The following is a 144,179-nucleotide window of genomic DNA, read 5'->3' as shown; positions in this document are numbered from 1 at the left end:
CAGCCCTGACACTTGTGTCATCATTGTGTGAAGATTATATTATCTGAACCACATTATTTGTATTTTGATTTGACGAAAGAAAAAGAGTTAAGGTAAAAAGTCAAAAAATAAATCATGAAAATGTATTTTTATTCTTGGCTCTGTGACAAATTGCTTATGTCCATCTATTGTAAGTTGCTTTGGATAAAATCATCTACTAAATGCATAAATGTAAATGTATGACACACACAAACAAACAAGTTTACTCTTCTTTTACACTCTATTAAGTCTCACCCCTAAAAATGGGTTGGAGGTCAACACTGCAAAAGTGCTTGTCTTGTTTCCAGTCCAAATATCTAAACATTCTTAAATCAATCAAAACTTATTTTTCTTATCTAGTAAATACATCTTGATTTAAGAATTTTTGGAGATTTAGACTGGAAATAAGTCATAATTTACTCACACTCACGTTGTTCCAGACCCACAGTATATTACTTTATTTCTTCTGATGAACACAAAAGAAGATATTTTGAAGAATATTTCAACTGTTTTTGTCCATGCAATGAAAGTACCAAAACAAAATTAGACCATGTTGACCTAATATGGATGGGAAAAAAAACTTCTCATTAATATCGTTTTAATAATAATGCCTTTTGTCTTGATACATAAATATATATTAAAATTAGATTAGATTAGATTCAACTTTATTGTCATTACACAAGTACAAGTACAAGGCAACGAAATGCAGTTTAGGTCTAACCAGAAGTGCAATAGCAGCAAGTGCAGGATATACAATGGTTGCATAAGTGCAGGACATGGAAATATACTGAATATATATAAATATGTATAAATAGAGAGATGAATATTACTATAAACAGAACTGAATTTACAGGTGAATATGTACAGTGAATAAATATACAGATGGCTATTACTATAAACAGAATTTACGGGTGGATATGTACTATGAATATAATATACAGATGGCTATTACTTTAAACAGAATTTTTACAGTTAGAGGTATACAATAATATGTTAGGCAAGATGAGGAATATAGCAGTGGATTAAGGTAGTGCAATAAATTATGGACAGAGCTATCCGGAAAAAAAAGTGTAAAAGTGCAGTGGAAAGTGGTTGCATATTACAGTTAGAAGTACGGTGCAAAATGCAAATGTAAACATTGGTACTATAAATACAGTCGGCAGTGCAAATGAGCATAATCCAGTTAAGATATGGTAGTGCAGAATGCTTAAGTAAACAGTTGTTACTGTAATAAAGAGTCGGTAGTGCAAATAACAAAGTGAATGTAGATGTGAGGTAGGAGAGTTAGCAGTTTATGAGGGAAGTGGATCAACGGGGGTTTGAGTTCAGTAAAGAGACAGCTCTGGGGAAAAAACTGTTCTTTAGTCTGCTGGTTCTGGTCCGGTGGATCCTGAAACGCCTGCCGGAGGGCAGGAGAGAAAACAGTCTGTGGGCTGGGTGAGAGGAGTCCTTGAGGATGCTGCGAGCTCGATGCAGACAGCGTTTCCTCTGGATGTGCTCGATGGCAGGTAGTGGAGTTCCTGTGATGCGCTGGGCAGTTTTCACCACCCGCTGCAGTGCCTTGCGCTCCGCAACAGAGCAGCTCCCATACCACACTGCGACACAGTTGGTCAGGATGCTTTCTATTGCGCAGCGGTAGAAGTTCACCAGGATAGCCGAGGAGAGCTGATTCTTCCTCAGTGTCCTCAGGAAGAAGAGGCGCTGGTGAGCCTTCTTGACCAGGCTGGAGGTGTTGGTCGTCCACGACATGTCCGCCGAGATGTGGATCCCCAGGAACTTGAAACTGGAGACACGCTCAACAGCCATTCCATTGATGTGGATGGTGTCGTGTGTGCCTCTTGACTCCTTCCTGAAGTCCACGATGAGCTCCTTCGTTTTGGTGGTGTTGAGGAGCAGGTTATTTTCGGTGCACCATGTGGCCAGGTGCTGGATCTCCTCCCTGTAGGCAGTCTCATCGTTGTTGCTGATGAGCCCAATCACCGTAGTGTCGTCCGCAAACTTGATGATGGAATTAGATCCATACACAGGCTTGCAGTCGGAGGTAAAGAGGGAGTAGAGAAACGGACTTAGCACACAGCCCTGTGGTACGCCAGTGTTGAGTGTGATGGATGTGGAGCAGGTGGATCCTGAACGAACATTCTGGGGTCTGTCAGTTAGGAAGTCCAAAATCCAGTTACACATTGAAGTGTTGATGCCCAGGTCTCCAAGTTTGGCTATTAACTTGGTTGGGATGACAGTGTTGAATGCTGAGCTGAAGTCAACAAACAGCATGCGTGCATAAGTGTTCTTATGGTCCAGATGGGTGAGCACAGAGTGCAGTGCCATGGAAACGGCATCCTCTGTGCTCCTATTGCTGCGATAGGCAAACTGGTGTGAGTCCAATGTGGATGGTAGAGAGTCTTTTAGGTGTTCTAGGACCAGCCGCTCAAAGCACTTCATGACGATGGGTGTGAGTGCTACAGGGCGGTAGTCATTAGGGCACCTCGGGCTAGAGTGTTTCGGCACTGGCACAATGGAAGTGCGTTTGAAGCATGTTGGTACAGCTGCTTGGGCAGGTTGAAAATGTCCGTAAAAACCCCAGCGAGCTGCTCCACACATGCCCTGAGAACACGACCAGGGATGTTGTCTGGTCCAGCAGCCTTGTGTGCGCTGATCCGGCTCAGTGCCTTGCAGACATCTGTGGAGGAGAGTGTGATTGGTGGGTGGTCAGCTGAGGGTTTGAGCTTGGTGGCAGTTTCTCTGTTGTCTCTTTCAAAACGAGCATAAAAGTAATTTAGCTCGTTCAGGAAGTTGACATCAGTGGCTGCGGGGGTGGAGTGGGTGGGTTTGTAATCACTGATGGCCTGAATGCCCTGCCACATGCGTCGAGGGTCAGAGTTTGAAAAGTGTCCCTCTATCTTTAGCTTGTAGCAGTGCTTGGCCTTTTTGATGCCCCTCTTCAGGTTTGCTCTGGATGTACTGTAGGCTTGTGCATCTCCTGATCTGAAGGCAGTATTGCGTGACTTCAGCAGGAGTCGTACTTCCCTGTTCATCCAAGGCTTCTGATTTGGGTATGTGGTGATCTGTTTCTGGGTTGTAACACTGTCAATGGTGGTATTGATATGATCCAATACAGAAGAATTGTATGAGTCAATGTCCGTGTGAGCGCCACTGGTGGCTTGAGAAGCAAACATACTTCAGTCTGTGTTTAGAAACCTTTCCTGGAGTGTGGAGTCTGCCCCCGCAGGCCACACCTTGATGGTCTTTACTGATGGCTTCACACGGTTGATGAGGGGTGAATATTTGGGGCTGAGGAACAAAGAAAGGTGGTCTGACTGTCCCAGGTGGGGGAGGGGTGTTGCAACGTAAGCTCCAGCAATGTTTGTGTAAACATGATCTAAGGTTTTGTTTCCTCTGGTGTGGCAGCAAAATTGCAGAATCTGGAGAGAACCTGAGCCTCGCGATCTACTCGCGATCTACTCGCGCCGCCATCTTGGTTTACAACAAATACAATCAGACAATAGAAATGAAACTCAGAAAAAGGAGAACTTGAATAAAAAGCATTTTATTTATTATTTTCTTATAGTTTTGAGCTTGATGCTGTTTTTCATGCCGTGATTGTTTTAGTTTAGTGTTTTATAGTTTTAGTTTTTCAGTACATTTTATTTTTATGTTCGTTTTAGTAAGTCTTTGTTTGTGTAAATGTTAACAAAACATTGTAACATATTCTGTGTGTTTTCATTAAGAAGGAATTAAATGCATTTTGACAGGAAAAAAAATTAAATATAGATTTAGATTTATCTTACAATTACACTTTCATTACATATTTTAATTGACTGATAACGATAGTTTGTATGTTTAACATGGACGTTTTGATTACTCATGATAATCAGTGTATTATTATAATAATTACGTTACAAAGCACCTGCTTTATTAAGATCTGGTTTATGAATTTTAGTTACTAGATTACCACCAATTATAAATAGTAATTATTGTAATTACAGAATTTTCACTGCTCTAATCAATGGTGGGCTATTTATGTGATCATATGCCTACATTTAGAAACAATTTCAGAAGTGATTCATTTCATATTTACCACACATGTAAGCTGTCACCAACTCACCTGCTCCATTCATCATGTCTCCCCAGCACTACACTTCCCATCATCCTCTCTGGCTCACACCTGCAAGCCATTACCCTCGTCATCACACTCACTAGAGGGTATGCGCGTGACGTCACCATCGTCCAGAGTGGCTGCATGTCAATATCTTACTTCAGGGTCTAGTCTCGTGGCTACTATCAACGCTAGCCTGACTACCTACCGGTTCTACCTACCTTTGTTACTTACCTGAGATCGCCTTTATCTGTCTTCTGTCATCAGTCTTCTGCTTCATTCCTCAGTGCTCCAGGTCTCTAGATTCCTGTTCTCCATCCTCATCTGAAGGAACCCACCAAGCTCCACCCAGTCATCTGCACACTATCAGACTGCTGTGATACTCACCATTGATTCACTCCCGCTTCTCTGGTTTCTGCTCTAATAAAGAACTGTACTTTTGCTACTTACCTTGTTTGTCTCCTTCTGTTGCATGACAGAAGCATAGAAAAATGTATATAATAATTACCGTCCCTCAGATTTGATTGACTGGATGCTGTTACTGTGCTGAAGAAGAAATGCATTCTTGATGTACACCCTTACTATTAAACCATCTTGTGTTTCCTTGTTCTGTTCGAACAGATCCATCGAGGACTTCCATCAAAGATATATACATATCCATTTAAAGTTTCTTCTATACAGGTCATTCTGGTGTTGTTGCTGTGGTCAGAAGACGGCAATCTTCTGCCAAGAACATCAGGCCAATCCTCTCCTGTCCAGAAGGTGGTTTGTCTTCGTCTGGCATCTCAGCTGACACCTGTCCACTATGGGTGACCCTGCCAGTAGTTGTGAAGTACCATTGGCGTAGCTCTCAGCATCACTGATGCACACAAGCCCTCACAGCACGTCAAGCTGCAAACCGTGTGAGGGACCCTAACCTACCCTAACCCAACTGCTTAAAAACAACTGCACATCAACCAACCAACCAATCAAAACATCCTAACAACCCTATATCAATGCAAGAAAAACCACTCCGAAAATCCAGCAACCGCACCATAACGTGCTAATAACCGCTCAAAAAAACCTTGCCAAACATGTCAACACCATCCCAAACATTGTGACAACCACGTAGCAATGCATTTAAACCACTTAGAACAACCTAGCAGGAGCTGCATAACAACAAAATCACCAAAAGCATTCATATCAAAATAAAAAACTTAACTTACTCTACAAACTATAAACTTAACTTACTCTATAACTATATACAATATTTACACACGTAGGCCCCGCTGTGTGATACTCCAGCCTCATGTGACACTGCGATGACTCAGTGTCTGGGCTTCTTTCTTCGGGGTTCCTCGGGCAGGGGCTCTTCACTGATGTCCACATGGATTCGTGGAGCTAAGCTTCTGCTGGGTGTGGAGAAGCTTTCAGTGATCAGGACGCGTCCGTCAGGCTGCTCCGTCTCCACCAACGTAGGGCAGTTGAGGGTCTCCCACAGCCGCTGCTTGATCTTCAGTCCCAGCTCGAGGCTGTAGGGACGGTGCCGACCAGAGCGTGTCTTCCTCATGGGCTCCACCACAGAGCGGTAAATCTCCTGGTAGCCCTGCACGCTGCAGCCGTGGATGGAGACAGGCTCTTCCTGCTGACACACGTCCACGGAAGAGACTGCGGCTGCTGGATGGATGTCCGGAAGGACAGCGGCGTTCTTTAGGTAGCGCTCTTCCAAACCGTTGTTTGAGAGGCAGCAGCTGTAATTGTGATCTAACTTGATTACAGCTGCCAACTGTGAAAGGTCTTGAATGGAAGAGACGCCCTCCACCAAGAATTTCCCCAGGTGTGTGGGACGAGCCCTGGTTCTTCTTGAGCGTCGCAGTTCCATGCTGATGACTGAAGAGAAACTTCCCAAATTATACAAACCGAGGAAACTTTCCAAACTGAAGAGTTGTAAAGAGCTTGTAGCTGTATGATCAGACGTCAAGGCTTCAGGGAGAGTTGTGTTGATTTCAAATGTCAACTACAGTTGCTACTCACCTAGAATGCTTAGGATCATTTAAATGTAAACAATGCTTGACCTCAGCAGCAAATCTATTGGAGCAGCATAAGCTCTATGTTACATGCATTATATGCTTCTCTATTACCATTATGATCTTCATTTACAGTTATTTAGGGTGTATTTCTCTTCTGTATGCTGTGATGGCAGCATTATTTGGAACTGCTCTGTGTTTGTTGGACATGACGAACTTATCTGTGTGTTCAATGAATCTTAAATGAACGAATCCTTCCATTGACTCGTATCTCCCTTTGTTCACTGAAGTCTCTTCTTGTTTAAGTTCACACATGGTGACTTTTCCTGCTTCCAGAAATTGAGGACTATATGACTATAGCAGTCTATGAAAGAGCTTTTTTTGGGGTGGGGGTTGTGAATCTACTGAACGAATAATACTGACAGCCATGTGTTTTGACTTTTGAGTCTGATAGAGAGAACCTTGAATGATTATACATATGCACATACATTTTTTTAATGTTTATGTTGTACTTTTTCTAACTTGCTAAATGTTCGGTCCAGATGTCCAGTCGTTCATATTATATAATTAACTATATTTTTAATCATAAAAGGAAATCAGGTCAGGTGTGCGATTTTATATATAAATTGATAATTTATTTGCCTTGCTAAAAGCGGCATCCTCCAACTTCCGGATATAAGCGGCAGCTGACGTCAGCTACTTCCTGCTGCCAGCTGCCAACTCTGGTACCACCACACTCTTTCTGTGAAAAATCAGTTCAAGTCCTTGCTGAGCCAGGAGGTCTTTCTGTGTAAAATTTCCATGGTGTGGGTTGAGAAGCTGTTTTTATTTTACTCTAGGTACTCTGGTTTCCCCACAGGGGAGTGATGAAGGGATGATGTATGTTAGTAGGAAATGAGTTCGCATTTTAGCATTTGTGGCTCCATCGTCCCGAAGTCAGTGGAGTTTTTGAATGGGTTTTTGGTTAAATGCCTGAAATTAGGTCTGTGGTTAACACAAGCTCAAGAAATGTCATTTTGACATAAAATAAAATACATTGGTGATCCCTCCTTTTGTTTTTAAAGCTTTTACATTTCTTGAAAAAGGCAGTTGATAACAAAGTGGCTAAATGGGACTAAAGAGGTTGATGGGAACATTAAACGTTATCATACCGAACAGGAAATCTCATCTACACACAAGTCCGCTGATTTGTTGAGTTTATAATCACTCTCTTGCAAACTAAAAACAAGAAAAAAAATGTGGGACAGGATTTCATTTTGTCCATCTGGAACTGATTGGATAGTTGTGCTTTGTTATTGCTGTGATGTCATATGATTGACAGGTTGCCCTGCCCCACCAGTAAACACTTCATCAGAGAAAGAGAAGAGGTGTTGCTGCATATGGAAGGATATTACACAGGCACAAAAATAAAGTTTTCTAAAAGTGTAATATGGCAGACGAAGAAGATTAGAATTTCCATGACTGATAAGATGAATGCAACACAAATATTTTCAGTAGAGTTAAACTCCTGCCTATCCTAAAAAACAGATTTTTTTTTATGTGTTGCCCCCCTCTCATCCAGACACTTAGTGGGGGACCTTGGTCAGTGTATATTTTGGCCATTTGATTTTCCTTATAGAAACGGGTATTAAAAAACAAAAAACGGCTCCTTTTTCGTTTTTTTAAACAAAACGAAAAACAAAAATTCTGCTTGATTTTTCGTTTTTTGTTCAGAAGTATAAAAATAAATAAACGGCTTGAATATTCGATTTCTAGATGTGGGCGGGAATTATACGCGCCTTTCTGCTGATTGGTCGACCGAAGATCAAACTGTTCCGTCATCAGTTCTTCCTCAGTTTCACAGCAGAATAAAAGTCCTGCGCTGCTACAGCTGTACGGATTACCGCGATTATTGCAGCTACATTTAATCTTTTACTCTTCAAACAACCAGACTAACAAATGGCTCGACACAACCCATACTGGGGCAGAGCCTATACAGGGCTTTCTTCTGTGTAGATAGAAATGCACACACACTTCGCATTAGCTGGGTATGGCAGGATAGGCCTATATGACGGCTGTCATAACCTACCCTGGTTGCCCAGTAAAAATAAATAAATTAAGATATTAATTAATTAGTTGTAAATTAAATATTTGAAACACTAATAAAAATAAATAGATTAAGATATAAATTAATTAGTTGTAAATGAAATATTTTAAACACTAATACAAAAAGGAAAGAATAATGCATTGACGTTGTCAAGGTTGGTGAAGGGATGAGGCGAGGACTCAGATGCAGAGAAAAAAATGGGCTTTTAATGATAAAAATAAAACTAAAACAAGACAAAACAAAACTACCCCGAGGGGGAAAAACAGACTTGACTTGACTTGGTTTGGCATGACTTGACAGGAGCAGGGAAACAAGAGGTACATTCGACGACGATTCAGCACTGGACTGCAAACACAAGGAGATTAAATAGGGAACAAACAAAGGAGGGTAACGAGGGAAGACAGGTGGGGCAAATTAACCAATAATCAGGAAACAAGGTGGGCGGGGTTAGACAATGGACACGAGCACATGGCACAAAGAAACACTTAACAAGACATGTGCTCACACCAAACATGACATGAACATGCAGCTAATGAGAACTCATCAGCTGCATGTTCACACAAAACATGACAACATGACGTAGCACGTAGCCAGTGAAAAACACCAACCACGTGCTACACAACATAAGACAAAACATGAAAGCACACGGCCGATGTAAACATGAACCGTGTGCTACACAGAACACAACACAGACAGAAGAGCACACGCTCACATGACAAAACAAACACGCGGAGCATGAATGTCCGAATCCCAACACAAAACTGAAACCCAAACTAGACCGAAGTGCTGGGATCCGAACACCACGCCCGCACACAAAACACAAGGACAGAAGAGCACGCAACCTGAGCATGCTCAAAGCTGCGCGCTCACACAAGACAAGACAAACAATACAGGAGTGTCAGGGCTCTGTCACAAAACCATGAATAAACTAGACAGAAGTGACAGAACCCTGACAGACGTAGCCTATGGCCTATAAAGTTCAGGCAAGAACTGTCATTCTGACTAACTGACAACCAGAGAACAACAGAGATGTTAAAAACATTTTTTATTAACATTTATTATAATTGATATCTCAAAGAATGCGCTTGTGCGCGAAGCGAGCTGCTGCACACGCACACAGGACTGCAACACAAGATTTTCACTTGCCATTTGGGTTTGTTTCTCACCAGAAAACCCTATAGAAGCGATAGCCTACCTTCAGAACGCTTGGGATTTAGCCTATTACACGAGTTGCATAGGATTATTTTACAAATTTGCATCCGCTTGAAAAAAATTGATAGGCAAATGCGAGCAAATGCATATTCTTGATGCTTTTATTGCAACTTGCATTACATCGCTTTCTCATTAAAGCCCCAGACTAACGAATGGCTCGACACAACACGTCCCTGTCAGAGCCTATACAGGAGTTTATTCTGTGTAGACCAGCGGCTTTAGACCAGCAAAGTGCCAGGGGGTCCGCGAATTTGCTATATCATACCGTATTTTCCCTCATTTTTTATTCTCATGAAACATGCTGTGATTTATTCCTGTGACTAAATAATGCATTTAACATCAAATAATCGAAATGTTGACTTTTAAGACGTGTTCGCTGTAGGCTATTTTGTTTCATGTTTGTGGTGTGCGCCAGATGTTCAAGGAGACCGAGGCGCACGCAGCGCATTCTGTTTTATTTATTTTTCAAAGGCATGACTTTGTAGTCATTTTAAATGTGCCCAAATACATTTTACTGTTTCGATGATGGTTATGATGTCCTACTCATCTGTAGCCTATGATGATGTCAGTATTAGGCTAAGTTATTTCCCCTGCTGAGGAAAAAATCTAATTTGGTGCCGGCGCCTCACATTATTATCAAAATAAAACACAGACAGCTAAACATTTAAAAATATTCTGCTTTATTTAATTGGTCTTTTGTACAATGGTCAATGGTTACAATTGGTCTGTTGGGCAAGTAGAATGCGCATAGCCTGTGGTGTTGTTGTAGCTATTTTATTTACCGGTAGCCTATTACTAATTCTGAATGTAGGCTCATAATAAAGTGCAGTTTCTCTCAACATGACCAGGTGTGACACTCAGGTGCGACTTATTTTCTGGCAAATAGCGATGGTCGATTACAAAAGTTGCAGGCTATTAATACAAAAATCATAGGATGGAGGCAATTTGCACACAGACACACATACACACACAAACATATTGTGTTCATTGCCCCACCCACATTAATTTTGGGCTGAATCCATGGGCGTCGGAAGCAAAAAAAATGTGGGTGGGTCCTCAGAAATTTTTTACTGGAGTAGATGCCAATTACATTAAGTACAAATATACCGCTTTACTTGGTAAACGTATAGGTCGGAAAGACAAAATTACGTAAATCAATCGGCATTTCATTGAGAGCGACAGTAGTGTAGGGGTAAGACGCACGGCATCTAGTTTTGACACAAATCGACCTGCGGTTCGAGTCCGGCTTTCGCCGAAATCAATCTTCTCCGTTTTCCCATCACATATCAAATCGGAAAGGCATTTATTTTCAATACAAATTAAGAAAATATTAGAAAAGTGGAAATAAAGCGTCTAATATGTGTTTAATAATAAATGTTTATCGATTAGGGTTAGGTAAACAGACATGTGCTGAATGTTAGAGACGATAAAAGTGAGTGGGTCCAATATCATTGATCGTAAAAAGTGGGTGGGTCTTGTCCCACCTACATACAATGGTTCCGACGCCCATGGCTGAATCATTGTTATAATTAGGCTATGGGGTCCTTGTAAATGTAAAATCCACTTATGGCTATACGCATGTAAAAGAGACATAGGCTAGGCTATTGCAAGTGTTTATTTCTTAAATGAATGTAGGCTACCTCGCATCTCCCATACACTTCTTTGGCCTGTTTTGTTTGGATGGCCAACTCTCACAATCTGTGTGGAAGCTGCGGGACACACAGGACAGTGCGGAGAGAACGCACATGATGTGCTTTGGAAGTTTACTTGGCAGAGAAAATAACACACACCGTTTTGCTTGACATCAATTAACACTCACTATTAACAAGATAAAGTCAAAAACAAAAGGTAGCTATAACTGCTGCGTATTTCCTGAACACTTCAATAGGCCTACTGGTCTGCGCTTGACTGTTGGCGTGTTTATCTGCTTTAGTTTATTGAACTCATCGCAACTTAGGCTATTGGAACTGTGTGAACTGTTGTTCTCCGGTTGTCAGTCAGAATGACAGTTCTTGTGTGAACGTTATAGGCCCAACATACCTAAGTCATTGCATTCTTTTTTTCCTTTTTGTATTAGTGTTTAAAATATTTAATTTACAGCTAATTATATTAATTTATATCTTAATTATTATTATTTTTTAAACACTGGGCAACCGGGGTGGACAGCCGTCATAAAGACCTAGCCTGCCATGCCCAGCTGATGCGAAGTGTAGGACTATGTGAATTTCTATCTACACAGAAGAAAGCCCTGTATAGGCTCTGCCCCGGTACGTGCTGTGTCGAGCCATTTGTTAGTCTGGTTGTTTGATGAATAAAAGATTAAATGTAGCTGCAATAAACGCGTTAAGAATCCGTACAGCTGTAGCAGCGCAGGACTTTTATTCTGCTGTGAAACTGAGGAAGAACTGATGACGGAACAATTTGATATTCGGCTGACCAATCAGCAGAAAGGGGCGTATAATTCCCGCCCACGTCTAGAAATCGAATATTGATTCATTATGATCTAAGGTTAAATGGTTACATTGAATATTGCTGTTGAACCTTGTGTTCTTCAGAAAAAGACCTTTTGAACAGTAGATTGTACATGTTTTTCCACATTTTTATTTTATTTTTAAGAACTTGATAACAACTGAAAACTGGCCATATCCCTTAGGACCAGCCTGATGTTTCACAACTGGTTATATCCAAATATAATGTTGTGTTAGGGCAAACAGAAACCGGTAGTCATTTACAACTTATCATTAACATAAATATTCCACAGTCTCTAGTCTCGACTCTTCTGTTTTGAAAAGTTAATGTATGACACACAATATACTGGGGCTGATGCTATTTATAAATATAAAATATAGCACAAAGACGTGGTTCTATAAACAAATTAATTTAACTACAGTAGGTAACATTTTGTTCACTGATATTAAAGTTGATAACAAACCTACCGAGACTTATTGAAGATCATGTTTTCTTTACACTGATCATAAAGACTATACATTTACTCATTTGAGCAATGCTGACGTCAAACTGTTAGTTCGCCCCAAAATGTAAATGCTGTCATTAATTCCTCTCTCTCGTGTTGTTCTAAACCCGTCAGACCTTCGTTCATCTTCAGAACACAAATTATGATATTTTTGATGAAATCCGAGAGCTCACTGACCTCTCCATAGACAACTATTTAATTAACAGTTTAATTTCCCAGAATGGTAGTAAAAATGTCATTAAAATAGTCCATGTGACTCGAGTGGTTCAACCTTCATGTTATGAAGCGATGAGAATACTTCTCATGCGCAAACAAATCAACAAAAATAATGACTTTATTCAACAATGTCTTCTCTTTCCTGTCACTCAAAAATTGATATTTTATATTATATTTATTATTTAATAATATATTTATCATTGAGAATATCTAGATGTAGATCTATATATTTAGATGTAGAATCTTATAGTCTACATCTTAAAATCATCAATCATAATTAGGTTATTTTCAGGTATTTTTAAACTCAAATGAACTTTATATGTACTTATATATTATACAAATAATTTATTCCCCTAAACAAAACAGTTTTAACTTTTAGACAAAGTCTCTCAGTCTTTAGTTTCCTAATATTTAAGAGACTCAGCAGTGCACGGGACTTTTATTTTGGTGTGGTGGCGTGACGTCATAAGGCCGCGACGCGCTCCTGCATGTGATTCTGCTGAAGAAAGGTTTGTGTTTAAAGTGTTTAAATCAATAGAAACTATCTTCAAAGTTTTATAGGCAACGCAGATTGAATTAATTATTATTAAATGTAACATTGCATTGCTTTATCTAACATTTATTAACGTTGTGTGAGTAAAGTAACAGAATAAACTCATGAGTAACAGAAGGAGCGGCTCATTTCTCTCTTTATCATGAATCAGTTCAAACATGATTTCAGTCTCTGGAGAGTAGAGATGATGGAGAAACTGAGCTTTATCACACTCTCTAGTGTTCATTATTAGTGTGTAGTGCTAGTGTTGAGTGTGACTGAGACTGAACTAGAGCTGATAGAGACTCAGTTCATCATATAAACATGAGTTCAGTCTCTGGAGAGTAGAGATGATGAGAAACTGAGCTTTATCACACTCTCTAGTGTTCATTATTAGTGTGTAGTGCTAGTGTCGAGTGTTACTGAGACTGAACTAGAGCTGATAGAGACTCAGTTCATCATATAAACATGAGTTCAGTCTCTGGAGAGTAGAGATGATGGAGAAACTGAGCTTTATCACACTCTCTAGTGTTCATTATTAGTGTGTAGTGCTAGTGTTGAGTGTTACTGAGACTGAACTAGAGCTGATAGAGACTCAGTTCATCATATAAACATGAGTTCAGTCTCTGGAGAGTAGAGATGATGGAGAAACTGAGCTTTATCACACTCTCTAGTGTTCATTATTAGTGTGTAGTGCTAGTGTTGAGTGTCACTGAGACTGAACTAGAGCTGATAGAGACTCAGTTCATCATATAAACATGAGTTCAGTCTCTGGACAGTAGAGATGATGGAGAAACTGAGCTTTATCACACTCTCTAGTGTTCATTATTAGTGTGTAGTGCTAGTGTTGAGTGTTACTGAGACTGAACTAGAGCTGATAGAGACTCAGTTCATCATATAAACATGAGTTCAGTCTCTGGAGAGTAGAGATGATGGAGAAACTGAGCTTTATCACACTCTCTAGTGTTCATTATTAGTGTGTAGTGCTAGTGTTGAGTGTCACTGAGACTGAACTAGAGCTGATAGAGACTCAGTTCATCATATAAACATGAGTTCAGTCTCTGGAGAGTAGAGATGATGAGAGAAACTGAGCTTTATCACACTCTCTAGTGTTCATTATTAGTGTGTAGTGCTAGTGTTGAGTGTTACTGAGACTGAACTAGAGCTGATAGAGACTCAGTTCATCATATAAACATGAGTTCAGTCTCTGGAGAGTAGAGATGATGGAGAAACTGAGCTTTATCACACTCTCTAGTGTTCATTATTAGTGTGTAGTGCTAGTGTTGAGTGTTACTGAGACTGAACTAGAGCTGATAGAGACTCAGTTCATCATATAAACATGAGTTCAGTCTCTGGAGAGTAGAGATGATGGAGAAACTGAGCTTTATCACACTCTCTAGTGTTCATTATTAGTGTGTAGTGCTAGTGTTGAGTGTTACTGAGACTGAACTAGAGCTGATAGAGACTCAGTTCATCATATAAACATGAGTTCAGTCTCTGGAGAGTAGAGATGATGGAGAAACTGAGCTTTATCACACTCTCTAGTGTTCATTATTAGTGTGTAGTGCTAGTGTTGAGTGTTACTGAGACTGAACTAGAGCTGATAGAGACTCAGTTCATCATATAAACATGAGTTCAGTCTCTGGAGAGTAGAGATGATGGAGAAACTGAGCTTTATCACACTCTCTAGTGTTCATTATTAGTGTGTAGTGCTAGTGTTGAGTGTTACTGAGACTGAACTAGAGCTGATAGAGACTCAGTTCATCATATAAACATGAGTTCAGTCTCTGGAGAGTAGAGATGATGAGAGAAACTGAGCTTTATCACACTCTCTAGTGTTCATTATTAGTGTGTAGTGCTAGTGTTGAGTGTTACTGAGACTGAACTAGAGCTGATAGAGACTCAGTTCATCATATAAACATGAGTTCAGTCTCTGGAGAGTAGAGATGATGAGAAACTGAGCTTTATCACACTCACTAGTGTTCATTATTAGTGTGTAGTGCTAGTGTCGAGTGTTACTGAGACTGAACTAGAGCTGATAGAGACTCAGTTCATCATATAAACATGAGTTCAGTCTCTGGAGAGTAGAGATGATGGAGAAACTGAGCTTTATCACACTCTCTAGTGTTCATTATTAGTGTGTAGTGCTAGTGTTGAGTGTTACTGAGACTGAACTAGAGCTGATAGAGACTCAGTTCATCATATAAACATGAGTTCAGTCTCTGGAGAGTAGAGATGATGGAGAAACTGAGCTTTATCACACTCTCTAGTGTTCATTATTAGTGTGTAGTGCTAGTGTTGAGTGTCACTGAGACTGAACTAGAGCTGATAGAGACTCAGTTCATCATATAAACATGAGTTCAGTCTCTGGACAGTAGAGATGATGGAGAAACTGAGCTTTATCACACTCTCTAGTGTTCATTATTAGTGTGTAGTGCTAGTGTTGAGTGTTACTGAGACTGAACTAGAGCTGATAGAGACTCAGTTCATCATATAAACATGAGTTCAGTCTCTGGAGAGTAGAGATGATGGAGAAACTGAGCTTTATCACACTCTCTAGTGTTCATTATTAGTGTGTAGTGCTAGTGTTGAGTGTTACTGAGACTGAACTAGAGCTGATAGAGACTCAGTTCATCATATAAACATGAGTTCAGTCTCTGGAGAGTAGAGATGATGGAGAAACTGAGCTTTATCACACTCTCTAGTGTTCATTATTAGTGTGTAGTGCTAGTGTTGAGTGTCACTGAGACTGAACTAGAGCTGATAGAGACTCAGTTCATCATATAAACATGAGTTCAGTCTCTGGAGAGTAGAGATGATGGAGAAACTGAGCTTTATCACACTCTCTAGTGTTCATTATTAGTGTGTAGTGCTAGTGTTGAGTGTTACTGAGACTGAACTAGAGCTGATAGAGACTCAGTTCATCATATAAACATGAGTTCAGTCTCTGGAGAGTAGAGATGATGAGAGAAACTGAGCTTTATCACACTCTCTAGTGTTCATTATTAGTGTGTAGTGCTAGTGTTGAGTGTTACTGAGACTGAACTAGAGCTGATAGAGACTCAGTTCATCATATAAACATGAGTTCAGTCTCTGGAGAGTAGAGATGATGGAGAAACTGAGCTTTATCACACTCTCTAGTGTTCATTATTAGTGTGTAGTGCTAGTGTTGAGTGTTACTGAGACTGAACTAGAGCTGATAGAGACTCAGTTCATCATATAAACATGAGTTCAGTCTCTGGAGAGTAGAGATGATGGAGAAACTGAGCTTTATCACACTCTCTAGTGTTCATTATTAGTGTGTAGTGCTAGTGTTGAGTGTTACTGAGACTGAACTAGAGCTGATAGAGACTCAGTTCATCATATAAACATGAGTTCAGTCTCTGGAGAGTAGAGATGATGGAGAAACTGAGCTTTATCACACTCTCTAGTGTTCATTATTAGTGTGTAGTGCTAGTGTTGAGTGTTACTGAGACTGAACTAGAGCTGATAGAGACTCAGTTCATCATATAAACATGAGTTCAGTCTCTGGAGAGTAGAGATGATGGAGAAACTGAGCTTTATCACACTCTCTAGTGTTCATTATTAGTGTGTAGTGCTAGTGTTGAGTGTTACTGAGACTGAACTAGAGCTGATAGAGACTCAGTTCATCATATAAACATGAGTTCAGTCTCTGGAGAGTAGAGATGATGGAGAAACTGAGCTTTATCACACTCTCTAGTGTTCATTATTAGTGTGTAGTGCTAGTGTTGAGTGTTACTGAGACTGAACTAGAGCTGATAGAGACTCAGTTCATCATATAAACATGAGTTCAGTCTCTGGAGAGTAGAGATGATGAGAAACTGAGCTTTATCACACTCTCTAGTGTTCATTATTAGTGTGTAGTGCTAGTGTTGAGTGTGACTGAGACTGAACTAGAGCTGATAGAGACTCAGTTCATCATATAAACATGAGTTCAGTCTCTGGAGAGTAGAGATGATGAGAGAAACTGAGCTTTATCACACTCTCTAGTGTTCATTATTAGTGTGTAGTGCTAGTGTTGAGTGTTACTGAGACTGAACTAGAGCTGATAAAGACTCAGTTCATCATATAAACATGAGTTCAGTCTCTGGAGAGTAGAGATGATGGAGAAACTGGGCTTTATCACACTCTCTAGTGTTCATTATTAGTCTGTAGTGCTAGTGTTGAGTGTTACTGAGACTGAACTAGAGCTGATAGAGACTCAGTTCATCATATAAACATGAGTTCAGTCTCTGGAGAGTAGAGATGATGAGAAACTGAGCTTTATCACACTCTCTAGTGTTCATTATTAGTGTGTAGTGCTAGTGTTGAGTGTTACTGAGACTGAACTAGAGCTGATAGAGACTCAGTTCATCATATAAACATGAGTTCAGTCTCTGGAGAGTAGAGATGAGAGAAATTAAATAAATATATAGTGTTTGTGTAATTTGTTTTCTTTTATTAGTTTGTAGTGCTAGTTTTGAGTGTTACTGAGACTTTTGATACTGAACTAGAGCTGATTGAGACACTCAGAGATTTAATGTGGATTTATTTTTCGTCTTAAACAGGACAAACACACAGAAAAAGTCCTGGAGAAGCGGCTGAGATCATTAATAAAGATGATGTTTATTAAAGAGGAGAGTGAAGACCTGAGGATTGAAAATGTATTCAGTTTGAAACATGAAGAAACTGAGGAACAAACAGAGAAAGAGGAGAGAGAAGACATGAAGATTGAAGAAACATTGAGTGTCAAACATGAAGAAACTGAAGAACACTCAGGTTGGTTTCATTCTCAAAGCTGAACTCACTCATTTGATATTTTCAAGTCTACACGCTCACAGATCCTCTCATTATAACAAGCAAAGCTTATACTCAATGCAAATAATTTTTTGTGCTGTTAGATTCATTGGTTTATAGAGGGATTTTCTGTCGATCACTATAACAGCTGCACTGCTTGCTTTCTGTAGTCTATACTACATTCACAATTTGAAGAAAAGTTTTGTCATGTTTCTTAAGAGGACCAACGTCCACATATACCGCAAAGTTTCAGGAATGACGAACGCTTTTAATTGACTGAATCCGCTTTCCTGTTCCGCTAGTTGCTCCTGAAATGGCCTAGACCAGGTAAACCCAGCCCAAACTGCAGGCGATTTGATTTCGGCCTGTACCTCAGGCTGGAAACCAGTACATATTTCTATCCTGCTTCTGTTACAAATTTGCGGGGACCAATCAGAAACCGGCTTATTCACCTGGCGCGCTATTGGCGGGTTTAACACAATGACGGATAGTTCGGTGCGCGCGTGTAACCGAGTGCAATCTTTAACAGTTCAGTCGTCTTGTTTCAAGAACCGAACACACTTCAATCCGAGTTCCCACACTCGCCCCCAGGGTATTTGTAACTTGCTTTTGCAAAATCTTTGCACTCACATCTAGAGCTACACTTCTGTCAATAACCAGTCAAGAAACTAAGATGTTAAAGGGATAGAAAATTCTGTCATCATTTACTCCCCCTCAAGTTGTTCCAAACCTGTATGAGTTTCTTTGTTCTGCTGAACACAAAAGAAGATATTTTGAATAATGTTTGTAACCAAGCAGAGAGAGCAACCATTGACTACCATAGTATTTTTTGTCAATGGTTGCTCTCTCTGCTTGGTTACAAACATTATTAAAAATATCTTCTTTTGTGTTCAGCAGAACAAAGAAACTCATACAGGTTTGGAACAACTTGAAGGTGAGTAAATAATGACAGAAGTTTCATTTTTTGGTGAACTATCCCTTTAACAAGTAAAACGTGACAGACATATTCTCTTCCATTTCTACTCTGTTAAAGAAAAGTTGTAATGTTAGCTTTTAGACACATCAAAGGGGGAATTTCCTTAGGCCAGATTTTGCTCCTGATTAGATTAGATTAGATTAGATTCAACTTTATTGTCATTATACAAGTACAAGGCAACGAAATGCAGTTTAGGTCTAACCAGAAGTGCAATAGCAGCAAGTGCAGGATATACAATGGTTGCGTAAGTGCAGGGCATGGAAATGTACTGAATATATATAAATATGTATAAATAAAGAGATGGTTATTACTATAAACAGAACTGAATTTACAGGTGAATATATACAGTGAGTAAATATACAGATGGCTATTACTATAAACAGAATTTTACAGATAGAGGTATACAATAATATGTTAGGCTAATATGAGGAATATAGCAGTGGATTAAGGTAGTGCAATAAATTATGGACAGAGCTATCCGAAAGAAAGTGTAAAAGTGCAGTGGAAAGTGGTTGCATATTACAGTTAGAAGTACGGTGCAAAATGCGAACAGTGGTACTATAAATACAGTCGGCAGTGCAAATGAGCATAATCCAGTAAAGATATGGTGGTGCAAAATGTCCTTGAGGATGCTGCGAGCTCGATGCAGACAGCGTTTCTTCTGGATGTGCTTGATGGCAGGTAGTGGAGCACGACATGTCCGCCGAGATGTGGATCCCCAGGAACTTGAAACTGGAGACGCGCTCAACAGCCATTCCATTGATGTGGATGGTGTCGTGTGTGCCTCTTGACTCTTTCCTGAAGTCCACAATGAGCTCCTTCGTTTTGGTGGTGTTGAGGAGCAGGTTATTATCAGCGCACCATGTGGCCAGGTGCTGGATCTCCTCCCTGTAGGCAGTCTCATCGTTGTTGCTGATGAGACCAATCACCGTAGTGTCGACCGCAAACTTGACGATGGAATTAGATCCATACAAAGGCTTGCAGTCAGAGGTGAAGAGGGAGTAGAGAAAAGGACTTCGCACACAGCCCTGTGGTACACCAGTGTTGAGTGTAATGGATGTGGAGCAGGTGGATCCTGATCGAACATTCTGGGGTCTGTCAGTTAGGAAGTCCAAAATCCAGTTACACATTGAAGTGTTGATGCCCAGGTCTCCAAGTTTGGCTATTAACTTGGTTAGTATGACAGTGTTGAATGCTGAGCTGAAGTCAACAAACAGCATGCGTGCATACGTGTTCTTATGGTCCAGATGGGTGAGCACAGAGTGCAGTGCCATGGAAACTGCATCCTCTTTGCTCCTATTGCTGCGGTAGGCAAACTGGTGTGAGTCCAATGTGGATGGTAGAGAGTCTTTTAGGTGTTCCAGGACCAGCCGCTCAAAGCACTTCATAACGTTGGGTGTGAGTGCTACAGGGCGGTAGTCATTAGGGCACCTCGGGCTGGAGTGTTTCGGCACTGGCACAATGGAAGTGCGTTTAAAGCATGATGGTACAGCTGCTTGGGCAAGAGACAGGTTGAAAATGTCTGTAAAAACCCCAGCGAGCTGCTCCGCACATGCCCTGAGAACACGTCCAGGGATGTTGTCTAGTCCAGCAGCCTTGTGTGCGCTGATCCGGCTCAGTGCCTTGCAGACATCTGTGGAGGAGAGTGTGATTGGTGGGTGGTCAGCTGAGGGTTTGAGCTTGGTGGCAGTTTCTCTGTTGTCTCTTTCAAAACGAGCATAGAAGTAATTTAGCTCGTTCAGGAAGTTGACTGCGGGAAGTTGACATCAGTGGCTGCGGGGGTGGACCGGGTTTGTATTCGCTGATGGCCTGAATGCCCTGCCACATGCGTCGAGGGTCAGAGTTGGAAAAGTGTCCCTCTATCTTTAGCTTGTAGCAGTGCTTGGCCTTTTTGATGCCCCTCTTCAGGTTTGCTCTGGATGTACTGTAGGCTTGTGCATCACCTGATCTGAAGGCAGTGTTGCGTGACTTCAGCAGGAGTCACACTTCCCTGTTCATCCAAGGCTTCTGATAAATGTACCCTATACAATAGCCTACTCATCAAACATTCAGTGTAAGTGTAAACACATGACATAACATTATTTAATATTTGAATCACAGCATTGACAACACAAGTGCATTTTACCTCAAACTTGCGACTAGTTAACTTTCTAAAGTAGCACTGACAAAATTATATTCTGAATTAAAAATATTTTTATACCACTTTTTAATGTGTGATTGTGTAAAGGTGTTCACGAGATGCCAACCTTTCGCGAACTTGCTTTCAACGGCGAACACTCGTTCTCATGGAGACGGCGGTGTGCACGGAGTGGAGGGGCTGTGTGTGTGTGTGTTGTGTGTGTGGCGCGCAGGGGCGTAAATCGCAGAGTGGATGGGGGGGGACAGGACCCCCCCTATCTGAGGGCTGTCCCCCCCTAAAAACCATGCTGAGTATTGTAAATAATATAACAATATATATTTAAAATAAATGTGTAAGTAGTAAAACAATACAAACGCAAACGGGACACAAAAATGCGTTTTAAGTTTAGAAACATTTTGAGTCCCCCCTTGCCTCACAGTGGTTTGATCCACCTTGCACCTCAACTAACGTTACATAGAACGTAGAAAAACTACCACACAGCAGACAGCAGTTGTGAAACACCAGTAAGTCAAGGCTATTTTATTCACTTTAAACGTCAGATGAAGTGATTCTTTTCTCTTTAATACAGATTAGGCAAAACACTGTTAACATCACTTGCCCACCGCCGCACCGCCCCGCTCCACTGTATAGTAATAAAATCATTGAGTTCAGTTAGAGAACTGACAAAACAATTAAAAACTGAACGTGTCTGCTCAATACAGCACGAGCCGAACGAGCAAAATAGCTGACAGACAAGATTATCGAAGATTTGGTTTCAAAGTGTAAAAGCGCCTATTTAAGGGAGTGTGTCATTGTACTGTTTTGTTGTTGTGTTTTTCATTACGAATATTAGGCTAATGAACCCAAAATTCAAGCAACCCGCCCCCAAATTAAAAAAATTGACTAATTCTAAACCGAAAGTTCAGTCAGATCTGTGTAGGGTTTTGCTCAATATGATGATAAGGGGCAGATCTGAGGGCTTGCTGCAGTTGAATATCTGAATATCATAGTATAAAATACTATGTGGAGGACGCAAGATAATTTAATAATTATAATATGACTGCGTGGTGAACCTTAATCGTATTTAAACTACTATCGTGTTGTGTTGTTGGTCAGATAAAATGACAGAGAAAAGAAAAACGGAGATTAGATTATTAGATAATTTTTCAGTGCACCAAATAGATAATTTTTTTTTGTGGTACACACATCCTTACACGTACGATTTTGGCTGTATTATTTGTGTCCCCTTCAAAAATTGCTCTTGAGAAATTTCATGTTTATTGTCCCCCCCAACTTTTAGATTAAATTTACGCCCCTGGTGGCGCGTGTGTATGTTAGAGAGACGCGTGAGTGAGAGACGCAGGGGAAGGAAATGCAGCTGAAGGTTATTTGCTCTATGAAAGACATTGATGAAGACGAAAACTAAGGACATTTAATCTATAATTTTATTTTAGTTAGTTTTGCCAAACACACATTACAGTTTTGGTTAGTTACCATTTTTTTGTAATGCCTCGTTTTTATTTTTATTTCAGTTAACGACAACCCACCTAGTTTTCGTTTTTTCGTTCGCTTTCGTTAACGATTATAACCGTGGTAACGATGAGACGAGATGAAGTTACTTGCAGTAGTGCTCCGGTCTGCAACGCTGTATCATCTTGACAGCACAACGACTCTTTGTACCTCTGTCCAACTTCCGACTTTTCGGCTATTTTTTTGTAGCTGGATATAAATCATTTGTTGCGTCTAAATATGAATGAGGATAGGGTTATTGATAAATCGAATTGTTATTGTGGTTCTTATTATCATTTAGGGGGGCTTAGGAACATTTTGGGGTAGCTTCAGCCCCCCTAAAATAGGCCTAACGACGTCCCTGATGCTGAGGATACATTACAACTTAACCTGTTAGTGATGTCTTGATTATTTTCTAAATCCTCTGCGAATGTTGCTTGTCAGACTGTATGAACATAATCCCTGATGTAATACATGTCACACTGTAGGATCTCAGTTGTCTATGTCAGACTGGACGACAGTCAGACGCGAAAAACGGACGCAAGCAAGAGACTCGTACGGACTGAGTTTTACGTCATCAATCCGTGACACGTTCAGTAACGGTGAGCCGCATTCACAGACACAACGGTAGCGTTCAGCAAACAACAAAAACAAGCGCTGACATTTTTCATTCACCTGACTCTTTTCGACATGTTCCCTGGTGTGCAGCTGAAGCTTGACCTAACAGAATTAAAGGGGTGGTAAAACACATTCTTTCGAAGGCTTGATTGTGTTTGTGGGGTGCACTGTAACGTGTTCATGCTTCGTTTGAAAAATTAAATTTTAAATTAAATTTTACCTTTATTCTACACTGCTCTGTCCCTCTTTGTAAAAACGGTCTGATGGTTTCCGGGTTGTATGAAGCCAGTCCCTCAAAAATACACAATGGGCTCAGATTGGTTAGCTGGCCCAGTGTGTTGTGATTCGCTAACCGCCTAGTGCACGTTTGTCGGAAACGTCACGCCCCTTACCTTTACCGGTAGACTATGCTTTGGGTAGTACTAAAAACAATGGCATCAATAAAACCATACCAATTTGAGCCCGAATCTGACCCAGACAATTTTAGTGAAGATGATCGAGCAGAACCTGTTCAGTCCTCAAGAGTAAAGACTGCGGATCTATAGTGAGCGCTACTGAATGGCACCGTTACTTTTGTATTTTTCGAACGACTATAGCCAGATATCTGTCGCAAGAATGAACTCTAAACATTGGCTTTACTAGTAGCCAAATCAAACACAGAACCATGTTTAGCATGCCTGTAGATAAACAATACATAAAAGCTCTAATCAAAGAATAATTTACACTAATGCCAAGTTCGCTGTTGAGATTTTTAAAAAAGTTTGTAACGTTAGGTGTTTGTCGGATAACGTTAAGTATGAATGAGCATTTAACAAACTGGTTTGCTGAGCCAAACAGCGTTATCATCTGTTTACTTCCTTGCCACAACGTACAATTAACAATATAGACTATTACAGGAAAACACATCAACGAAAATCATAAATCATACTTACAGGTTGTGGCCCGTAAACAGCTTCTGTTTTTTAATCCATCCTTCAGGACAAGCCGCTGTGCGAATCCTGCATTGAACTCGCGAAGATTGTGGAAGCTTTCCTCCGTGAATATTGCAGCGGGAGCCCTGGCAGTGTTTGTCTCGTGCAGCTGAACCGCGGCTCGTGTATTGCAAATACAGACGAATATTGTCCATTATGTCACATTTTCCGGTCTTCTCATCCGACCCCTGTTCCCCTCTGTCTCATACACACACGCATATAACATGTTGTATATTAAACGCACTGCAACGCACCCCCGTCCCTAGGAAGGCTGAACAAAGTGGACCTGCAACTTTGTTGATGAAAATAACAGCGTTTCGTCGGCATTGCGGCAACAACACTCCAGCCTACTAACCACAACAACGCTTCCCCGCGGCAATACAAAATGGCCTCCCCCCCCCCCTTTTTTTAAATATTCTTGGAGGAGGGGTTTATGTAAATATTGGGGCTGGTGATGTCAGAGACCCTGGAGGAATGTCTAGTAGTCCCTACTGGCCGTTTGCTGTAGTCCTTAGAAATTGATTTCTTTAAAAGCAAATATCTCCCTTTGCTTTAAACTTTGAACATTGTAACTTTGCAGATGTTGTTTATGCTCAAACAGCAACATTACACATTAGCTAAAGTTAGAAAAGTCAAATCGTGGTTTACCAACCCTTTAAATAGCAAAACGAATCATAATATCTGTCAGAAAAATCGCAATTAGATATTTTCCCCAATTCGCAAAGCCCTATATTCCAAACCACTTCAATAACAATTGTGGCAGTGTCCTGAACACATAGAATCCAAACATGATGAAAAGTGAGTTTGTAAATTTTCCTAAAGAAATGTAACGTCTCGGTTACGGATGTAACCCTCGTTCCCTGAGGAGGGAACGGAGACGTAACGTTAGTGACTAACGAATGGGGGTTTCGCTTAGAAGCCTATCAACTTCGAGTTTTGAGAAAACGCCCAATGGCATGCCAATGCCATGGGGCATGCGGAATTTGCATACGTAGCTCCGCCTCACTGTATGGGTTACATCCGTAACTGAGACGTTCCCTTTCGTTCAGTCACTACGACGTAACGTTAGTGACTAACGAATGGGGGTCCCAATATAATCCCGCCACTCAGCTGTCTTCCAGTGCCCTGCGTAAGTGTGAGTACCCTGTCGTAAGACTAGTACGGACGAAGGACTCCCTCTTAACACAGGATTACCAAGGTACACTGGGAAGCATATCCCAGTGAGGGAATGCCAAAGATGCCTACCCGTGGGGAGGACTTAAGAGACACATATGACCCGGAGAGGGTTGCATATGGAAGATCTCTAGGGTACCAGCCGAAGGTGGATTTTTAACCCTAGGGGTGACGGGGACACGCCAAGGGAAGAAACCCGCTCACTGCGGAGACTTACGGTGAAATACACATGTGGGGGTCGCCGGAGGGAACCATGCACATGGGGCACCTGGCCGGACATGAGGGTCTGGGCTCGAAAGGGCAGACTGAACTGATGTCGGCGTCGACAGTGCTGGAGGAGCTCAGGGCTCTCGGGGAGCTCACCTGAGGAAATATTGCACGTATCCAGTCCGTGGAGTGGAGTGGCGAGCAAGCGAAGACACCTGAGCCTGGCCCATCACCGGCCCCTCGGGGGGGCGAGTACATAGTCGGACACTGGCTCCACTCGGAGATTGTAGAATCTGGCGAATGTGTTGGGTGTCGCCCAGCCTGCAGCTCTGCAGATGTCTGCTAGCGAGGCGCCATGCGCTAGAGCCCAAGAGGAGGCCACACTCCGGGTGGAGTGTGCCCTCACACCAAGGGGACATGGTCGGCCTTGCTGCTGGTAAGCCAAAGCAATGGTGTCCACAATCCAGTGAGACAGCCTTTGCTTCGAGAGAGCACTTCCCTTCCGCTCTCCACCATAAAAGACAAAGAGCTGGTCTGAGGTCCTGAAACACTGCGTCATGTCTACGTAGGCGCGGAGGGCGCGTACTGGACAGAGCAATGCCAAGGCTGGGTCTGCCTCCTCCAAAGGCAGCGCTTGCAGGTTCACCACCTGGTCCTTGAACGGAGTGGTGGGAACCTTGGGCACACATCCAGGCCGGGGTCTCAGGATCACGTGAGAGTTAGCCGGCCCGAACTCCAGGCACGCTTCGTCAACCGAAAATGCCTGCAGGTCCCCGACCCTCTTAACGGAGGCCAATGCGGTCAGCAGAGCTGTCTTCATGGACAGAAACTTAATATCAACCGACCGCAAGGGCTCAAAGGGAGGTCTCTGCAGAGCAGTTAACACTACTGCGAGGTCCCAAGAGGGTACGAGAGGAGAGCGAGGAGGATTCAGTCTCCTAGCTCCCCTCAGAAACCTGATGACCAGGTCGTGCTGACTTACCTTTTTGTTCTCCAAGAGATCGTGGTGGGCAGATATTGCGGCCACATATACCTTGAGGGTGGAGGGAGACAGCCTTCGCTCCAGCCCCTCTTGGAGAAACTCAAGCACGGACCCGATCGGGCATTTCCAGGGGTCTTCTTGGCGGGAAGAGCACCAGGTGACGAAGAGGTTCCACTTCAACGCATAGGCATGCCGAGTGGACTCTGCCCTAGCGGAAGTGATGGTGGCGACCACCGTAGGCGGTAGGCCACTGAAACCTGCCGCGTCCCGTCTAGGAGCCACACGTGGAGGCTCCAAAGGTCGGGACGCGGGTGCCAATGGGTGCCCCGTCTCTGAGTAAGGAGGGTCAGAGGAATAGGCCAGGGAGGGGCTGTCGCAAGGAGTATGAGTTCGGGGAACCAGGTCCGGCCGTGCCAGTACGGGGCGACCAAAAGGACCTGCTCCTTGTCCTCCTTGATCTTGCACAGAAGCTGTGCGAGTAGGCTCACTGGGGGGAACGCATATTTGCGTAGGCCCCGCGGCCAGCTGTGCGCCAGTGCATCCGTGCCGAGCGTGCCCTCGGACAGGGAATAATACAGGCTGCAGTGGGAAGAGTCGTGGGAGGCAAACAGATCTACCTGTGCGTCGCCGAACTGTTCCCAAATCAGCTGAACCGTCCGGGGATGGAGTCTCCATTCTCCCGGGAGAGGCTGAACCCGCGAGAGCTCGTCGGCTGCGAGGTTCAGGACTCCCGGAATATGGACAGCACGAAGGGACCTCAGGCGCTTCTGACTCCATAGGATGAGATGGCGGGCGAGTTGAGACATACGGCGGGAGCGTAGACCGCCCTGGTGGTTGATGTACGCTACTATGGCCGTGTTGTCTGTCCGGACAAGCACATGTTGGCCCTTCAGCAACGCTCGGAAGCGGTGCAGGGCGAACCGTACTGCCAGCAACTCGAGGCAATTGACATGCAGGAGGCGCTGGGGTTCTGTCCAGGAGCCCGCGGCTGCTTGTCCATTGCACATGGCACCCCAGCCCGTGGCAGAGGCATCCGTCGATACGACAACATGCCTGGAAACTCGTTCTAAGGGCACACCGGCCCGTAGAAAGCTGAGGTTCGACCACGGGGTGAGTGTCTGTAAGCAGGCCCGAGTCACTTGGACCCGGAGCGTGCCAGACTGCCATGCCCATCTCGGGACTCGATCGCGAAGCCAGTGCTGAAGCGGTCTCATATGAAGCAATCCGAGCGGCGTTACTGCGGCTGCAGATGCCATATGCCCCAGGAGCCTCTGAAATAGTTTCAGTGGAACCGCACTCTTGCTCTCGATTTGTCGGAGGCAAGTCAGCAGAGACTGCGCGCGCTCGCTCGAAAGCTGCGCGTACATGGCGACCGAGTCGATCTCCATACCGAGAAAAGAGATCCTCTGCACGGGGCAAAGTTTGCTCCCAGTGTACCCTAGGCCGCGGCCCCATCAAGGGCAGAGAAGGCGGAGGAGGCCACCAAACGGTCGCGGGAAGCACGGGGACTTCCGGGACCGCGTGATCTCCTCATGCACCCCGGGAGCGAAAGGCATTGGGGGCGGGGCCCAACAGCTGTCGGGTGCCGCCTCCAAAAACCAATCGCGCAACCACGAGCACCCGCGACTGGGCGGAGTTCCACACCAGCGCGAGACTCGCGGCTGCCCGAGATAACATGGCTGTCAACTTTAGGTCAGATCAGGCAGTGCTAACACACCCGGAGGCGGAGCACAACCTAATCGTCATCCCCAAAGGACTCCAGCCCACCTTGGGATGCGGCGATCGACATCTCACTGCTATCCGGAGCGTGAACTGAACGAACGGGCGTCAGAGACGGGCCGTAGACTCAATCCAACACTCACGGAAGCGATGTATAAGAGGGGGGCGTGGCCCGAGGAATGAACGTCGGGGGTCTTAATACCACAGCACCGCCCTCAGGTCACCCTGGCCACCAGCCAAAGTACCATCTCACTCGGGGACGGTAGATTGGGGTGTGGCAGAGGGGACTCTCTCTCCTCACGGAGATCATTGAGTCTCGACCGTGACATGGTCACGCCCCCGCAATGGAAACGTGACACATCCGCAAACACTGCCCGTGCGTGCTGAAGCCCAAACACGCTCGAGCAGTGAATGCGTCCACAGACAGCAGCGGAAAATCGATCGCACCCGGAAGTGCACGGGCGAGCCGTCTTGAAAAAGACGTGCCACGCGCAAGCTCTTTTTGTGAGAGGAAAACCTTGCAGTCGATGCCGAAGCGCCCAGGGAAACACACACCAGCTGTCAGGCGGACCACTGCACAGATCAGCAGGCAGGAAGTATGCGATCACTGGAACGCGCCGTCACACCAACACCGACTGGAAAGCTGCTCGTCTCGAAGAAGCTGACAGAGTCTCAGAAGGCTGTAGGAGTGAAGTGGTAGGTACTCTTGGCTCCGAAAGCAGAACATAATGCGATATTGCCTCGTACGTCCTTATATACTCACGCAGTGAGGCGGAGCTACGTATGCAAATTCCGCATGCCCCATGGCATTGGCACGCCATTGGGCGTTTTCTCAAAACTCGAAGTTGATAGGCTTCTAAGCGAAACCCCCATTCGTTAGTCACTAACGTTACGTCGTAGTGACTGAACGAAAGGGAACCCCTCTTTCTTTAGCTTACTGGGTATAGGATGTAACATACATGTTTCTGGTTTAATGTCTTTGTCTGTTTTTTTGTGCCATTGAACTGGGGTTAACTTGTTTTTTGTCTCTTTTAGATCTGATGGCACTAAAAGTGGAGAGCCAAGAACTAAATAAAATGGAAGAGAAAGATCCGTATGGGCAACATCATGATTTCATAGCTGGAGAAAAATCTTTTAGTTGCTCACAGACTGAAAAGATTTCCTCACAAAAAAAGTCTGGAAAGAGTTTAATTGAAAAACAGCACCTTAAAGTCCACAGGAAAATGAACACTGGGGAGAAGCCTCACACCTGCCAGCAGTGTGGAAAGAGTTTCAGACGTAAAGGAAACCTTGAGGAACACATTCAAATTCACACTGGAGAGAAGCCTTACACCTGCCAGCAGTGTGGAAAGAGTTTCACTCGAAAAGGGCATCTTAAAGGCCACATGAGACTTCACACTGGAGAGAAGCCTTACCCCTGCCCACAGTGTGGAAAGAGTTTCGCTGATAAAGGGCATCTTAAAGGCCACATGAGAATTCACACTGGAGAGAAGCCTTACACCTGCCAACAGTGTGGAAAGAGTTTCACTGATAAAGGAACCCTTGGGAAACACATGAGAATTCACACTGGAGAGAAGCCTTACACCTGCCAACAGTGTGGAAAGAGTTTCACTCATAAAGAGTCTCTTAAAGTCCACATGAGAATTCACACTGGAGAGAAGCCTTATACCTGCCAACAGTGTGGAAAGAGCTTTACTCGAAAAGGGCTTCTTAAAGGCCACACGAGGCTTCACACAGGAGAGAAGCCTTACACCTGCCCACAGTGTGGAAAGAGTTTCACTCGTAAAGGTCATCTTAAAGTCCACATGAAAATTCACACCGGAGAGAAGCCTTACACCTGCCCACAGTGTGGAAAGAGTTTCACTCGTAAAGGAAACCTTCAGGAACACATGAGAATTCACACTGGTGAGAAGCCTTACACCTGCCCACAGTGTGGAAAGAGCTTCACTCAAAAAGGAACCATTCAGGAACACATGAGAATTCACACTGGAGAGAAGCCTTACACCTGCCAACAGTGTGGAATGAGTTTCACTCGTAAAGGTCATCTTAAAGTCCACATGAAAATTCACACCGGAGAGAAGCCTTACACCTGCCAACAGTGTGGAAAGAGCTTTACTCGAAAAGGGCTTCTTAAAGGCCACACGAGGCTTCACACAGGAGAGAAGCCTTACACCTGCCCACAGTGTGGAAAGAGTTTCACTCGTAAAGGTCATCTTAAAGTCCACATGAAAATTCACACCGGAGAGAAGCCTTACACCTGCCAACAGTGTGGAATGAGTTTCACTCATAAAGCAAACCTTGAGAAACACATGAGAATTCACACAGGAGAGAAGGCTTACACCTGCCAAGAGGTAATGACCCCTTCCTCTCAAAACATGACTCTGCACCAGTGCACAAAGCAAGATCCATAAAGACATGGAAGTGGAGGAACTTGACTGGCCTGCACAGAATCCTGACCTCAACCCGATAGAACGCCTTTGGGATGAATTAGAGCAGAGACTGAGAGCTAGGCCTTCTCTTCCAACATCAGTGCCTGACCTCACAAATGTGCTTCTAGAAGAATGATAAAATAAAATCCCATAAACACACTCCTAAACCTTGTGGAAAGCCTTCCCAGAAGAGTTGAAGCTGTTATTTCCGCAAAGGGCTGGCCAGGGTTAGTTCACCCAAAAATGAAATGTAATTTATTCCTCACCCTCATGCCGTTCCACACCCGTAAGACCTCCGTTCATCTTAGGAACACAAATGAAGATATTTTTGTTGAAATCTGAAGGCTCTGTGAGGCCTCCATAGGGAGCACAGAAATGTACACTCTCAAGATCCATTAATGTACTAAACACAATTTAAATCAGTTCATGTGAGTACAGTGGTTCAATATTAATATCATAAAGCAACGATTATATATATATATATATATATATATATATTTATATTTTAAGAATCTTAAACATAAATAGCCACACAAATCAAGGATTCAAGGAGCTTTATTGCCAAGTACATTTTTACACATACACGGAATTTGTTTTGGTGTTGTGCGAGTCACACCGAGTCGCCATTCTGCGGCGCCTCCTTTAGTTGGACAGAAAAATACAGCATAACATGAGGAGAGGTAAGGAGGGGTGAGGAGATGAAAAAAAAAAACAACCCCCAGACTATGCTCCTTTCGGGAGCACAGTTTGGGAACAGTAAAAAAAAAACATCTCAGCAACATGAGCACACATTACGACATGAAACACGACTTGCAACAGGGGAGAGGAATTGGGGGGGTTGAGGTGTCCCAGCACAGCCAGGCGTCCCGGTCCTGCAGCCTTTCGAGGCGCTGGTCACAGTCCCGCTTGTCATACTGGGGGTACAAAGCGGCGAAGGTGAGAGATGGGTGTGTGCATAAATGTGTGTGTGTCTGTAGAGTTCATGTGCATGTTTGTGTAGGCCTGGAGAGTCATGCCTGGCACTATAATCTCGGTGCTCCAGTCCGCAAGTTGCTATGGAGACAGCCTTGATCAGATCCCAGTCCGAGTCAGCAGGTGATTGGGGGATGAATACAAGAGCGTCTTCCTGCAGTGCTCTCAGGGGGAGTTGTTGTCCCAACAGCGGCCTTGGCCAAGGCCAGTGCTGGTTGAGGGAGCCGAAAGCAGATAAGATTGGAATTGTTTGGTCTGGGAGCGAGTAGCCACAATTTATGACTGCTCTCTTAGTTCGTTCTGGTCTCTGAAACGATCCTTTTGCAAAGCCGTGAGCTTTTCCATGATGATATCCATATTGCGTTGCACCTTCATGATGTTATCCATATTGCGGTTAATAGTCCCAGTTTGAGAGATGACCGCTCTGCCCACTGCATCAATCATGACGGGCAGCCTTGTGGAGCTTTGAATAGCTGTCACCGCTTCCTGAATTCCTCGATATACCAGGGCAATGCCTGATCCAATCAGCAGAAAACCTGTTATCATGGTTCTGAATAGGTAGATGTCTTCAATGTCCTCTACGGAAAGAGCCGCTAGACACACAACATGCCACTTCTCCCACGCGTCCATCGTGTAGCCAGCAGCGAACGTTCCGGCAGGGCAGTCAGGTTCCCCCGAACCCAAGCTTCTCGTCGAGAAGATGGTGTCAATTGCGTTGAGAGACCAGTTGATCAAATCCATAATTTTTAGTTCGAGAGCAGTGCGTGGAGAGTCTCTCAAGTTTAAGACAGTAGACTAGACGAGACGAGAGAAGCAAGCAGGGGAGGAGGGAGGAGGGAGACAAGAGGGAGAGAAGAGGGAATGCGACCGCCTTCGCTGAGAGCCAGAGGGGAAAAGATCCAGGAAAAGCGTACTTTGATTATCTTCACTGCATGCATATTTAAAGATCCCGTTCTTCGTGATCCCATTGTTCAAACTTTAGTTAGTCTGTAATGTTGCTGTTAGAGCATAAATAATATCTGGAAAATTATAAAGCTCAAAGTTCAATGCCAAGCGAGATATTTTATTTAACAGAAGTTCCCTTTCAAAGCCTACAGCGAACGGCTGGCTTGGACTACATCCTGGTACTTCCTGCAGTAATTACGTCAGTAGAACAGACTAACCTCCGCCCACAAGAATACGTGAAAAAGGGGGCGTTGTCTTGTTGCTGTCCCACGTGGAGAAGAGGACGGTCACGTGGAGAAAAGGAACTGTAGCTTGAGTGTGTTTGTCGCCATGTCGTCGAGACGCTGTTATTTTCATCCCGGAGTCAAATCACCTTTGTTTGGCTTTCCCAGGGACTCTATAGAGATCATTCTCCCGTTAAGAGGCGTGACCTTTCCGTAGAACTTGTGCTAAGCTGCTGTCGAATCACAACACAGGAACCGCTGGCACAATCAGAACTCGTTGCGTATTTCTGAAGGAGGGACTTCATAGAACAAGGAACTCATCAGCCCGTTTTTAGGACAGTGAAAACAGCGGTATACAGATGAGTAAATTGTGTGAAAAATACTGTGTTTTTTTTTACACGCGAAACATGAACACATGTTATATTGCACACTGTAAACACAATCAAAGCTTCAAAAAGACACGAAGAACGGGACCTTTAAAACAAAATGAAATATAACATTCAACCTATAAATATTTGGTTCAGGCAATATGTGAATATGTACTCTGATTATCTTCACTGTAATAAAATGAAATATGACAAACCCAACTCTCTTTTTTGTTAAACGTCAGTTTTAATAATCAATAATGGCCATTATAAAAGTATAAGTAAAAGGTATAGGAAGCTCTCCAATAAGAAATAAAGCAAACCATTCAGTCAAAAGTACAGTCAGCACTTTAGTAGGCTATGGTGGTAAAGTTAAATATGCAAGGCATGTTTATTTATATATCACATTTCATACACAATGGTAAATCAAAATGCTTTATAGGACTGGGCGACATAATCAAAAAATAATATCTGTATTTTTTGGTTGAATGGCGATACACGGTATACATTCTGGTATTTTCTAAGTTTTCCTATTTGGATGCAAAAAAATCAGTATAAATTTTTTTTATATATATATACTTTTTACATCCTGCCCAGTGATGTCCTAAAAACAATGTTGATATTGAAATCTATAAACCAATACAGTGAATGTAATGTAGGATATATTATGTGCAAATTGGAGGTTTACAATTAATAATTTTGTTTTTAAATTCATTAAACTAAAAATGAAAATAAAAACAAGCATATTAGCCTATATTTATATAGCCTATTACCACATTTTAATGGTCACTTTCATAAAAATATACTTACTTTTAGGTTTAAAATTCCACATATGGCACATTTATTGTCCAACAACAAATATTTTAGAAATATGTATACTTTAGTCAGTATTTTTGCATTCCTATTCTATTGTGCTCCGTCTGTTTGGGGCGCATGCATACAGTGCGCTCGTTCACGGAATTTTAGCAGAGATTCACTTGCAGAAGGCGCGTCCTCTCCTGACATAAAATGGACATATTTGCATGACTTTCTAACATTTACTGATGGAGAATATACCTGTGAAATGTAAGTCATGCACTGAGGAAAGCACCACATTTCAAACGCATTAAACAGAACAAATAGGCTATTTATCTGTCTGTCAGCACAAGTATCTCTCAAAGCGCCTGACAGGGCAAGCTGCTTTAAACTATACGGGTCAACTATAATTATATCCAGTTATTTTGAAGCCCTTAATATAAAGCATGTGTCTTGTTAAGGGCAAATTGTATTATGCACTTTACCTGCATCAGCTCATTCTGCGTATTCCGCAATTTTTCAGATGCGTTCGTATCAATCTACTGTATATCGATATAAACGGTATTGCCTCATTCCATATTGTCTCTAAAAAATGTATCCATGTATATTGTAAAAACTCGATATACCGTCCAGCCCTAATGCTTTACATAGAAAAGTTATTAAAATATTGATAATCACGACTTAATAAAAATACCATGTTTAAGAAAGCAAATAACAATAACCAAAGATAAAAACAAGTTGAAATAAAAATAAAAAAACGTTATAAAAAGATTATACATAGATATGATGAATTGCAATCAGTCGGACACAGTGTGTTAGGGATAACAGTTTCGGACCCAATACCAGTTATGAAAATTGAAGACCTGGGGCCTCATTTATGAACGAAAGAAGGCGTGCGCCGCTCTCTACGCAATAATTGGTATTTATAAAAAGGAAACTTAAAATGTGCGGTCCTTCACGCAAGCTCTGACCCAGACGGACGCACAAAAACAGGTGAAATGAGAAATGGCGACACCGTCGGCAGATGAAGAAACACGTGAAAGTGTGTGAAACTGTAGACCGTTGTGCAAAAGAAATGGCAATACTGCCTCTTAAATATAACATAAAGACTTCACAAAGTAAGTCTTACAATGAGCAGCCTACACGAACACCCGTTTGATCGATCTGCAGTGCAAAACAAACACAATGCATATTAACACATATTTGCAAAAAGAAAAGTGATATATGTTCTGCAATAATATTGGCATATTATGCAATTCATCCTCATAAATAATATGGTAAACAGAACGAAATAGCTAATGTACAAAACTGATATTCTCATCAATGTGTCCGTCTGGCGGAGCAGATATAGATGCAATTAGAAAGACAGACAGACAGACAGACAGACAGACAGACAGACAGACAGACAGACAGACAGACAGATAGATAGATAGATAGATAGATAGATAGATAGATAGATAGATAGATAGATAGATAGATAGATAGATAGATAGATAGATAGATGTATTAATTGTCCACTGAGGAAAGTTGTTTTCATAGTAAAATTTCTTCATCAGCTACGGAATCATGGTATTCATGCATATGCCTTTTGTTCTATTTTTGATAAAATAACGTATGACGTATGTCTCAACCATTCAGAAAGCTGCAAGACATTACATTTGCACTGAACTATTTCCCATTTCCACGTAGATTATACGACATCTGTAGCTTGTCAGATGCAATTAAATGGATGGAAATAAAATGCCCTATCCCAATGCGTAATGACGCACGATGGCTGATCTTGCGCTCTTAGAAGATGTGGCAAATGGAAGGATTCAGAGTGAACGCATCTTCACACAGCAAGAAGACTTGCTGGCAAACGAGGACACACTCTGGCGATGGAGCGTTAGACGCTTATTTGCCTCGACTTTGATGTCCGACCATTTCTTTTTTATTTTGGCCACGGTCCGAGGTTGTGAGGCTACAGCATTTACGGCATCTGCAATCTTTTGCCACTCAAGTGCCTTTTTGGCATTAGTAATGCCCACACTGTGCCCTCCAAAACAACATTTTTCTCCTCTGTTCCACCTTGCCAAGGTTAAGTGAAGTTACGTTTTTTTTAATTTCCTCTCTGTGTTTGCCATGATTCCGCAATCGATGAATATTAACTTGTGGGCGTTTCACAGATTATTTATGGGCAACTATAGGCGTGACATGAAGCCGCAAAAGCTGCGCTACATTTAGAATTGATTGTGATTTATTAAGGGAAAACTGCGTAGGATGTGCGTGCGCACGGTTTTATTAATCCAAATATTTCTGTGCGTACGCACGTCCTATGTTTCATCCGTACGCCACTCCTGACGCAAATCCTACGCAAAGTTTTATAAATGAGGCCCCTGAACTCAGTAATTTGGAGGAGTGGCCCAATACTTTTTGGCAAATTTGAGAATTTGAATAGTTCTAATAATGTGATGATCGGGTGCGGATACCTTAATCAGAGAAAATCATAGGTGTGGAAGATTTTAGCAGTGGATTCGGGTGACATTAGAGCTGATCCACACATCGCTAGTGTGCATAGCAAGGGTTCATTATTAACTTTTTATTAAAAGAGGAACAAAATAAATTTGTCATGAAACCAAGGGCGTCACTCAGTGGCCATAGCTAATGAGCGGGAGCATATACTTATCGGAGTGAATTGAGGTACGGAGGTGGTGTTAAATAAAAAAAAATGTATTTAAAAAATGTAATTCTTCTGTCAGGCGCAGTTGAAGCCTAGGACAAACGCTGTCAAGATGAGATGCTGTAGCCAGGCAATGTCTGTGTCATTATTCCAACATTATGTTCATAACTTGTTATGAAATAAAAAGTTTAATACCTCAGAAAAATGTACTTTCCTCTCTTGTCAACATTAGCCTGGTGCAAGCAATGCGTTACTAACTACACAGCGACTTGTATTTCTTAGTACATTACTTGCATTCGCCCGGGAAGGCGTCCAGATATACGGTCACAGGAGAAAGTCTTGATGATGGTTCCGTCCGATGGTTTTGCAGTTGCGATCGACTCCTTCTGTGATGAGCGAAGGAATGACGGTGAACTTGCATGGTTGCTTTGACATCGAGGTTGAGGAAGTTGCACAAGCTGTGAGCTGGGCCTGCTGGCTGAGATGTGTTGTTTCAGCCAGGAAGAAGAGAAGGAGAAAAAGAGAATCTGAGATCACTCTTTTTAAGGTATGGGAGTAGTCACCCCCTCCTGAGGTAGACTTGGCCAGCGGGAAATTCTTCTGGAGATTTAATGGCTCTTTTGTTCAAGCATGAAATCAGTGGGTCTGTGCCCATTTATACTCTAGTTAATGTAACAAACACACATTGCCTCCTACGACGACGTGACCTATGTGAAGGTGTAAGTCGTGAAGCGAGAATTAATTTGATTGGAGACATGACATATATGAGGTAACATGAAATAGTAAGTTGTTCATAAGACATGCATAAACTAAATAACATACAAGACAGTTATGTGTGTACACACAATGTCCTGCGGTGTATGTTCATTTATAGACGGTTTGTTTATCACTTGAGGCAAAAGCGTGTTTTACAGGCTTTTTGTCTTTGCCATGTGGCCACATTCTTTTAGGCTGTAAAACAATGGTTATCTGATGGTAACCCAGGTAACGGAGTATCCTGGTACCCTGTGCTATTGGAGGGAGGTCTGCTAATAAGCATAGAGCTTTTATAACATATTTGTTCATGTAACACAGGGGTGTCCAAACTTTTTTAAAAGGGGGCCAGATTCGATGTTGTGGACATACCCGGGGGCCGGTCCTTTTTCTATTATATATATTTATTTTGTTTATTTGTTTTGTTTCTTGGAAACATGACAGATTTGACAAAAGCTTGAGCTGACAGTAGAGTAGCTTGAGATGTAAATTTATAGATATTTAACAATATCTGTAAAACTTTCATCAACCAAAAGTTTTAATGGGTGAAATTTAAATATTATTAGTGAGTTAGAACTCTGTTCTTATTTAAATTTAACAAGTGCTACTTTTCTTACTTGGTATGTTTGTCTTTTTTCCAGTCCAAATATCTAAAAATTCTTAAATCAAGATGCTTTTACTAAGGAAAATTACATATTTTTTCTTGATTCCTGGGGAGAAAATTTTAAATGAATTAAGTTTTTGCTTGTAACAAACTAAATTATCTGCCAATGTATTAGAAAAATTATCTTATAAGAAACCAAACAGAAAAATTATAATTCTTACCCATTGGCAGATATATTTGCTTCTTTTAACCAAAAACTCACTTCAATTTCATTTTATTTTCCAGAAAATAAGAAAAAATATCTAATGTCATTTAACTTATCTAGTAAATGCATCTTGATTTAAGAATATTTAGGTATATTTATACTAGAAACAAGAAAAAAATACTAAAATTACAGCATTTTTTTGTAGCACACAAGGCAAAAAGTTATTTATATATATTTATATATATATATATATATATATATATATATATATATATATATATATATATATATATATATATATATATATATATATATATACATATACATATATACAGGTCCTTCTCAAAAAATTTGCATATTGTGATAAAGTTCATTATTTTCCATAATGTAATGATAAAAATTAAACTTTCATATATTTTAGATTCATTGCACACCAATTGAAATATTTCAGGTCTTTTATTGTTTTAATACTGATGATTTTGGCATACAGCTCATGAAAACCCAAAATTCCTATCTAAAAAAATTAGCATATCATGAAAAGGTTCTCTAAACGAGCTATTAACCTAATCATCTGAATCAAAATTACACCTGCAAAAGATTCCTGAGGCTTTTAAAAACTCCCAGCCTGGTTCATTACTCAAAGCCGCAATCATGGGTAAGACTGCCGACCTGACTGCTGTCCAGAAGGCCATCATTGACACCCTCAAGCAAGAGGGTAAGACACAGAAAGAAATTTCTGAACAAATAGGCTGTTCCCAGAGTGCTGTATCAAGGCACCTCAGTGGGAAGTCTGTGGGAAGGAAAAAGTGTGGCAAAAAATGCTGCACAATAGGGATGAAACGGTATGGAAATTTAACATCACGATTAGAGTGACCCAAATTATCACGGTTATCAATATTATCACGGTTTTGTTCAAGTTTTATATTTGAAAATCAACAAACAAACTAAAGCAGCTCTATGCACTTTTTTAAGCAAGATTCTGTGGGATTTCCTTCCTTATAATGGCCGTCGTCAATAGCAACGCATAAATAATAATAATTTCTCGTAAATATAATCTCTAGTATTATCTCTGTAAATATATTCTCAAGTAATATTCTCATTAGTGTTCAGCAATGATGCATTTAAATCTACCATGTTTTGTGTAAGAGCCCAAACAGTATCCTAGAGAAATAATGCATATCCATATTTTCAAATGATTTGACAGTTTATTTAATTAAATATCAAAATGTGTGCATCATACCCGACACCTAGATGAACACTTTACAGTCAGTTTTATGACTGTCATTCTCTTCAAATGCTATTGAATTCAGAAACGCGTATAACGTTACCAATGCTGTGTGTAACTTTAGAGACGGTCCCTAAATTCACCAACTTTATGACAGTCATATCAGATGCGCTGTAGCTCTGCTGTGTTTTTTAAAACTATTTTCGCTGCTGAAATAGAACAGAAACGGTCAACCACTGTATGATGAATGAATCTCTTGCGTACATCGCACGTTTATCTCTGCTTCGAGTGCAGATTTCAGTGAGAGCGGCGCGCGCTCTGAACAAAATTCTGGATAATCTGAACGCCTCTGATTATGAGACATTGCATTCATAAACTCAATATAAACACGTGTGAGTGGTTATAATGCGCAACGCAATTATAACGGACGGCTTTTGAGAAGACCATAATAAGTTCAACAGCCAGAGTGGCTAGTGTGCAGCCGAAATAATGTTACACCCGCAAATGGCGGTTGTTAATGTCAAACCCTGATTATTATCCCTTAAATGTCACCCTAGTCTTGTCTGAACTTGTTTGTTCGCTTCACGTTATTATTTCCCAGACGTAGTTTTGGTATTGAGGTCAAAGTCCACTTGCCTTGCGTTCGTAGTTTTGAAGTGTTCCCTCTATTACAGCGACTTTCTTCTGGCATGTTCTGCAGACAGGGTGACCATCTTCGATTAAGTTTCCCTCAGGACTTTTGTAAAAGCCAAAATATGACAACGCCTCAGATTTGGTCCTTTTAGAAATCTGAAAAATCTCGCGGCGCTGTCACTGCCTTCTGCCATTTATTCTCATTCAGAAAACAGTGGTGCGCCGCGCCAGACTGACGCTGACTGGACAAGATTTACAGCGAGTTTTAAAATCGTGATAATCACGCGCGGTTTTAATGATAATTAAATTTTATACGATATTACTAACCGTCACTAAATTTTATCGTGGTTTATCGTGAAACCGGTAATCGTTTCATCCCTAGTATGATATGCCCAATTGCACTAAAAAAAGAGTTTAAAAAGCGATGTAAACCCCGAATTCATTCGCTACTGACACACAGACAGATGTCAGACTGGCAGCGGATTCCGTGCACTGGTTTACCGCCTGTCAGCGCTCACACGAGTGTACCGGATCTAGGCGCATTACTGTAGGTCTTAAAGTGAAAGCAACCCAATATAGGCTAGCCTATACCCCGAGCCGGTGTCATTAATATTAATCAAACAACAACAACGGGGAAAAACAAACAGTAGCCTACCTAAACTTAAAGCATTGTTTGTATCTGTATATTTAAGTTAAAACTCAAACAAGATTATAAGATAAGATCCTCATATGAGAATGATTAGTGAAGTGTCATGTGACACTAAAGAGTAATGATAAATTCAGCTTTGATCACAGGAATAAATTACACTTTACTATATATTCACATAGAGAACAGTTCACAACAGAACTGTCACAATATTACAGCTTTTTTGTATTTTTAATAACATAAATGCAGCATTGGTGAGCAGAAGAGACTTCTGTAAAAACATAACAAAATCTTACCGTTCTCAAACTTTTGACCGGTAGTGTGTTTGTATATTAATCCTGGTGGGATTGAGCTATGAGGAAGTGCAAGTTTACTAATACTTTGTTCAATTTGAAAAAATTAATTTGCTTTGCAAGTAATTTTGTGATTCTGAATTTCCTTTTGTACGTTTTTTTTTTTAAATTGCTTGATATAGGTTTTAAATTTAAGCGACATATACCGGTATTGCGTTATCATCAAAATACATATCATAAAAAAAATGAATACCGGTATTCGGTATGAACCGGTATACCGTCCAGCACTAATGTACACCCACTGGTTTGTCACAGTTGGTGCATCCAGGCAATTCACATTTTAGCACTATTTTAAACACTACACCAAGACCTAAAGCATAATGAATGTAGAATCCAATAGATTGCATAAAGTGTGCGTTGTATGTCTAAAACAGAAAATCATTTTTTTTATGCACAAAAAATATTCTCGGCGCTTCATAAAATTGTGGTTGAACCACTGTAGTCAACTGGACTATTTTAACAACTTCTTTACCATCTCAAGGCCCATATAGGGTTGAAGTTGTGTTGCCGTCTAATGGAGGGGTCAGAGAGCTCTCAGAAATATCTTTAACAACTTGTTCTCGACTTCCGTGTATGCCTCCACGACGCATGCGCGAGAATATGACGCAGATCCGGCGTTCGGACATATGACCCAGAAGCGATTTGTTTACGAGCAGAGGAAGACGCGCGTGTCTAAGCTGTTGGATTCTACATTGATCGTGCTTTAGGTCTCGGCGTAGTGCTCAAAATGGAGCTTAAGTGTGTATTTCATCGATTCCCGAACACCGGCGCTACGTCATATTCTCGCGCATGCGTCGTGGAGGCGCACACGGAAGACAAGAACAAGTTGGATAAAGGTGTTATTTTGATTTTTTTTTGCGCACAAAAACTATTGTCGTCGCATTGTATGATTATTGTAGAGCCACTGTGGTGAGATAGACTTTGTAACGACGTTTTAAGTGCCTTTCATGGATCTTGGAAGTGTCAATGTACTGAATGCCAATGGAGGCCTGTGTGAAGCCTTTCTCAGCCATCAGCTTTCAACTAAAATATCTTCATTTGTGTTCTGAATATGAACGGAGGTCTTACGGGTGTCCAACGACATGAGGGTGAGTAATTAATGACAGAATTTTCATTTTTGGGTGAACTAACCCTTTAATGACACCTTTTTCATTTCTGGTTCAACTTGCATCTTTAAAACCTGTAACAGCTGCTATTCGATAACTTTAACATTTCAGTTGAACAATTTTAAATATAGTTCAAACATGAAGGTAAATTATGGTATTTTCATGTTCATTTTCTTTAGTTTTTTGTGAGGACTTACTTGGGAATCCTTTTTCCAGCAATTTCAGATTCTGAATTTATGTCAGATGTGTAGCTGGCCTTCTTCCAGTTGTTGGCTACATTGTGAAAAGATGCTGAAAAATTAAATACTGGTAAGTTTTCAGTTTTGTTGATTAAAGCTATATGCCAGATCATGTTTTACAGTATAGATAAATTATATAAATAAAAATAATAAATAAAAAAATAAATACAGATATGCTGGGTGAGATCATGTGTAATTTACTCTTACCTGACTCATGCAGGATTCTTGTTTTATGTCGGGTCCAGCCTTTCTCTGGCTGTGGTGCCTCCATGGTTCTCACACTCTTCAACAGCCTGTCAAGGTCTTTATATGGTGGCCACCAGGAGTAGCCATCTGCGTACCAGGATTTGGCAACTGGTCCAGTTGTTCCTTCTCCCTCAAACTCCACTATTAGGTACATTGTTTTTTGTTTTTTTTGTTTTTTTTTATATATAAAGCTGTAAATCTGAAACCCATATTGTTTATTAACTCGGATTCAATGTTTAACTATGTACTTCAAATGCATATGGAACTATGTAACAAAACGTGCTGATAAAGAATTAATCTGTATGTAAAAGAGGAATTGAAACAAAATGACGCTGATGTGGGACAAGAACATTTTTGTTTTCTATTTCCTCCAACTTGCAGAAATTGACGGTTATTGAGAGGTCATCCACTAAATAAATGCTGAGTGTAGAGGATGGTAAGGGATAGTCAAAAAAGGATTCCTGGTGGTTGAAGGTACTGTAAGCTACATAAATTTCATCCCTGAATTAAATTATATTTTGCAGTTTAGCAACTTGGCCGCCGATGGAAACGTGACTGTTTGCCTGGTCCAGTTTAAGAGTGTAAGGGCTTGTCCTTAACTCTTTATATTGTGTTGCCTCATGGAAGGATGCAGGTAGAGGACCAGTCTTGTGCTGTTTTTTGAGCAGATGTGGCCTGGTTTTGCTTCTGGTTTTTTTGCAGCTTCTTTGCATCTCTGAGAATCTTTTTATTATTTGACTCAAAGGGCATGTTGGTTTCCTCAGAAGTCTTTTGAGCTTGTTCAGGTGATTCTCGTACTTGAAAGCACTGAAGTTGTCTAGGACGCCATGTTTTTTTACATCATCTGCAAGATGTACAAGGGAGTGTGCATTGTAGGATAGGAATTGTGGACCATACAGTTGACCAAAGTGAGTGACAAAGAGAACCAGTATGTCATTGGCATAATCACAGTAATCTTCAATCAAACTGTTGTTGCACAAGATGGAGATTCCCACAAAAAGCAGCAAGAAGTTTTTGTACACCTCTGTGCTGAGGAGATCTTTCATCATGACAGGTCCGGTATACAGTAAAAACTGCCTGAACTCTGTTGCCTTCCACCTGTCAAGTTCCCTCAGTGCCCTTGGTTTCCGTGCAAACTCCATGGGCACATTTCTCTGAGCATTCACTAGCCTTTCTGTCAGTGTGCTTATTTTAAATCCCGACAGCCTACAAGTGAGAGGACCCATCTTCAGCCACAAGTGGAGAAGTCTTCTCATGATTCCGAGACACACAAGGTGCATGTAATCGAGGGAGAAACCAGAGACCATATCCAGGGAAGTTTCTTCAAGGGGTGAGATGCCATGATGGTGATCAGAATCGGTCTTGTTTCTGAAGCTCTCATTGGTTCTTAGAGGCATGTCGTTTCTTGGAAAGGTCATCCTGTTTTCCAGGTACACTCCATCCTCTGTGCATTTTTCGCATCCATGATAGCCTGTGTGACCTTTAACCTTTTTCAGGAATGCACGAGCAGGTGTGTCACAGACCATCGAAGCGAGCTGTAAAGTTAACCGCACTCCTTCAAATTCAAATCCGTTAGCCAATTCATTTACTTCAGCGATGAAGTCTTCAAGGTATTCACTTAGTGAGGTAGGTTTATATGTGCCGCAAAATAAACCTACTGTCACTGGCTCCTCTTGTCTCATGTTTTGCAGTGTTCCTAGAATGGGCCAGAACTGTGTTGCTGAACTCTTGAAGAGAGGCAAACCGTCGATGTTGACCTGAAGCTCCAATGTGTGAATGTTGCTCAGAATGTCGACGCTCTGATGTAGCACCTCTGTGATTGAATTCAGCACTCCGAAATTATAATACTGGCCACCAGCCTTCTCTTGTATTTCAGGGTTCAAACGCACAGTTCCTAGCAATGTCCTTGAGTCTTTTGGCAGATTTAAACTATGTTGACGTAGTATGCTAAGTAAAGAATTCAATGCCACATGAGTGATTTTGTGTTCAGTAGCCCAGGTTGCCAAATCGTCTTCTAGGGAAGTTGTTGGATCGCTTTCAGATCCTGACTCTGTGTCTGATTCACTCTCATCAAGATCACTTGCCATATTGACAGCTTCAGTCTCATCAATATGAGAGAGACAGTCCATAAATGTGTCTTCATCATTTTGAAAACTCAAGTCACTATGCATGCAACCTGACTCATTCCCCCAAGTTGTTGCTTGTATTGTCTGCAGTTGTTGATCCACCTTCTCCTTTGCTTTTCTTCTCAGTGTCCAGTAGGATGGTTCATTGCAAGCCATAGTATTAAGACCTTAACACAAACAAACCCTTTTTTTGTTGTTGTTGTTGTTGTTGCTGCTTACTGGCCTAGCAAGATAATTAACACAATTGATGTACATACCTTCAGTTTACTGTGGATGGATGGTTGTAGATAACTTTCTGTAGTCAAATTAAAGAAATAACGGAGTTAAATGCTGAAATTTAATAACTACATTTTTAAAATGAAATTGACTTGTGTACTTTATGATTATATAAATAGATGTATATATATTTTTTAAATCAAAGATTGAATATGAAAATGTTCTGTAGTGTGACGAAATGAGAACTAAACGTATATTTAAACTGTTATTCGCATGCATTTCATTCTTGGCCACCAGATGCAAAATCCTCTAAGTGCTAACCTTCTGAAGTTTGATCTGGTAAAGAGGACACGCACATAGTGAGTGTGTGTGTGTCTTTTTGAAAGTTTATTTCAAAAACAAAAAACACATTTTAAATATTTACCTTTTTTAATTTCTTTTAGAGGTGATGATGATAATGAAGAGTTAAGCATGAAAATGCTATTTGTTCCTGGGAAGTTTTTTTATTGTCACATGATTCTTTGGAAATCAGGCTCAAGTAACTTTTCTTATTATCAAAGTTACTTGAGCCTGATTTTCAAAGAATCATGTGACAATAAAAATGTCCCAGGAATAAATAGCATTTTTAAATATATTCAAATAGAAAAGTCCTTTTAATTTGTAATAATTTCGCAGTTTTACTGCATTTTTTTTTGTTGATAAATTGAGTCTTGGTCTTAGTTTATATTGTGTATAAATATCTAAAAAAAATATCTGTTTTTGCTATATTAGTCAATCTAATCTTCATTATGAGAGAAGCGAAATCGGATGCTCTGTTTTTAGGGCATGCGATTGGCTGTTCGCTGGTGATGTCACACTCAGTGCGCGGCTGCCTAAAATCCATATTGCAATATACATTGCAGTTAGCCTGGCTCCGACCTCCTACGTACTTCTGCTCAATTTAAATTTTCCTTCAGTACTCCGTCTGGGACTGCGGTATAGTCTTAGGTTTTCTCCAAACAAATTTTTACTAGTCCAATCAGCGAAACGAGGGAGTGGGTGAGAACGATGACGTTGATGTTGTGTGCTAGTTCGAGTTGAAGTTGAAAGATGCAAAGCCATTCATTCCGATGTGGCACCGCTGCTGAATATCCAGAAGTTAAAGCTGGAGCAAGAACAATCTTTGCTCAGATTTGTTGGAGGCCATGATGTTGTGTCCCGGGAAAAGTTTGATTTTCCAGCTCGCTCCGTTAGTGGTGAAGGAGTTGCTGAAGCCCTGTAAGTTAATTGTTTCTCGTGCGGTCGGAAGTATTGTCGTCATTTACAGCAGCTAGTCAGTGATTTTATTGCCGTCCGTCTCCCACCACCCGCGTAAAAATCCTCGGCCGAATGACCTACTGTTTAAACAAACCAAGAGTCCAACACCAAGGTCGTTTGGTAATATAATTGCTGTCCGACTCCACATCTCTTCAGTTTTCAAGAATATATCCCTTCAAAATTCACTGTTTATATCCTTTCTGACCCCTGCAGAGCACCGTACGGCTGCGCTTCGCTGTCATTTGGATGCATTTCTAGACTTGTATTTCTTTAAATCCTGGCAAGTATTTACAAGAGCAATATATTTTATCACGCTCATAAAAATAAAAGGAAGAAAAGCACGTAAACATTTGAATTGGGCCGTTATTTACGGCAGCATTTATTCCTATCATACCAAACATAGGACATTTATATTTACAGCACAATGTTATGGACCACGAGAGAATCCGTTCCCGATCACAGAACTCTCCTCCACTGTGAATAAAACACAATCCGAATGCACAAGGTTTTATCACTGAGGTGGCTGCACATTTATTTTTACGGATTTCCATGTGAGAAACAGGCGAACGACGCAATCACATACGTCACGACCAAACGTTAGCGATTGGTTATGGCAGATCTAGAGTGGCTCTTGGCATATCCAATAGTTTTAAACTTCAACAGAGTACCGCCTTCAAGGAAGTAAACGCTTGTCAATGGAGAGTGGCCAGACTCTCTGTACAAATGAAATGTATGAGAGTCTGGTAGGACCAGGCTACATTGCAGCCTCTTGCGATAATGATGTATATCACGATATATAAATTATAATAGATCCATTTCAGAAATAACAAATTTCATCATGAAATCATGTAGTGAAGTGTTCCGTGTGTTTCACAAGCACCATATGCAGGGTTCCCGCGGGGTCTTAAAAAGCCTTAAAAGCATTGAATCTATTAATTTGGAAATAATACCTTTTAAAGACTTGAAAAAGTCTTGAATTTTGATGTCTGGGTCTTAAAAATTGTGCTGTATGTAACTTCTCCGTATTGTCTTTTTCCTCAAAAGTTTCATTTGTCAACCACGATTATTTTGATGAAATAACGTAGTATAAATAAAGAGTGGTGGAACCAATAATTGAGAACGCAACGCAGCCCCGGGTCACAGTACAAAATACTTTGAACACATGATGCCTTCAGTAAATGAAGATCACGCGCTATAGCACCACAACCATAGACTGCAACACAACACAGACCTCAAGCGAAAAGCAAAGGAGAAGCGTGAAATGGGTATACATTTTTTATAAATGGTCTTAAAAAGACTTTAATTTAACTTGAAGAAACCTGTAGGAACCCTGATATGACATTCAGCGCTGTGATAAAAATAAACAAAATGCATGAAAACGCATCACTGCCAAAAAATTTTGCCCAAACTTCAAAGGCCCTTTTAAATGATTAAAACTAGAGCTATATCTTCGCTTTAAGGTTACTTTTATCATGTAAACTACCTATATACAGCATGTTATATGCATATGTGTTTTGGACAGAGGGGAATGCGGTCGCATTCGCAGCAGATATATACTGCCCATCATAAATTAAAGCATGAGACTGACAGGTGTCGGAGGAGAACACCTTAAAAGGTGACAGATTGGACGATATGCGTTTGTATTTGCAGTACACGCGCCACGGTTCAGCTGTGTGAAAGCACAACAGCTGCACACTGTTCCCACTCTCCATACGCACCGCGTCTGCACTGCTTGCGCATGCAGTGTGAAACAGGCGTAAGAGAGCAGGCCATGGTGCAAACGAGTTTGACCCGTTCATAATTTAGAACATAAAGTTACACAGTTTAACTTCTGTGAATCGCTTTGCGCACGTGGATGTGGTCACATTACAGATATGGTGCAGTCACTTGAGAAACTGGGTAGGGTTGCCTCAGTCGTTCGTAAGTTCTTTCTTAAATTGGAACTTAAAGTCCACACTAGAGGCTTAGTAACTACTAGATAGTTTGTAACTAACTCTGTACTTCTCTCGGTTGCACCATTTGTTCTTAAGGCAGAACGTAACTAGTAGGTCGTAAGCTCTCCGTAAAGTAATATGTAGTCGCATATGACATTTACCCATCCAATAGCAGCCTTCAAATACGTGAGCAGAAGTTGTGTTGAAATACGGTGAATTTCAGTGTATCCTTCATTAGTATAATTTCTTTTGCCTCACGTAACCAACGGTAAAAATAAATTTCCATTAAATACGGTACTTAATCATGAATAACATAAGTGCTTGCATATAAATAACATTCAGAAGCATTCAGTATATGAAACAACATTATTAAGGATCAATAAATAAATACTGAAACAAACAAAAAACATAAGAAATTAAATGTATTGGATTATGATTGATTTTATTTGACATCATGACATTGTCACGATCTTACCGTTTTGTATTGCTTTCTGATTGTTGTTCGTCACTGTCCGTCTGTGATTTGTGAGATTAACACCTGGGCTGGATGGGCTGTGGGTATTTAATATTCACTAACCAGAGGGGTTGGGGTTGTTCATGATTTTGTTCTTTTCTTGCGTTTCACAGGAATGGGCTCGTGGCAGGTGCCGTTGGATTTGAACACCTCTACCATAATGAGATCCTCGTTTGTCCCGTCTACCTCGTAGCCATGATTGGACCAGTCTGCGTTTGAATGTCGTCTTTATTCTTTAATTTAATTACGTTTTCTCTCGAACTGTGTAATAAATATATATCTTTGCAACCTTATCTATGTTGTGATCGCCCTTTTTGTTGCAGTTGCAGTTACGAGACGAACTGTAACATGCACAACACGGACAGATGCACGCAGCGGCGCACAGTTTTGGATGGTTTCGTGTTGAAGAGCTGCAAATAAAGTAATCCATTCACATAATGTTTTCTCTTTTAAAATGTAAGCGAGTGTAAAGTCAGCATTATCATATATGTGTAAAGAATTGAAGTCTGTCATGTAAAACAAGAGCTTATAATGAAGTTCAGTCTGCTTTATTATTCCAACCATTACTCCTGATCAGAGGCTTCCGTAAATATTTAGTTTAAACGTAGAGTTACGCCTCAACTAAGTTTAATGGTGCAACGCAAAAATATTTAGTAGTGCGTAAGTTGTAACTTGCGCACAACTGGTTCAACCGGCCCCTGGACCTCTTGCTGTTTTCATACGGATTACATAAACAGAGAATATTTGTTTTTATAGAAATTACTTAATTTAAAAGTAGACATTCCAAGCTTTATAAAGAGATATTTATTGTGCCTGTGTGGCAAGTTTCTCGGAGTATATTTTCACACGCATTTCAGAGTGTACATCACCGGGAGACAGACGGGAGAATGCGCATCCTGTTTGTTTTCCTTTATTTAGCGAAACTCACAACATTTAGTTTTTATTTTGAGTGTACATAAATATAAGTAGACAATTTAAGCGTTGTAAAGACTTATCGTTCATGTCTGTGAGGCCAGAAATGACAGAGTATTTTAAGTTGTTTTACACGGTCATGAGGAAAAATCCAGCAAAACACGTGGACGCATTTCTTGGGTCCTAAGGGTTAAGTAGTCCTGCGCGGCATGGATATATTTACATACCACTATAAACAAAATAGCAAAATCTTCAAAAACACTGGCTAGTGTCAAAATTCATGTTTGCGTTCACTTAAGACTTGACCGACTATGTTTATGATGATACTTGACAAGACAGGCATTTTGACATAATTTTGTGTGAATAGTCACTAGGGATGAGCGAGTACAGCATTATCTGTATCTGTATCTGTATCTGTTAACCATATGAATTATCTGTATCTGTATCTGTACTCGGACTGGGCGGGGCCTAACCCAGAAGTGGGTGGGATTTAACCCAGAAGTGGTCAGGTTGACTTGAAATGGGTGGGGCTTTAACCGGTATGTAATTTTTAATCATGCAATTGATATGGGTTGATCAGAAATTGTTATATTTATTGCTGATTAGAAAACTATTTACATGACAGCATCAGCATTGAGCTTCAGATCAATGGTTTTGATCACGATAACAAACAAACTATATACAGAACAAGTATTGCAACAATGAATACAACACATTCGGTTGCAATTATGAAGAAAAATGTAATGAACAAGAGTTTTCATCTAAACATAACTTCCATCCCCAGATGCAATATTGGTCTCAGTGGGGGAAAGGTGGGTGCTACTGCCACTGGTTAAAGAGAGAGAGCGAGAGTATATGCGTGTGTGTAGCTAATTAATTTGTAATATTATAGTTTTATACCACTAATTCCTTTATTTTTTATGAAATACAGCAAGAAAGTGTCAGACACTCGTGAAGTCAGTGCGTGAAGTCAAAAAATTGGTTAGAGCCAGCAGACGGTAAAAAAAAAAAAAAACCTCTGATGACCGGCAGAGAGAGGGAGAGTGTGTGTGTGTGTGTGTGTGTGTAGCGAATTAATTTGTAATATAGTTTTTATACCACTACTTCCTTTATTTTTTGCGTGAAGTCAAAAAACTGGTTAGAGCCAGCAGACGGTTAAAAAAAGAAACAAAAATCTCCGACAGGCAGAGACGCAACGCGAGTCGCATTCTACCAAGCACCACGTCTGAACAAACCCCACGTTTACCAGAACTCTACTGGTTAATAAGTAAGTACTACAAACAAACCGAAATAAAACAAACAAACCTGAAGCTGAAGAAACCCTAAACGTTACCGTAAAAGACTAGCAAACCTGAGTGACTGAGGAAGAGACAGAGAGAGAAAGAGAGCCGTTCTCAGTGTTCTGTGTGTGTGTGTGTGTGAGTGAGCAGAGCGAGACACAGCAAATCTGTATGTGTAGGGGAGGGGCGCTGTGACTAGCCTATCACAGAACGCAGACACAGTCAGCTACCCAATGAGGATTTTTATTCAATCCGAGCACAGATATTGACTCGTATTACTCGTATAATACTCGTACTCGGCAAAAGTGCTTTATCCGTACCGGATACTCGTTTCAGCCGAGTATCCGGCTCAACTCTAATAGTCACGCGCTGTGAGATGTGTGGGCCTGCTTAGGTAGTTACCGAAGTCAAGCCTGTACTCTATTTGTGATTTATTACCTGTAACCAGAGGTTAAATTGGGCAGGAGCGCACCGGAGCGCAGCTCCGCCTCCTCAGGTCCACAACACACCCTGCTGGAGCTCAGCTCCGTCTCCTTCAGCACGAAATATTATTATTAGACTTTAATTATTGTTCGTCTCCTGACAAATACAGGCTATATGGAATTATCAGATGCCATAAGGCATTAATCGCTGCGTTCTCTGGTTCAGCACCGCGCCCACAGCCATCAAGGTAAAACCGTCACAATTCTAACAGTGAGTTACCATGGAAATCCGCGAACGGCTAGAGCAGCGGTCGGGAACCTATGGCTCGCCAGGTCTCTCACACTTTACCAACATATCTAACATTTACTAACATGATCGATAAAAAGATTATACACACGCATCAACAGAGATCCGTTCTCTGCAGAAAAAAGCAAACAATTCCCTTGTTGTGCAGCCTACCGAAGTTAATGACAAGTTTATCATAATATTCAAGTTGTGTGTTCAGTGCTGTTCGCGAGTGTCATGATAAAATAAATAATAAAAGCATGATAAGTCACGAAAGACAACTGAATTACTGACAGGATGCTGTGCGCGCTCCGAGCGCAACACGGACATAGCCTACGGACAAGCATTCTAGCCTTTGTCTTCGGTTGCGCGCCTAAACGGCCAAATCAACACAGAAATATAGGCTATCACAAGTATTCGAGTATTCACATAAACATAGTAGATGTAAGCACTGTGGGCGTTCACACACACGAAGAGGATTTATACTCATCATTTGGTCAACCTCACAGTGAGAGCCCTGCACAATTAATTCCATATTGCAACTTATTTATTGTTTGCTGCATAATTGTTTGTTTTTAGTTGTGGACCTAATAATTACTATTGTTGACATTTTATTGGGAAAAAAAAGCTTTTTAATAATAATTTTATATAATTTTTGATTGTGGCTCTTTTGGAAAAATGCATTTACCAAAAATGAAAAAAAAAAATGGCTCTTTGGTCAAAAAAAGTTCCCAACCCTTTTCAGGGACACTCATCTTTAGGGGAGTATTGTCAAATAATCCACTGCCCACTGACAAGCTATTTATTATTCATTTTTTGGCCTTCAAACTTATTAAAAATGCACATAATGTAGATCAGAGAAATCAAATTTTTCTCGGGGGAGCAATATTCCCCCGAACCCCCCTAACTACCTCAAATTTGGGACTTCACTGATTTAAAAAAAACCTGCTTATGGTCCTAAGTGAACTGTAAAGTATTTCTCTTTGTTTGAATAACTCAACTCTAACTTACACAGTTATAGCCTACTGGAAAAAGAGCCCCTTTGGTGTAAAAACACATTAAGTATTTTTCCGGCGCGATTTTGAATGACCATTCACCGTAAATAAGGGCTCCCCCTCCCTACAAAAGCCAATTTAACCACTGCATGTAACCATAGTGACGTTGACTAAAGTAATATCAAAGATGGCGACCTAGATAAAACTAACAAAGTCTTATCACAATTGACATAACAAGAGTCCAATTGAGGCGTGCGTTCACCTGTCAAATCTTAAACAACCAGCAGCTTTTATAACTGGAGTATAGAGTATTTAAAGGATTAGTTCACCTCAAAATGAAAATTTCCTGATAATTTACTTACCCCAATGCCTTACAAGATGTTCATGTCTTCCAAAAAAGAAAATTGGAAAAGAGAGATTTTTTTTTGTTGTTGAGGAAAACATTTTAGGATTGTTCTCCACACAATGGACTTCAATGGCAACCAAATGTTGAGTGCACCAGGCATTGCATAATCACGTTCAAAAGGTCACGCTGGACGTTGGCAGAAGTACCGCCCCATTGTTTACAAAGCAAACATTTTAAACAATAAACTGACAGACATTTCATTCAACATACAATACCATTTTAACAATCCTTCTCCATACTTGTAAACAATAGGGCAGTACTTCCGCCTGCATCCAGCGTTTGTCTATGCAAGTCATAAGAATGAACATAAATTGATATAACTTGTGAATAAAATAACTTTATTCATATAAATATTGTGAGATCATGTATCAGTCTGATGTCGTTGGCATAGCCGTGTAGTATCTGGTTCAGAGGTGTTGTTGACTATGTTGTGTGCATGTTGCTGCATTGTACATGGTGTTCATTAATTTGGGGGTTGGGGTGAAAAGTATTTCTTAAATGCTCTAACATCTTTTTCTTTTCTTCACCAAACACCAGGAGATGGTTCATCCTAAAATGCACAGATCTACCTCTGGCTCAACATCATCTCCACACCTGTGTCACTTCTGGCAATCTATAACCAGCTGTCATGCACTTTGTCCATTACAAATGTTATAGATTTTTGTTCTAATAGAGCTCATTAAAAATCTCTATTTTAGACTGGTGTTGTTTAGAGGCTTTTATGAAAAAAATGGCCACTACTATCACCCTTCGCCAGCTGGGTGGCAACCTCCGCACGCATGACGGGGGCGTTGGCCCAGACCATGGTATGGCGGACTCCCCTGAAGCGGGGAGCAGCCTGCGCGAACTGAATCGCGTAGCCGAGTCTGATAGTCTTCGCGACCCAGCGGGACAGTCCTGGAAGCTGAAGCCAGGCTCCCAGGAAAAGCACCAGCGGGGCCATTCGAAACATTTGACCTTATTTGTGACTATATCCACTGTTATGCTTTCAGTGCTTACTACATTAAAGTGTCCTTTCAAAGTATTTAAATATTTTACTATTTAAAGATTGTTTTAAAATTTATTACAGGCTCAATGTTCTTTTCCTTCACTAGAAGAAAAAGGCTTGGTTTCACAGAACAGGATTAGGCCCTTGATCAATTAGGACATTGAACTAGCTTTAATGTTTTTTTTTTTATTTGCTCTTCGAAAGAACATATACTTATCAGACTACGAGCCTCATGATCCCAATCCCCCCAAACAAAATTACTGGTTTGAATCTTGAGACCCTGATATGATGAGCTTGTGATCAACATCATAGCTGTGCTGTATTTTGAATATAGCCATTGAACAATTTGTTCTAGGTGTGTATTGAACAAAGCTGTGAATCACCCCTTATATAGACCATGGTATAAACTAAACCTTTACTGCAATCACCAAGCTTGTAATATTAAACAATTGAAATTCTAGGCAACAGTCAAGCATGGTAGGTTAAAGAAGAGTCTGAAAATATGACACAAGAAATGTGAACCACACCTATAACTATAATAAGCAGGTATAGCAGTCAGCATGAAAGGAGGGTCACATCAAATGTGGAATACATTATACACATATTTTTCCTATTACAGAGGTATCAAATAAGACCACTATGAATGATGGGTTACAGAAAAGTGTTCATATGCTTGTTGCTAATTTATATATTCTTTTTTGTAACCAAGTAAGATATGAAGTCTTTGCTAATCATTTAGCATTATTAAAAAGTCCATGTACACAATGTTTATCCCGAGTGTCTGTATTCTATTATCCTGCGCGAAGCAAAACGCAATTTAAGTTTATGATGCCCTCGCAAACGTTAATATAGTAAGACCAAATGGGCATGTGAAACCAATCGATACAAAATCTCTAAATAAGGGCACGACGGTAGTTTCTTTTTCGTTTTTACACGTATGGATGCACAATGCTTGCTAAATAGTTAAATGTCAATCTAATATGTAATGAGTATGCATTTGATATAATTAGTTATTTCACTTTCTAAACGATTTTTTTATTTGTATTACGAGCTCTGCTTGCTTGCTCTCCACCATCGACGCACGGTGAGCAGCACTGGATTTCGAATGTTTAAGGTTAGTCGTATAGACGTCATTTAGAGGTAAGGAAGACGGCGCATTTAAAAACGATAAACAGTCGAACTATAAAAATGGAATGCGATCTTAATCAGACGCTACGCTCTTTCACAGACGTCTCCGCGATGTACGTGTGCTATCTGGGTTGTTACCAGATTGAGAATAGGGCATAATAAATTAAATAGCACTCTTCATATAATGGGGAAACATCCTACTGGGTTTTGTGACCAGTGCCAAATACCTGAGAATGCAGAACATGTGCTTATTAATTGTTCAAAATATAGATTACAGAGGATGGATATGATAAAAGACATGGGGAAAATAGGACTAACAGGACTAAAGAGTATAATGGACTGGGGTAGGAGTGAATAAGGAATGAAATATTTGATTTGCTTTCTGACTAAAACAGGACTAATGACAAGAATATGAGGACTAAAGTATATGGGAAATAACTAGAACCAGACGATGCAGTAATGCAAAGTCAAGGATGCAAGCTGCCGTTAAAACCCAAAGAAGAAGTACCAAGTACACAACGGGCGATTGCCTGGTGCTGCGTTCCAGTTCATTATGCCCTTCACTTGCTAACTTCCCTCCGTCTCGTTCACTCGGATGTGCGTCATTGCTTACGTTGCATGAGTGCCACTACTGGAGGAACATTTGCAATTAACTGAACTGGAACGCCCTAAGCCCTTGATCACTTCGAATCCACTATGGAGTTGATTTATTATTAATTTCCTTGACGAAACTGTTTAATGCAGCATTCTATATGTATATAGGTGTATTTGGGTTGTTTTAAATGTTTTCAAAAATAATAAAAATATCATAGAGTTGTTTGTGATGGGGTAAATTAAACGCGATATGTGGTGACGTCACAATCGTGTTGCATTGTGGTATATGAAGCTGCCTGAAGTGTACATATGAAGTAGACTGGCTCCCTCGGTCAAAATCGAGGGAGCAAGGGTCTGTCCATATAAACTTCCCTTGTCCACTTCACAAAGTGGAACGCACTTCAAAATGGCGGCGGGGATTCCCCCGAGGGGAAGTGCTTAGGGAAGTTTGTAAGTGCGTGTCTAAAACTGGAGTGGAACGCAGCTTGGATCTCACAAAAGTCTCAGTGACCTCTCGATGCATCCTTGATAAAAGGGGCGGATCAAGAACACATCCGGGGATTTGAACTGTACTGGGCTAGATGTGAACTTTGAACTGGAACAGTTCTTGGGCAGCGACTGATGACGTCTCACAAGAACTCGAGTACAGAACATCTTGAGGAACGGCCAGAGTCTCTGGTGACAGTGAGGGATGAGACTGCATCTGCTGGGACATAATGGCATCCGCAGCTCACAGGTGCAACAGGAATCATGGGAGAGTCGTCTTCACCGCCACAGCCGATGGGAAGGAGTCAGATGAACTCAGAAATAATCTTCATGGATGAGAGAATGTAGTAAAGTTTGACAGATGACAGTTGCATGTATTGGTGAAATACATATTTAAATACATGTTGTTCAATGATGTGCTGAAAATATTAGGAAAATACTAAAGACTGAGAGACTTTATCTAAAAGGTAAAACTGTTTGGGTGAAGAAAACATTTATACCAGATATACATTCATTTGAAATGCAAATGTGATATAACAATATTTTTAAGGACTCACAGAAACCCTGTTATTTGCTTGTGAAGTTATGGAATTTCCTCATTAATTTTATTTGTAATGTTTGTTTTCTATATTGTGTATATATACAAACAGTAAAATTTAAAAGTCTGCACTGTGTCTTGATTTAGAGTAATTTAATATTTTTTTAATCTCTCAATGTGAACTGTATTATTAACTTACCATTGTGTTATTAAATGTATTTCAATAATACATTCAACTCTGAATTTTGTCATCTTTTCTTATTTTTTATTAATATATATTTTCTATGCACTTTTGTGATTTTAGACTCGCAATGAACGGGACTTTTATTTTGGTCTTATTGAATGACGTCATAAGGTCGCGCCGCGCTCCTTCATCTGTTGTGTTTCTGCTGAGAAAGGTTTGTGTTTAAAGTGTTTAATACATGGTGTATTATTAAATGTAACTCTGCATTGCTTTATCTAACATTTATCAGCGCTGTGTGGGTAAAGTAACTGAATAAACTCATGAGTAACAGAAGGAGCGGCTCATTTCTCTCTTTATCATGAATCAGTTCAAACATGAGTTCAGTCTCTGGAGAGAGAACCGGAGCTTTAGACTCTCCGAGTCAATTGAACCGATTGATTCACAACAAATGATTCAGTGTTCCATTCTTTTATTGATTTTTTCAACTCACTGTCAGCCGACCTGAAGTTGGTTCCGTTATCAGAGTACATCTCTGTGACTTGTCCTCTTCTTGCAATGAATCTTCTAAATGCATTGAGGCATGCATCAGTGTCAAGTGAAGATGCGACTTCTAGATGTACAGCTCGTATGGCAAGACATGTAAAGATGACACCATATCTCTTTATTTGCCCTCTTCCTCTTTTCACCAGAAATGGGCCAAAGTAGTCAACACCGACTCTTGTGAATGGAGGACTGTCAGGCAGGACCCTGCACCTTGGCAGATCAGCCATGAGTTGTTTGCCGGCAGTTCCATGTAGTTTCTCACAGCTGATGCATCTGGACAAGAACTTTCTAATAGCGCCATTTGCTCCGGGAACCCAGAATCTTTGACGCAGTTGTGCCAACATATGATTTCTTCCTGCATGAGCTGTAACATCGTGAATGTGTTTCAGCACAAGCATCGTGATGTGTGAATCTTTTGACAAGATTGCTTGCTGCGGCTCATCCTTCCGGCATTGCTGCGCGGCTCATCCTTCCACCAACTCTCATGACTCCGTTTTGAAGTACAGGGTTCAGCTTGTAAAGTAGACTACTTTTCTTTACCCTTTGATGTTCCTTTAGCATAGTCAAGTCTTCTTTGAAGCTTTGTTTTTGACAGTACTTCACAATTTCTGTTTCTGCTTCAGTCAAATCTTCACAGGTTAAGTGTGTTCCTTTGAAAGCTTTCTTGTACTGACTAATTCTGTTTTCTCCATGTGAGTTTGGTTCCTTTCTCTTTGCTTTTAACTCCTTAAGCAAATCTTTAAATTTCAAGAACCAGGCCACAGCGCGTTTTAGTTTTGTCCAGGATGAGTAATAGGTCATCAACTGTTCTGTAGCATCTTTGGGCTCTTGCATCTGAATAACATGCACTTGAACTACCTTTTTAACCTCCGAGTCGTCAATGTCCAACATTCCAGGATCTGGATTTTTGGGCCACTGGTCTTGTGCACAGAGCAGGAAACTTGGTCCTGAAAGCCAGCTTTCACTATTCAAGAACGCCTCAACAGTCTGTCCTCTAGAGACATGATCAGCAGGATTCAGATTGGAATTTACATATCTCCACTGTGAAGTCTGAGAGTGCTCCAGGATTGTTGTGATCCTATTGGCAACGAAAGTCTTGAATCTAGTGCCTTCGCTGTTCAGATATTTCAGCACAGCCGTGCTATCGGTCCAAAAAATTGATTCATTAAGTTCCAGTTCAAGCTCTTTCTTCAGAAGCTTGTCCATCTTGACGGCAACTGTTGCTGCAGTCAATTCCATTCTTGGTATGGTTGGAGATTTTAAGGGCGCAACCCTTGCCTTTGCCATAATCAGGGTGGATTGAGCTTCACCGCTCGCAGTGCGTAGCAGTAGGTAACTTGCTGTTCCGTATGCGTCTTCACTAGCATCAGCAAAATGATGTAACTGTGCAAAGACTGGATCACCAAACTGCTTTGACTTAACACATCTGTCAACTCCAAAGGTCTCAAGCTGTTGCAAACCAGCCATCCACCTTTTCCAACTCTTAATGACGTTATCAGGCAGGTCTTCATCCCAGCTATACTTCTGCCGACATAAGTCTTGCAAGATTCTTTTTGCAGGCAGTACCACTGGAGCAAGAAAACCCAACGGATCAAAAATGGAACAGAGGAGGGAAAGCAGACCTCTCCTTGTGTGTGGTCGAACTTTGAGGTTGATTTTGAACTGGAACTGATCCGTTTCGGCACACCACTGGATTCCCAATGCTCTCTCCATTGGCAAGTTATCTTCATCCAAGTCCAAATCCTGAAAACCCTGGGCCCTTTCCTCTTCAGGAATGGAGTTGAGCAGCCTTCGACTGTTACTCGACCACTTCGTTAGTCGAAATCCACCTCTTGCCAACATGCTCCTCAAGTTAGCGCAAAGGGTAACTGCTGTATCTTCATCTGTGACTGACTTAAGACAATCGTCTACATAAAAATTTTTCTTTACTGTTTTGGCAGCTTCTTGACCAAATTCATCCTCAAAATCTGTAGCACATTTCTGAAGTGCAAAGGTTGCAACACTTGGCGAAGACGTCGCACCGAAGATGTGGACCAACATCTTATGCTCGACAAGTGCCTGCTCGCAGTTCCCTTCGGGCCACCAAAGAAACCTGAAGAAATCTGTCTTCATTACTGACTCTGACTTGGTGAAACATAGCCTCCACGTCAGCCATGACCGCCACGGTCTCTTGTCGGAATCTTAAGAGGACCCCCACCAGCGAGCTTGTTAAGTCCGGTCCCTGTAGGAGCTGTTGGTTCAGCGATGTTCCTTGAAAGCTCGCTCCACAATCAAAAACAACACGCAGTTCAGTGTTGTGCGTGAACGAGTTCAAAAGAACGCGTTCATTGAACACGCTCATTTTTTCGTGAACGTTGAACTGAACGCAACACATTTTTTTATAAAGAACTTGAACGTGAATTAGTTCACATTATGTGTCATGAACGGCAGACATCACTGTAAATGAACGTTGGAATTTGTTTTCCATTGAAAACTGAGTGACATCTGTTTTCTCTTTTAAACGCAACGAGAGAAAGTTCCTCCCTCCTGTAGTCTCGCTGGTGCCGCTTAAATCATGTATCACCAGACAGAAATGGTTTTGACATTGTGTGCGCAATGCATTGCGGGCAACGTAGTGTCCGGCTGAGAATAGTTGAATAGCATACTGGCTTCCGCACAACGTTACCCGTGATGAATTGCAGCAGAGCGGGGTAGGCATAGCAAAAACGGACTTCAGGATGGACTAAAATGAACTCCCAAAACGTACTGCCAGATTCTGGAAGATGAATTCTTCAAACAGTGGTACTAGAGGATGTGGTGCTGGTCCTTCAAGAGTCACTCTCAACCTATCTGTCCATAAAGCCTATAAAAAACCTTCTTCATGTATTTTACAACACTTCAGCTTGTGATTCTTATCTAGTGGGGGTCATTTTTTAGGATTCTTTACCTAACTGAAGTCTCTGAGATCCTGACACCTTGCACTTCTGGAGACTCCAGGTAGTTTGCAGCTTTGGAAAATGGTGGCGCTGGAGACTAAAGGGTTCCTGATGGTTTCACCCTTAATTCTTCACCTTAATTCTTAATTCTTTTGCAGTTAACAGGTGTCTTTTCTTCACCACCTGTTTTTGTCAGATCCTGCTGACCCAACGAGCATTTCACTGTCCAATGGTCATGACTTAACTGCAATGTCTAGTATTGCATTAGTATTGCATCCTTCTCATGGGCATTTAATACTTTTTGACTTTTCAGTCTGAGTTAAATCTCTTTTTTGGCTCAATTTATCTGTAAAAGAAAACATGCCTAATAATTCTGCACACCTGAATATAAGGTGATTTTCATTTCCAGCCTTCATGAACAATTATATATCACTTATACATTATTAAATACTAAATCAATAGTAGTTATTAGGATTACTGTGGTTTGGAATTGGTCAAATGTGCCTGGAAAAAAAATATTATCAGAAAATCAACGTGCCTAATAATTCTGCACTCCCTGTATACATATGTAACAAATATATTAGTATGTATATAAACAAACATTAAACAATATATGCTGTTGCACTTGTGTACATGGCTGTGTGACAAATAAAGTGATTTGATTTGATTTGATTTGATGTATAAAAGCAGCGGTAATGCTTAGATTACAGCCTGGAAAGTAGAAGTAAAAAATTTTTACAGCATAACTTTTGGTAATTATAATGTAACTATAAAGTAAGTATGTGTAGGTATAAGAGAACAACATGTAATGTTTGGGGAATAAAGGGGGAATTAGCAGGAAAATTAAAGTATTTTTGAATTAAGGGGTAATTATTCTATTATGATAGGCAACAATCTTGCGTTTGGGTGCAATTTAGCAAGAACAAACCTTTTTGTAATAATAGTGTAAAGGCTTTTTTTAAAATTATGGGGTACATAGTGCATTTATTCAGTCATTTTTTTGATAGCAAAAGTGCATCTGTTTTAGTTTGGGCTTTCATGTTTCAAGTCAACTAAAACATCTTCTTTTTTAAATAATGGGGAAATATACTCTTGTTATTCCGTGTAGTTACAGGTTAAGTGTGAACAATCTGCAGCAAACACCACTTTAACCTACAGCCCGCAGATTCACACTTACCCTGTAACTACATGGAATAACAAGCACCACTTAGGCAAGGCAAGGCACAAAAAAAGTTGCAATAGTTTTACTTGCCTTGAAACATGGAACATTAATTTGACATACACAGTACTTTACAGGCTCTAATCTAAAGCGTTACCAAAGTAGCTTAATATATAATCTTTGAATTCTGTGGGTGGGTGTTGTCATGGAACTGGATCTTCAGAAATGTTTTCTGTGTGCACACACAGAGCAGACAGCATGCGAACACCTCTTTTTTTGCTTTTCTTCTTTTGAACTTTTTAACCTCAAATGCACAACTTCTGTGTTGTGCTTCTTAACGTCATATGATGTCATCACGTCAGAAAGGTCATGCATGTGACATACATGGAAGTACTCGCAGACAAACAAAATAATGCAATGTTATTAATATAATAATAACGTAATATTTTCCAATATAGTGCAGCCCTAGGTTGGAGCTTTACTGTGCAGGACAGTGGGTCTCCAGGAGCAGAGTTGAAGAGGTCTGAGTAGTGCATCAAACCGCACAGCATATCACTCAAATGAAATGATTCATACCTCCACATGCTTTCTCTTCCGTGGGATACGTAAGATCGGGGGAAGATATCCACTGCTCATCAGTAAACCTTCCTGTGTGAAATGTGCAAACCTTCGGCCATGCCTAAAAAACAAACAAACAAATGTGACGTGCTTTGCCAGAATACTGTGATTCATTTTCTTTTCCCAACAAATCCATACCCTTCAATCTGAAGGTTCTCAATTAGCAGTTTACACCACCACCGCCTCAAATAAGGCATGTCATCCTGAAAAGAGGTCAAATTAAAAATCCCACACAAATTAAAAGTCCCACACTTAAGAATCAGATATTAACATGCAATAGTAATGTACATAAATGTTATGTTTATTAATAAACATCTGTACAGATATACTACTGTAGGTGTGTATTTGCTAATTAAGTTTACTTACAATTGTGAAATCAAACTGTGCCTCCATTGCGACATACCAGGAATACTGCAAATACAGTAAAATAATCATTCCTTCCAGTTAAACAGATATTTAATCTGTTTTTTGACATTTTACCAAAATTCGTCTCTCACCATGATCATAAAAATCCCACAGTCGATGCCATATTCTTGTTTAGGAAGCCCCTGTTTTGTATTGTGAAATTAGATTAGATTAGATTAGATTAGATTAGATTCAACTTTATTGTCATTACACAAGTACAAGTACAAGGCAACGAAATGCAGTTTAGGTCTAACCAGAAGTGCAATAGCAGTAAGTGCAGGATATACAGTGGTTGCGTAAGTGCAGGACATGGAAATGTACTGAATATAAATAAATATGTATAAATAGAGAGATGGTTATAACTACAAACAGAACTGAATTTACAGGTGAATATGTACAGTGAATAAATATACAGATGGCTATTACTATAAACAGAATTTTACAGATAGAGGTATACAATAATATGTTAGGCAAGATGAGGAATATAGCAGTGGATTAAAGTAGTGCAATAAATTATGGACAGAGCTATCCGAAAAAAAGTGGAAAGTGCAGTGGAAAGTGGTTGTATATTGCAGTTAGAAGTACGGTGCAAAATGCAAATGTAAACATTTGGTTCTATAAATACAGTCGACAGTGCAAATGAGCATAATCCACTTAAGATATGGTAGAATGCATAAGTAAACAGTTGTTACTGTAATAAACAGTCGGTAGTGCAAATAACAAAGTGAAGGCAGATGTGAGGTAGGAGAGTTAGCAGTTTATGAGGGAAGTGGATCAACGGGGGTTTGAGTTCAGTAAAGAGACAGCTCTGGGGAAAAAACTGTTCTTAAGTCTACTGGTTCTGGTCCGGAGGATCCTGAAACGCCTGCCGGAGGGCAGGAGAGAAAACAGTCTGTGGGCTGGGTGAGAGGAGTCCTTGAGGATGCTGCGAGCTCGATGCAGACAGCGTTTCCTCTGGATGTGCTCGATGGCAGGTAGTGAAGTCCCTGTGATGCGCTGGGCAGTTTTCACCACCCGCTGCAGTGCCTTGCGCTCCGCAACAGAGCAGCTCCCATACCACACTGCCACACAGTTGGTCAGGATGCTTTCTATTGCGCAGCGGTAGAAGTTCACCAGGATAGCCGAGGAGAGCTGATTCTTCCTCAGTGTCCTCAGGAAGAAGAGGCGCTGGTGAGCCTTCTTGACCAGGCTGGAGGTGTTGGTCGTCCACGACATGTCCGCCAAGATGTGGATCCCCAGGAACTTGAAACTGGAGACACGCTCAACAGCCATTCCATTGATGTGGATGGTGTCGTGTGTGCCTCTTGACTCTTTCCTGAAGTCCACGATGAGCTCCTTCGTTTTGGTGGTGTTGAGAAGCAGGTTATTATCAGCGCACCATGTGGCCAGGTGCTGGATCTCCTCCCTGTAGGCAGTCTCATCGTTGTTGCTGATGAGACCAATCACCGTAGTGTCGTCCGCAAACTTGACGATGGAATTAGATCCATACACAGGCTTGCAGTCTGAGGTGAAGAGGGAGTAGAGAAACGGACTTAGCACACAGCCCTGTGGTACACCAGTGTTGAGTGTGATGGACGTGGAGCAGGTGGATCCTGATCGAACATTCTGGGGTCTGTCAGTTAGGAAGTCCAAAATCCAGTTACACATTGAGGTGTTGATGCCCAGGTCTCCAAGTTTGGCTATTAACTTGGAATCGGGATGACAGTGTTGAATGCTGAGCTGAAGTCAACAAACAGCAGACGTGCATAAGTGTTCTTATGGTCCAGATGGGTGAGCACAGAGTGCAGTGCCATGGAAACGGCATCCTCTGTGCTCCTATTGCAGCGATAGGCAAACTGGTGTGAGTCCAATGCGGATGGTAGAGAGTCTTTTAGGTGTTCCAGGACCAGCCGCTCAAAGCACTTCATAACGATGGGTGTGAGTGCTACAGGGCGGTAGTCATTAGGGCACCTCGGGCTAGAGTGTTTTGGCACTGGCACAATGGAAGTGCGTTTAAAGCATGATGGTACAGCTGCTTGGGCAAGAGACAGGTTGAAAATGTCTGTAAAAACCCCAGCGAGCTGCTCCGCACATGCCCTGAGAACACGTCCAGGGATGTTGTCTGGTCCAGCAGCCTTGTGTGCGCTGATCCGGCTCAGTGCCTTGCAGACATCTGTGGAGGAGAGTGTGATTGGTGGGTGGTCAGCTGAGGGTTTGAGCTTGGTGTTACATGTTTAGTGAAAATAGTTATTATTGCTTAAACATTTTCTACAAATGACTGTTTCATACCTTTAGATCCAGGCCAGAATACTCTGTCCATGATCCAGGAACCAGGTGGTGTGCCACAGCCCTGATAAAGTTGCAAATCAATAGTGTCAATAATTTACAAAAATGTGAAATACTGCATGCAACAAAGTCCTTCTGAACACATTTTAGAACTGTTCTAGAATTTAAAATATATATAACAGATGCATGGACACCTTGCTTACAGCAAGTGATCATGATGAAAAAATAGTGATTATTTATATTGAAAAGTCAGAGAAAATGACAGCCAAACAACACTGCATTTATAAAGAACAGTGCAAGTCAGGGGAACATGACCACTTAATAAGAGTTTTAAAAGTGTTGACAAGCCAGGGGAACATGGCTGCCAAGAGATATCTTCTTTGAGTAACCTTAGGATGTTTCGATAAGGCTCATGTCCAAAGCCTTGTGCCTGCATCGAATATTGGGAGTCTAGAAAGACAATTTCTCTCTTTTGTGCCCTCATAACCCACAGAGAGTGCAGCCCAAGCAATGAGCTTAAAATTCTTTATCAGCATAATTATATTACATCAACATTCAAAAGTAATACAGACAAAAACATCAAGGATCTGATTTTTATCAGCTTGCAAACTAGTTTGACACCAACAATAAATGTTTGCAAATGTTTATATCCATCACTTACACACAGAAGAAAATGCCCTGGAGTCCAAAGTGGGAAAATCAGGACATCTTTCTTCTGTGAGTCTACCGTATGTAAAAGATAAGGTGAGCTTTGAATTTTAAATATTTTGTATAAGAATGATTTATCTTATAGAATTAATACACTTACTGGAAGACTACACAAAGGGTCACAGCATAAAGGATGGAGCCATGTTGGAGGGATATGGAGATCTACTATGAACACATCTTTTTTATGGAGGACGAGAAATGACTTAAGTATAAATAAATAAATAAATAAAATGAATAAATACGTAAATGCAGAAATAAATACATATAGAAATAAATGAATAAATACGTAAATGCAGAAATAAATAAATATAGAAATACATAAATAAATGAATAATTAAATGCTGAAATAAATAAATGCAGAAATAAATGAATAAAAATAAATAATTAAATTCTGAAATAAATAAATGCAGATATGCATAAATGAATAAATACAAAAATAAATAATTTTTAATTGTGCTATTTTTGTATCATTTGTGTTATACCATACTTTTTCTACATTTATTTATGTATTTCTACATTTATTTATGCATTTCTACATTTTATTTATTTATGTGTAGGTAGGTATGCTAATAAGCTAGGCGGTCCTAACCTCTCTCAATGCAGGATTGGTCAAACAGGATCGTTATCGTCGTTATGGCTGCCGCTGTACCAGAGCCATCTGGGCTGTTACTGTGGATGCTAGTTTTGTTTAATATGGCGGGTTTTTTAAGTACCCTTGCTAATGATTTGCGTTTAATAGCAAATGATATAGATCATGCACCAAGCGACTACCTTCTGTTTCGTTTGCAACGTGTAGTCGATGATTTAGTTCAGCTCAGTGCTGATATGGATGTAGACTTGGATCCAGCTGTGTTCACCGGTCTTCAAGACGCAGCAGGCCAGCTTCACATGCGCTCAGAAACGGAGACAAACATGGGACGTCCACCATACCTTTTACCTTCGCATGTAATCGAGGCACACCTCCTTTTGGGACACACCGCTGGAGATATAGCTCATTTATTTGGAGTGTGCGAGAGAACAATTGGTCGGAGGATGGCACAGCATGGGATAAGGTCATTTATAACATTCTGTCAGCTGTACGTTTTGATGACCGATTTGACACTTGTGTTTGTTTAGAGAACTTAAACCCATGTGTTGTGAATTATTGTTTTTAACCATATTACTAACCCTAACTTTTCGAAACCTTCTCCATAGTTCCTTATTCTTAATCTATTCTAATCATAACACCAAATGCATGTTTCACCCTGCATAAACCAAAGGTTCCTCTTGTGTTGCTGTTTCTTAGAGTTAAAAATAGAGGCTGTTGTATTACTGTAGTGTACATGCCCATTAAGATAATGATTTGCAGTGTTGTGCTATCAAATTAATTTGATTTGACTTAAAAATCCTCTAGACCTCATTTGCTATTGGTCTTTAATGCCGTTATGGTAACTTATTAAAGGACAACCTTTAATATTAATGTATTGCTATTTTGTTTCAGACAACACAATTTTTTTTTTTCAATTGCAGCAAAGCTAACAAACAGGCCAGCTAATTTTTTGTTTGTAGCCTACGGTCATTGTTGTGTTAATTGACTTTGATGTTTTTAATGATCAGAGTCCACGATCTATTTACTCCAATGGATGACAATAATCTGGATGAAACTGTCACCCAAATTCTGCAGCACCATCCCAATTGTGGATATAAAATGATGGTCGGGCGCTTGAATGCACAGGGTATTCGCATACAGAGTAAGTGATTCATTTGGGGAAGGGGAACATTCAATAACGGGCTTCTGGTCAATTGATTCTATTAATAATGCTGGAAAGAAGTTGCTTTTTTATTGCTTGTGAATGTATTATGGGACTTGTGTATTTAGTGATTTTTAGTAATTCACACCTAAATCTGTGATTTATTTGGCATATTATAGGACAGCGTGTGCAGGAATCAATGCGCCGTGTGGATCCTTATGGAGTCTCCATTCGCAGCCTTCAGCTCAACCCACGAAGGCGCAGGAAGTACTTTGTACCAGCGCCAAACAGTTTATGGCATATCGACGGCAATCACAAATTGATAAAGTATCTGTAGAACCACAACAATCTTGGCAAGCTTGCCAGTTCATACTTATATTAATAATAAACTTTTTAATAGTATTCAAAATTATCATGTATGTTGAAATGAGTATATTTTATTTACTGTTTTACTTTTATGAAAACTGTTTTATAAAAGCAATAAGCCCAATGAAGCTGTGATTTACAGTGATTTTATAACAGCTAATGGGATTTTACTCCACTTGTGTTGTGCCTAACAGCACAATTCATCAAATTAATTAAATATTAGCTGTTATAAATTCATTGTAAACCAGGGCTTCTTGGGGCTTATTGCTTTAATGAAAGGCAGCAGAAACAATATTTATAGTAGATAGACTCTGTGTCTTACTGGCCTAAGCTTGCACAAAGAGATGCCTAAAAATAATAATCCATGCCCATGCATATCTATATCAGATGGCGTATTGTTGTGCATGGTGGGATTGATGGATTTAGCCGTCTCATCGTGTACCTGAGTGCAGCCACCAACAATCGTGCAGCAACTGTCCTGCAAAGCTTTCTTGAAGCTGTTCAAGTATATGGCATGCCAAATCGTGTGAGGTCAGACAAAGGTGGGGAAAATGTTGATTTTGCACACTATATGGTGGCTAACAGAGGACTCAACAGGAATTCACATATTGCTGGCAGGAGCGTTCATAATCAGAGGTAACATGAAACCATTAAATCATTAAACATGTATATACATATTTTTAATAAGACTAAAGTTTCTGTACTGTTTTTGGTCATATATTATGTTAATTAAAGGGTAATTTTAAAAACTGCCTTAATCCATATTGGTGCTCATATATACACTGAAAGAGTTTTTGGTCACTGCAGTTGTTCCTGCTTACTTTACTGATTATATAAGACATACCGGTAGTGGTGGTCAAAAGTTTACATATCCCTTGCTGAATGAGGAAAATTATAAAAAATATTTTTGAAAAATAAGAGGAATTTTTAAAATTAAGGATTGTTTGTAATTTAGTACTGCCTTGAACTAGTTATTTTACATAACATATCTTTACAAATAAACCACAGCACAGAATCATATTTACAAAAATAACAGTTCAAAAGTTTACATACACCTAAATCGCGGACAATGTTAAATGAAAAATCAATGACAGTGTTTATGTTTTATGATATTGTTTTGATAAGGAGGATGCAAAAACCAGGGAGGGTGCAATTCACAGTCTTTAGTTAAACAAAAGGAAAATGTCCTCAACAAACAAACGGCCACTAGGCTCGATAAGGAAACTCGGGGACCCACGAGGACGAAGGGAAGGTTTCAGTAACGTCTGTGGAACGGTCAAGGAAGGCCCCAGCAGCAGAGAAGGTAAGCAGCCAGGCGCCGATCAGGTACTCTGCACACAAGCACAGTCTGAGCAGATACACGGGACAAGATGATACACGGGACAAGATAAGCCACGGTAGGGAGAAATAACAAACGTCTCTCATCTGTAGCGAAAGAATAATCCGACAACAACACCTAGAAGGACAGGGAATAAGAAGCTGGGACAATCAAGAGAAAAGGGAGAACAGGTGGGGAAACAGAACTGGAAGGGGAAACAGCTGTAAGAGATAATGAGTAGGGATGAGTGAGCGTGATGAGTGAGTGAGTGCGTGAATGACCACAAGAGGGAGACAGAGAGAAAGGAAAGAGAAGCCCAGGATCATAACAGATATTTAGGTAAGAGTTTCTTGTTTGTCCTAGGCCATTAAACTGTCTGCGGATCTTCAGAAAAATCCTCCAGGTCCTGCAGAATCTTTTGCATATTTCACCATCTGTCCATTAGTGACTGTGTGATGTTGAGATTCATCTTTTCACACTGAGAACAATCAAGAGGCTCATACACAACATATTACAAAGAATTCAAACATTCAGTGATGCTAATGGAGCCTACATTATACAGTTCTAAATAAATAAATAAATACTTTTTTCCCCCAAATTCCTTTTTTCCTTACATTTTCAAAGTTTTACAGATTCTGCCAGGTGTATGAACACTTTTGACCACCACTGTACCTTTCATAATGCAATATAATTTGTAGTGATATGGGAAACATCCACAGCCCTTGTTGGGAATGAATCACTTTCTATCATTCATCAACTTAATTCTGAAGTTACTACTTATTTTTAGCAGTCTGCCCTTTTTCCGTTTCTACAGACAAGTGTTTCATTTGGCAAACATGAAAGTTAACACTGAGACAATTTTTTGCTTAGACTGTAACTTTGGCAGAACCCAAATTAGTCTAATTAATCCAGAGAGGTAAATCCCTGTTTTATGCGTTTTACACAGACAGGCTTGAATGTAAAAAATAATGCTCACATCACTGGTAAACAAAATCAGTTTTTCTTTTAGAGACCGAATATTGAGAACATATTGCTAATTTCCCAAAACTATGATTGCAGAACACAAAAGTAAAATGTATGTAACAAATAATCATGTTGAATAATGTAGATAACAAAAAACGCTGACACCAATAGACTTGTCATTGGTTTTGTGTCCATGGCAAGTCTATGGGTTCCATTTATTTATATATTTGGTTACCATTACTCTTAAGAATATCTTAAATAATATAGAAATATTTTAAAACAAACATAATTGTCTGTCCTCAGAATCGAGAGGCTCTGGAGAGATGTTTATGCCGGAGTGCTTGATCTCTTCTACACCATCTTTACCAATCTTGAGAGAGAAGGTCTTCTAAATCCTGACAATGAAGTTCATCCATCTGTATGCTTTACACTGGAGTTTTCTGCCTCACATTCAGAAGCACCTTGACTTTTTTCAAAGTGGCTGGAACTGCCATCGACTGCGAACGGAAGGAAATCAGTCCCCCGTGCAACTGTGGACTCGTCATCAGAATGAGGCACAGCAGGACCCCATTCAGGTTTGGATTTCTTTTTTCTGGTTGCCCTAAATAGATTTTCATATTTTTATAACTATAGACTGATATTCAGGCACTGAACTGTAATCAAGCCCCCTATGATGGGTGGAATTATACCCATTATTACATGTTTTGTTGTGCTAACTGACTGAAAGTAAACCTCTCAATTAAGGTTGATTTGGAGTATGGAGTTGACTGGATGGGACCATGTGGTCATCGACAGCCTTACGTTGTGGTGCCTGAAGTTCAACTCCAGCGCACGTTGACTGCTCTAGAAGTAGGGAGTCTGCCAGAACCTGATGGACCTTTGTCCAATGTGTTGGATGTCTACATACAAACTGTAAACCTATTAACAGAAATGCTCCAGTAAATGTGTATGATTCAGTCTGTGCAGGACATGTTCAGACTAAAAGCAAGTTTTTCTAACTCTCTGCTTTATAACAACTTGGATAACATATGTTGTTTCATATTTATGTTTTATAATATTATATCTACAAACATTTGTTATACATTTGGCAATTAAAAGAAATGAGAACACAATTGACAATGGCAGAACCTCCAGTGTTTTATTTTACAGTAGTAAAATACTGTTAAAATACTGCATCATACAACACACTGGTGTACAACTTAAAAGTGGTATAAACTTTAATGTACACAATTTGAATGAACATCATGAAAACAAGAAAAAGAGACAAATTTATTAAATTGATCCTTCTCATGCTTACCAGAAACTGGCAGAGAAACATGCTAAATGTCAAACAGCCTCAACACATTACAAGTTTGCAGCCTTGGGTTGCAGTGTTACACACTGACAGAACTAGGTGTTACTTTTAATAATGACTTAAATGCTTAATGCACTGTGGAACATTTGGGTTTGTACATCCTCCTTAGACCATTCCAAAACCATTATCAGCACTCCATATTGCAGCAAGAATGACCCTTTCGAAGACACTGTATTCTTTGTAATGCATTGAAAGTTTAAGAAGGTGGAAGCAAGTGGATGACTTTATGAAGCTGCTCTCTACAACTTCAACATCCAGGTATCTTGGAAGCACACTCCACACTCCAAGTTTTCCAAGCAGGTTTGAAGATGCTGCAACAAGATGGCAAAAAAAAAAAAAAAAAAAACCCCCGATTAAACAGGAAAGCAGAAGTAAAATGTTCACTAATAATTTCTTCTCATAAATGTGCTTTGGGGTGTTACTGTTGCTGAGAATCTATAGTTAGTCTTTTTATCTACACCAACTTGTTTAAGCGCCAAGCTCCTGTACTAACTGAAAGTCTATCTTTATAAAGCTCTATAGTAAGGAAATAATAAAACACAAACTTTCCATTCTCAACAAAACTGCATAAGAATCCTGTGATCCTACACTTATCTTCCAAAGATACATCACTGTCTTCATCTTCATCCTGTATAGGCCAGTTTATCTTGTCCAGAACCATCTCATAAAATAATATTACAGTAATCATATTACGATCCTTTTCCAAACAGCCAAGAGCAAATCAAGTACAAATAAAGCTGCAAACAGCAATGACAGGCTCAAGCCCAGTAGCACCGCCACCCCGGTGGCTTCAGGGCAACTGTGCATGATATGCAAAATGCATTTAAACCGGCTAAATGTAAAAAGACCCTTTTAAAATCGTTTGGATGACATTATTTTAATCGGTTGCCATGGCAACACCTTTACCCATGTCTACTGGCAAGCAACTCTAATGTGTGTGTCGAGTTTCATGCAATTTGAAGCTGGCAAAGAATCTCAAAAACACACCAGAATATTATTAAAGTTTGATGCGCTGCCATGACAACAGTATCCTAGATATCGAGAATGCTTTCACAGGCCTACATCTGCCATGTTTTGATAAGATACTGATGAAGTTTGAAGCAAAATCCAGAGTTTCATAAATGTACGATTCCGACGTTTGTGCAAAGTTTCAAGAGTTTTCAAGCATGGTAAGGGCCCCAAAAGTGCCAGAAAATTAAAAAAAAAAAAAAAAACAAAAAAAAAAGATTTGCTTAGGAAAACAATAGGGCCTTTGCCCTTTTGATTTAGTGCATTTACCTGTGGTGTATACTGTATATCAGACGCTCTTGGAAACAGAAGGGGAATTGTGTCTTTTTTCTCTGTTAGCAAAGGCCAGATCAGTGTCTCTTTTAACCCCCGTCGTATGTGCTTAACCTGTCTGGAGGTTCTTGTAAGAACCTGCAAAATATTTACAATACAATTTAATGTATGAAAGCAAACAATTAGTTATACAATATAACAAACATTTTCTGCGTATCCCTACATTCTTCCACTCAGAATAGTTGGTTTGACTTTAAGTAGCCAGTTAAGTAGAAAAGACTTGCAGCATGGAGGAGCAGTTTGTCATGGGGCCATCTCCTGTTCTCAGCTGTTACTCCAGGCAAATCCTAGGAGAGTGCAAGCTCATTGATGGCTTTCTTTTCTTCAGATGATAACTCCGCAGTACCATCCAGCTGATATTGAAAATTATTGTGAATACAAATCTTCACATTCAAAGAACATTTTAAATGGCATCTTTCAATAAAATTGTTTCAAAAGATTTTCAATAACATTAGCATTCCATACTTGTGTCAAGCAATGTGATTTGATTGTGGAATTATCTTTGTTGATTCTGCTAAATAAACATTTAAATTGCATTATTTCTAAACATGAATTGATTTCCCCCCGGTTTAACAGACGAGGCTTAAACTAGTCCGAGACTAAAATGCATGTTTGAGCTGTTTTAACAAAAAACAACTTGCACTGATATAGTATCAAAAATATGTCAGTGCCATTGTTTTGTCTCTAGATGTACACTATAATGAAGGCACGTTTATAAAAGCTACTTAAATGTCCTAATTGAACTAAGGCCTAATCCTAGTTTAGTGTAATCCCTGTCTGTGAAACCGGGCCGATGTTATTGTTATTGTTGTAGCCTTACTTATTATTTTCTAATATCTGAGGTCCTGAATCTCTATGGTCATTAAAAATCCCAGAGTAAAGAGTAGGGGTGTAACCCCGGCATCCTGGCCAAATTTGCCCATTGGCCCCTGTCCATCATGGCCCTGTCCATCATGGCCTATATACTATATTAGGGATGCCACAATTCTCAATATAATATTGAACCGTTCGGTACGGCATTCACAGTTCAATGCGTGCTTGTGAATTGCGTTTTTTTCCGTTTTGCATTGAATTAATTATTTTTCTACAAATTCTATCATTTGCCTCCTTCCCAATACTGAACAATGCGACATACATTCACATCACAGGTTAGTGGTAGAGTTATACTCACGGGACACTATAGTTACTCACAATCACCAAAGCTCATTATTTGCATGCGTTTTAAAGCCTTGCCGGCTCATTCGCCTGCGCGGTTTTAACATGCCCTTATTCGAGTGTTCACACTAAACGCCTGTCAAACACGTGATTACAGGACTAAATAGTCGTCTTACTGCGCTTATACTGTCAAATACACACATGGTTAACATAAACACAGTCGGTTATGTCTAAAGTGAAAGTAAAATCGGCGTGTCTGTGTATTAGATGCACACAGGTCTTAAAGTGACAGCAGCAGTAGTGAACACGCGGTCCTTAAAGGGACAGTTCACCTCTAAAATGATGTCATTATTTACTCACTCTAATATTGTTCATAACCTGTATTCATTTCTCGATGACAGAATTTTCATTTTTGAGTGAACTATCCATTTAATGTTAATACAACAAAAGACAAAGAGAAAATCACTCACTGCTTGTCTGAAAAACTAATACAGTAGCTAAGAATCAATGTATATTTTATAGTGAAGTCTATGTAGTGTTTTATTTTGACATTCATTCATGAATGCTGCTGTACAGCTCTGAGCTGCCAGTGTAAATCTTTATATATATATTTATTATTTTATATTATACAATACACTAGGAATACAAGGGGTTTTTTTTTAAGTAAAGTTTTAAGTTTAAGGTAGGTTTTTCAATTCTTTTAATTAAAATAAATAAAGAGTATTGCAATAAAAAATAGTATTTTTTTCTCCTTAACCTCTTGCTGTTCCTGTTGCCTAAAAATAGAATAACAAAAGATGTATGTGACAAGCCATCAGAACCGAACCGAACCAAACCGTAAACTGTGGTTAAAAACCGAGGTATGTATTGAACCGTGGACTAACTGTATTGTTGCATCCCTAATATATATATATATATATATATATATATATATATATATATATATATATATATATATATATATATATATATATATATATATATATATATATATATATATATACACACACACACACACACACATAACACACACTACCGGTCAAAAGTTTTAGAACGGCAAGATTTTTTTATGTTTTTAAAGAAGTCTCTTCTGCTCACCAAGGCTGCATTTATTTGATCCAACATACAGCAAAAACAGTATTATTGTGAAATATTTTAACAATTTAAAATAACTTTTTTCTATTCAAGAATATATTTTAAAATGCAATTTATTTCTGTGATTCAAAGCTGAACTTTCAGTGTCATTACTCCAGTCTTTAGAGTCACATGATCCTTCAGAAATCATTCTAATATGCCGAATTGCTGCTCAAGACACATTTATTATTATCAATGTTGAAAACAGTTGTGTAAAAAAAAAATTCAGGATTATTTAATTAATGGAAAGTTCAAAAGAACAGCATTTATCTGAAATATAAAGCCTTTGCAACATTATAAATGTCTATACTGGCACTTGATCAATTGAATGCATCCTTGCTGAATAAATGCATTCATTTCTTTAAGTTCTTTCCCAAAAAAATAAATCAATAATTCTTACCGACCCAAAACTTTTGAACAATGTTTTGGGTTGGTAGTACAATGTTACAAAGGCTTTTTATTGCAGATAAATGCTGTTCTTTTAAACTTTCTATTCATCAAAGAATCCTAAAAAAAATTTTTACACAACTGTTTTCATTTCAACATTGATAATAATCATAAATTTTTCTTGAACAGCAAATCATCATATTAGAAAGATTTCTGAAGGATTGTGTGACACTGAAGACTGAAGTAGTGATGCTCAAAATGCAGCTTTGCATCACAGGAATAAATTACAAATATATTCAAATAGAAAACAAATATTTTTCATTTTAATAATATTTCACAATATACAGCAGCGAACGGGACTTTTATTTTGGTATCTACGAGTGACGTCATAAGGCCGCGCCGCACTCCTGCATCTGTTGCGATTCTGCTGGAGGAAGGTTTGTGTTTTAAGCGTTTAAAGTGTTTAATGAATGATGTATTATTAAATGTAACACTGCATTGCTTTATCTAACATTTATCAGCGCTGTGTGAGTAAAGTAACAGAATAAACTCATGAGTAACAGAAGAAACGTCTGATTTCTCTCTTTATGGTGAATCAGTTCAAACATTCAAATGATTCAGTGACTCGAAGCGACTCTATTTCTATCTCTATTTCATTATGCAGATCGGTCTGAAATCTGCCATAAAGAACATAAAGTCTTTATTTGAATCAAGACGGGAGAACAAGTGAAATAAATCATTAAATAAATCGCTACAAATCATTAAGACCTTATAAAAAACTTTAAAAACTAATTTCTGGAGCTTCATAAAGAAAACAGCTAAGCAACCAACATGACATAAATCCTTATTATAATAGATAAATTAAATGTGCAGATTTTCCCCCCCAGTCATTTATATTAATGATTTCTAGTCTATCAAGCCTGATTTCTACTGGCTTTACATTTTTATTTTAATGTTGTAATTAGCAATTCAGTTAATTTGACCTTTGAAGCAGATTTGTTACGTGACAGCATTAATATACTAAAACATATATCTATATAATGAAGTTTCTTAAGGATCAAGATAAAGTTCTCTGCATCAAGCCATCCTATAATCATTATTGCCCCTGGTTCAGTAATGAACTCTTGTAATAACCGAGTTAGCGATGTATGAAGAGCAGACCCCAGGTCAGTTAGTTCCATTAACTGAACTATTGAACTAGAGCTCATTGAGACACTCAGAGATTAATTATTCTCATCTTAAACAGGACTGAGTTTTCAAACACAGAAAAACTCCTGGTGAAGCGACTGGGATCCACGTCTACATAAAGATGGAATTTATTAAAGAGGAGAGAGAAGACGTGAAGATTGAAGAAACATTGAGAGTGAAAGATGAAGAAACTGAGGAACAAACAGGTTGGTTTCATTCTCAAAGCTGAACTCAATCAGTTGATCCTTATTAAAATGTCCATCTCTAGAGAAATGAATTATATTTTTGAAGTGTCTTGATTTAAAGGGATATGAATGAAAATGAAAAATCTGTCATCATTTTCTCCCCCTCAAGTTGTTCCAAACCTGTATGAGTTTCTTTGTTCTGCTGAACACAAAAGAAGATATTTTGAAGAACGTTTGTAACCAAGCAGAGAGAGCAACCATTGACTACCATAGTAGGGGAAAAAATACTATGGTAGTCAATGGTTGCTCTCTCTGCTTTGTTACAATAACCCCAATATCTACTTTCTACTAAGTTTACATTAACAATCCTCACACCATCTAGTGGATGAGAAGCGTTGAAGAAATGGCCAAACCTTCCATGGTAGCTTGTGCACGTCTGTTGGTGACTATTTTGTATTTTTCTGTTTATTGTGAGTGAGTTATTGGATTTGAATAATTATGTCAGGTGTGATGGATCATGCTGATATAAATTGTCCCTTGCGGTTAACTTGTTGTTTGCCTGACGAAGACCTTCAGGTTGAAATGTTGCTTATTTTATCAAATGTAATTTTAGGAGTAACAGTGGCAGTGTGTCCTCTTTGTTTATTCTTTATTGAAGTGCTTTATCTGATCGTGCACCTGCCTAAACAGGGTATCCGTGGGGCATTTAACAGCATTAAAAGTCATTAAATGGATTCTGCAAAAATAAGGCCTTAAATGGCATTAAAAATGTTTTGATACGTTTTTGAAAGCTGTGATATAGATCATTTTAGGCAAACATTTAAAACAGAACAAATTTTTAATCTTTTCAGAAAACTGAAACTTTCTAAGTGTGAACTTCAAGAGTTATTACCGATAGACTGTCTGCAAAAACGCCTTTCAACTTCGAGGACCTTGATAGAAATGTAATGAAGTGAAAAGTACGATATTTGTCTTTCAAATGAAGTGAAGTTAAAGTCATAAGGTTCCAGAAAAAATAATACTTACTTAAAGTACAGATACTCAAAAGTGTACTTAAGTACAGTACTCAAGTAAATGTGCTTTGTTACTGTCCACCTCTGGTATTGTGATTTTGTCAGACAACTTCTTTTAGTCTCTTGTCAATTAGTCCAGGATAAGTGGATTTTTTTTTTTTTTGAAGGGGCGAGTGAAGGGGAATTGTACTTGCCCAGCCGGACAAGGACCTGATTAAAACGTCAATACAAAAAAAAAAAAAAAAAACAACTGCGAGAATTACTGATTTTTACACAACCAAGCAGATCCTCGCGCAAATTCGCCCGAGAGACTGGCTTATCTCCCTCGATTTGAAAGACGCATACTTTCAAATCAAGATAATACCCCGTCACAGGCCATTCTTGAGATTCGCCTTCGATGGTCAGGTATATCAGTATACCGTCCTTCCATTCGGCCTGTCGCTAGCACCCCGTACATTTACGAAGTGCATGGACGCGGCCCTCGCTCCCCTGAGAGGGCAGGGGATGCGAATTTTGAATTATTTGGACGATTGGCTCATTCTAGCACAGTCATTGTGGCAATGTCAGCCCGCCTGTCACCGCAGCGCACACGCCGAGTCCGACGCATGGCTGCGTCCTTCCGGCCGGGCAGCCCCGCACCTCTCAGAGCTTTTCAGAGGATGCTGGGATGTATGGCCTCAGCTGCAGCAGTGCTCCAGCTGGGTCTACTGCGCATGTGCCCGCTGCAATGCTGGTTGAACGCCCGAGTGCCTCACAGGGCCTGGGCTTCCGGAGGCTTTCAAATCAGAGTGACTCAGAGCTGCACTTCAGCACTGAAGCCCTGGTTAGCAGCCGACTGGTACCAGCAGGGGGTGACAATAGGAGCCATCTCACACCGCAAGGTTATCTCGACAGACGCTTCCACCTCAGGCTGGGGCGCTGTTTTCGAGGGCAGACCGGCTATTGGCCTCTGGTCAGACCGGGAGAAACGTCTCCACATAAATTGCTTGGAGATGATCGCGGTCGAGAACGCGCTCAGGCGCTTCCTCCCATTCATACAACGGCACCACGTGCTAGTCCGTTCGGACAACATGGCCGTAGTGTCGTACGTGAACTGACAGGGCGGTGTCAGGTCCAGGTGTCTGGGCAGACTGACGGAACGCCTTCTTGTGTGGGCACACAGCTCGTTGCGCTCGCTTAGGGCCGCGCACGTGCCGGGCCACCTCAATGTTGGTCCGGACAAGCTGTCCAGGGACCTCATTCCCCCAGGGGAGTGGTCCCTACACCACCAGACAGTCCAGCATTTATGGCGCCTATTCGGCAGAGCGGAGGTTGACCTCTTTGCGACGAGAGAACGCCCGCTGCCCGATGTTTCTATCAAAGAGCGAGGATGCGCTGTCCCAGCCCTGGCCCAGCCTCCCGCTGTATGCCTTCCCACAGATTTCTCTATTACCTCAGGTCATAGCGAAAATCAGGGAGATGCGCCGCCCGGTGCTCCTCATAGCGCCGCGTTGGGAGAACCAAATTTGGTACCCAGAGCTGGTGAAGCTGTCGCACTCACCCCCCTGGCCAGTTCCGCTGAGAAGAGATCTCCTCTCTCAAGCCGGAGGGTCGGTCTGGCATCCCCATCCGGAGCGCTGGTCTCTGCATGTATGGGTGACCAATGGATACCCGTTGACCTGCCTGAAGGGGTTGTAAACACGATCGCACATTCTAGAGCTCCCTCGACGAGGCGGCTGTATATTTCCAAGTGGTCTGTGTTCACTAAGTGGTGTGTTGCAAAAGGCTTGGTTCCACTGGAGTGTGGGGTCCAGCGGGTGCTCTCCTTCCTTCAAGAGCTGCTGGAACTGGGCAGGTTCCCTTCCACGCTCAAAGTGTATGTGGCTCAGACGACGCTCGGCCAACGCGTTAGGAAGGAACGAGCTCATTATTCGTTTCCTCAGAGGAGCTAGACGGATGAATCCCCCGCGACCCCCCCTCGGTTCCTATCTGGGATTTGTCCTTGGTCCTAGAGGCCCTGAAGGCTCATCCCTTTGAACCGCTCGAAGCTGTGGAACCAAAGCTCCTTTCGCTCAAAACCGCGTTTCTGATAGTTCTGGCTTCAGTAAAACGCGTGGGGGATCTGCACGTGCTCTCCGTGAGCCCGGCGTGTCTTGAGTTCGGTCCGAATGACTCCAAGGTCATCCTTAGGCCGAGGCACGGTTATATCCCCAAAGTGATCAGAACTCCCTTTAGGGCGCAATTCATTTCCCTATCGGCTCTGCCAGCATCCGAAGAGGGGGACGGTGGCAACTTCCTCTCCCCTGTCAGGGCGTTGAGAGTTTATGTCACGCGCTCCGCCGCCTTCAGGCGTTCTGAGCAGCTCTTTGTTTCGTTCGGTGGGCGCACTAAAGGTCTCGCCGCCTCGAAACAGAGCCTGTCCAGGTGGATAGTGGACGCGATTGCAGCAGCTTACGCCTCCAAACACCTGCAGTGCCCGCTGGGAGTCAGAGCTCATTCCAATAGAGGCATGGCCTCTTCGTGGGCCTGGGCCAGAGGGATTTCCATCCACGATATCTGTATGGCGGCAGGCTGGGCCTCCCCGTCTACATTCGTGAGATTTTACAACATGGAAGTTCCTGCCTTGCAGGCGAAAGTGTTATCAGTTTGAGTGGGCTGTTAGCTCTGCCCAGTGATTCTGTGCAGACAACGCTCGCGTACTGGTCATACGTTCGGTATTGTGCTTGTGTGAATTTGTAGGGGACCGGCAGTGCCGCTCCCCCTATTCGCAAGATAGGTGCTGTGTTCACTTATCAGTACAATGAAGTGCTTTTACATGTGTTGGCCTGTTTTCTCTACCGGCCACCTGTCTCCAGCTTTGTTTTTCCCCGGTCTGCCTGGGATACATATGCTGTTTGCTCGGCGCGCACGGCGTTGACAAAGAGTTCCCGTAGCATAAGCAACTTACGCAATACGAGAGAACCTCTCGTAAGAGAACGTACTCGGTTACTAGTGTAACCTCGGTTCTCTCTAGAAGAGGGAACGAGTATTGTGTAACCGGCCGTGCGCCCCACGGGCTTTTGTGCTTCAGACTATGAAAACCGAACTTACAGCCTGCGAGCCCTGTTTATATACACGTGGCCACGCCCTACCTGTAGGCAAATGAGGCGTGAAGGGCGTGAAGCGCCCTCATTGGATGCCACGTCACGCGGGCTCGCCGATAGGCTGCTGCAGTTGCCAGCCGAGCAGCCAATAGACGCTGGAATAGCCTGCGATGGTCTGCCAGGCTGCCACACTGCGTTGACAATATGGCAAAAATTAAGGATAATTTTGTGGTTTTTCAGATCTCGAAGAAAGAATACTTTCCCGTAGCGTAAGCAACTTACGCAATACTCGTTCCCTCTTCTAGAGAGAACCGAGGTTACGCTAGTAACCTAGTACGTTTTCCCTCTACCTACCTGTCCAATAACTCTACCTAACTCAACCTAGTCTTCATGCTATTTATTTATGCACTGCAGCCCATTGGGTGAAAAACGCAACTGGTCAGACCAGCGATGCTTTCAACACCACGGATGTGCTCCTGAGATGACTACTACTACCCACTTTCATCGCAACACTACACAAAAATAACAAACCCGACACATCTCAAAAGAAACATGCCACTTTACCTATCAGAGAAAACTCACGTTCAAAAAACAATATTGCACATATGTAGGCCACTTACCAACTGGTGACTTCACACGGTGAACAAATTGACTTCAGTACAAATTTATTTTTGCGTGTCCAAAATAACAAACTATCAAACTCAAAGCGCACCAAAATGTTTTTTAACTCATTAAGTTAACAAAGCAAGGACGAGCCCCCAATTTGTTACGTCCCCTGGCTCAAGGGAAGCAACAAAAACAAGGGACACACGCAAACCAAATATTAGACTCAAAAGTAAAGTTTAATTACTACTAAATTAAAATAACATTGAATGATATAATTAAATAAATTAAAGGAAATAAGTGTTTCTGTCTCTATCAGTAACATCAGTGTGTAAGGCAAAGTGCATGGTTGAAAATGTAATGTAATGTTGAAGAATAAGTGCAGCAAACTATCAAACAAAACATAAGCAAAGGCCAAATTCAAACAAAGTCCAAAACCAGAGTTCCAAAGTCCTCAAAGCCTTCCTTGGCTCAACTGGAGAAACTCTTTTTAAAGGAACGCCTGAAGCACTGGTCACAGGTGTATTCGATTGACTGATAATTTGTGGAAGCAGGTACCAAACAGCAATGCCCATTTTATTTATATATATATATATATATATATATATATATATATATATATATATATATATATATATATATATATATATTAGGGATGCACCGAATCCAGGGTTCGGGTTCGGATTCGGCCGAATATTGGGCTTTTTGACTGGGTTCGGTTTCTGCCGAACCTCAGAATTTTTTTCCACCGAACCCTAGGCTTGCACTATGCGCGCCCCGCTGGTCGAACGTAATGACGCCGCTGTTGAAAGTGAAAATGGAACTCATGAACAGAAAACGTGGCAGTAGCTACTTTAACCCCTTTGTGTTCAGAGATCGCCGACGGCCCCGCGTTTGATAGTGTTTACATTGATCGCTAGTTTACAATATCATTTTGTCAAGTAATAAGGTCAACCAGTACATTGTTTGAAAGATAAGAGACTGCAGATTCGTATCTGTATAAGCATTATACAATCAAGATAACTTTGCAACGTTTTTTTTGTCATTCCGAATGAATCTAAACAATGTGATATGACAACAAAGAGAGAGGGGGTCCCTTACCTTTTTGTGCTTTGGAAATGTAATGTTTGGCAGAATAATGGTGACTTCGACCTTTTTTCCATGGGAAGAGTCCAGTGTACGATATCCATAGTAAATATTTGTCCAAAAACAAGCAAACTGGTAAAAAAAGCTATAGAACTTCTGTTGTTTACTTCCTGAAGTTTACTAATCACGAGGACGCTGTCCTGTTTATTTGATGAACTGTACGCATGAAGCGCATTATTCAAAGAAATATAACGTATCAATGTATTTAGTAGAGTGTCGGGAACTGAATGAGAACCGCCCAGAAGATATCTGATGAAAACTAGCCACGCAATTTTAGAAAAGATTGAAAGATGACAGTCACTTTTGGTGACTCATGATTATCCACATGCAAATGTGTTTGGTAAAAAAAAAAAAAAACAGCAATGGGAAAGTCTTGTGTTGTCATCTAACATGTAGTCTATGCAATAACGAATACGCCGATGTGTTGATTAGCATAAATCTCGCGAGTATCACATTGTATTTTTGTTTGCGTAACCATTTGCATCCTGGAAAATTACTCACGCACGCCCCTCGTGACGCACAGAGGTTCCCTTGCTACACTTGCTCACTAGCGCTCGCTCTGTCAGCATTCGCCTGCAATGGATCCACGTCGAGGACAGAAGTTATTTTCTCCTGCTGCTGCATTGGAAGAACTTTTGCGAAGCAGTGATGAAGAAAATGTGGAATTTTCAGAAGAGAGTGCTGTATCCAGCGTCGATCCTGTTTTAGATCGGTAAGTGTCTACATTTAGTACGTTTTTGTTGCTTTGTTTTGTAGTTTTGTGTTTCTACACTATTACGGCTTATTAGTACATTCAAGTACCGCAAAATTCCTTTTTTATTCAAGTGCTGAGTTAGAAGCTAGTGATGTAAGTTGTAACAATGTATCGTGGATAGTGAAAATCTGTATTGTGTATATTTCACCCAAAATAAAAATGACAGTGTGAGGAAAAAGTTAAATTTCACAGTGTTTTAGTGTCAGTACTACATTCAATTACTATAAAATGTTGAATATAATGTATAGTAATGCAATGGGGGAATATTTGTGGGACCTGATAATGACAAATGTCTTATGTTGCCACTAAAAAGTGACCAGCAATATTTTAAATATATCTAGTCAGTGAGTGGGTGAGAGTGTAAGCATATTTGTCTAAAATAATTTAGTCTTTTCGGCTATTATCACCAGAATAGTTTTTACTCTGTTGTCACCATTGTCCTGTGCGTTTGGTCATCAGCACCAAGTCCAAGCCTATTCATATCCACCCCCAATGTAATACCAAATTTAGCATTTCGGTATATTTTTTGTTATCCTTTTTACAATATGCCTTGGAGTATCGCAATAATATTGTATTGTGAGTTCAGTATTGTGCTATTTATCAAAATGTGACATGGGAGTATTGGTAAACCTCTAGAAGAAACCATGTACAACGTACTTGAGCATATAACTTTATGTATGTACAGTTGTGTATGTAGAAAGCAGGACAAAGTTCAGACCAAATGTGTCAGAGGAAAAAATGCAATAATATGTGCTATTTTCTGTGCAAGATAATCTGTTATGTTGGGTTTATTTCTAATCCTTTTTGTGTAATTCAACAGTGAGGAAACTTCAGATGATGAAAGGGTACCAGAGGCCTCTGGAAAACAGACAAAACGTCCCTGCCTGGCTGCAACATCTCTCGCTGCGTCCAGAAATTCCAGGGGAGGAGGAAAGAAAGGAAGACAGAGACAGCGCAGTACTTTGTGGTAAGCAAATAATGTGAAGCAAGTAATGTTTCTTGAGAGAAGAAACTGTTTTGGGGTATGATTATTGTCTGATTACAGTCTGAGTCATTAGCTGGTAGTGTAAATGTTTCAATAAGGGAAACAACAGAGTGGGTATGGAGGTAGATCACTGTATGTGAAAGATCGTTTGAATTTGAATAGAAAATGTGTAAGCTTGTGTAAATGTGCCATCAGGGCAACAATAGAGTGGGTATGTAGGTAGATCACTGTATGTGAATGATTCTTTGAATTTGAATAGAAAATCAGTAAGCTGATGTAAATGTGCCATCAGGGCAACAATAGAGTGTGTATGGGAGTAAATTGCTGTATTTTTTTCTATGTGTAAGATAAACAGTTGTGTTGGGTGTATTTCTAATCCTTTTTGTGTAATTCAACAGTGATGAAACTTCAGATGATGACTGGGTACCAGAGGCCTCTGGACAACCGACAAAACGTCCCTGCCTGGCTGCAACATCTCTCGCTGCCTCCAGAAGTTCCAGGGGAGGAGGAAAGAAAGGAAGACCGAGACAGTCGCCTCCTGATGACTCACCCAGAACTTTGTGGAAAGCAAATAATGTGATGAGCATGTCTCTTGAGAGAAGAAAATAATGTTTTTGGGCATCATTATTGCCTGATTGCAGTCTGCATTATGAGCTGGTGGTATAAATGTCAATAAGGGTAACAATAGAGTGTGTGTGGAGGTAGATTGCTGTATGTGAATGATCCACTGAATTTTTATGAATTATGAATATGGATATAATATATGTATATACCTAAATTTCTGTTCATGTTTGTTATTCAATAGTGATGGCACTTCATACGATTCACCCAGCCCCTCAGGGATGGTATGGTGCAGTAACATGGACAGCACAGAACCTCCACAAATTGTCTTTAGGCCTCTTCACACTGTCGGAGCAAAGGTTATAGAAACAGCTTTGTACAGTCCTCTGCAGCTGTTCCAGTTGTTCTTTTCAAGTTCGTTGCTGCAGACATTGCTGGCTAACTCCGATGCCTATGGATCAATGTGCCAGGCGGCCAGCGGAAAGCCATGGACTGAAATAACCATGCATGACATGATGTCATACCTGTCACTTGTTATTTACATGGGAATGGTGAGGCTGACTTCATTGTCGGACTACTGGAGGAAATCTGAGCTCTACAATTTGCCCATGCCATCTGAAATAATGTCAGGTAGAAAGTTTCGTCATGTTTCAACCTCCATTCATCTGAGTGATCCTAACGCTGATGCAGAGAACGAGAAGAACAAGGGATCACCAGCCTATGATCGACTCTGCAAAATAAAGCCCATTTATGATTTCATCAGGGAAGCAAGCAAGGCATACTTCCATCCCAATCAGCAAATTTCTGTTGATGAAAGGATGGTGGCATCCAAAGCCAGATCTGGACTCAAACAGTACATGAAAAGTAAACCCACCAGGTGGGGATATAAACTGTTTGTGCTGGCTGATTCACTTACCGGCTATACTTGGGACTTCTTTGTGTATGAGGGCAAGTCTGCAGCTAATAAAGTCACAGAGAATGGACTGAGTTATGATGCAGTCATGGCACTGGTAAATGAGAAGGTGTTGGGAACCGGTTACAAGTTATATGTTGACAACTTTTATACCAGTCCAACCCTCTTCAAAGACCTCCTGAGCAAAAAGATTTATGCTTGTGGCACCATCAGACCTAACAGGAAAGGCTTTCCCAAAACAACTTTGAACAAGATGCCCAAGAAAGCACCTCGTGGCACCATACGCTGGATAAGGGACGACAGTGTGTTGTTTGTGGAGTGGAAGGACACAAGGGAAGTGTTGGTCGCCTCCACCTTACACAAAGCTTTCGCTGGTGACACTGTGAAAAGAAGGGTCAAAGGGAGTGACGGTTCTTGGTCACTTATGGATGTCCCCATTCCAGCTGCTGTGAAGGACTACAATAGGTTAGTATTATATTATATTATATTATATTATATTATATTATATTATATTATATTATAATCCATCCATCCATCCATCTTCTTCCGCTTATCCGGGGCCGGGTCGCGGGGGCAGCAGTCTAAGCAGAGATGCCCAGACTTCCCTCTCCCTAGACACTTCCTCTAGCTCTTCCGGGGGGACACCGAGGCGTTCCAAGGCCAGCCGGGAGACATAGTCCCTCCAGCGTGTCCTCTGTCTTCCCCGGGGTCTCCTTCGGTTGGACATGCCCGAAACACCTTCCCGGGAAGGCGTTCAGGAGGCATCCGGAACAGATGCCCGAGCCACCTCAGCTGTCCCCTCTCGATGTGGAGGAGCAGCGGCTCTACTCCGAGTTCCTCCCGAGTGACTGAGCTTCTCACCCTATCTCTAAGGGAGCGCCCAGCCACCCTGCGAAGAAAGCTCATTTCGGCCGCCTGTATCCGGGATCTTGTCCTTTCGGTCATGACCCAAAGCTCATGACCATAGGTGAGAGTAGGAACGTAGATTGACCGGTAAATCGAGAGCTTCGCCTTACGGCTTAGCTCTTTCTTCACCACGACAGACCGGTACATCGACCGCATTACTGCAGAAGCTGCACCGATCCGTCTGTCAATCTCCCGTTCCATCCTCCCCTCACTCGTGAACAAGACCCCTAGATACTTGAACTCCTCCACTTGGGGCAGGAACTCTCCACCAACCTGAAGTGGGCAAGCCACCCTTTTCCGACTGAGGACCATGGCCTCGGATTTGGAGGTGCTGATCCCCATCCCAGCCGCTTCACACTCGGCTGCAAACCGTCCCAGTGCATGCTGAAGGTCCTGGTTAGAAGGGGCCAACACGACAACGTCATCCGCAAAGAGCAGAGACGAAACCGTGTGGTCCCCAAACCTGACACCCTCCGGCCCTTGGCTGCGCCTAGAAATTCTGTCCATAAAAATTATGAACAGAACCGGCGACAAAGGGCAGCCCTGCCGGAGTCCAACATGCACCGGGAACAAGTCTGACTTACTGCCGGCAATGCGGACCAAACTCCTGCTTCGGTCATACAGGGACCGGACAGCCCTCAGCAAAGGACCCCGGACCCCATATTCCCCCAGCACCCTCCACAGGACGCCGCGAGGGACACAGTCGAATGCCTTCTCCAAATCCACAAAACAAATGTGGACTGGTTGGGCAAACTCCCATGAACCCTCCAGCACCCTGTAGAGGGTATAGAGCTGGTCCAGTGTTCCACGACCAGGACGAAAACCACACTGTTCCTCCTGAATCCGAGGTTCCACTATCGGCCGAATTCTCCTCTCCAGTACCCTGGCATAGACTTTCCCGGGGAGGCTGAGAAGTGTGATCCCCCTATAGTTGGAACACACCCTCCGGTCCCCCTTCTTAAAAAGAGGGACCACCACCCCGGTCTGCCATACCAGAGGCACTGTCCCCGACCGCCACGCGATGCTGCAGAGGCGTGTCAGCCAAGACAGCCCCACAACATCCAGAGACTTGAGGTACTCAGGGCGGATCTCATCCACCCCCGGTGCCTTGCCACCGAGGAGTTTCTTGACCACCTCGGTGACTTCAGCTTGGGTGATGGACGAGTCCTCCTCTGAGCCCCCAGCCTCTGCTTCCCCAATGGAAGACGTGACGGCGGGATTGAGGAGATCCTCGAAGTATTCCTTCCACCGTCCGACAACATCCCCAGTTGAGGTCAACAGCCGCCCATCGCCACTGTAAACAGCGTTGGTAGGGCACTGCTTCCCCCTCCTGAGGCGCCGGACGGTTTGCCAGAATCTCTTCGAGGCCAGCCGATAGTCCTTTTCCATGGCCTCACCGAACTCCTCCCAGGCCCGAGTTTTTGCCTCCACAACCACCCGGGCTGCAGTCCGTTTAGCCTGTCGGTACCTGTCAGCTGCCTCAGGAGTCCCACAAGCCAGCCAGGCCCGATAGGACTCCTTCTTCAGCTTGACGGCATCCCTTACTTCTGGTGTCCACCACCGGGTTCGGGGATTGCCGCCTCGACAGGCACCGGAGACCTTGCGTCCACAGCTCCGAGCGGCCGCTTTGACAATGGAGGTGGAGAACATGGTCCACTCGGACTCAATATCTCCAGCCTCCCTCGGGATCTGGTCGAAGCTCTGCCAGAGGCAGGAGTTGAAGATCTCTCTGACAGGAGACTCTGCCAAACGTTCCCAGCAGACCCTCACAGTACGTTTGGGTCTACCGAGTCTATCCAGCTTCCTCCCCCACCATCGGATCCAACTCACCACCAGGTGGTGATCAGTTGACAGCTCCGCCCCTCTCTTCACCCGAGTGTCCAAGACATACGGCCGCAGGTCAGATGAAATGACCACAAAGTCGATCATTGACCTACGACCTAGGGTGTCCTGGTGCCATGTGCACTGATGGACACCCTTATGCTTGAACATGGTGTTCGTTATGGACAAACTGTAACTAGCACAGAAGTCCAATAACTGAACACCACTCGGGTTCAGATCAGGGGGGCCGTTCCTCCCAATCACGCCCCTCCAGGTTTCACTGTCATTGCCCACGTGGGCATTGAAGTCCCCCAGTAGAACGACGGAGTCCCCAGTCGGAGCACTCTCCAGCACCCCTCCCAGGGACACCAAGAAGGTCGGGTACTCTGCACTGCTGTTCGGCCCGTAGGCACACACAACAGTGAGAGACCTATCCCCGAGCCGAAGCCGCAGGGAAACGACCCTCTCGTTCACCGGGGTAAACTCCAACACATGGCGGCAGAGCTAGGGGGCTATAAGCAAACCCACACCAGCCCGCCGCCTCTCACCATGGGCAACTCCAGAGTGGTGAAGAGTCCATCCCCTCTCGAGGAGTGTGGTTCCAGAGCCCAAGCCGTGCGTGGAGGTGATTCTGACTATCTCTAGTCGGAACCTCTCAACCTCACGCACAATCTCAGGCTCTTTCCCCGCCAGCGAGGTGACATTCCATGTCCCAAGAGCCAGATTCTGTGTCCAGGGATCGGGTCGTCTAGGCCTCCGCCTTCGACTGCCGCCCGATTCGCTTCGCACCGGCCCCTTATGGTCCCTCCCGTGAGTGGTGGGCCCACGGGAAGGTGTCCCCACATCGCTCCTTTGGGCTGAGCCCGGCCGGACCCCGTGGGGGAAGGCCCGGCCACCAGGCGCTCGCATACGAGCCCCAACCCCAGGCCTGGCTCCAGGGTGGGGCCCCGGCTGCGCCATACCGGGCGACGTCACGGTCCTCGTTTTATTTTATATTATTATATTAATTATATTATATTATATTATTTGCTTTTTCTAAATGTATATTTTTTGCTTCTTTTTCCAGGTACATGGGTGGAGTGGATCACTCTGATGCACTTATTGGATACTACAATGTCCTTCACAAGACCAAAAAGTGGTATCGCACATTCTTTTATCACTTTGTCGACATTGCAGTGGTGAATGCTTTCATTCTGCACCAGGATTTGGCAAAGACTAAAAACCAGAAGCCAATGTCTCAGAAAGCATTCCGGGAAACACTGATTTTGGAGCTGGCAGGACATCCAACCAAAAGCAAGGTGCCTGACACTCCTCCTCGTCCTTCTTGTGAGTGCCACAGTCCTGTGCACATCACCAACGACAGCACTGCAGGTAGATGCAAATGCAAGGTGTGCCGCCGGAATTCTCCCGTGAAGTGCCACAACTGTGATGTAGCTTTCTGCTACCTACCTAAAAGGAACTGCTTTATGGAGTATCATTCACAGAACAACCTCCGTGTGTGACTACTGTGAGAGTATATGTTCAGGTGGACGAGTGGGCCGTACACTGTATGTCTCTACATATAGCAGAGTGACAGTAAAGCTCTCCTGACTTGAACAGCACTGCCAAACACTGCAATACTTTGTAAATAGTACATTTTACATCTTTTAATATAACGGCACTGCCAAACTCAGTACTTTGTAAATAGTTCTTTTTTTGTTTTGTTTTTTTTTGGGGGGGGGGGGGGGGGGGGGGGGGGGGGTGTTTTATCACTGTGTTAAATAACTAAGGAACAGTTGTTTGTTGCTGTATACAATATATACATAAATAAAACTTTTTATTTGCTAAATAATGTATGTCATTATTCTAAACCTTTAAATTAATGGAAGTGAACAAAGACTTTGTTAAATGTCTTATACGTTACCAAGTGTCACTTTGGTGTCCTTTTGGAGCTCTTTCAAAAAAATATTATTTTACAAAAAAATATGCACATACATGCATTTTTATAAACATTTAGGGGTGAAAAATATACCAGAGAAAGTATATAAATTGAGCTTTGTCATGTTGTAATGAGAAAATAGATTGAAATGATCAAACAAACCGGTTATACCTCATGGTAAAAGGTGGTTACCAAGTGTCCCTTTGGAGTCTCCAAGTGGCCTTTTTGGAAAGGTGCCTAGACATACTCCGAACTAAATGCTTGTAAAAAAGTCATTTTGGCTTGTATCAACTTCAAATTTGAAACGTACATTTAAAAGACATGTGGCTTTAGTTTACTTGTGTTTCCAGATCCATATATATTTATGCCTTATGTATTTTTCTTGTTCATAAACCGTTATAATTTTTTTTTTCAATTGTCCATTGTGTTTGAGCTTATTTATCTCTCTATTAGTAATTTCTAGAGTAATTTTGAGTCTTTCATGGTAAACTGTCAAGTGTCAGCTTTCAAATGATACCTTTGATTTGTGTGTAGTCAGAAGGACTCATTAGCAGCAACAATTTTATTTTGGGTATGTCATTTTGCACTCCTTTGCCAAAAGTGGGGGTGACTGGTAAGGGGTTAAGTAAAAAGAAGACGATTCAAGTTGAGCTACGCGTTCAATTTGCAATGCCGATTTGTCTTGTGATGACAAGGACCCTAAAGAACAGCCGCTGTTAAAACATTTGCATATGAAACATCCGAGAATACGAGTTGTACATGAATGAATCTACAGACAGCAGCCAAAATGTATTTTATTTTACCATGCAAACAGCCTATAGATCTATAGATCAGATAAAATATAAATAAAATTAATAAAATATATAGGCCTACACTAAATATTTTTCACTTAAATAATTTCCAAATTAAGATGACAAAACGAAAATACACTGAATCCGTTAGCTTTGAAGAACCGGAATTAGGTAAATAGGTAGATAATATAGGCTACTATATATCATTACATATATAGGCCTACTAATCTCTTAAAACTATCATTTCATTATTTGTACTAACCCAAATAATGATTCATCCGCTAGGTTGCACGTGAGGGGGGAAAAATAGGTTCCTTCCACTTATAAGAGTTGAGCTCTTTTTATTTTAATATATCTCTTTACATAAATACTATTTTCTACTTTTAAAAAAATAATTTCGTTATTTTACTAACCCAGTGTTTTGTATGTGAATGCTGTTTGACGTGAATATTACCACAGGAGTGAAGCACAAAGCTTTGTTTAGCCTAGAAAGGAAATAATGGTCAGAGAGCTCTTTTTCATTCTGGATATGTTCACTCGATTTTCCGTGAATTTGAACAATAGGCCTAGTCCATTTTATCCCAATGGACATGGACATCTTGTTTCTTTTCCCAACTCTTCACTCACGTCGCACCCATGTTCGCAAGGGATTATAAACGTCTCTTCCTTTCGTTTGCTTATAATTAAGTCTATTATAACTATTCACATCCTTTACTGTGGGAAAGTATAAAAAACACTGTAAGACGAATACTTTTTTACTTCAAATTTTATTTAACACAGTTTGTTCTTGTTATTAAACTTGGTAAGGCGCGTCAAGTTTGGTTTATTTGAATAGCGCATTTCACACACGCCGGTGATTTTAGTTTCGTTTTCTCTGGCAGTGAATAATCAAACATTGCCTTGTCTTGACCCTGTGGAAAATAAAATCCTCTCTTCAGACCTTTTACAACAAGTGTTGCTTTGCAACATCAGTAGAACATATGAAGACGAAGATATTCGAGAAGGTGTCTATTCAGTGTCCCATTCCTCTCAAAGCGCAGAGCGGTAGACCTATCATGCATCTTTGCGGGGGAATAGTATATGAATCAAATATTTTTCTAACTAATATTTAATTTTCATATATTCTTGAGGTTACCATTATTCACTGAAAATCGTTTTTGTTTTATAGGCTGTGTTGTTTCACTGACAGAAGTGCTAAAATAAACACGCATGCTTATGGATGTTTCAGCCTCAAATGATTTCAAAATGTAGCTCTATATCTGGCATAGACTACAGTATTTAAAATAGCATATATGCATTAGTTACATTCTCAATTTAATTTACAGAGCAATCCCTGCTAAGTTTTTAGTTTAACTAATACTATAGAAGAGGATTAGTGTGTAGCACACAACAGACTCGCAACGGGGGCGTGGCATCACGATGTCGGCACAACCCTAGCGCGCGCCTCCTGCTCTCCGTTGATTTGTTCTTTGAAACGACAGAGGACGACTCGGGGTAATTTTTCTATAAACCATCATGAAATAGCGGCGAGAAGAACATACACGACAATGTTTACTTTAGTAAACTTGACCAAAACAGTTAATAGTCAATAGCATCCCTACACTGCTGCGGACGTTGTTAACGTTGTTCATTATAATGTGTTTACTGTGATAATGGACTGCGGGTGGGAGTAGGATTCGGTATTCGGTTTCAGATTCGGCCGAATCTTAACCAGTGGATTCGGTATTCGGCCGAACCCCGAAAATCTGGATTCGGTGCATCCCTAATATATATATATATATATATATATATATATATATATATATATATATATATATATATATATATATATATATATATATATATATATATATATATATATATATATATATATATATATATATATTACACACACACACATACTAGCACTTTTTAATTTGCTTTGATGTCAGGCACTCTGGCTCCCGGTAAATATTTGACTATGGTGTCTGGTGTTTCTAATTTCACATTATCAGTGGGTGCGTCACTGAATGGGGAGAACTTGTTTGATGTTCTAATCAGAACGGAAGAGCGGTGGTTTGATCCGCGACTATGCCGTCTCTTCACTGCCTGGCTGCACGAACTGTTTTTGCCAGAACTGAACAATGTACAGAGTTCACTAAGCTGGTTGCATCTAAAGCGATTGCATTCTTACTATTCTGATTTAAAGGGTTACTTAAGCGATTTAGCATTAAAAGACAACTCCAGTGAAAAATGAACCTAGGGGTAATTAACACATGGCTACCGAGTAGATCGTTCTCTGGGATGCGTTTTCATGAAAATCGAATATAAAGAGTTTTATCTCTAAAAACAGATTAGCTTATAACACTAGTATATGGGGCACAGAATAAGTAAAAATAAATTGCTCGTTAATACCACTAACAAGGCTCAAAATAGCCTCACACTAACACGGTAGCATAATGAGGGTCCTTACATGCAAACCGAAGCATTGAGAACTTTGTAAGTGTACAAACAGTTTAATAAGAAGATACTTTATAAAGACAGAACATTACGCGTATACAGACAGAAGACATCTTGGAAAACAGTCTTGACAAGTCGAGCCACGAACACTGTGCTAAGCTGAACTTAATTCCTATCGACCAGCTCACTTAGCACAGCGTTCGTGGCTCGACTCGTACCAGGCTTGATTGTGTTTGTGGGGTGCACTGTAACATGTGTTCATGCTTCGTTTTTAAAAATTGCATTATTTTTCATAAATTTTACCTTTATTCTACACTGCTCTGTCCCTCCTTGTAAAAACGGTCTGATGGTTTCCGGGTTGTATGAAGCCAGTCCCTCAAAAATACGCAATGGGCTCAGATTGGTTAGCTGGCCCAGTGTGTTGTGATTCGCTAACCGCCTAGTGCACGTTTGTCGGAATGGCACTGTTACTTTTGTATTTTTCGAATGATTATAGCCAAATATCTGTCGTAAGAACTATTAACCCAAAACGAACATTAAACATTGGCTTTACTAGTAGTCAAATCAAACACAGAACCATGTTTAGCATGCCTGTAGATAAACAATACATAAAAGCTCTAATCAAAGAATAATTTACACTAATGCCAAGTTCGCTGTTGAGATTTAAAACAGTTTGTAATGTTAGAATGAGCATTTAACAAACTGGTTTGCAGAGCCAAATGAGCGTTGCCATCTGTTTACTTCCTTGCTACAACGTACAATTAACAATACGAACTATTACAGGAAAACACATCGATGAAAAATAAATCATACTTACAGGTTGTGGCCCGTAAACAGCTTCTGTTTTTAAATCCATCTTTCAGGACAAGCCGTTGAACTCGTGAAGATTGTGGAGGCTTTCCTCCGTGAATTGTGCAGCGGGAGCTGCGCGCCCCCGTCTCACACTGGCAGTGTTTGTCTCGCGCAGCTGAACTGCGGCTCGTGTATTGCAAATACAGACGAATATTGTCCATTATGTCATATTTTCCGGTCTTCTCCTCCGACCCCTGTCTGTCTCGTGCTTTGATTTATGATGGGCAGCATATATCTGCTGCAAATGCAACCTGTTCCCCTCTGTCTCATACACACATGCATATGACATGATGTTGTATGTTAAACGCACTGCAACGCACCCCCATCCCTAAGAAGGCTGAACAAAGTGGACCTGCAATCCGGATGAAAATAACAGCGTTTCGTCGGCATTGCAGCAAAATCACTCCAGCCTACTAACCACAACAACGCTTCCCCGCGGCGATACAAAATGGCCTCGCCCCCCCTTATTTAATATTCTCGGAGGAGGGGTTTATGTAAATATTGGGGCTGGTGATGTCAGAGACCCTGGAGGAATGTCTAGTAGTCCCTACTGGCCGTTTGCTGTAGTCCTTAGAAATTGATTTTGTAGAAGTGAGTTTGTAAATTTTCCTAAAGAAATGTAACCCCTCTTTCTGTAGCTTACTGGGTATATGATGTAACATACATGTTTCTGGTTTAATGTCTTTGTCTGTTGTTTTGTGCCATTGAACTGGGGTTAACTTGTTTTTTGTCTCTTTTAGATCTGATGGCACTAAAAGTGGAGAGCCAAGAACTAAATAAAATGGAGAAAGATCCGTATGGGCAACATCGTGATTTCATAGCTGGAGAAAAATCTTTTAGTTGCTCACAGACTGAAAAGATTTCCTCACAAAAAAAGTCTGGAAAGAGTTTAATTGAAAAACAGCACCTTAAAGTCCACAGGAAAATGAACACTGGTGAGAAGCCTTACACCTGCCAGCAGTGTGGAAAGAGTTTCACTCATAAAGAGTCTCTTAAAGTCCACATGAGAATTCACACTGGAGAGAAGCCTTACACCTGCCAACAGTGTGGAAAGAGTTTCACTCGAAAAGAACATCTTAAAGGCCACATGATAATTCACACTGGAGAGAAGCCTTACACCTGCCCACAGTGTGGAAAGAGTTTCACTCTTAAAGGAAACCTTAAGAAACACATTAAAATTCACACTGGAGAGAAGCCTCACGCCTGCCAACAGTGTGGAAAGAGCTTCACTCGAAAAGTACATCTTAAAGGCCACATAAAAGTTCACACTGGAGAGAAGCCTTACACCTGCCCACAGTGTGGAAAGAGTTTCACTCAAAAAGGGCATCTTAAAGACCACATAAAAGTTCACACTGGAGAGAAGCCTTACACCTGCCCACAGTGTGGAAAGAGTTTCACTCGTAAAGGAACCCTTGAGGAACACATTAGAATTCACACTGGAGAGAAGCCTCACACCTGCCAACAGTGTGGAAAGAGCTTCACTCATAAAGGGCTTCTTAAAGGCCACATGAGAATTCACACAGGAGAGAAGGCTTACACCTGCCAAGAGGTAATGACCCCTTCCTCTCAAAACATGACTGTGCTCCAGTGCACAAAGCAAGATCCATAAAGACATGGAAGTGGAGGAACTTGACTGGCCTGCACAGAGTCCTGACCTCAACCCGATAGAACACCTTTGGGATGAATTAGAGCAGTGACTCTTCCAACATCAGTGCCTGACCTCACAAATGTGCTTCTAGAAGAATGATAAAATAAAATAAAATCCCATAAACACACTCCTAAACCTTGTGGAAAGCCTTCCCAGAAGAGTTGAAGCTGTTATATCCGCAAAGGTCTGGCCAGGGTTAGTTCACCCAAAAATGAAATGTCATTTATTACTCACCCTCATGCCGTTCCACACCCGTAAGACCTCCGTTCATCTTAGGAACACAAATGAAGATATTTTTGTTGAAATCTGAAGGCTCAGTGAGGCCTCCATAGGGAGCACAGAAATTTACACTCTCAAGATCCATTAATGTACTAAACACAATTTAAATCAGTTCATGTGAGTACAGTGGTTCAATATTAATATCATAAAGCAACAATAATATTTTTGGTTTTTTTAAGAATCTTAAACATAAATAGCCACAGAAATGTGGTCCAGGCAAAGCGTACTTTGATTATCTTCACTGCATGCATATTTTAAACAAAATTAAATAAAACATTCAACCTATAAATATGTGGTTCAGGCAATATGTGATTATGTACTCTGATTATCTTCACTGTAATAAAATGAAATATGACAAATACAGCTCTCTTTTTGTTAAACGTCAGTTTTAATAATCAATAATGGCCATTATAAAAGTATAAGTAAAAGGTATAGGAAGCTCTCCAATAAGAAATAAAGCAAACCATTCAGTCAAAAGTACAAAGTCAGCACTTTAGTAGGCTATGGTGGTTAAGTTAAATATGCAAGGCATGTTTATTTATATATCACATTTCATACACAATGGTAAATCAAAATGCTTTATAGGACTGGGCGATATAACCAAAAAATCATATCTGTATCTTTTGGTTGAATGGCGATACACGGTATACATCCCGGTATTTCCTAAGTTTTTTTATTTGGATGCAACAAAAATTTTTTAAATATTTTTTTTTACATCCTGCCCAGTGATGTCCTAAAAACAATGTTGATATTGAAATCTATAAACCAATACAGTGACTGTAATGTACATTTACATTTTACATTTATGCATTTAGCAGACGCTTTTATCCAAAGCGACTTACAACTTGGGGGTACATTTTTTTAATGAGGTTAAGTGCTCACGGAAAAGCGGAGTTTTTAGTTGACTTTTGAATGATGTCAATGATTCTGCGTTTCGGATGGTGTTGGGAAGATCGTTCCACCAGCTGGGAACGTTGAATGAAAATGTTCTGGAAAGGGATTTTTTCCCTTTCTGTGATGGTACCACAAGCCGTTGTTCCTTAGCTGAGCGAAGGCTTCTGGTGGGGGTGTGGATTTGTAGAATGGAGTCAAAGTAAGCAGGAGCTGAGCTTGTGGTGGATCTGTATGCAAGCGTCAGCGCCTTAAACTTGATGCGAGCAGCGAGTGGTAGCCAGTGCAGGGAGATGAAGAGTGGTGTGACTTGGGTCCTTTTGGGCTCGTTGAAGACAAGACGTGCTGCTGCATTCTGGATCATTCGAAGTGATTGGATCGCACAAGAGGGGAGTCCAACCAGAAGCACATTGCAGTAGTTAAGTCTAGAAATAACCAGGGCCTGGACCAGAAGCTGTGTTGCGTGCTCTGTTAGGAACGGTCTAATCTTCCTGATGTTGAGGAGTGCAAACCAGCATGAGCGAGCTGTCTTAGAAATGTGTTCTCTGCAGGACAGCTGGTCATCAAATGTTACTCCAAGATTTCTGACTGACTTTGATGGGGAAATCAAGGATGTACCTAACTGGATGGTGAAGTCATGTTGTATGGTGGGACTGGCGGGGAAGATGAGAAACTCAGTCTTTGCCAGGTTAAGCTGCAGGTGATGTTTTCTCATCCATGCAGAGATGTCAGCCAGACAGCTGGAGATCCGTGCAGCTACTGTGAGGTTGTCTGGGTGAAATGAAAGGTAGAGCTGAGTGTCATCAGCATAGCAGTGGTATGAGAAGCCATGTGCCTGAATGATCGGTCCCAATGAAGTAGTGTAGATGGAGAAAAGGAGAGGACCAAGCACTGAGCCCTGGGGAACCCCAGTGGTCAGTTGATGTGCTTGGGATTCCTCTCCTCTCCAGGCAACCTTGAAAGACCTCCCTGTGAGATAAGACTCAAACCAAAGGAGTGGAGTCCCTGTGATGCCCAGTGATGAGAGGGTGGACAGAAGAATCTGATGATTGACTGTGTCAAAGGCCGCAGATAGATCGAGCAGGACGAGGACTATATTATGTGCAATATTATGTAGGCTATATTATGTGCAAATTGGAGGTTTACAAATAATAATTTTGTTTTTAAATTCACTAAACTAAAAATGAAAATAAAAACAAAAGCATATTAGCCTATATTTATATATTACCCCATTTTAATGGTCACTTTCATAAAAAAAGACTCTCCTTGCTTTGAGTGAACTTTTGGTATTTCTAACTGGCTTGATCCTGATGATCTGAGTGATCTGTAAGGTTTGCATTCTATCAGCATATCTGCAATGTATTGAGGTCCTAGGCCATTGAGTGACTTATATACAAGTAATAATACTTTAAAATCGATCCTAAATGTAACTGGAAGCCAGTGTAAAGACCTGAGGACTGGTGTGATATGGTTATATTTTCTGGTTCTGCTCAGGATCATGGCAGCAGTTCTGTATGAGCTGCAGCTTTCTAATGGTCTTTTTGGGAAGGCCAGTGAGAAGACCATTACAATAGTCCACCCTGCTGGTGATAAAAGCATGAACGAGTTTCTCTAAGTCTTGTCTGGAAAAAAAGCATCTAATTCTTGCAATATTTTTGAGATGATAGTAGGCTGATTTGGTTATTGCTTTGACATGACAACTGAAACTCAGGTCTGACTCCAAAATCACACCAAGATTCCTGACTTGATTTTTTGATTTTAGACCTTTAGCCTCAAATATGCGTTCACCTTGAGAATTTCATCTTTGTTTCCAAATGTAGTGATTTCAGTTTTGTCTTTGTTTAACTGAAGAAAGTTTTGGCACATCCAACTGTTAACTTCATCAATGCATTTACATAGAGAGTCAATGGGGCTGTAGTCATTAGGTGATAGGGCTAAGTAGATCTGGGTGTCGTCAGCATAGCTGTGGTAAGCCATTTTGTTATTTTTCATTATTTGGCAGAGTGGCAGCATATACAGGTTGAATAGTAGTGGTGCAAGAATTGACCCTTGTGGGACTCCGCATGTCATGGATGTCCACTCAGACTTATGGTCACCTATACTCACATAATAACCTCTACCTTCTAAGTATGACCTGAACCATTTGAGGACCATTCCGGAAAGCCCAACCCAATTTTCTAGCCTGTCAAGAAGTATGTTGTGGTCAACAGTGTCGAATGCAGCACTGAGGTCGAGTAGTACCAGAATTGATGTTTTGCCTGTATTCGGCCTCGAAGGCCGTTTGCGCGTTCGTGTTTCAGCTGGGCAAAATGGATTTAATTATAATATTCTCTATCTGACTCCATTTATCATATTTGTCGAATTTAGAAGAGAATGCCAATTGGTTGTTTTAGTCATTTATATCTAATAGTTAACCATACATTTAGTCATTTTAACCCTTTAGTGCAATTATATCGTTCCTTTCTGGAAATAGTTAATAATTACAGAGTAATTCAGAAAGGATCAAAATGTAACAATTTTATTAACAGTCAGGTAAATGTATAATGCCAAATACATAATCAATTCAAAGATAATAACATCAAATATTCCGAAATAGCTTAAAGAGTGAAATATTTCCTGACCTTTTGAATATTACGTAACACAGAGCGTTTTCTGTGTTACGGGCCGACCTTGTTAATAGTATTCAGCCCCGAACTCATCGCTGCATCGCTTTAAATAACTCAGACCAGATCATCAACACACCCACCACCATAAGTAAAATACCTCTAAACTCTAAAAACTCTTATTAACTTCTTTTGTATTTCTGTGCTTATGAGATTTTTGTACCATTCGCACTGAGACATTTCAAACGATACTAAACACATATAATATTGTATAGTGAGAAGTGACATTGAAATATACCCAAAATCTATTGTGATCTCCCAGGAGAGGAGATTAAGAGCTTGGGGGATGTTTGGGACAAGGTAAATACATGCATATGAAGCCATTCTCAGTTGATTCACTCAGTGGGACGTTGTCTCAGATGAGGGTGATGATTGTATGTGTGGATTCAGATGTTCATTCATTTTCAGACAGTCTTTCTGAAAGTTACTCATCCAGACAGTCTGGCCTGGTTCTTTATATTCTTACACTGTATTGAGGCGAATATCATTTATTATCTTTATGAGCGCTGTCTCTGTGCTGTGATGCGGTCGGAAACCAGATTGAAAATTGTCAAAGTGTCCGTTTGAGTTCAAGAATTTGTTCAGCTGACTTAAAACAACTTTTTCAATGACCTTGCCTATGAACGGAAGATTTGCGATTGGTCTGTAGTTGCTCAGTATGGAGCTATCCAGATTTCTTTTTTTCAGGAGAGGCTTAACTATTGCGGTTTTAAGGGAGTTTGGAAAAGTCCCAGAAAGAAGTGAGGCGTTTACCACTTCTAGGAGATCTGCTTCTAAACAGTTAAACACACTTTTGAAAAAAGAAGTGGGGAGTGTGTCAAGTGCGCAGGTTGATGTTTTTAGGTGCTGTACCGTTTCTTCTAAAATTTTACCATCAATTGCTTCGAAATCAGTCATAGTTTGTGGTCTGATCTGACTCACCCCAGAGCAACTCAAGGATGTGCTGATCGCATTTCTGATATTATTGATTTTCTCGGAGAAGAAGAAAGCAAACTCACTACATTTGCTGTCTGAGAGCATTTCATTGGGAATGTGACTCGGAGGGTTTGTTAGTCTCTCTACAGTAGCAAAAAGAGTGTGCGTGTTGTTTATGTTTCTGTTTATAATATTTGAAAAGAAGGTCTGTCTAGCTTTGCCTAGTTCCATATTGAAAGCCCGAAGACTGTCTTTATAGATGTTGTAATGGACTACAAGTTTTGTCTTTCGCGACATGCGCTCATCTTTCCTGCATTGTCTTTTCATTAATTGCACTGCTGTTGAGTTTCTCCATGGTGCTTTTTGTTTGCCACTCTTTTTTCTGACTTTCACAGGAGCAATATCATCAATTACACTCTTAACTTTTGAGTTAAAAGAGTCAATGAGAAGATCAACAGATATGTCTGCAGATATGCTTGGTGTTAGAGATATAGCCTTCATAAACAGCACACTAGTGTTCTCATTTAAGCATCTCTTTTTGACAGAGACAGATCTAGTTTCAATGGCAGGAGAGATTGATATATCAAAGAAAATACAGAAATGATCAGACAGTGCTACATCCTTAATAACTATTGATGAAATGTTTAGACCCTTACTGATGAGTAAATCTAGAGTGTGTCTACTGGATTCGGGATTGTCAATGTGAATGTTAAAATCCCCAGCAATAGCAAAACAGTCATACTCAGATGAGATTGCTGATAACAGCTCTGTAAAGTCATCAATAAAAGCTGGGCAATATTTTGGAGGCCTGTAAATAATGATAAGCAGAATGCGTGGAGCACCTTTTAGCACAATGCCCAGATATTCTAGAGACAAATAGTCACCAAAAGATACTTGCTTACATTGAAAGACATCTTTAAAAAGAGCAGCTAGACCTCCCCCTCTCTTAACCATTCTGCAGACACTCATAAAAGTAAAGTTAGGAGGGGCTGTTTCATTGAGGACTGTTGCACTGCAGCTGTCTTCTAGCCACGTTTCATTTAGAAGCAAAAAATCTAGGTTGTTTGTGGTTATTAAGTCGTTGACTAGAAATTATTTGTTTTTAATGGAACGGATGTTTAAAAGTGCTAACTTAATAGTATTCATTTTAATTTTTTCCCCCACAGTAATCTTAGTTTGACAAGTAACAGGCCGCAGATTAGATGGGTTTGCCATACGGCCTGAGAAGGTCTTAGTCTTTCTATCACGTAACAGAACAGAAATAGGGACAGAGACAGGCACAATGGGTTCCCGCTTGTTTTGTAAACATTTGATAAGGTTGCTGTTGAAGTTGCGAGGACCCAGAACACGTCACTGAGAGCTGGTATCAGTTGTTTTTGGTGCAGATGGAGGAGGGTGTGTGCCCTGGCGTTGTGACCGGAGAAATCTCACAGGAGGAGGGGCAGAGCGAGCTGGGCCCACAGTCTTTGGTGGTTTTGGGGATCGACGCAGAAACGGGGATGCTGTAGAGAGGAATAACATGTCTGGTGAGGGGGGCTGTTTCTCTGGTGTTACCGGAGGCTGCAATATGTTATCGTCCAGTTCATGGAGTGACTTAGACATTTCTGAATGTTAAGAGATGTTATTGTGATAAAAAATAAAATACTTGCAGTCTAGTACCTAATCTTTCAACTGCTTAATTCAGTCTATTGTTTTCATTCAATTAACTTTTCACACATCTGTCATGACTGAAACCTCATTATCCTTTTATAGAAAATGTTTTGTTTTGGAATTGAGCTATTACAACACATTCAGATTTTGGATTGCCCATCATCCCATTTTGCATTAAAATGGTCAAACCAGGTGAAAGTGCACGTTTAAATAAACAGTGTTGGTAATGTGTGTACATAATCAGCAAAAGCAGCGCTGCTTGCATCTCCTACACTTGTTATTGTTGCAGACAGTATCGCGCAAAAGTGATTACTGTCCGTCGGTAACTGGGAGAAGCAGTCGCGCGCATTCCCACGTCACCGGACTAATTTGCCTAATCTCCCCGGTACTTTAGACCGCGGTGGAAACGCAGATTGTAGCAGGTCTGGGGGAGAAAAAGTTCCTGGGAAAAAAGTTCCTGGTACAAATAGTTCCGGGTAATTTCGGTGGAAACGCGGCTTTAGACATTTCTTCCAGCTTGTTGCTCAGACCACACATAAGGTGTAAAAGTTCACCAGTCTCACCCCTGATGGTCCCCATTTTTACCAGTGCCTCCACAGACTCCACAGTATGGGCTGAGATGTTACTGTTTAGTGCCTCGATCTGTGTCACTTGGAGCAGTTCTAATCCGTCACAGTGTGTCTGTGGTGAGCTCTGAGGGCGGGGCTCTGCTGGGAGTGTGTCCATGAGAAGTGGTTGTTGTGGCTGCGTGGTGTTATCATTGTCCTTGTGGGGTGTATCAACCGCATACCCATTCAGATGCTGAAATGAAGTCCTGTGATCGTCCATACTCTACTGGAGTGTGTGTGCCATCCAGGTTGAGTGTGTTAGCACACACAGCTGAAGGATGATGAAGGGGAAAAAAAATATTGTCCTTTAGTACTCTTGCACCGAGTTTGTTTGGGTGGAGGCCATTTGATGTAAACAGTTGTCTCTGACTCCAGAAGAGATTAAAGTTGTCGATAAAGTTCACTCCCTTCATGTTGCAGGTTTTTTGCAGCCATGTATTAAGCCCAAGTAGCCGTGAGAACCTATTTGTTCCTTTTGCTGGAAGTGGTCCACTGATGAACGGCTGAACTTTCAGTTTTCTTAGTGTTTCAAAAAGTTCATTAAAATCCCTCTTAAGGAGTTCTGACTCCTCTCTCTGAATATCGTTCTTTCCCACATGAATGATAAGTCGATTTGCAGTCTTATGTTTCATCAGAATGTTCTTAAGTTCCCTGTTTACATCAGAAACTGTTGCTTGTGGAAGGCAGCATGTAGTTGTATCCCTGCTGCTAATGTTTCTGATTGTTGAGTCGCCCACTATCAGAGTCCTGGGCTCGGCTGCGCTCTGAGCTGAGGGCCGCTGTCTGCTCGACCTTGAGCGCCTGTTAGCATCAGTGTTAGCTGCGGGCTGATTCGATCTGTGTTCAGTCACATTCATCACGTTTGGGGATTCCTCACCCACATTCATTAGCACTTCAAATCTGTTTTCAAGATGTATATTTGGTGGTAGAAAACTAGTGTTTGCAATCCTTGTGTCTGGGGTAGAGCATGCTACTGCGGCAATATGTGATGCTCGTGACAATCTGATGTCTCGAGTGCCTTTGGGTCTTGCTCCCTGTTTGTGCCATTGATTAGTGTGTTGATCAGTTACTTGTTTCTCTACATGTTGAGTAGCACTACATTTATGGGACTCACCGGCAGTGTGCAGAGGGCGATCATGATGAAGCTCTGCTGTGTGATTCGTCTGGTTGGATGGTTCCGTAAATAACTTTGTTTCAAGAACTGCAATCCTTTGTAAAAGTCTGTGGCAGTTTGTGCAGCAAGTAGATTCTAGAAGAGGCATTTTCTTATCCTTTTGAATGTAGGCAGCTGTGTTTTTCCTTCTCCGGAATGTAAGCTGAAGGCAGTGGGAGGCTGGTCGGTTTAAATATTCCGCTTTTTGTTTAGTAATCCAGTAACAGAGTTTCTAATTTTATCATTGGACTCAGGCTTTGTCGTTTGAGCACTGTGCTGATTTGCTGAAGTTGAAATTATGAGCTAAAATAAAGAAGCGATAGAGCAAAAGCGCGGAGCAGTAAGCAAGAGCGTCCGAACAGTAGCGAAGCAGGAAGCAGGAGTGTTATATTATATTTATATTTATTATTTAAGAATATATTTATCATTGAGAATATCTAGATGTAGATCTATATATTTAGATGTTGAATCTTATAGTCTACATCTTAAAATCATCAATCATAATTAGGTTATTTTCAGGTATTTTTAAACTCAAATTAACTTTATATGTACTTATATATTATACAAATAATTTATTCCCCTAAACAAAACAGTTTCAACTTTTAGACAAAGTCTCTCAATCTTTAGTTTAGAATATTTTCAGCACATCATTGAACAACATGTATTTAAATATGTATTTCACCAATGCATTCAACTCTGAATTTCTGTCATCTCTTGTATTATTTGTATTTGTGCACTTCTGTGAATGTAGACTGTAGCCTGTGAACGGGACTTTTATTTTGGTGTGGTGGTGTGACGTCATAAGGCCGCGCCGCGCTCCTGCATGTGTTGCGATTCGGCTGGAGAAAGGTTTGTGTTTAAAGTGTTTAAAACTATAGAAACCATCTTCAAAGTTTTACAAGCAACGCAGATTGAATTACTTATTATTAAATGTAACATTGCATAGCTTTATCTAACATTTATCAGCGTTGTGTGAGTAAAGTAACAGAATAAACTTGTGTATGAAACTCTCTAGTGTTCATTATTAGTGTGTAGTGCTAGTGTTGAGTGTGACTGAGACTGAACTAGAGCTGATAGAGACTCAGTTCATCATATAAACATGAGTTCAGTCTCTGGAGAGTAGAGATGATGGAGAAACTGAGCTTTATCACACTCTCTAGTGTTCATTATTAGTGTGTAGTGCTAGTGTTGAGTGTTACTGAGACTGAACTAGAGCTGATAGAGACTCAGTTCATCATATAAACATGAGTTCAGTCTCTGGAGAGTAGAGATGATGAGAGAAACTGGGCTTTATCACACTCTCTAGTGTTCATTATTAGTGTGTAGTGCTAGTGTTGAGTGTTACTGAGACTGAACTAGAGCTGATAGAGACTCAGTTCATCATATAAACATGAGTTCAGTCTCTGGAGAGTAGAGATGATGAGAGAAACTGAGCTTTATCACACTCTCTAGTGTTCATTATTAGTGTGTAGTGCTAGTGTTGAGTGTCACTGAGACTGAACTAGAGCTGATAGAGACTCAGTTCATCATATAAACATGAGTTCAGTCTCTGGAGAGTAGAGATGATGGAGAAACTGAGCTTTATCACACTCTCTAGTGTTCATTATTAGTGTGTAGTGCTAGTGTTGAGTGTTACTGAGACTGAACTAGAGCTGATAGAGACTCAGTTCATCATATAAACATGAGTTCAGTCTCTGGAGAGTAGAGATGATGAGAAACTGAGCTTTATCACACTCTCTAGTGTTCATTATTAGTGTGTTGTGCTAGTGTTGAGTGTCACTGAGACTGAACTAGAGCTGATAGAGACACTCAGAGATTTAATGTGGAATTATTTTTCTTTCTGTTAATTATTCTCGTCTTAAACAGGACAAACACACAGAAAAACTCCTGGAGAAGCGACTGAGATCCACCTGACACTATTATTATAAAGATGGAGTTTATTAAAGAGGAGAGTGAAGATCTGAATATTGAAGAAACATTGAGAGTGAAAGATGAAGAAACTGAGGAACAAACAGAGAAAGAGGAGAGAGAAGACGTGAAGATTGAAGAAACATTGAGAGTGAAACATGAAGAAACTGAGGAACAAACAGAGAAAGAGGAGAGAGAAGAGATGAAGATTGAAGAAACATTGAGAGTGAAACATGAAGAAACTGAGGAACAAACTAAGAAAGAGGAGAGAGAAGACATGAAGATTGAAGAAACATTGAGAGTGAAAGATGAAGAAACTGAGGAACAAACAGAGAAAGAGGAGAGAGAAGACGTGAAGATTGAAGAAACATTGAGAGTGAAACATGAAGAAACTGAGGAACAAACAGAGAAAGAGGAGAGAGAAGAGATGAAGATTGAAGAAACATTGAGAGTGAAACATGAAGAAACTGAAGAACAAACAGAGAAAGAGGAGAGTGAAGACGTGAAGATTGAAGAAACATTGAGAGTCAAACATGAAGAAACTGAAGAACACACAGGTTGGTTTCATTCTCAAAGCTGAACTCACTCATTTGATATTTTCAAGTCTACACGCTCACAGATCCTCTCATTATAACAAGCAAAGCTTATACTCAATGTAAATAATTTTTTGTGCTGTTAGATTCATTGGTTTATAGAGGGATTTTCTGTCGATCATTATAACAGACTACAGAAAGCAAGCAAGCTAAACTATATTCACAATTTTAAGAAAAGTTTTGTCATGTTTCTTAGAGTTTTGTCCTGTTTCTTAGAGGACCAACGTCCACATATACCGCAAAGTTTCAGGAATGACAAGTGCTTTTAATTGAATGAATAATTCCTTTTTAATTCCTGAAATGGCCTAGTCCAGGTAAACCCAGCCCAAACTGCAGGCGATTTGATTTCGCCCTGTACCTCAGGCTGGAAACTTGTACATATTTCTATCCTGCTTCTGTTACAAATTTGTGGGGACCAATCAGAAACCGGCTTATTCACCTGACGCGCTATTGGCGGGTTTAACACAATGACGGATAGTTCGGTGCACGTGTGTAAGTGAGTGCAATCTTTAACAGTTCACAGTCGTCTTGTTTCAAGCGCCGAACACACTTCAATCCGAGTTCCCACACGAGCATATCAAGTATTCAGTCCATGTTATCACGAGATTCAAACGATAAATGCTGCTTTGACGCTCTATGTGGCGTGACTGATCACTGATCACAGTTCAAGCGGCCGCGCACGAGCGTGAATGCGATCATCTGTGAACGAGATCGATCATCTCTTCCTAAAGAATAAACATGAATGACCACCTGAAGGTATGCTGAGCAGGGACGTCACTAGGATCGGAAGACAGGGGGGGCTGGGGGGCTTAGCCCCCAGGGTATTTGTAACTTGCGTTTGCAAAATCTGTGCACTCACATCTAGAGCTACACTTATGTCAACAACCAGTCAAGAAACCAAGATGTTAAAACGGATAGAAACTTCTGTCATCATTTACTCCCCCTCAAGTTGTTCCAAACCTGTATGAGTTTCTTTGTTCTGCTGAACACAAAAGAAGATATTTTGAAGAATGTTTGTAACAAAGCTGATAGAGCAACCATTGACTACCATAGTATTTTTCCCCTACTATGGTAGTCAATGGTTGCTCTCTCTGCTTGTTACAAATGTTCTTCAAAATATCTTCTTTTGTGTTCAGCAGAACAAAGAAACTCATACAGGTTTGGAACAACTTGAGGGGGAGTAAATGATGACAGAAGTTTAATTTTTTGGTGAACTATCCCTTTAACAAGTAAAACGTGACAGACATATTCTCTTCATCCGTTTCTACTCTGTTAAAGAAAAGTTACTGTAATGTTTGCTTTTAGACACATCAAAGCTGCATGTGGGAATTTCCTTTTGCCAGACTTTGCTCCTGATGAGTTACTATAAGCAATGCCTTAAATGCTCTCTGTCTGCTCATGTAAATGTCCTCTCTATATAAGATAAGTTGTCCACAGAATGCTATTTAATAACACAGAACCGCATGTATTCAACCCACTTTTGAGCTAAAATACAATTATACAGCAGCTAAACCTATTGAGGTAAAGCTATACAAATACCACAGCTGTACAATTTTCACACCCTATACTAAATGTACCCTATACAATAGCCTACTCATCAAACATTCAGTGTAAGTGTAAACACATGACATAACATTATTTAATATTTGAATCACAGCATCAACAACTAGGGATGCACCGATACTAGGGATGGGCGATATCTTATCGTTTGCGATATACCGGTAAAAATTCTCCCCACGATAGGAAATTTGTCTTCCCGCGATAATAACGATAAAGCCTAGTTGATGGCACGCCCATCCACAGTGCCGCCGATGGCCGTTATTACTTTATGATGGCCGCAGCAATGGCTGCATCTGTCAATTTGTATAGCTGAACGGGGGTTGGAGAGAGAATTGTCTTGTGGTGCCCCCCGCAGCACTCGGTGCCCTAAGCGCCACGCAATGGGAGCGGCGGCACTGAATCCGCTTCTCACGTGCAGAGCGAAAACAACTATGGCGGAAGCGTTCATATCTAAACGAGGGGCTACCTGAGGGGAAGCTGAACCTGTACATACAGATGTATTTTCACTCGCTGAACACTTGGACTGAGCGCTTAAGAGATTCTGTCTCAATCGATCGGTAAAGCACACTATTTCAGTTCATCTCAATGAATGCGCACTGTGTATTTGACGCACAGTAAACAGTGTGAGGCGCGCGACTGAGAGCGCTCCGTGTTTCACACACACTCAAAGAGAGAGCGAGAGAGTCTTATACCACACAGAATTGACCTGCTACATGTAAACAATATCCTTTGTTGTATTTTCCTGTAAAATAATGGCGTTTATTTGGAATTATTCAGCCTTTCATGAACAGGAAGAAACGAATGCACAAACGGGAATCTCATTGGCTGGCGTGCACCTATTACTGTGTTTTGATTTCAACAAATCAGTTTGAATGAGCGCTGACAACGTGATTAATATTCATGAACCCAGAAGCTCATTAATCCTTAGTGCAGTTTATTTTTTATTAGTAGAAGAATTCGTGGTATTATTATCTTAACTCAAATTACTGAAGTTCTATCATTAAATCATTATTTTAAACTTTTTTGTAATCTGAAGACATTTTTGGGATAATTACTTTTGCTGTTTCTGCTATTTTTACCACTGTTTGCACCATGTATGAATAAATACAGAATCGGTTTACTTGTAAAACTTGTCATTGATTTCAAAATTATTATTGTTTGTATTGTGTTATACTTTTTTAGCACAGTTGCACTATTTAAACATTACCTGCACTTTTACAGAAGACAATTATATCTGCAACTTTTCCATTTCTGAAAAGGCTGGTGTGGAATTTCACATAAAAAAAATAATTCATTAATTAAATATATATATATATATATATTTTTATATGGTTTTTTATATATGTTTTTTTTTTTTAATGTATTATAGGAGCCTATTTGATGACATGTACGTTTTACTTTAGATCATTGTTTGTTTTTCTGAAACTCGCAAGAATGCATGCAGCTTTCACTTGTATCCAAAAACATGGGGAATGATACTACATTTATCGTCATCGATATCGTTATCGCAATAAATACTAGAAAATATCGGGATAAATTTTTAAGTCCATATCGCCCATCCCTAACCGATACCACTTTTTTTCAGACCAAGTACAAGTACTCACATTTGGGTACTTGCCGATACCGAGTACTGATACGAGTACTTAATAATACCATTACAGTTCTTATAACAATGTTTTATTTTCATCAGATGTTTTTCACTTTATGACTGTAACAAAGTAAATACACAAATTGATGCTGTTGCTGACATTTTAATATTCAACTTGGGCAGCAGTGCCATATTTGTTTAGGAAAACACCATTTCACATAAATGCAACCTGTAACATTCAGTGGATTCCAGTACCACACAACATAGTAGCAGAACCACTGAATTAAATTATGTTATCATAGCCATACAGCCCTTTTCGGAAAAGTGAGAGGCTGGTTCTTTTTGATGAAAAGAAGCTTCTCTGCATTATCAGCGATGAGCCGGTTTCTGTTTTCATCTACAATGTGTGTCACTGAGCTAGGGATGTGCGAGGCTAGTCGATTAAACGTTAGTGCTGCTGCAAGACAACTTGGAAAATACTAGTCGTTTACATTTTTTGTGCACATTTAAGGTTTTACTTTAAATATATATACATTTTTTTACAAAGGCTATGTTTAAATTACTGTCGTGTAAATGTTATATCTTGAAATTTATATATTATTTTGAAAAGTGTATATTTGCAGCAAAACAAAATCATTTAATTTTACCTCAGGTTTTGCATGCGTTTGTTTTCTCTGGCGCTCGCGGAGGCTTCAGATAAATCTCCACTCGGGTGAAGGAGGATTTTGAAAGCTTACACAAAACTTTTCCATTTTCTTTCACGTCATGTCAAACTAGTATAACAATTAAGCTTGCTTAGGCTTGTTATAGTACTACCCGGGTTAGGCTAGCCATTGCGCACATCCCTACTAAACAGCCCTTCACTTTCAGCACTCACTACCGAGCGGTATCTGCCTCACGAGCGGTTAAGCTGGGTTTATACTCGCCGCGTCCGCACTAGCGTTCAGATGCGCGCGGCAAAAATGAAGCCATATTATGGCTGTCGTGTGCTTTGAGAGCGCGAGACCCCTTTGCACTTGGCGCGGCGGTGTGCGGGTGTGCACGGCAAATCATGTAACTGTCCGCGCGGCTCCGCATTCGAAGATGCGTTGCCATAAAGTGGTATCGGGTGCGGTTGTATCGGGGTAGTTTTACGAGTACGAGTACTTCACAACAGTATCGGACCGACACCCGAGTACTGGTATCGGTGCATCCCTCTCGACAACCCAAGTGCATTTTACCTCAAACTTGCGACTAGTTAACTTTCTAAAGTAGCAATCGCTTCTCAGGTCGACATTAACACACTGACAAAATTATATTCTGAATTAAAAATATTTTTATACTACTTTTTAATGTGTGATTGTGTAAAGGTGTTCACGAGATGCCAACCTTTCGCGAACTTGCTTTCAATATCGAACACTCGTTCTCATGGAGACGGCGGTGCGCACGGAGGGGAGGGGCTGTGTGTGTGTGTGTGTGGGTGTGGGGCGCGTGTGTATGTGAGAGAGACGCAAGGAAAGGAAATGCAGCTGAATGTTATTTGCTCTATGAAAGACATTGATAAAGACGAAAACTAAGGACATTTAATCTATAATTTTATTTTAGTTAGTTTTGCCAAACACACATTACAGTTTAGGTTAGTTACCGTTTTTTTGTAAGGCCTCGTTTTTATTTTTATTTCAGTTAACGACAACCTAGTTTTCATTTTTTCGTTCGCTTTCGTTAACGACTATAACCTTGGTAACGTTGACCTAAGTAGCTCTCCGGTCTGCAACGCTCTGAAAGCTGCCACAGTTCACACCAATGCAACGAGACGGTGCGGTGCATCATCTTGATAGCACAACGACTCTTTGTACTTCTGTCCAACTTCCGACTTTTCGGCTATTTTTTTGTAGCCGGATATATAACATTTGTTGAGTCTAAATATGAATGAGGATAGGGTTATTGATAAATCGAATTGTTATTGTGGTTCTTATTATCATTTAGGGGGCTTAGGAACATTTTGGGGTAGCTTCAGCCCCCCTAAAATAGGCCTAACGACGTCCCTGATGCTGAGGATACATTACAACTTACTGTCATGTGGTGTAATCGCTAAATCAGTGTTTCAACGGGGGAAAGACGTCAATATAACTGCTTGTAAACTAAACAATGTCATTTAACGTTAGCATTACATTTACCTCAGGCAGTTATTCAGTGTCCACAGAATTTTATTCACTAGAGAAATCAACTCTTTCACTAAATATATGCTCTATATTAGCCGTTATATTCATTATATTCTACTTAACCTGTTAGTGATGCCTTGATTATTTCATGCATGTTAAATAAACCTGTCGTGAAAATGACAGACACTGTGTATAAAATTATATTTCAACAACGAATTGGAGAAAAAACTATTTTATAATTAGAGTTAGAAGTTAATGCAAAAACTGCCTTATGTGAAGTTTACATGTTTGCGTACTGTTATTTGAGTGTTGATTATTATACCTAAAATAAATAGCAACTGAATTTAGGCTAATAGTTTGGGCTCTGTTTAGCCTGGGAAAACCCAGAAAACTTCCGGCAAATTTAGATTTGCTCTGCAAGTTGTCTGGGAAAGAGCCCATTCAAGCCCATTTCTAATGCCTAGAAATCGCGGCACCAGTCAGAAAAGTTGGGGCGGGCTTATCGATAATGTAGTTGTTTAAAGCTCAAATCTGTGGTTTATTTATAAAGAGAGCAGCTTTTTGAAAATTTGATCTGCCGTTTTCGGAGTTGTGAGCTCCAGTGGACCAGCGGCGCTCAATCGCTCATTAACCCCAGCGAGAGCAGCCTTTCCTCGGCCAGTCCTTCAGCCGCTGGCTCTGGTGTCTCTGTAGTGGTTAAACATAAGATATGATTCGTCTTGTGTAGATCTAACGGCTGATCTTTGCTCTCATTAATCTATAATTTGTTCCCTGACAGATTGTTTTGTCTGAGGGCAAAGTGAAGTTTCATAACTTTATATTTGTAAGCTATTAAACTTTACCGTTGTAGTCTCCTAGCACTGACTTTGTTTGACTGAATTGCTTTATTTATTGTACAGCTTCTTATACCTTTTACTTATACTTTTATAATGGCTATTGATCACACATAAACTGACATTTAACAAATAGAGACTGGGTTGTGTTTTATGTCATATTTCATTCATTACAGTGATAATCATCGCTTATATCATGCACACATTAATGTGTGTGTGTTTTTATAAATGTAAACGAAAAGAGGCTGGGTTTTTTTTATATTTCGTTTTGTTATAAACATGCATTGAAGATAATATGCATTGCCTGCACTACATTTGTGTGGCTATAATATGTTTAAATATTTTTTTTTAATGAAAATTAAAAGAGGTAGAGTGGTGTTTTATCATATATTTTGTTTTATTGTAGCCTAAAATATACAAATATATACTGAGTGATACTGTCAAGAACGCTGCTTGTCCATTAGCGGAGTAGGCGGACTATTAACTAAATGGCGGCGGGGATTCCCCCGAGGGGAAGTGCTTAGGGAAGTTTGCAAGTGCGTGTCTAAAACTGGAGTGGAACGCAGCATATGATGTTTCTCCGTCGCTCTGCATACGTCATCTCCTTCATCGCTCTGATTTTAGGTCTATCCAATTGCGCCAAGAGGCATTTGAGCGACGCCCATTGGTGACGCCCCTTTGGAAATGATTTGTCTATGAAGCTTTGCTAGACCATAACTCATTTACTACTGAGAATGGTCTGGTTTTAACCAGGCTAGGCTCTGTTGTGAACCTTTAATATTAATGTGCAAGTAAGGGCTCCCTATATAATTTACAGAAATATCTTCAATAAACTTTTAGATATCATTTACTTCATTCATGGACAGGCACTTTTTTTTCTTCTTCAGTAAACCACTGTTAAATATAAAAAATAAGTAAAAAGCAATTTTGTAAAACTGCTGTACCAAACTCGTACCGAACCGTGACTTCAAAACCGAGATACGTACCGAACCATCAGTTTTGTGTACCGTCACACCCCTTATATTTATTTATTTGTGTCATGCGTCACAACACTTCCTTGAGTTCCAGGCGTTTCCGTGTTGTAAATAAAATCATTTTTAAAATATGAAATGTGTCATTCTCTTTCACGCTCAGAAATGTCAGTTGCATTTTAAAATCACAAAAAAAAAATCGAGCCCCACCCCCGGCGACACTGTCACCTTTTTTACTCTGAGGAGTTTGCAGGTCTGAACACTAGATTCCGCGTAAATATGCCAATTCCGCGATTCCATCCGTGATCACGGAAATTATAGGGCCCTAGACTCTCTACAGCCAGTCTTTGTTTCTTCATAAGCCACTTGTGCTATTTGTGTGACAAAATCTGCCATGATCAAACCTTCAGTGATGAATTTGAACAAATGCAACACAAATCTCCTGAATTTGCTGAATAAATGCACATTTGTAACCTATGTGACAAAACGGCGAAACTCCTAATATTATTTCCAATGATTCAAAATTATGTTAATTTTCCAGATTGAATTATGTTTTGAATTTCCTAAAGGTTTTACCAGTTTTCATGATGTGAATCAGTTGAAAATGATATCGCCACTGGGACGTTCTAAAACGCTTAACATGAAAATTTGAAAAAGTTTAACGTGGCTTAATTAACTAAGACAGTGTTAATAACAAACCACACTCAGTGAACACCATGCTAATAAGGCATACTATGTACAGAAAAGCAGATGAACCCTGAATATGAACACAACACGTTTAATTAAGCATTTTCCTCCCATAATGAAAACGCTTAACGCGGCTTAATGTACACAGTGACATTAAAAGACCAAACTTAGTAAACATTGTACTGATAAAGCATACTATACAGAAACATTGGTTTGTGCAGAATTTGATCTTTTAATATCACTTAGTGGGCTACATTAAGTGACGTTAAGTTTTTTTATTTATAACGGTTTTCTATGGGAGGAAAACGGGGACAGCCAGGGAAATATTTTATTATTTTTTATTCAAAGAGCATCGTTCTTTGCTTTATGAATTTGCAGGGCAATCTGAATCTCATCTACAAACAAACTGTTGCATTAAAAATCTTGTATTGATTTTGTATTGATTTACCATCTAATGAGATTATCATAGTTGGTGAAATGAAGTTGTTGTGTCACCTGCAGGCCTTTTGGGTGAAGTGTAGGTTGGTAGAGAACATGCAAAATGGACATAACTACATTACACTTTTTGATAGAATAATAGTGATTATCAGTTTAACCATTATCGTGCAGCCCTGATTTGGACTGGAGAAAAGAAAAGCATTTTTTTACAGTGTGCTTTTACCTGTGATGATCTAAGTAGAGTACTCATTAATTTAAATAGAGTTCTAACTCAGTAATATTTAAATTTCACCCTTTAAAACCGAGGTTCTTGAAAGTTTTAAAGATATTGTTGTCAAGTCAACTTTATTTATGTAGCGATTTTTACAATGCAGATAGTTTCATAAAGGGAAATAATGCTGTCAGGGGCGTAGCACCAAATTCTGGCCCCTGGGTACAAACCATCTTGCTGGGCCCCCGTACCAAATACCATAGTGATACCAATGGGTGGGGTATTGCATTTTTATCTAAAAACACTTAAAATGTAAACAAAATAAGCCACACTCTGATTAATATATTTTTGTTTTATTGTCAAAAGTACTACTACTTACAAAAGAGATGACAAAAGGTCTAGCAGGTCCAAACCTGGACTAAATCAAATACTGTAAAGCAGTTCTGAACAATGACCATACCAAATGAGAAAAAAACTTTGGTCTGAACATTAATAAACACTAAATAATGTCAGTTTTTACTAAATGCCCATTGACGGGTCTTTGCATGTGCAAATTTGCTGATGAGGTCTTTAAAGTCCAGTTTTTTGGCCTCCTGACTATTTCTACAGAGAGTATGCCAAGGCTGTTCAGTCTATCCTGGGACATTGTTGATCTTAAATAGTTCTTCACAATTTTAAGTTTACTGAAAGCACGTTCCCCTCCAGCAACAGTCACTGGGAGTGTACAGAAGATCCTCAAGCCAATGCAAACTTCTCCAAAAATGCTTTCTAGCTGCATTTTGTATATGGCATTCAGCAGCTCCAGTGGTGAATGAGTATTTGGAAATGTGTCTCCATGAATTGCTTTTAAATGAAGCATTTCTTTTTCAAATTCTGCTGTAAGGTCTTTGTTGTATTTTTTTATTAGAGTCTGACACGAAATCTTCATCTGATCTTCTGTCATGTCAGTAATCTTGAGAAAAGCTGCAAATGTGTGACATACAGATGCTGTGGTCTGAAACCTTGCGGATATGTCACTTATAATAGAATCCAGTGCCACATAAAATATGTTATGCTTGAATGCATGGGCGTCGGAAGCAAAAAAAATGTGGGTGGGTCCTCAGAAATGTTTTACTGGAGTAGATGCCAATTACATTAAGTATAAATATACCGCTTTACTTGGTAAACGTATAGGTCAGAAAGACAAAATTACGTAAATCGCCACATCATTGAGAGTGACAGTAGTGTCGGGGTAAGACGCACAGCATCTAGTTTTGACACAAATCGACCCGCGGTTCGAGTCCGGCTTTCGCCGATATCAATCTTCTCCGTTTTCCCATCACATATCAAATCGGAAAGGCATTTATTTTCAATACAAATTAAGAAAATATTAGAAAAGTGTAAATAAAGCGTCTAATATGTGTTTAATAATACGTGTTTATCGATTAGGGGTAGGTAAACAGACATGTGCTGAATGTTAGAGACAATAAAAGTGAGTGCGTCCAATATCATTGATCGTAAAAAGTGGGTGGGTCTTGTCCCACCCACATACAATGGTTCCGACGCCCATGCTTGAATGCTTGTTCTGCATTTTCTTCAGATGTATCCCCTTCTGTCTCATCATACATCCTTTTTCTTCTCTTCTTTCTTTTATCTTCACCTTTGAACTGAGTTGGGATCTCCATTGCCTGAGCAACCAGTGTGGCCTCACCAAGCAGGCTGTCCCATTCATTGCGAAGTGCTTGCATTTCCTCTTTTAAACATGCGATGTTTGCAGCCTCCACATCCAGTGAAATATTTCCTGCTTGAAGAATAATATTTCGATTCTCAATGCACTGCAGAATCTTTACCCACACAGTGAGGAGAAGAACTGCATCAAACTTCGAAAAATAATCTTTAAGACCATTTGCCTCATATTTTGCCTCATTGGTCAGATTGCAGTTGGCAATTACGCTGTCTAATGCTTCAATAATTGAAGGCAAATGAGTTGCCACAACTCGAACAGCCGCAATACGAGCACTCCAACGAGTCTCTGACAGACGATGAAGAGAGCAACCAGTTTTGTCTTTCAAAATTGCCCATCGTTCTGGACTGGCGCTGAAAAATGTGTACAGACAATTAATACATCCAAAAAAAGTCGAAACCTGAGGACAGGACTGCGCAGCATGTACTCCCACCAGATTGAGAGTGTGGGATGCACAAGGACTGTATGTTGCAACTGGGTTTTGTTGTAAAATCTGAGCCTGAACACCTTTCACTTTGCCTGACATATTCGCACCATTGTCATACCCTTGCCCTCGACAGTCTTCCAATGGTACGCTGCTGTCTTTCAACATGTCTAGGATCATTTGTGAAATTTCCTTGCCTGACTTTTTATTAAAGTCTTTGAACTGGAGGAATCTTTCTGTTATCTCCCAAACACCACTGTTTTTGTCTTGATGCACATATCTTAGTAGTAGCACATTTTGCTCTGTGTGAGATATGTCAGGTGTAGAGTCACAGATCACTGAGTAATAAATTGCCTCTTCTCTTTCTGCAAGAATGCTGTTCAGAACTTTTTTGCCACATAGTTCAATGAACTCATTCTGTGTTTCAGGACTACGGTAATGAGTTAGCCGTGATGCCTTCTTTGCTCTTACTTTTTCAAATGCTCATGTAAAATGGGGTCATAATGTGCTAACAACTCAAGAGTGCCGAGAAAATTTCCATTATGGACATTGTCTAGTTCCAGGGTTTTGCCTCTGAATGCAAGATTTCTTGAAGCCAAATGAATGGTCACATCCAAAAGCCTCTCCAATAATATTGTGTTCTTCTCAATTTCTGTCAGTATTTGTCGTTCAACGTGACTATCCACACCTCCTGCTGCCAATATGGAGTGCTGAAGACTTTTCCATTTCAAATAGCACTGCTTATGGGGGGCATGTGTCTCATGTTTTGGAAACTTTTCATACATTTTTTTCCATCTGACGTTTGCTGTTTTAAGCCCATCTTTGCTATTTAGTGCACTTTTTGATTGGGATAGTTCACCCAAAAATTAAAATTCTTTCATCATTTACTCACCCTCAAGATTTCCTTTCTTCAGCTGAACACAAAAGAAGGTATTTTGAAGAAAGTCGGTAACCAAATGACTGATGGACCCCATTGACTTCCATAGTAGGAAAAAAATACTATGGAAGTCAATGGGGACCAGCAACTGTTTAATTACCAACCTTCTTTAAAATATCTTCTTTTGTGTTTAGCAGAAGAAAGGAAATCATACAGGTTTGGAACAACTTGAGGGAGAGTAAATGAAGACAGAATTTTCATTTTTGGGTGAACAATCCCTTTAAAGTTTAAATGTGTACAATAGCAATGTACCCATTTTGCTTATTTCCTCTTAATTACTAAGTGTTAAAACAGGCAATTCCGCTAAAAGCTCACCTTGTCTCACGGTCACATCCACCTCACTGTCACTGCTTTCACCTGGCCCTGATGAGGGGCCTGCTGCTGCAGGGTCTGAAACTGAAATATATGGCTTCAAATGGTTGCTAAAATATCCTTTATTGTCACAATACCTTTTTTAAAGTGTAGGCTAAGTACAAGTTAATTGCTGATTATTTGTCTGTTTAAAATAAATGCAGACTATAGAATCACAGTGTACACTAACCACCAAACTAGACATTCAGTCTTTGAATTACGTTTTAAATTAAGTCATTTTCAATCATTAAGATGTGCATTAAACTGAGAACAATCCTGTACTTAATGTAAGAGCGTGAGCGAGATAATTTGCATAACAATGCGGTAAAATAGGCGCTAACGACCTGTGTTTTAGCGGGTGTTAGATTTTGACAATGGAGGGAAATATATAGTGTTTTCATGTAAACTTCTGACTCTGGGGAGAACTGCAGCAGAAGAGGAGACACTGGCAGTGTGTTGAGCTCCCAGCTCCGCCTCCGTCTGCTTCTCACTCCCTGAATTATTTACCCAGAAATATTGTTTGCTCGCTATGTAGGGTTCGATACTATAAAGTATTGGTATATTATTCAAATAGAGTACGAACATAAATGTATGCTATTCTACCTGTAGTAGATATTTTTGTTAAAACAATGTCAATGCTCGAGGATGCATTTGGAGCTCACCTTTCTTTTCAAAAAACTGAGTGAGCAACTGCTTGCCCTCATTTGCCTTTCTCTCTCTAATCTTCTTTTCTTTTCGTTTTTGAGCCCCTGATTTTCCTTTCTTAAGGAAAGACATGACTCTTCCCCTGTCTTCCTAGTTCATATTACGGCGAACTTCAGCTCCTGTCCTTTGTCTCATTAACTGATTCAATTTCACCGCAGCAGAAGCACCTGACCTGCGGGTCGTACCATTTACATTGATTCGAGAGGGGTGGTGGGGCCCTGCACAGCATGAAAATGACTTTTTTTATATACCAAACCAGTGCCTAACTACAAGTTTAGTTTTGCACAGGAACTTTTTATTTGTACATAAATGCTATACAAATGTTAGTGCATGTATATGTATGTATAGAAAACTGACTTCTAAGGGCCCCCCCCCTGCCTCGGGCCCTGGGTACTCGGTACCCTTTACCCCCCCCAGTCCGACGCCCCTGAATGCTGTGATGTCAGTGATGTCATCCAGCTCAGTTCAATTATCATATAGTGTCAATGCGGGCAGATTAATATATTTGAATATTTGGTGATGTATACCATTTACATAATTTACATCTCAAGCTACTCTACTGTCAGCTCAAGTTCTTGTCAAATCAGACACCCCTTCATTAATGGGATAGTCACCTTCAAGCCATACATTCGTATTTATATTAAAGGGGTCATGAACTGGCTTTTTTATTTTAGTATACTGTTGTCTGAGGTCAACTTATGACGTGTGGTTTTTACATTCAAAAACATAATGAATAAGTAATAGGCTATTGGTCTTCCCTGGTTTTGAGCCTAGCTCCTGAAACACTTTTTTAAAAAAAAAAATGGGTGTGCTGCACTGAAGACCTGGAAGTAAACGCCCACTGCTATGATTGGATAACAGTTTTGCATATTATAATGAGCTTCGACTCCCCTGTCACTGCATGTGGGGAATTGTTTTGAAAATGTGTGGAAAAACGGCAACCGGAGTGATTCGCCCACAGGGCTCGCAATGTGTCTTTATCAAACAAACACAATGATTTATCTCTCATCCACCCGCAATTAATTGGGATGTTATTTTTTTATTACTTAGCCCGTCTGATCGGTGAATATAATCGCAAACCACATCACTAATGCACACACAAGTATGAAAACGTCACTGCAGACAAATCAACATGTTCAAAACTTCCGCGATTGAATTTTTCCATCAAATAATAAGTCAAGAGAGTGAACAACGCACATTAAGAAAGGAATGGTTAACAATTTCAGATAGCCCATCGGGCAGGACGGGGATACATTTTGAACATCTGGCTTTTTGCGAGCCTTGCATGTTCTAGTCTGATCCCGAATCTCAGGACAATGAACCAACAACACCTCAAATACAAAGGATACTCAAGCCTGTGACAGTTATGTTGCGGCAATTTTTTAATCAACCTCTGATATAAGAGACAAATCTTAGTAAATGTCATAAAATGGTTTATTCTTTTACAAAAGAAGAGGCAACGGTCATATAGCCATCCTGAATTTCTGCAGAGCGATGTCTGCCGGACTAAACAATTGAATTTCCCCTGTAACCCTTTCCAAGGTCAGCCTCTTTCTGTAATTTTCCACACATCCTCAAATAACCCCATATGTCTTTCATGCAAACACTTGGACCCTCAAAATTAGATGTACCATGACCCCTAGGGTAGGGCTGTAATCAACCAAAGAAAATCTTGGTCGACTGAAGTCCTGAAATTTTCGACTAAAATCGACTAAAAATAAAGTTAGGGGGGAAAAAAAACGTTAAATTAATTAGCTGTGCACTGTGCGCAGTACTTGGTGGCCTTGTTGTCTGCCTAAATTAATTATAAATAAACATAAAAAAACTAGTAGGCTATTTATAAAATGGTTTTTGACCTGATTATTTTGCACTGAAATGCGTCTGACACACAAGTCTGTCGGCTCTGACAGCGCTGCATCACGTGCACCTGTGCAATATCATAGCTTATGATTTCTGAAAATATGTTGTCAACTAGTGATATCATCACAAGAACTTTTGAGGAATATGCAACATAATTTAAACAAATGTTTTTGTCATTTGTATTATAATAACTGACAGACACTTTCATTGTAGCCGCTCTGTGCAGCTCGAACATAGAAATAGCTCAGCTTCGCGGCTGAGACACGAATAGACTAATAACTTAAAGCTTTTACTCTTAAACACAAAAGGCACGTCCACTTTAATAAAAAAACTAATATTTATTAAACAAGCCAGATCAAGTGCAGAAACTAAATCAAGTGCACCGTCTTTATGTAATGTGACATGTTTCGTCGAGCTGTGATATGCAAACTGTTGCTTGCAAAATTTGCATTCGACTTTTTTCCCATTTTCTATTTTTTTTTTAATGTTGCCACACTGCCGATGTCTTTGTTGACATGGTAGAAGAGGACTGACTAGGAAAACACTCTCACAATTAAATAAATAATAGGCCTATACAGCAAAGTAGCCTAACGTTACTTCAGTCTGTCTCTCTTCTCCAGTGGGTTGGGCTAATCCAAAATAAGTGAAAACAAGGGGGTGTTTTGAAGACAGACTGTTACCTGTGAAACAGGGGTGCTCTGAAAACACCCCCATTAGCAATCAGTGCTTTCCACCTGATGAACGCGGCCAAACTGATGAAATGAATGCCCTAACAAAACACTGATTAGCTGGTTCAGGTGTGTTTATTTGGGGTTGGAGCTAAACTCTACAGGACAGCGGCCCTCCAGGGCCGTGTTTGGAGACCCCTGCAGTAATAAGTCCTGCTCTGCTGCCATCTACTAGCTATAGTGGTAATATAATGTCTTTTTTTGTTTTGCTACATCTTAAATTTACATTTAATCATTTAGCAGATAATTTTATCCGAAGTGACTTACAAATGAGGAGAGCAATAGAAGTAATCAACCAACAATAGGGTAACAATATACAAGTGCTGTGATCAGTCCCAGTTAGGACAGTACATGTAGCAACTTTAAAAAAATATATATAAATATGGAATAGCAAGTGCTAATATTAATGGGTCAAATGTTGCAGAAGTGTCTTAAAAATGGCTAAAGACCCAGCAGGTGTGTTGAGAAGGTCATTCCACCAGCAGGGAACGGTTAAGGTTGGTGAAAATGATTTTGTGCCTCTTTGAAATGGCACCATAAGGCGTTGTTCACTGCAAGCTTCTGAAGGACACGTAAGTCTGAAGTAATGCGTTTAGGTATAGAGGTGCAGAGCCAGTGATTTTTCTGTGGGCAAACATCAGTGCCTTGTATTTGATGCTAACGGCTATTGGCAATCAGCACAATTTTATGAGAGGTGTGTAGGCCTGTCGCGATAGTCAATAAATCAATTAATCGCACGATTAAAAAAATTAGCTCGATAATTTTTCCGGCCGCGATAATTTCCAGCGTCATAATTTTTGCAGAGCGTTACATTATTTGATCACGCTCTTATACATTGTAAATGCTTCTAAGCGCGACAAGACAAGAGAATGCGCTGTCAATGTCCTGTCTGTGTGGCTGCATCTCGTGTCAGCTAATCGAGGGACACTGTTCTTCGTGATCCCACTGTTCAAACTTTAGTTAGTGTGTAATGTTGCTGTTAGAGCATAAATAATACCTGTAAAATTATAAAGCTCAAAGTTCAATGCCAAGTAGGGTTGGGAACCGAAATCCGGTTCCAATATGGCACCGGTACTTATATAACCGGTATGTACCGGACCGAATCAGAATGCAGATTTCGGTTCCTCATTTCGGTGCCAAAATTCAAACGTGCTTTCGCGCTTTGGCTGAGCCAGAGACAGACGCTCAGCGCTGGTCACATCACAACTCATGACAACTATTCAGTGTTTTCAACGACATCATGTTCATTTCAGGTTTCAGACATTTAAATGCTCATAAGTAGGCTACTAGCAAAAAACACACACTGATGTCTATGAAAGCGGCAATGACAATCCTTTCAGACGGTTATAATTTGACTAACGTTACGTGTTTTATTCACATCAGATACATGCACATTATATAGTAACTATAGCGTTTACTCTGTTCTTCTTCCAGTTCACTGGTCACTTACTTTCATGTATTTCGTGAGATGAGAATGAACTCAAGTGTTGTAAATCCGACAGATCCGATTCTGAGGCATAAACTAACATGGCGCCGCCCATTGCGCTTTATAGATCAACTAACACACATTCACTCACACATTTGAACATCAGATAGTTCGTGACACAGTTAAGAAGTTTGTGAATATTTTGAATAAAAAGAAAAAACGAAATAAACCCGATACAGCTGAGCTGTCAGCGCTATTGCGGCTGCTGTGTGTCATGTGAGAAACATGACGCGTCACCATGGAAACATTAAGGCGATGTGTTCTAAAATATTTAGCCAGAGAATATGATCATATTTCAAAAAAGAGCTGAAGCTCGAAGCTGGTTAGTAGCATACCAAGAATACAGACGACTGCTGTTATTATTGTAATTAAGAGTTATAATAGGCTTGTTGTAGTTGGGTTAGGTGGCTTAGGTTTTACTGTGAATTTGTAAATAAGTCAATTATAATTTGTAAATAAGTAAATTGTGTTTTGTATTTATTTATATTCATACATTTAAGTATACATTAAACTTTTAATAAATGGTTCAATTTTAAAAAAAAAATAAATAAATAAAAAGCCATTTAATGTCATCCACCTCGTTTTGTGGCCTTTTAAAAAAAAAAAAGTATCGGTTCAGGCACCGTTTAGGCACCGAAACCGTTTTAAAAGTATCGGTTTGGCACCGGAATCGAAAACAACCCAAACGATACCCAACCCTAATGCCAAGCGAGATATTTTATTTAACAGAAGTTCCCTTTCAAAGCCTAACAGCCGGTTTGGACTACATCCCTCTACTTCCTTCTTTAATTACGTCAGTAGAACAGTTTGTTGACTAACCTCCGCCCACAAGAATACGCTAAAAAGGGGGCGTGGTCTTGTTGCTCTCCCACGTGGAGAAGAGGAAGTGTTGTGTGAAGAAGAGGAAGTGTTGCGTTGCTTTTGAGTGTGTTTGTTGCCATGTCGTCGAGACGCTGTTATTTTCATCCCGGAGTCAAATCACCTTTGTTTGGCTCTCCCAGGGACGCTTTAGAGATCATTGAGCGCATACATCTCCCCGTTAAGAGGCGTGACCTTTCCGTGCAACGTGCGCTAAGCTGCTGTCAAATCACAACACGGGAACCGCTGGCACAATCAGAACTCGTTACGTATTTCTGAAGGAGGGACTTAATAGAACAAGGAACTCATCAGCCCGTTTTTAGGACAGTGAAAACAGCGGTACACAGATCAGTAAATTGTGTGAAAAATACTGTTTTTTTACACGCGAAACATGAACGCATGTTATATTGCACACTGTAAACACAATCAAAGCTTCAAAAAAAAGACGAAGAACGGGACCTTTAAATAACGTCTTAAATTAACTTAGAGTTGTGAGGAAATGAGATGCACGGGACAGCGCGTCAGATCCGCGTCATGTTCGTCAGCGGCCGATCTTAAAGTGACAGTAGCACTGATGATGGCACAGGTAAATACAACATATGATAATGGGGTTATGTAAAGATTGTTTTAAGTTCACTTAAATTAAAAGTTTTTTTTTTAAAGCCTAATAAATGTTAAAATTGGCAGCTTTCAGTTATACTGTAATGTAACATCATTAATGTTTCATAGAGACATTAGTATCAGTGATACTGGCCTTCATTCATGAAAAGATGCCATTACAACACGTTTAAAATATACTGTCTTTAAATTGTTTCTACGTTAATTTGGAGAGTAACTGAAATTATTACAATATCAAAACATTAAAAAAGTATTAATCGTGATTAAGTAGTTGATTTTTTTTTAAACGATTCCCAGCACTACCTAAAACACAATCATCTGTTGTAGTTTTCCCCGCTGTTTATTCAAGTGCATTTTTTTGTTAGCAGACTGAGAGTCCATTGCTTTTTTGTTTTGGTTGTTTTGTTCATTTATTATGGATATTTAAAATAATTTCCGTTTTCAGTGTTAAATAGTCTTTAGAAATAAAAGTTTATTGAACTTTGAAAAGGTGTACCTGCATTATTAAGCCATTAACATTATTTTAGATGAAAATGGTCTCAGAACGACAATATTATCGCAATAATTTCTTGGCCAATTTATCGTCCAGCAAAATTTATTGTGACAGGCCTAGAGGTGTGACATGCTCGCTCTTCGGCTTGTTAAAGGGTAACTAAACCCTAAACCAACTTTTTTTAGTTAATGATCTGTAATACTGGGGCTATATTAATGCTGTTCATTGATTCGAGTAAATGTTTTGACATTTGAGTATAAAGTGTTTTAATTCTATAAAATATGGTGTAAAACCGCCAAAGTGCTGCCCTCTTAAGGTTGAACGGTGGCTACTGCAGTTGAATTTTCCTATTGGACGTTGTGGTACATCGTGACGTAGGATGGTACCTCCAACGGCTCACTATCCGCGCCCCTGGCACGAGCTCACCACGCCCTCAGAAATGTTTCCCCCAATCACATGATGAGAACGGCTTCACTCCAGTATGAACTGTCATATTACATGAAGTAGAAACATTATGAATGAAACTCACTTGACACTTGCTTTAACATTGTATTGAAGAATATACGGTTAAAGGTCCCCTTCTTCACGATTCCATTGTTCAAACTTTAGTTAGTGTGTAATGTTGCATTTAGAGCATAAATAATACCTGTAAAATTATAAAGCTCAAAGTTCAATGCCAAGCGAGATATTTTATTTAACAGAAGTTCCCTTTCAAAGCCTACAGCGAACGGCTGGCTTGGACTACATCCTGGTACTTCCTTCTTTAATTACGTCAGTAGAGCAGTAGAACAGACTAACCTCCGCCCACAAAGAAACGTGAAAAAGGGGGCGCGGTCTTGTTGCTGTCCCACGTGGAGAAGCGGACGGTCGCGTGGAGAAAAGGAACTGTTGCGTTGAGTGTGTTTATCGCCATGTCATCGAGACGCTGTTATTTTCATCCCGGAGTCAAATCACCTTTGTTTGGCTTTCCCAGGGACGCTGTAGAGATTATTGAACGCATACATCTCTCCGTTAAGAGGCGGGACCTTTCCAACGTGCGCTAAACTGCTGTCAAATTACAACACAGTAACCGCTTTCACGTGCGCTAAGCTGTGGTCGAATCACAGCACAGGAACCGCTTGCACAATGAGAACTCGTTACATATTTCTGAAGGAGGGACTTCATAGCACAAGGAAATCACCAGCCGTTTTTAGGACAGTGGAAACAGCGGTACACAGATAAGTAAATTGTGTGAAAAATACTGTGTTTTTTTACACGCGAAACATGAACACATGTTATATTGCACACTGTAAACACAATCAAAGCTTCAAAAAAACACGAAGAACGGGACCTTTAAATAATGCAGTTGTTAGTACACGTCAGGCTTTTCTTGCGATATTATTGCCGCCCGTCATGTGTACAGATACTTTTCATACATGAGACGCGCTTTCAAACCCTGACACGCAAGTGGTTGCCGCGGACGCAGATAGATTAGGTCAGTGCTCTTGCGCGGCTGCTTCACTAGCATCGTCGGCATCGGGAGTTAACGCAGTTTGAGCAGCGACTTGCATTGATAATGCTCTGACCCTGTGTCTACAGATAGTTCACCCTCCTCCACTTCAGATGAAGGTAGGAGAAATGACCGCTCTGTTGCAACGCTGGCGTTACTCCAGTCATTCTCCATCTCTGCGCCTTGCGAGTCAGACAGCTGTCAATCAATCCGTCACTGCGGGTCTCAGGTGCACGCCCTCCGCTCAGCCCCGCCCTCGGTTCATCCCCTCTGTGTCCGCCGGGCTCTGCCCACTTTTCCAGCATTTTTCAAAATTTGCCAGTGGGTGGAGTTAAGCTCTGAGCAGGGGTTTAGTTACCCTTTAAAGACAACTCTTTCTGCAGCATACTGGATCAGTTGCAGAATTTTGACAGTGATGCTGTAATGCCAAGAGAGCATTACAAAAGTCCAGTCTGGATAGAACAAGAACTTGTACAAGGAGTTGTGCATGCTCTGATAGTCAGGGTCTGATCCTCCTAATGTTGTATAGGGCAAATTTGATGGACCTGGCAGTTCTAGCAATGTGGTCTGTGAAGTTCAACTGATCATCAATCACAACTCCAAGGTTCATGGCTGTTCATTATGTATGATGAACCGAGTTTCGGGTTTGTCGAGACCACAAGCAGTTCTGTCTTTGCAAGGTTGAGTTGATTCAGCAAGAAATGTCTGTCAGGCAGGCTGAGATGCGAGCAGCTACCGTTGGATCATCTGATTTGAATGAGAGGTAGAGTTGAGTTTCATCAGCATAGAAGTGATAGGAAAAAACATGTTTCTGAATGAGAGATTCTAGTAATGACATGTAGATGGAGAAGAGAAGTGGTCCAAGCACTGAGCCCTGAGGCACCCCAGTATCTAGATGTTGCAACTTAGACACCTCACCCCTTCACGACACCCTGAACGACCCACCGGAGAGGTAACCACTGGTGTGGTTAACAAACAATGTTTTGGTAAACACATTAAAACATTTAAAATGAATAATATTTAGAGGTTTAAAGTGCTGGAAAAGTGTGAAGCACTTAAAAAGTGCTTGAATTTAAATCTAGGAACCCTGAAATGAACATTGTAAAAACATTTGACTATTTCCGCCACAATACCATGGTTACAGTTAGCGTTACGTTATTAAATCCATGGTGAATGTTGGTGAAAACTTGCATTTTATACTTCTTATACCTTACATATTTCTTATACCTCTTCATGGGCTCAACATTTAATTCAGTAACATTAAACAGCTTTGCTGAATAATGTTTGACGATTGCGGGAAAGATAAACACCTCAATCGGAATAAAAATGCCCAGACAGAATGAAACTGTAATCGGCTTGAGAGGGGTGGGATAAACCTTTCCATGAACTGATCAAACGAAAATGGCGGGAAAGCATTGTCATTAATGATAGAAAATGGCAGGAAAAGGCAGGAGTTAATCACTTCTCCTGGGTAATATAGATTTTTGATTAAAATAATTTTTAAATAAAAATAAAATAAAAAATACGATCTGAAGTGTGCCTTTTGACTGGTTCATGTCTGGTTCATTTGACTAGTGTGATCACTCCATAACGTGCCCTGGCCCGCATGTAGAGGTGGCACGGTTTCACTTGTGCGATATAGCCTCAAAATGATATCACGGTATTTCAAGAATATTTACGATAACGATATTTATGCCAATAAAGAAAAAATATATGGAACAAAGTTTTATTTGTTATTGTAGCTGGCAGGCAGCAGCATTTATTAGTGCAAACAAAAGTAAGGGATTTGTCCATCCTTTTCCAATGAGCTACTGTCATTGATGAGAGAATATTTCATACGAAGTGTAAATCTATTGTCATATGGTGGCAGCAGCAGCATTAAATGAAAGCAAAGTAGCCTTGGTACAAGTTATTAGTGTTTTCACTGGAAATCTTAAGTAAAACTATAACATAACATTTTAGTTTAACAATAACTAAAGTAATTTATACCATGGTTCGCTGAATGTTCGATTCTGATTGGCTGGAAGGTGTGCAATAAAATCGTTTAATGCACAGGTAGTTCCAAGTCAGTTGAATCATTGTTCTATATAAATGCGCTGAGGTGCGTTTACATGGAGCACTGTAATCGGTTTAATGAGAGGGGTGGGATAAACCTTTCCATGAGCAGATCAAACGAAAAATTCCACCATGTAAACGACCTGATCCGATTACTTTGAGTGTACGTCTTTCTGTAACGTGATATACAGCACACGCCTCCACCACTGAAGAGTGTACACTGCACTCACAGTAGGCTATAATGTTGATTGAAGTGTTAAACTTTTTATTTCGTAACAAGTTATGAAGATAATGTAGGAGTAATCTCATCTGAAAGCGTTTGTCCCAGGCACTTTCTACTTCAACTGCCTGGCAGAAGAATTTATTTTTCTGAGGTGTTTCTTACAGCAACACCAGATCGGTTTAGATTACGACTCATGTAAACTGCCCATAGAATCGTTCAATCAGAATGATTTTAATCGGAATTACATAAAAGTGTGCATGTTAACAGGGCTTTTGAAGCGCTCACTCATACACGCGTCACTCGCATACAGAGCGGAGATCGCGTTGCACATTCAGGAGCACAGAAACTTGTTATCAACGCCGCCCCGCGACTTTTAGCAATAAAATATCTAAGTTACTGGATCACTTCATTATATTTCTCAGCAACGATGGGGTTACATCGCTATTTTTAAGTAATAAACACACATCTTCATTAAGAGAGACGCTGAACAGATGCAGTCTAAAAGGTACGAATCTCTCTCGATAATTAATTAAAATAAATGCTATAATCCATTCAATCAAATAAATGTAATCTTACTCGCTACTTTATCTCTGTGTCTGATTCAAAGGAAGCAGAATGCTAGATGTAACAAACTTTAACTGACGAAAATAACCGTCAATGTTACCCTTCCGGTCAAATATTGTGCTACAAACATCAATAACAGCTTTAAGTTGTCAATGTTTTGTCAGTTGTCAAGAGGGCTGACCTCTTGTCAGCCTCCGATTACGATTTAGTACCTAAAAAGGGAGCTACTTGGTTACATGCTGCTCTTCTAGTATACTCTCAGACAGGTGTTGTTGTTGTGCGCGCTAGGGAACGTAAATGCGCCAACTAGGATGGGTTATATATCACACTACCCTATACCCTGCTATTGATGCTTTAAATGTCTAAATTGTTTTATGTCTGTTTCTGCCTTAGATCTCATGGCATTGAAAGAGGCAAGTCATGAACTCAATGAAAGGGAAGAAGAGAAAGACCATTATGATACACATCATGATTTCATGACTGGAGAAAGATCGACACAGGCTAAAAAGACTTCCTCACAAAAAAGAGCTCAAAAAACAGGAACTAAAAGTCATTTAACCTGCCCACAGTGTGGAAAGAGTTGCAGAAATAAAGGAAACCTTAAAGTCCACATGAGAATTCACACTGGAGAGAAGCCTTACACCTGCCAACAGTGTGGAGAGAGTTTTGCTCTAGGTGTAAGCCTTAAAGTTCACATGAGAGTTCACACTGGAGAGAAGCCTTACACCTGCCAACAATGTGGAAAGAATTTCACTCGAAAAGAAAGCCTTAAAGTCCACATGAGAATTCACGCTGGAGAGAAGCCTTACAACTGCCAACAGTGTGGAAAGAGTTTCACCCATAAAGTATCCCTTAAGGAGCACATTAAAATTCACACTGGAGAGAAGCCTTACACCTGCCCTCAGTGTGGAAAGAGTTTCAATCAAATAGGACACTTTAAAGGCCACTTAAGAATTCACACTGGAGAGAAGCCTTACACCTGCCAACAGTGTGGAAAGAGTTTCACTCATAAAGTAAACCTTGAGGTACACATTCGAATTCACACTGGAGAGAAGCCTTACACCTGCCAACAGTGTGGAAAGAGTTTCACTGATAAAGGAACCCTTGAGAAACACATTAAAATTCATACTGGAGAGAAGCCTTACACCTGCCAACAGTGTGGAAAGAGTTTCACTCAAAAAGAAAGCCTTAAAGTTCACATGAGACTTCACGCAGGAGAGAAGCCTTACACCTGCCAACAATGTGGAAAGAGTTTCACTCGAAAAGTAACCCTTAAGGAACACATGAGAATTCACACAGGAGAGAAGCCTTACACCTGCCAACAGTGTGGAAAGAGTTTCACTCATAAAGTATCCCTTAAGGAACACATGATAATTCACACTGGAGAGAAGCCTTACACCTGCCAACAGTGTGGAAAGAGTTTCACTCATAAAGGAACCCTTGAGAAACACGTGATAATTCACACTGGAGAGAAGCCTCACACCTGCCAACAGTGTGGAAAGAGTTTCACTCATAAAGTATCCCTTAAGGAACACATGATAATTCACACTGGAGAGAAGCCTTACACCTGCCAACAGTGTGGAAAGAGCTTCACTCGTAAAGGAACCCTTGAGGAACACATGAGACTTCACACTGGAGAGAAGCCTTACACCTGCCAGCAATGTGGAAAGAGCTTCACTCAAAAAGGGCATCTTAATGGCCACATGAAAATTCACACTGGAGTGAAGCCTTACACCTGCCAACAGCGTGGAAAGAGCTTCACTCAAAAAGGGCTTCTTAAAGGCCACATGACAATTCACACTGGAGAGAAGGCTTGCAAAACAAAGCAAGATCCATAAAGACATGGATGAGTGAGTTTGGTGTGGAGGAACTTGACTGGCCTGCACAGAGTCCTGACCTCAACCCGATTGAACACCTTTGGGATGAATTAGAGCAGAGACTGAGAGCCGGGCCTTCTCTTCCAACATCAGTGCCTGACCTCACAAATGTGCTTCTAGATGTGCTAAAATAAAATAAAATCCCATAAACACACCCCTAAACCTTGTGGAAAGCCTTCCCAGAAGAGTTGAAGCTATATCTGCAAAGGTCTGGCCAGGGTTAGTTCACCAAAAAATGAAATGTCATTTATTCCTCACCCTCATGCCGTTCCACACCTGTAAGACCTCCGGTCATCTTAGGAACACACATGAAGATATTTTTGTTGAAATCTGAAGGCTCAGTGAGGCCTCCATAGGGAGCACAGAAATTTACACTCAAGATTCATTAATGTACTAAACACATATTTAAATCAGTCCATGTGAGTACAGTGGTTCAATATTAATATTATAAAGCAACGATAATTATATACATATATATATTGTTACGTCCAAGGACGTATTCATAGGACGCCTTTGTAGTTTTTGTTATTTATGATTAGACAAGTTTTTCTATGGGTAACGTAGGGGGAGAGGATACCCATTACTTTTCTCCCGTTTATGGATTAGTTAGGGAGTGAGGGAAGTTATATGTTTTTGTTTTGTATAGGTAAGTTAATGTTATTCCCTTAGTAGTTAGAGGTATTGTTTTGTTTTCTTTGGACTTGGGCCCTCCTCCCGAGGTAATACTTTTGTTTGAATTCATTTTGTAATATGTTTTTCTACTTTATATCTTTCTTTTTGATAACGCCTGCTGACGTTAAATAAAAGGCAAACGCGCCATGAGAAAATAAACTGGTTGGTTCATTCATTCTTCTGTGACTCTGGGACTGGAGAGCTGGAGATTCTCAAAGTCTCTCCACCTTTTTCTTTGTTCGTCGTTCCCTATTTTACCCCTAGATTAAAGGGGAGACGTAACAATAATATATATATATATATATATTATTATTTTTTAAGAATCCTAAACATAAATAGCCACACGAATGTGGTCCAGGTAAAGCGTACTTTTATTATCTTCACTGCATGCATATTTTAAACAAAATGAAATATAACATTCAACCTATAAATATGTGGTTCAGGCAATATGTGAATATGTACTCTGATTATCTTCACTGTAATACAATTAAATATGACAAACACAACTCTCTTTTTGTGAAACGTCAGTTTTAATAATCAATAATGGCCATTATAAAAGTATAAGTAAAAGGTATAGGAAGCTCTCCAATAAGAAATAAAGCAAACCATTCAGTCAAAAGTACAGTCAGCACTTTAGTAGGCTATGGTGGTTAAGTTAAATATGCAAGGCATGTTTATTTATATATCACATTTCATACACAATGGTAAATCAAAATGCTTTATAGGACTGGGCGATATAATCAAAAAATCATATCTGTATTTTTTGGTTGAATGGCAATACATGGTATACATCCCGGTATTTTCTAAGTTTTTCTATTTGGATGCAAAAAAACAGTATAAAACATTTTTTTTAATATATATATTTTACATCCTGCCCAGTGATGTCCTAAAAACAATGTTGATATTGAAACCTATAAACCAATACAGTGAATGTAATGTAGGATATACAGGTCCTTCTCAAAAAATTAGCATATTGTGATAAAGTTCATTATTTTCCATAATGTAATGATACAAATTAAACTTTCATATATTTTAGATTCATTGCACACCAACTGAAATATTTCAGGTCTTTTATTGTTTTAATACTGATGATTTTGGCATACAGCTCATGAAAACCCAAAATTCCTATCTCAGAAAATTAGCATATCATGAAAAGGTTCTCTAAACGAGCAATTTTTTCATACTTAATCATCTGAATCAACTAATTACACCTGCAAAAGATTCCTGAGGCTTTTAAAAACTCCCAGCCTGGTTCATTACTCAAAGCCGCAATCATGGGTAAGACTGCCGACCTGACTGCTGTCCAGAAGGCCATCATTGACACGCTCAAGCAAGAGGGTAAGACACAGAAAGACATTTCTGAACGAATAGGCTGTTCCCAGAGTGCTGTATCAAGGCACCTCAGTGGGAAGTCTGTGGGAAGGAAAAAGTGTGGCAAAAAACGCTGCACAACGAGAAGAGGTGACCGGACCCTGAGGAAGATTGTGGAGAAGGACCGATTCCAGACCTTGGGGGACCTGCGGAAGCAGTGGACTGAGTCTGGAGTAGAAACATCCAGAGCCACCGTGCACAGGCGTGTGAAGGAAATGAGCTACAGGTGCCGCATTCCCCAGGTCAAGCCACTCTTGACCCAGAAACAGCGGCAGAAGCGCCTGACCTGGGCTACAGAGAAGCAGCAGTGGACTGTTGCTCAGTGGTCCAAAGTACTTTTTTCGGATCAAAGCAAAATTTTCATGTCATTCGGAAATCAAGGTGTCAGAGTCTGGAGGAAGACTGGGGAGAAGGAAATGCCAAAATGCCTGAAGTCCAGTGTCAAGTACCCACAGTCAGTGATGGTCTGGGGTGCCATGTCAGCTGCTGGTGTTGGTCCACTGTGTTTTATCAAGGGCAGGGTCAATGCAGCTAGCTATCAGGAGATTTTGGAGCACTTCATGCTTCCATCTGCTGAAAAGCTTTATGGAGATGAAGATTTCATTTTTCAGCACGACCTGGCACCTGCTCACAGTGCCAAAACCACTGGTAAACGGTTTACTGACCATGGTATTACTGTGCCCAATTGGCCTGCCAACTCTCCTGACCTGAACCCCATAGAGAATCTGTGGGATATTGTGAAGAGAAAGTTGAGAGACGCAAGACCCAACACTCTGGATGAGCTTAAGGCCGCTATCGAAGCATCCTGGGCCTCCAGAACACCTCAGCAGTGCCACAGGCTGATTGCCTCCATGCCACGCCGCATTGAAGCAGTCATTTCTGCAAAAGGATTCCCCACCAAGTATTGAGTGCATAACTGAACATAATTATTTGAAGGTTGACTTTTTTTGTATTAAAAACACTTTTCTTTTATTGGTCGGATGAAATATGCAAATTTTTTGAGAATTTTGGGTTTTCATGAGCTGTATGCCAAAATCATCAGTATTAAAACAATAAAAGACCTGAAATATTTCAGTTGGTGTGCAATGAATCTAAAATATATGAAAGTTTAATTTTTATCATTACATTATGGAAAATAATGAACTTTATCACAATATGCTAATTATTTTAGAAGGACCTGTATACTGGAGGCCATCTCTGCTTTCTTGCCATTTTCTCTCTGAATTCTACATCTCTGCTGCTCTCTGAATTTAAACTGGTCAATAATAAACACTGTGGGGCCACAACATCCAGACTCAGGTGAATGGGCGGGGCTCAGAAGCGCAGGAGAGCCACTCAGGTGAATGGGTGGGGCCCAGGTGTGTGTGGTGGGCGCAGGGTGCCCAACAGAGAAGATTGGCCTGGAACTTTTGCGCCTAAAGGTTCAGTTCATAACAAGGTTGTATACTGTTACATTAAAGCTACCACAAAATGTAGGGTTGTCAAAGTAGTATCACAACTTAATAGAGCTCAGAAAAACAAATCTAATTTCAAATTATCATCTACTACAATCATACAGTAGCCACACAGATTTATGAAATATGTCTCTCTGCTTTAGTTAACCTGTAAGTTTAATTCACCTGCAAGTTAAATACAATTTCTCAAAGGCAATCATCCGGGATAAGAGACTCAGAGACTTAACATAGACATCTGTCAATTGTGTGTTTTAGCACAGAGCTTAATGTCTTACAAAAATTTTATTTACATAAATTAATCAAGAACAAAAACATTATGGAAAGAATGAAACAAAAAAGTAGTTAATACATTTTATTTTTTTACAGTCTTTATGCTAAGTAAAAAAATGAAAGCACGTACACAGTCTAGTAGAAAGCCAGATAATGCAGCTCATGCAATCATAAACACGGAGGGGAACAACTTGTTTTACAAATAAAGATGACATACTCAGATCAGGCAAGTAATATTGATCACGGGTGATGCATGGTAATGCAATTTTGACCGAAACAAGCCTGGAAAATAACAAAAACAGATTCCAGATGATGCAGAGGTCTGAAGGCCTGGAAGTATTTCATCTGCAATGAGACATAAACAGCAACCCAATAGATGTACAGTGACATGAAGGGGTCAAAAAAATGAAAGGGATGTAAATGACTGTTTATTAATGGTACCGTTAATGTCCTGACACAAGTTACACACATTGTTATTGTTATTTATTTTAAAGCCTGATATATAACCTGAATATCTCTGTGGTTGTTGTTTAGTACATAAACAACATTAATTCAGTCTTTGCAGTATGTAATGTTGATATTGTAAGGTTGTTCAATTAAACAGGTACATGGACATTGAACAGTAAACTAAAGTGTTACCAATTTATTTCTGTTTATCTTATATTTTAGTGTTTGATGAGACCAATAACTGTGCCATGTGCTCATTAAACAATCTAAGTGGAGGTAAAGATCCTATGACAAAGTGGGTGAGTTTTTTTGTTCTCTTATGACAGGATACTTGTATTTCCAACTGCTTACTTTCTAGATCCAGTGTGACATCTGCGAGAGGTGGTACCACGAAAAGTGCCTGGGCATGTCTGAAGAGGAGCTGGAACTGGCCAGAGACAACAACTGGGACTGCATTATGTGCTCTTAAATCTGCAAACAGGATTTGAAAAGTTATTTTATTTCTCTTTTCTCTTTTTATTTAAATTATATGTTATATGTATTTTATTGTAAATATAAGATTCAGTATAAAAAGGTGATGCTAATTTTGAGAAGAATTTGTAATAATTTGTAATAATGCCATTAAAAATAAAATATTGTTACATGTGAAATTCAAAACCAGAATGTCTTGTCATTTTGTAGTTGACACTGTGAAAAGGTGTACTCGCCGTTCGAGGTGAAATTAGTCTGTGGAAGCTAGGACTTTTCTTTTTATGGGTTACTCAATATATATATATATATATATATATATATATATATATATATATATATATATATATATATATATATATATATACATACAAAACAGCGCAAATATGAATTTTGGGGGGCTCTTATTTTGTGATATATATATATATATATATTTGGAATATAAATATATATATTTATATAAATATAAATGGAATATAAATATATATATTTATATTATATATTTGGAATTCGACATCATACAGTGACAGGCTGTGAGGTGTACTATCATTTTCAGGTGAAATTGGGTTGTGAAATGTTTATTTATTTAGATTTATTTATTTAGATATTCAGGCAGACTTTTATTTTGGAAGTCGGCATCATACAGTGACAGCGTTCACCGGAAGATCACTTGTTTCATATCAGTTCTCTGACGGCCATACCATAATAGCCAGTGTATGCGCGGACCACGAAATAACGTGGCAGATAGTGGATACTGAAATAGAGAGTAATTGCATTTAGACATGTTCAGACACACATTCATTTAATTTAATTATAAAAATATATATATTTTTGATTTTGACAGGGCCAGCAGAGAAGGCCCTGACAGCCCACCACTGATTATAAATTACAGCAACACCTTCCCCTTTGCCTTTCAGACGGGGCTCATGTTTATAACAGTAATCTTTAAAGAATAAGATGTTAAAGAATAACAACAACTTTAATGGAGTCAGATAAATTGTCATTTGAATTATGCTCGTCATCCTTCAACTGCTTTTGTTCTGATTATTGGTTAAAACAGCAGCGTAATCTTCCAGCCTTGAGCCACTGATGTGTGCTCGTATCATTCGGTGAACTGAGTTAATCATTAAATGTGTGGTTTTCCGTCACATACAAGAATATGCTGAGTTATGGGAAAGTGGAAGAATCTGCACTTTTGATAATGTGTTCATTGACATCTGTTAGACTGAAACGTCTGAATTTGTTGTGTGGTAAGATTATGTTTTAATCGGTTTTTCTTTATCACAGGCACACCAGGCAAATAACAGTGGTTAATCAATAATGAAAGTATATTTTTTGACACATGTAAAAGTAAAAATGACATTCAGGCTGTTAAACAGCTTCAGATCAGACCCTGAAAACACACACACACACACACACACACACACACACACACACACACACACACACACACACACACACACACACACACACACACACACACACACACACACACACACACACACACACAGGCACAATCACTCTCTCACACTCACAGACACATTCTCTCTCTCTCTCTCTCACACACACACACACACACACACACATTCTCTCACACTCCACACACTCACACACACACACACACACACACACACACACACACACACACACACACACACACACACACACACACACACACACACACACACACACACACACACACACACACACACACACACACACACACACACACACACACACACAGTCTCTCTGACATGATATCATGGGAAGAGAATGAAACACACTTACATAAGAGATGCGATCAAATCCTTCAAAGTTTATTCCGAATGCGCAAGCAACACTTAAAAAAAAAAAAACATAAATTACATATTTTATATTACATCTATATATTTTAGATCATATATATTTGAGCCGTTTTCCTTAAGGGAACCGATAGTTTCTCATCACAATGTAAAAATGAAAAATAAAAATCAGGTTTTACTATCCTTTGGACATTTGGTCCCTACACTGGAGTTTTTATCCTCATTATCAATTTATGTGTTTATATAATGAGTGAGTGAGTGAGTGAGTGAGTGAGTGAGACTTTATGGCTCTAAGCAAATCCACGTATATCCATGTGAGTGTGAATGAGTGAGTGAGAATGAGACAGTGTGTGCGTATGTGTCTTCCACCTCATCTGTGTCAACGTCAATAACACACTTGCGTTACAACACACTTTTAGCCCAAAAAGTTATTGTAAAAACAAAAAAATACAAAATAATGACAACAATAAGGTCATATAGCAGCAATAATTCTGTTTGTGCGCTTCCCAGCCAGTCCTCCTGTCACTGTGTGTTTATCTATCCCATCCCGCACCGTTATGGACTAGTCCATCGCTGCATCCCAATTCGCATACTATCCGTACTAAAAAGTATTCGAAAGCAGAATTAGTATGTCCCAAATCATAGTATGTTGAAAAGAGTATTCCAAAGATTCCCGGATGGTTTACTATTTCCGGTCAGAATCCGAAGTGCAGATCGATGCGCACTCTAACGGCTGATATTGCCCACAACCCATTGCAAGATGGACGAGGATTCGATTAGAACTACAAACGCGTAAAAAGTGTTAAACTACAAGTGTTACTACAAACATGACGGTTACGCGAGTGAGATGGTTAAGTAGAGAGGATAAGATAAAGGGGTTTGAGTGAGCAATTATCAGTATTTAACCTGACAAAAAGACATTTATTCAATGTTAGCAACATTATATTTCACCTGCAGCAGCATTGAAAACTTTTGTAATGATACATTTGGCCATTAACTTTGCAAACACATGAGAGGAGTCTCTGCATTAAAGACCCACGAATGGCAGATCAACGTGCGACTACATTTCTCTCCGATACGGTAGGAAATTAAATTGAATGTGGAGGATTTGAACTGTGACGATGATTGACAGGGCAGTTTAAACGGTGACGGGACGCACCTGCAAGTCCGTTAAAGATGACGAAGTAGTGTGTCCCAAAGCTTGCATACTCTTCTGCTACACACTCAAAAGTATTTACTTTTTCTTCACAAAAAGAGTACATACTTTTAGGACATAGTATAAGTAGGGGAATTGGGACGCAGCACGAGATTCTTATATGTTTCAACAGAAAATTGTAAGGATCATATATGCTGCAAAAAAACCATGTACAAATTGTTCAATATTAGAAATATATAATTCAGATGTAACCGTTAACATTTTCACAAGTAACTTTAATTTAATGACACATTTTTTTATTAGTAACTGTAACAGTTTACATTTGTTTATTTTGTAATTCAATTACATAATGCTGTTACATTTAACTAGTTACACACCCCAACACTGTATGTATGTGTGAATTGGGACGCAGCACATTTCATTGTGAAAGTAGGGGGTGTATGTGTGTAGGGATAACCATGACCTGTACATTTTAACTACTACTTCAAAGTTTCAGCGTATTTCTTAAGAATATTAATACAATTGACCATGCTTTTGAAGCGTTCATGATGATAAGGGACTTTTATCTTTTATATAAAGCTATAAAGTTAATAGCTTATCAAAGACAAAATAAATAAAGTAGCTTACTGCTCACCATTATTTGAGTGCAGCTTTGATTGACCGCAGCCATTATCTTCTGTTGAATAACATTTTTGTTCTTCTTTTGTTCGTTGTTGTTACTGGTGCATTTTCCTGAAAATGGAAATCACACAAATTATTCCTGAAAAATGTCCTTTTCTGCACATTAAGGTCAATTAGACTATTGAACGTCTCGGTTACGTATGTAACCCTCGTTCCCTGAGGAGGGAACGGAGACGTACGTTAGTGACTAACGAATGGGGGGTTTCGCTTAGAAGCCAATTACCTTCGAGAATTCAACAGCGCCCAATGGCAGTGCCAATGCCATGGGCATGCGGAATTTGCATGCGTAACTCCGCCCCACCTCGTGGGTATATAAGGAAGTACGCTGGCAACATCGCATTATGTTACTGCTGCAGGAGCCAAGACTGAACTCCGCGTTCCAGGCAGCACAGCTGATGTGGCAGAGGAAACGTACGTCTCCGTTCCCTCCTCAGGGAACGAGGGTTACATACGTAACCGAGACATTCCCTTTCGTTCAGTCACTACGACGTACGTTAGTGACTAACGAATGGGGGTTCCAATATAACAACGCCACTCAGCTGTCATCCAGTGCCCTGCGTAAGTGTGAGTACCCTGTCGTAAGACTAGTACGGATGAAGGACTCCCACTTATCACAGGATTACCAAGGTACACTGGGAAGCATATCCCAGTGAGGGAATGCCAAGATGCCTACCCGTAGGGAGGACTTAAGAATACACATATGACCCGCTAAGGGCTGCATATGGAAGATCTCTAGGGTACCAGCCAGAGGGTGGATTTTTAACCCTAGGGGTGGCAGGGACTTGCCAAGGGAAAGACACCTGCTCACTGAGGAGGCTTACGGTGGGAATACTCGTGTGGGGGTCGCCGGAGGGGAACCATGCACACGGAGCACCTGGCCGGACATGAGGGTCTGGGCTCGAAAGGGCAGACAGAACTAATGTCGGCGTAAGCAGTGCTGGAGGAGCTCAGGGCTCTCTGGGAGCTCACCTGAGGGAAAATATCGCACGTATCCAGTCCATGGAGTGGAATGGCGAGCAAGCGAAGACACCTGAGCCTGGCCCATTACCGGCCACCCGTAGGGGCGAGTACATAGTCGGACACTGGCTCCACTCGGAGATTGTAGAATCTGGCGAATGTGTTTGGTGTCGCCCAGCCTGCAGCTGTCTGTTAGCGAGGCGCCATGCACTAAAGCCCAAGAGGAGGCCACACTCCGGGTGGAGTGTGCCCTAACCCCAAGGGGACATGGTCGACCCTGCTGCTGGTAAGCCAAAACAATGGTGTCCACTATCCAGTGAGACAACCTCTGCTTTGAGAGAGCACTTCCCTTCCGCTCTCCACCATAACAGACAAAGAGCTGGTGTGAGGAAACATCGAATACTGCCTACATAGGCACGGAGAGCGCGTACTGGACAGAGCAATGCCAAGGCTGGGTCTGCCCCCTCCAAGGGCAGCGCTTGCAGGTTCACCACCTGGTCTCGGAACGGAGTGGTGGGAACCTTGGGCACATATCCGGGCCGGGGTCTCAGGATCACGTGAGAGTTACCGGGCCCGAACTCCAGGCACGCTTCGTCAACCGAAAATGCCTGCAGGTCCCCTACCCTCTTAAGAGAGGCCAATGCGGTCAGCAGAGCCGTCTTCATCGACAGAAACTTAATATCGACCGACCGCAAAGGCTCAAAGGGAGGCCTCTGCAGAGCACTTAGGACTACTGCGAGGTCCCAAGAGGGAACGAGAGGAGAGCGAGGAGGATTCAGTCTCCTCGCTCCCCTCAGGAACCTGATGATCAGGTCGTGCTGACTTACCTTTTTGTCTCCCAGGAGATCGTGGTGGGCAGATATTGCGGCCACATACACTTTAAGGGTGGAAGGAGACAGCCTTCGTTCCACCCCCTCCTGGAGAAACGATAGCACGGACCCGATCGGGCATTTCCAGGGGTCTTCTTGGCGGAAGTGATGGTAGCGACCACCGCAGGTGGAAGACTACTCAAACCTGCCGCGTCCCGTCCAGAAGCCACACGTGGAGCTTCCAGAACGCCGGATGCGGGTGCCAAAGGGTGCCCCGTCTCTGAGTTAAGAGGTCCGGTCTCAGAGGAATAGGCCAGGGAGGGGCTGTCGCAAGGAGTAGCAGTTCTGAGAACCAGGTCTGGCCGTGCCAATACGGGGCGACCAACATGACCTGCTCCTTGTCCTCCCTGATCTTGCACAGTACCCGTGCAAGGAGGCTCACTGGGGGAAACGCATACTTGCGTAGCCCGGACGGCCAGCTGTGCGCCAGTGCATCCGTGCCGAGGGTGCCCTCGGCCAGGGAATAATACAGGGAGCAATGGGAAGAGTCCTGGGAGGCAAACAGGTCTACCTGTGCGTCGCCGAACCGTTCCCATATCAGCTGAACCGTCTGGGGATGGAGTCTCCACTCTCCGGGGAGAGGCTGAATCCGTGACAGCTCGTCGGCTGCACGGTTTAGGTTTCCAGGGATGTGGACAGCACGAAGGGACCTCAGGTGCTTCTGACTCCATAGAATGAGATGGCGGGCGAGTTGAGACATACGGCGATAGCGTAGACCGCCCTGGTGGTTGATGTACGCTACTACGGCCATGTTGTCTGTCCTGACTAGTACATGTTGACCCCTCAGCAACGCTCGGAAGCGGTGCAGGGCGAACCGTACTGCCAGTAACTCGAGGCAATTGACATGCAGAAGGCGCTGGGGTCCTGTCCAGGAGCCCGGCGGCTGCTTGTCCATTGCACATGGCACCCCAGCCCATGGATGACGCATCTGTTGATACAACAGAATGCTGGGAAACTTGTTCTAAGGACACACCGGTCCGTAGAAACTTGAGGTTCGACCACGGGGTGAGAGTCTGTAAGCAGGCCCGAGTCACTTGTACCCGGAGCGTGCCAGACCGCCATGCCCATCTCGGGACTCGATCGCGTAGCCAGTGCTGAAGCGGTCTCATATGAAGCAATCCGAGCGGCGTCACCGCGGCTGCAGATGCCATATGCCCCAGGAGCCTCTGAAATAGTTTCAGTGGAACCGCATTCTTGCCCTCGAGTTGACGAAGGGAAGTCAGCAGAGACTGCGCGCGCTCGCTCGAAAGCTGCGCGCACATGGCGACCGAGTCGATATCCATACCGAGAAAAGAGATCCTCTGCACGGGGCAAAGTTTGCTCTTCTCCCAGTTGACCCGAAGGCCCAGACGGGCTAGGTGATGGATCTCTGTGTCCAGATCTCTGTGTCCGCAAACCTGCTCTCGAGAGTGACCCAGTATGAGCCAGTCGTCGAGGTAGTTCAGGATGCGGATCCCGTGCTGCCGAAGGGGCGCAAGGGCTGCCTCGGCAATCTTCGTAAAGACGCGAGGGGACAGAGATAGCCCGAATGGTAGAACCGCGTACTGATATGCCCGCCCCTCGAAAGCAAACCGTAGGAACAGTCTGTGTCGAGGTAGAATGGAGACATGGAAGTAGGCGTCCTTCAGGTCGATCGCTGAAACTAATCGCCCGGACGAACGCATTCGAAAAGGCGTTTCGCTGTCAACATCTTGAACGGAAACCTGTGTAGGTAACGGTTCAAGATGCGCAGGTCCAGGATTGGTCGTAACCCACCGGTCTTTTTGGGTACAATGAAGTACGGGCTGTAGAACCCGTAGTTCATCTTGGCTGGAGGGACAGGTTCGATCGCACCCTTCGCCAGTAGGGTGGCAATCTCCGCTCGCATGACGGGGGCATTGGCCCCGATCATAGTGGAACGGACTCCCCGGAAGCAGGGAGGAACCTGCGCGAACTGAATCGCGTAGCCGCGCCTGACGGTCCTCGCGACCCAGCGGGACAGCCCTGGAAGCTGAAGCCAGACTCCCAAGAACTGCACCAGCGGGGTCATTCGGACCACAGACGTACCCGGTGTGGGCTTGCAGCGATGCAGCGTCACCGGCCCGGACATGGGAGGCTGAGGGGCGTCCCAGTGTGGGGGCACAGTTAACTGCTGCGTCCTGACAGAGGAGACCAAGGAAGGACGCACGTTCCACTGGGGTCTGCTCTGCCAGGAGGCTGGCGACAGAGTGGGATGCGAGTGGCGGGACCCGTGGGTGGCGCGCAATGTCATCGCCGGACTCTGTGGGCTCAGGGATGGGAGTGTTAATTCTTTCTTTGACCAAATTAGGGTGCTGCTGACCCGTGGGCCAGCAGCTGAACAAAGGATTCTCCCCCGGCCCTCCACCGGGGGAAGGAGTGGTCCTGCTACCATCTCCTGGAAAGAATACTCCATCCCTGAGCCATCCGTCTCAGGAACGCCGCTTGGCCTGGCGTTTAGCGGGGTGCGGGGCAGGCTGAGCGGATTGTGACGCCT

At 40.9% G+C, this 144,179-nt stretch overlaps 3 protein-coding genes and 1 long non-coding RNA gene across 4 annotated transcripts; all 4 read left to right on the top strand.

Moving 5' to 3' along the window:
- The first annotated feature begins 17,711 nt into the window (after window positions 1–17,711).
- On the top strand, window positions 17,712–30,631 carry LOC307135549 (uncharacterized protein). The gene is made up of 3 exons (XM_079832101.1): window positions 17,712–17,916; window positions 29,244–29,720; window positions 29,841–30,631. The coding sequence occupies exons 1-3, from the start codon at window positions 17,757–17,759 to the stop codon at window positions 30,617–30,619; spliced, it is 1,416 nt and encodes a 471-aa protein (XP_079688227.1). The 5' UTR covers window positions 17,712–17,756; the 3' UTR covers window positions 30,620–30,631.
- Window positions 30,632–42,337: 11,706 nt separating this feature from the next.
- Window positions 42,338–43,106, top strand: LOC307131139. Its single transcript, XR_013817128.1, has 3 exons — window positions 42,338–42,431; window positions 42,582–42,755; window positions 42,989–43,106. It is a non-coding gene; the product is annotated as an uncharacterized lncRNA (long non-coding RNA).
- Window positions 43,107–75,645: 32,539 nt separating this feature from the next.
- On the top strand, window positions 75,646–96,693 carry LOC307128401 (uncharacterized protein). The gene is made up of 3 exons (XM_079820234.1): window positions 75,646–75,710; window positions 76,520–76,667; window positions 95,151–96,693. The coding sequence occupies exons 2-3, from the start codon at window positions 76,583–76,585 to the stop codon at window positions 96,017–96,019; spliced, it is 954 nt and encodes a 317-aa protein (XP_079676360.1). The 5' UTR covers window positions 75,646–75,710; window positions 76,520–76,582; the 3' UTR covers window positions 96,020–96,693.
- Window positions 96,694–105,003: 8,310 nt separating this feature from the next.
- LOC307128374 (uncharacterized protein) lies at window positions 105,004–132,360 on the top strand. The gene is made up of 3 exons (XM_079820194.1): window positions 105,004–105,066; window positions 106,084–106,682; window positions 130,055–132,360. Exons 2-3 carry the CDS (start codon window positions 106,148–106,150, stop codon window positions 131,497–131,499), a joined length of 1,980 nt encoding a protein of 659 aa, XP_079676320.1. The 5' UTR covers window positions 105,004–105,066; window positions 106,084–106,147; the 3' UTR covers window positions 131,500–132,360.
- Window positions 132,361–144,179: the final 11,819 nt, after the last annotated feature.

This window comes from Gobio gobio, assembly GCF_949357685.1.
Source record: "Gobio gobio genome assembly, chromosome: 1".
Taxonomy (NCBI): domain Eukaryota; kingdom Metazoa; phylum Chordata; class Actinopteri; order Cypriniformes; family Gobionidae; genus Gobio; species Gobio gobio.
This window is presented reverse-complemented; position numbering and strand designations above follow the sequence as displayed.

Excerpts from the sequence above, each read along its gene's own strand:
- LOC307135549 (XM_079832101.1), top strand. The coding sequence starts at position 17,757 with ATGATGTTTATTAAAGAGGAGAGTGAAGACCTGAGGATTGAAAATGTA. Across the intron at positions 17,917-29,243 it reads AGAAACTGAAGAACACTCAG|ATCTGATGGCACTAAAAGTG; the intron begins GTTGGTTTCATT and ends TGTCTCTTTTAG. Across the intron at positions 29,721-29,840 it reads GCCTTACACCTGCCAACAGT|TCCACATGAGAATTCACACT; the intron begins GTGGAAAGAGTT and ends AGTCTCTTAAAG.
- LOC307128401 (XM_079820234.1), top strand. The coding sequence starts at position 76,583 with ATGGAATTTATTAAAGAGGAGAGAGAAGACGTGAAGATTGAAGAAACA. Across the intron at positions 76,668-95,150 it reads AGAAACTGAGGAACAAACAG|ATCTGATGGCACTAAAAGTG; the intron begins GTTGGTTTCATT and ends TGTCTCTTTTAG.
- LOC307128374 (XM_079820194.1), top strand. The coding sequence starts at position 106,148 with ATGGAGTTTATTAAAGAGGAGAGTGAAGATCTGAATATTGAAGAAACA. Across the intron at positions 106,683-130,054 it reads AGAAACTGAAGAACACACAG|ATCTCATGGCATTGAAAGAG; the intron begins GTTGGTTTCATT and ends TTTCTGCCTTAG.